Source organism: Peromyscus californicus, unplaced genomic scaffold (assembly GCF_007827085.1).
Source record: "Peromyscus californicus insignis strain IS unplaced genomic scaffold, ASM782708v3 Scaffold_15__1_contigs__length_86483966, whole genome shotgun sequence".
Classification (NCBI taxonomy): Eukaryota; Metazoa; Chordata; class Mammalia; order Rodentia; family Cricetidae; genus Peromyscus; species Peromyscus californicus.
In genome coordinates this window covers 54,317,136-54,445,832 of record NW_026294447.1, presented here as the reverse complement: position 1 = coordinate 54,445,832, position 128,697 = coordinate 54,317,136, and the positions used below count along the sequence as shown (strand labels likewise).

At 47.8% G+C, this 128,697-nt stretch overlaps 2 long non-coding RNA genes across 2 annotated transcripts; one reads left to right on the top strand and one right to left on the bottom strand.

Annotated features, from left to right (window-relative positions):
* Positions 1–58,699: 58,699 nt before the first annotated feature.
* LOC128110896 (uncharacterized) lies at positions 58,700–106,265 on the bottom strand. Its single transcript, XR_008218365.1, has 3 exons — positions 105,923–106,265; positions 105,360–105,679; positions 58,700–61,063 (listed from the first exon to the last, which is right to left on the bottom strand). It is a non-coding gene; the product is annotated as an uncharacterized LOC128110896 (long non-coding RNA).
* LOC128110897 (uncharacterized) lies at positions 104,693–109,716 on the top strand. Its single transcript, XR_008218366.1, has 2 exons — positions 104,693–105,246; positions 107,376–109,716. It is a non-coding gene; the product is annotated as an uncharacterized LOC128110897 (long non-coding RNA).
* Positions 109,717–128,697: the final 18,981 nt, after the last annotated feature.

The following is a 128,697-nucleotide window of genomic DNA, read 5'->3' as shown; positions in this document are numbered from 1 at the left end:
CGTCTAAGCTGTCTCCCTAGCCCGAGGTATGAAGCTCTGGAGAAATGTTAGTCCTAGACACTGACAGCTGAGTAGTTCAGATCCAAAGGTAGTCATGGAATCAGATTGCTCAGGACACGTGCTTTCAAAGGATGCCTGTAGTGCTTTCTAGAACATCCTCAAGGCCCTGCATGTTGGAGGTTTGGTCTCCAGCTTAGCACTGAAGCAAGAGGCCAGGCATTGTGGGAGGTCTTGGGTTGTTGGAGATATGCCCTTAAAGGGGATTCTGGGATTTCCCCCTCTTTATCTCCCTATCTCCCCCTTCCATCTCTTCCCTTTTCCCTCCTATTGTATTGTCTCAGCACAGACCCAAAAGCAACAAGGCCACTTGGACATGAATTAAAACCTCCAGCATTATGAGTCCCAGGAGATCTCTTTCTGAACTGGGCCCCTCAGGTATCTATGATAGTAACAGGAAGCAGACAAACTCAAGGACAGTGTTTGATGACCTAGGGGTGCTGGTCAACAGATGGGGTCAGAGAGATCATCTCAGAGAGCAGAATGAGGGACATGCTGACCAGGGCACTCAGTCACTGCCACAGGGGTCCTGGCTGTGACATATAACCTAGACTCTGTGAAGAGACAGGACCTGCTGTTTACTTCTTCTCATGGAGAGTGTTCCTGTCACCCCCTTCTCTCTCTCTCTCTCTCTCTCTCTCTCTCTCTCTCTCTCTCTCTCTCTCTGCTGTTACATATCCAGGCCTATGTTACTAGACTCTAGAGAGGACTTCTAGAGCCAGTGGAGATTAGTGGAACCCACTCAGTGATCTTGGCTTAAGATCTGGACCAGGGCCTGATTTCCAGTGGTCTGTTTTGTGACAGAGAGGAGGCCACAGTGGTTGGGTGACTTGGGAGCATTGTGTTGCCTAGAGGCACTTTTGAGGGTCTGGGAAGACCATGGTGTATGCAAGTTGGGATATCAGAAGGTGAATCTAGCTGACGTGCTTGTTGAACACCTGCTTGGCTTTGTCTGCTCTAAGAACTCTGTTTTCCCCTGGGGACAGACCCCACAATGGCCACACAATGGTAAGGCCAGACAGACACCTCTACATCCCAACTTCTCAGATGGAGGGATTACTGCATCACTACACACTGGGTTACTAATGATTACACCTTAGGGTTTACCAGGGGCATGTATGCATTCCTGGGAGAGTCAGTTGACACTGGTTTTGCACAGACAAGGAAAAATGAGGGGTTCTCTTTCTCCTGAGGCCACAGAGCTGGTAAGTACAGAGCTGGGATGATTGGGAGGAAGGCCTGTAAGCAGGCAGAACTCAAATCAAAGCCAGTGAGGGGGGGTTGGTTTGAGACATCATCCTGAGCTCCTGGGACTCTGGAGCTCCGGAGCTTCCTGCCAAGTCAGCCAATAGGTCAGTTTGGTTAAGCCACATTGAGTTGCCATTTGTAGCTATGAGAGTGTTGACTTACAAAAAGTCAAGCTGAGGGCGAGGGAGATGGCTTAGTGCTTAAAGCCTCTATCATACAAATGTGAGGCTTGGAGTTGAGATTCCCAGAACTCACGTGTGCTGGCTAGTGCTATGTCAACTTGGCCACAAGCTAAAGAAGTCTGAGAGAAAGGAACCCAATTAAGACAATGCCTTTATAAGGTTGGGCTATAGGCAAGCCTCTACGGCATTTTCTTAATTAGTGATTGATAGGGAGAGGGCCAAGCCCATTGTGGGTGGTTCCACCCCTGGACTGCTGGTCCTGGATTCTATAAGAAAACAGACTGAGCAAGCCATCAAGAGCAGGCCAGTAAGCATCACCCCTCCTGGTCTCTGCATCATCTCCTGCCTCCAGAATCCTGCCCTGCTTGAGTTCCTGTCCTGACTTCTTTTGATGATGAACCGTAGTAGAAGCATAAGCCAAATAAACCCTTTTCTCTCAGAGCTCTGCAAACCCAACTGTTACAGCTATTCTTGGTCCCCAACTTGACTGTATCTGGAATTAACTAAAACCCCAAAATGGAGGGGCATACCTGTAAGGTATTTTTTGCTTAATCTGAAGTGGGAAGACACACCCTTAGTCCAGATTTTTTTGAGGTGGGAAGACCCACCTCTAACCTGGGCCACACCTTCTGCTGGCAGCCTGCTTGCTCTGTATTCTTCTAGCAAGTTCATTCCCTCACAGGCATTAGAGCCTGCTTCTTCAGTATTCCTGTGAATATACTGAAGACCAGCTGAAGCACTGAACCTTGTGGACTGAGCGACTACTGGATTCTTGAACCTTCCACTGTCGACAGCCATCGTTGGACTATCCTATAAACTATTCTAACAAATGAATGTGTTCTGAAAGTTCTGTTCCTCTAGAAAACCCCGACTAATACATCAAACTGAAATGTAGACCTAGTTAGCTACTGAATTATGGAAATCTCCATTTCACCATCGGACTAAATTTACTGTATAAATTTAGAGTAATTATCAAAGTTAGACAATTTCACACTAATGTATCACTGTCATCTGTTCTATAGAAAGTACCCAAATTCCACCACTGCTTCCAAAATGTCTTTAAAACAAATTTTTTTTGCAGTGCTCAGAACTGAACCTAGTGCCTCACGCAGGCTAATAGCTCTGCCTCTGAGTTATATTCCCAATTTCTTGTTTCATTTTTTTAAGGAGTTATCTATCTATCTATCTATCTATCTATCTATCTATCTATCTATCTATCTATCTATCTATCTATCTATCTCTATCTGTGTGTGAATATGTCTGTGTGGTGTACATGTATGTATGCATGTATGTGTGTGTGTGTGTGTGTGTGTGTGTGTGTGTGTGTGTGTGTGTGTGTGTGTATGTATAGATGTCCAAGTCCGTGAGCATGCAGAGGCAGAAGAGGATGTCAGGTGTTCTTCTCCATCACTCTCCACCCATTCCTTTGAGGCAGGGTCTCTCCCTGAACCTGGAGCTCATGATTTCTCCATTAGATTGGAAACCTGATGACTCCACTCCCTTCCAAGGTGGGATTACAGAGATCCATAGGATGCCAGGCTTCGTATGTGGTCCTGGGATCCAAAATTCAGTCTTCATGTTTGTGCAGCAAGTTCTCTTAACTTCTGAGCCATCTCTCCAGGCCTTGAGAGTAATTTGTAGGACCAAATCCAGTTTTGGGATTGACTATCATTTCGCTGGTTTAGGTTTAGGTATCTATCTATCTATCTATCTATCTATCTATCTATCTATCTATCTATCTATCTATCTATCCATTTATACCACTCTGGTTGTTTTTTGCCTCTCAGCATGTTTCTTAGTAGGTTCCTCTGTTGCTCCCAGGCTGTCAGGGGTAGAGAATTCATTCCCCACAGCAGAGTCTCACAGTGCCACTGTGCACTTCCCAGTGCCTCACATAGGGTCTCCTGGGGTTGGTGTATTTCATTATCAGTGATGACTTAACTGCCAGGTTATGGTGGTTGTCTCCTAGGTTTCTTCATGGAAAAGCTACTGTTTCCCCTGTAACAAAACACCATAGTCTGGAGGACTTAAACACTAGAAATATCTCCTAATTCTGAAGACTGGAAGTTCAAGACAGGTATGGTTGAGGTCTGTTGTGGGCTCAGTCTGTGGGTTACAGATAGCCACCTTCTTACTGGGTCCCCACGTGGCTGAGAAAGAGACAGCCACTTTCTGGTGTCTTCTCTTTCAAGGAGTCACTAATTCCATCTTGCAGCTCTGTCCACATGGCCTCACCGAAACATACTCACTTGGGAAGGGTTCCATTTCCAAACACCATCACAGTGGGGCTTAGGCTACCCCACAAGCATCCGAGGGCTGAATGCTTTAGTTAATCATTGCTGTATTATTCTGACTGGGTTTGGCTTTGGAAGTCCCATCTACTGAGTCTCATTGGGTGCCAATACCCCTTTCTATATTCTCATATTAGGCAGGGTTCCCCAGAGGAACAGAACCAATAGAATGTGTATATCATAAAAGCACATTTACTAAACTTCACTTACCAGAGGTGTCCAACCTCTTGACATTATGATCTGACATTGACATCTCCAAAATTCATACTCCAGAACACACAACTGAGATGCAAAAAATACCTTGTCATGTTTTAAGTAAGTTTACGATTTGGTGTTGGCCTGAATCATTGCGCTAGAGAGGCCGAGCACTTTCTGGTTGCTCAGTGCATGAGACTGGATGCCTCAGCTATTTCAGTCTGGCATTGAAGGCCTTGGAAGATCCCTGGAGAGCCTCTGCTCCTCTGCCACGTTGGAAGGCCAAAGAAGCTGAAGTTTGATGTCAGTGAAAGGTGGTGGTGCTAACAACAGCACCAACAGATGTACGTACCAGCAAGAAGCAAAGACGAGCAGGCAAACACCAATGTTCTTCAGGATTCACCAAATCTGAGTCAATTGTGGGAAGACAAGGCTCACACTAGGGGAGAGTCAGAGTCATCTCCCCTTAGTTAATTCTTCCCAGAATGCCCTCATAGACCAACACAGAGGGGCATCTCTTAGTTGATTCCAGAGCCAATCAAGTTGATGATCAAGACTGACCATCATAGTCCCGTCATTGTTTTGGTCACTTTGGATTTCAGAGACTATTAAATGTCGTAAGTCCGTCGCACTTTCCTGGCCTGGGGACTGGTGATTGTTTTTCAAGAAAGCGTGGATCTTTGGGAATTGATGTTTATAAACCAAGCTCTAGCCATTGCTGACATTGAGCCTGGAGTGAGGCAGCATTTGACCTGGTCTGTCTTTTGTGTGGGACTGGGAATGGAACATGGGGACTCATACTGCTAGGTAAGCTCTCTGCTTCTGAGCTACACTGAGCCCAGCTCTGGGCGACATCTGAAACTGACAGGCTTCTCTGGCAGCTCAGGGATGTTGGAGGATCTTTTGGTCTCTAATCTGTGAGATGTAAACTGTGGGTTTTCAGCAAGTCTTTGTGATGTTTTATTTTTAGCTGTGGTGAGATCTGCTCATAGAAGCCTGGTGGATAAAACAGACATGACAGAGGAGGTGTTTGAGGAATTAATTGGTATGTGGCTCTGTTGGCTGCTGAGGGCAGTCTAGCAGGATTGAGCAGGGATATGCCCTACCCTCCAGCCCCGGAATGCACAGCCAGGCCTTCAGTTGCGAGTTGCAGAGTTTGGTCACTTGTGTTTGTGATGAGCTGCTTTGTTTTGTTTTGTTTTGTTGTTTTCTTCCACAGAGGAGTTGTTCAGGGCTAGGGAGAGTGCGGACAGTAAAGTGCTTGCTATGCAAGTGTAAGGATCTGAGTTCAAGTCCCAGCTTTTCTCGTTTGTAAAGCAGGCATGATGATGTCACATCTCAGGGTGATCATGAAGGTTAACAAGGCATCTGGGCACAGTGGTGCACATCTGTGATCCCTGCTTCTTGAGCCACTAAGGAAGAATTTCAATTCCAGGCCTGTCTAGGCAATTAGCAAGATCCTGTCTCAATATAAAGTGAAAAGGGGCTGGGAAGGCAGCTCAGTGGTAGAGTGCTTTGCTAACATGGTTAAGGCCCTGGGTTTAGTCCTCAACACACACACACACACACACACACAAACACACACACACACCACATATCACACAAAGGACGTGCACACACATATATACACCACACACACACACACACACACACACACACACACACACACACTGATTCATGGAACATTCCTCTCTCAGGACCTGACCAGAGAATCTATCCAATAAAGAGACTGTTATTGGTTTCTTGTTAATAGTTGTGCATGTGGCAGTTAAAGTGTAGCTGGGCCATTCCAGCTGAGTTGTCTGGCAGGCAGACTTGGGCTCTAGGTCAGAGGGAATCCTGGCTTGAACAGAGATGCAGGCATTCTCAGACTACAGCTGTTGTCTGATTACAAAACACTCAAATGGACCAGGCTTAGACTGAATGACCGGGGCACTGTGTATTCAATACTCCCAGCACACCTAGTCCATGACAAGAACAACTAGTCGTCAAGTGCTCCACAATGACCACGCCCTCTGGTCTTCATTCCCTCGTGGGTGTAGTGAGTCCTCCCTGGTGTCAAGACTGTGTGATTACCAAGAAACAAAAATAATATATTTTCATTTCTCTTACTGCAGGAAAACATGGCTTTAATCCTTTCCTGATTTCCAAACTCCTCTCTCTTTTTCTCTCTCTCTCACCACATGCACATATGCACACATATATACACCACATACACATACACACACTACATGCACACACACATATGCATACACACAGCACATGCACACATACACATATACACACACAACACATGCACACACACCGTGTGTACACACACCACATGCACACAGATACACACACCACACACACACCACACATACAGATACATGCACACACCACATGCACACACACAGCATGTATACACACATACATACAGACACACAAGCCACACAAACATACACATACCACACCGTAGGAGCAAGGCAATGGTCACACCCAGCTTTATGTGGGTTCTGGTGTAAGATTCGAACTCACGTTCTCATCCTTGCAAGGCAAGCACCTTACCCACTGGGCCATCTCCTTGACTTCTCTTCTTTTTGAATATGAACTCTTTAGAGCTGTCATTTCCTACTCTGTACAGCTTTACACATATTTCATGAATTCTATTATGTTACGTTCTCATGTTTCCTTTTTCTTGTGATTCATTACTGGACTCATTAATTATTTAGGAATATATCATTTACTCCCACAAATTTGTAAAATTCTTCCTGTTGTTGACTTTCAGTTTCATTCCATTATGGTCAGAGGAAATGTTTTGAATAATTTAGGTTCTTGTAGGATGGTAGGGTGCGTTCTCTACTAACTTAGCGGTCTGCTCTGGAGAATTCTCTGCATCTATTGCATTGGGTCGATGGGATGGATGCACTGCAGAGGCTTGGTTTCCTCAGTGACAGGCACAGGCAGTTTGCGGGGAGGGAGGTCCATCCAACACTCTGACATCTTGATTTGACACAACGCATTGGGCCATTTACAGCCGTCCTGGGATGCACACAGGTTGAACCCATTTTCTATTTTCTTACTTATTTGTCTCCAGTGTGTCTGCTATTACAAATGGAGTGGAGCTTACTTACAAACGGGACTTCACTCCATCTGTCCTGATGCTATCACCCACACACAGCTTTTGTGCAAATGTAGTTTGATTCTATTGGCTTAAAAATCATAGAGCAGGATTGTAGCTGTCTTAGTTCTTTCCCTGTTGCTGTGACAAATATCCTGACACATGCAACCTGAAGGGAGACAAGATTTATATCCAATCATAGTTCAAGGTCACAGTCACAGCAGCAGGAACTTGAGGGAACTGGTCACACGGCATCTACAGTCAAACAGAGTCGAATGCTGGTGCTCAGCTCCACTGTTCTGTTTTATGCCTTTCAGATTCCAGTCCAGGAATGGTGCCACCCACAGTGGGAGAGTCTTCACACCTCAGTGCCACCCACAGTGGGAGAGTCTTCACACCTCAGTGCCACCCTCAGTGGGAGAGTCTTCACACCTCAGTGACACCCACAGTGGGAGAGTCTTCACACCTCAGTGACACCCACAGTGGGAGAATCTTCACACCTCAGTGACACCCACAGTGGGAGAATCTCTACACCTTAATGAACATAATCAAGATAACAATCCACAGGCAAGCTTAGGTGATTCTGCGTCTCCTCAAGTTGACAGTTGAGATGACAGTTGAGTTCAGTTGTGTTATACAGAAAGCACAGGATTAATAAATACCAAGCTGTAACGTGGCTGTACTGTTCTGCATTTCCAGCAGCAAGACACCAGAACCTCAGGGCTTTTTATTCTTACTTGAACTCCCTATTGTGGGATTTGTTTTTTTTTTTTTTTTTTAAGTTGTTCAATGACTATGCCATTTCATCTCATACTGGTTCAGATTTTTCCTTTTCCTAATGACTGAAGACCTCAACTGCCTTTTGAAATGCCTATTTGACATGTATGTATCCTTGCTGACATAGTGTCAATTGAAGTCTTTTGTCTATTTTCATGTTTTTTTTTAAAGTTCTTTATATGTTGTAAACTAGTCCTTTATCTAACATGTGAGACACAAATACACTTTCCTCAGTCTGGTTGGTCTTTCTATGTCTTCAGAAGAGCCCGTGTTCCTACTTTAATGAGATCTGATTTATGTTTTCTCCCATGAATTATTTTTTTTCCTATTGTACCTAAGAAGTCTTTGCCGAGGCTGCACAGATAGCTCAGTCAGTAAAGTGCTTGACTTGCAAGCTTGAGGACCCAACATACAAATTCTGGGCACGGTGGGGACAATAGACTCTTGGAGATTTCTGGCCAGCCAGCCTAGCCGACTTGGTGAGTTACAGGCCAATGAGAGAACCTGTCTCAAACAAGAAAGATGGGTGGCACCTGCTGAATGGTGCCAGATTTCAAGGTTGTCCCCTGCCCTCCACATGCATGTGTATACAAGTGCGCGCGCGCACACGCGCACACACACACACACACACACACACATATACCCCTAACCCATAAGGATTTTATCCTGTCTTTTTGCTTGACATTATCATGAATTTTTGATTTATGTTTACACCTGTGATCTATTTTGAATTATTTTTATAGTGTGTGATGTGTAGTTCAATGTTGACTTATTTGTGTAGTGTTATGTAGCCAGTCATTCCGTTGTTGAGAAGACTCTAATTTCTCCATTGAATTGCTTGTAGATCTTTTGCAAAATAAAATCAAGTGGACCATATACAAATTGGTCTATTGTGGATGTTCTAGTCTTTTCCATCAACCCACATGTCAATCCTTCCTTTAGTAGTAAACTCTCTCAGCCACTAGCTTCATGGTGAGCTTGAAATCCTGTTGTATGATATTTTGTTTGTGTTCTGACAAATAAAGCTTTCCTAGAGATCAGTTGGCAGAGCTAGCCACTAGTTAACCATAGAGGCCAGGCAGTGGTGGCACACACCTTTAATCCCAGCACTTGGGAGGAGAAAGCAGGAAGATCAGGAGTTCAAGGCCACCCTGGGCTACATGAGATTGAACCAGTCTAAAAGAGAAACAGAGCTGGGGTGGTGGTGGTGCATGCCTTTAATCCCAGCCCTTGGGAGGTGGAGATAGAAATATAAGGTGGGTGGAGACAAGATCTCCCCTCCATTTGATCTAAGGATTTGTAGAGGTAAGAAGTTTCTAGTGTCTGGCTGCTCTGCTTCTCTGATCTTTCAGCTTTCATCCTCAATATCTTACTCTGGGTTTTTATTGATTAAGACTAATTAGGATCACACTTCAAAACCCAGCAGCATGAATCCTTCATGTTTGCTTTTATTCTTTCCATATTTTTCATTATAGTTATTTTTGGTGCTGGGGTTGAACCCGAGGCCTTACATGCTGACTGCGTACTCCACCCCTCAGCTACAATTCCAACTGCTGGGTGGTTTGTTTTTCACTTTTTACAAATACTTGAACTAACCCTGTCAATTTCTCCAAAATATCCTGCTGTGGTTTTGATTGAAACTGCACAAAGTCTGTAGGCCAGTCTGGTGAGAACTACCATCTTTGTCATGTCAAATCTCCCCATCCAGTGCCTCTGTTTTTACTCAGACTTTTGCTCTGTGCAGTCATTAATTTTTACAGTCCTCTTCATACAGTTTGTGTGCTTGTTTTGAAAGATTTATGCCTTTTAAGGTTTTTTTTTGCATTTTTGGAGCTACCTTAAATGACATTGTTACTTTCATTTGTTTTTTTTTTTTTTTATTAACTTCCAATTGATCATTTGAACAGGTCTGACACTTTTTTATACTCACATTTGATTTTGTGACCTGGTGAAAAATTACTTTTTGCAGTCTTGGTGATATTTTTTTACATAAAAATTCATGTTGCTGGCACAGAGAGACACTTCACTTCCTTCCTTTAGTCTTCTGTGTTTTCTTTTTTTCTCTTACGTTATTAAAATAACTGAGATATTCAGTATGGTGCTGAGTGATGACACAGGGCATCCCAGGTTTGATCTGATCTTCCAGAAAAGTAAAGCAACCTCCCATTGTTAAGCACGAAGAGAAGGGAACTCCCTCGTCTGTCTCAGCTACGAACCCCCTTTTTCTTTTGAGACAGGTGCTTGCTGCGTATCTCAGGATGACCTCAAACTTATGATCCTCCTGCCTCAGTCTCTCTGAGATTATAGGAATATGCCACCACTTCCAGTTTGGATAGTTTCTCTTGGAAAATTCTCTTCTACTTAGCATCTTGAAGATATAATGAATTTCATAGATTTATTTTTCTGTATCATAATCATATAGTTTTTCATGTTTAGTCTGTTTGTGTGATTATTTACATTGATTGCTTTATTAATATTGAAATGACCCAAACTTTCTACAATAAATTCCAGTTAGTATGTGTGTGAGAGAAAGTGTGTGTAGGATATATGGTATGATTTGCTAGTATTTTTCTTAAATAATTTTGTCTCTGCCTGTGAATTACATCCTTTTTATATTCCTTCCAATTATTCTCCTGATTTTAGCATCTAGATAAGGCTGGCCTCAGAAAATAAACCTGGAGGTCCTCTCCATTATTTCTTGGAAGAGTCTGTGTATGATGGACAGTATTGTTTGAATGTTTGATAGAATTTGCCCATAGAGTAATGTTTAATGGAGAGGTCGCTTCTGTAGGGTTTTGAAATAAACCTGTAGCGGCTCCACCTTGAACTCTGGTTCTTCTTCCAGGTCCTTGTTTCTCTAGCTATAACTGCTATGACCTGTATCTGACATGGTTGTTGCTTTTGTCAAGATACACAATACAATTTTCACACCATAAATGGAAATAAAAGGCTCCTCACTCAAAGATTCTTTCAAAAGCCTCAAAGTAGCTGTAGTGGAATGTCAAAGCAAGCTTGGGCTGCTTGCAATCATGAGACCTGAGCAAAGCATAGGTCATTCCCACAGACTCATCCGTGCTCTGGCCAGGGCTGGAGTGCAGCCAAGCTACATTCCTGGTATCAGAGATGGGCCCTTCTCGGCGACACTGCCATCTTTAGTTGTAGGTCTGTGTAGCTGGAGTTTTCCTGCCTGGCCCACAGTCAGGACAAATCTCTCTCACCTGCCAGTCCCACAGCTGCTCAGACCTGACCAAGTAAACACAGAGACTTATATTGGTTACAAACTGTATGGCCGTGGCAGGTTTCTTGCTAACTGTTCTTTTATCTTAAATTAATCCATTTCCATTAATCTATACCTTGCCACATGGCTCGTGGCTTACCGACATCTTCACATGCTGTTTCTCATCATGGCGGCTGGCAGTGTCTCTCTGACTCAGCCTTCCACTTCCCAGCTTTATTCTCCTCCTTGTCCTGTCTACACTTCCTGCCTGGCCACTGGCCAATCAGTGATATATTTATTGACCAATCAGAGCAACACATTTGCCATACGGAACATCCCACAGCAGGTCTGGCCAAGGGACAATGATCTCTTGCACCTTCTGTGTTGAGAGGGGTGTTTTTCTTGCGCCTTCCCCAGCTAGCATGGGTTTTCAGTGTGAGTGAACTGTGACTTCCTGATACAGTGGCTCCAGGCATGCTTTCTACAGGAGGCACAGAGGGAGGGGTTTGGGTGGTGTTTCTTGGTGGCCCCCATGCCTCCCTCCTGGTTCCTTATCAAAGGTGCCCACTGGAGATGATCCTGAAGCAGGTGCATACCTCCCTTGTATCTGCGATCCTCATGGCTCTATCCTCCTGATCTCCCCTTTTGCAGTTTGTTAAAATCTCAGCCAAGCTCATCTTACTGCAGCCTGGTGACGTGTGCTCACTTCCTGGAGGTTCCTGCCTTTCTTCACATCGTAGGTTAGTTGGCAGCCCAGGGCCTGAGCTCTCGGGTGGACTCAAGAGCGTGTACAGAATTTTTGTTATTGTTGTGAAAGCAGAAGTCATGCTCTGTCAATTTTTCCCACTAATGGGAGCTTAGAAATCTATTAAAATCTAAATTTTCATTATGACAATGTAGAGTAGTGAACTCCGTAATCTAGGTACAACAGCAACTCCAACGTCACTTTTATTTCATCTACTTCTATCCACAGGTATAATTTTTTTCAATATATCCTATGCTTCATCCAGTTTCAAATGTCATTTTTCACTTAAAAGATGTATGTTAAATCAACAGATAGATCTCAGTAGGGAAATAATCACTCAATGAGAAGTCAGCATTTAAATAAGTGTCCAAGAGCTTGCTGATGTGGGGATAAGCCTGGGAAGCAACATCAAACAGAGCAGATCACTTTCATAAAAGGGAGATGTAGGGTCAGGGTGACACATGAGTCATTTGTATCATTTAAAAAATATGAAAAGTAAAAAATGCAAAAAATGAAAGAAATACAAATGATCCTCGGCATTTTATATGGGTTTGAATCCCAGCTCTGCTGCTGTCTGTGCGTGGGACCTGAACCTTGGACACATCAGATCCTGGATGCAAGGGGACAGATGAGAATCTCTTCTGGGATCAGCTGCAGCAGAGGACTCCCAGACTCTCCTCATGTCTCCCCAAAAACATCTGAAAGAAACAGCCTAAGGGAAGGAGAGTTGACTTTGGTTCATGTTCTGAGAAGAAACAATTGGGCATCGGCATTATGGAGAAGAGTTGGCAGAAGGAGTAGCTTGTGACTGGAGCATCGGGAAGGTGGGTGATTACATAGCATTGACAGCCAGGAAGCAGAGCACGCAGGCTAGGAGCCACACCAAGCCACAACACATGAGGCCTACCCTCAGGGACACCTTTTCTACCCTCAATGACACCTTTTCTACACACACTGACACACTTTTTCCAGCTAGGTCCCACCTCCTAAAGATTCTACAACTTCCCCAAACAACTCTACCACTTGAGGACCAAGTGTTCAAACACATGACTGTGAGGTGTGTGTGTGTGTGTGTGTGTGTGTGTGTGTGTGTGTGTGTGTGTGTGTGTGTGTGATTATCTCACATTCAAACCATATAAACCACACACTTGCCCTATAAATTGCTTAGCTCACAGTAGGCACTCAAAAAATGTGAGGGTGCTTATTTCCTTTTCTCCACCAGCTGCAGAATGAGGTGCATACTCGTTACAGAATTAGAAATCCTTGCAGGAAAGCGAGCCTCTCCTGCCCCTGTGTGGTATGTTCAGTTATTGCCAGGCTTTCTCAGACACAGAAAATCAAGTAACTATCTCTTATTTCACCTTGAAGTTGTAGCTCACCTTGTACTTCTGGCCCCAACCCTGTTTCTGCAGTCTCTTATATTTAGGTTTCTTTTAAGGTCAGGTGCTTGGATCTGTTTCCCTCGGTAGGTGGTGAGCCCCCCCCCCCCCCCCCATGGAGGCGGGGAGGGACCTACTTTGTGAAGACATGTTGTAGACTACAAAGCGCCTTCCAGATCTGGACCTTTGTTCACTCACAGGCTCTCCTTATGTCATCTTTTAATGATGCATCACACAACGTGAATGACAGTTTATTCCTTGTGATCTGGTGGATGCTGAGAGAGACCATTGTTAAAACCTGTAGAAAGGGCCTAGGGAGATAACTCAGTTGGTAAAATGCTTAACACATAAACATGAGGACCTGAGTTAAGATACCCAACTCCCACATAAAATCTGGACATGGTGGCAGGTATTTGAAATCCCAGTCTTGAGGGTCAGGGGTGAGTGGAGACAGGAGGATCCTCGGTACTCATTGGCTGGGTTCATCTATCCTAATTGCTGAGTGGTAGAGTCAGTGAGAGAGACCTGACTCAAAAAGTCAGGATTAGAGTGAGGAATGCCCCTGGTGTTGACCTCTGGGCCTACACACACACACACACACACACACACACACACACACACACACACACACCCTGCAGGAAGACTGTATTTGGCACTGGAGAAGGAAGGGGGATGTTGTAAGGACCAAAGGCAAGTGAGAAATCTATTAAGGAAGAGGCTGGGGTCTCAGCTGTAGCTCACCATACAGTCAGGCAGGACAGAGGTACCCCCATCAGCTAACATAAGAGGGGAGGCACGTGACCTAACTTAGACTATTCCAGTCTTCTGTGTACTGCATAAGGGCAGGGTGGATGTGGCTGGAGGAGAGTCCAGAATCACAGGCTGAGCAAGAACCTGAAGAAGGCCTTTGAATGTGCCAAGGAAGATGGATGCAAGTCACCCAGCCAGAGAGTGATTTCTTCATAGTCCCTGCAAGTCAGAAGCAGACGACATGAGGGCTGGAGGTTTCACTGCTCCCGTCTTGACTGGCTATTTTCTGTACAGACAGGGAGGTGACATTCAAGGTTCCAGCCTTGCTACAGCTTAACAATAGTTCTCCTCCACCTTGTCACACACTGACAAGGGGATGACTCTTCTTAGGCATTGATCTTAACGAGGTGTGATGCTGTTCATGGGCCGCCATATACAAACTTCCAGGGACACAAAAGATTTCAGGTGAAATAAAGATTGTTGGCATGGAAGGCAAGAATGAATTCGGATGGGAAGCTGTCAAGTTTCTAAGGACACATTTAAAGGTTTATTATTAAGAGTGTGGGAGAAAGCCGGGCGGTGGTGGCGCACGCCTTTAATCCCAGCACTCGGGAGGCAGAGCCAGGCGGATCTTTGTGAGTTCGAGGCCAGCCTGGGCTACCAAGTGAGTTCCAGGAAAGGCACAAAGCTACACAGAGAAACCCTGTCTCGAAAAACCAAAAAAAAAAAAAAAAGGAAAAAAAAAAAAAGAGTGTGGGAGAAGACCAAGCCCTCAGCTCATAATACATCCGAAAGTTACATAACCACATGGCTTCTGCTTTTGTCTAATTTCTGTGGCTTATAACACAACGCCACAGACTGGGTCATAAAAAAATAAGGAAGGTCTTTCCTGGCTTATAATTTTGAGTCAAAGAGCCACAGCTGGTGGTGGCTTTGTTGCTGGCAGGGTCCCAAGGTGGCTCTGGGCAGCACATTGAAAGAGACTAGGCGTGTACTTGTGTCTGGGTGTCTCCCATGGTGTCTTGGTCTTTCTAGAGCACCACTCATTCATTATGGGGTTCTGTCCTGATACCCTCCCTTAATATAATCAGAATCCCTCCCCCCCCCCCCCCGCCACTGTGCAGAAATTGTCTCTGAGTGGAAGCGTTCTATTCTGGAGGGAAACTGGTGAAGACCCAGGAAGTTCTAAGGGAGGTTCATTTAGATTCAGGAAGTAAACAACTCACAAGTTTCAAAAAGTCCCTAAAACGTAACCAGCTGCACACAGGCCTTCTTTCCTCGACAGTAAGGACTGCTGAAGGGAGGGCGATCTCTGACCTGTCAGTTTGCCTGCAAGTCATGCGGAGAGCTCCTGGGTTCCAGCTTTTGAGAGTTGCCACCCGTCCTGGGTGGGCCTTGATGATGCAATTGTCTTCAATGGTCCAACACTTGTAAGTAACTAGGGAGTTAACCCTCTGGTTCACCAGGTCGGACTTCGGTGGTATCTGTGCTTTGGTCTGTCATTGTTTAGTTCTCTCTCTGAGATGAGTACATGTTTGTTCATGTGTCCCCAGGAATAGTGTCCCAAGACAGCACCTTGTCTAAATGCTACAGTTGGATCAGTATCTCCTCCTCTCCTTACCTCACAACGGGAGTTTAATTCCAGCATACATTTGGGAGAATCGCAAAACATTCCAACTGCGGCAAGTTGTTATTCAGATTCCTGCTTCTAAAATGTTTCATCAGCATATGCTAATTATATATAAGGATGGGTGCTGTGGATGATTGATTGATAAATAAAACACTAATTGACCAGTAGCCAGGCAGGAAGTATAGGCGGGACTAGCAGAGAGGAGAATTGTGGGAAGTGGAAGGCTGAGGCAGAGAGACGCTGCCAGCCGCCGCCGTGAGAGAAGATGTTAAGATACCGGTAAGACATGAGCCACATGGCAACTTATAGATTAATAGAAATGGGTTAATTTAAGATATAAGAACTAGATAACAAGAAGCCTGCTGCGGCCATATAGTTTGTAAGCAATATAAGTTTCTGTGTTTACTTGGTTGGATCTTAGTGGATGAGAGAGATTTGTCCTGACCGTGGGCCAGGCAGGACCAGGAAAACTCTAGCTACAGATAGGTTTTGTTATGACATTTTCATACATTTGTATAAAAGTGACTAGAAAAATGAGCAAGGAATTTGAGTGGATATATTGCAAACTGTGGGGGAAACCAGTGAATCTGTGAATAAAAAGATGGCTTCACAAATTCAAATAATCTTGAAAGACCCCCACCAAAGTCCCAGACACAGTTCCCCCAGAAACCCAAAAGAGCTAAGGGAAGAGATATCTTAAAAATAAACAGAACTGAGTCAGTTCCCCCTTCCTGGAGAGGGTGAAGTCAGGTGTTTTCAAAAGAACAAAATCAGGATGTCTGGTGGTGACCAATCAACCATGAGATGCCCCTCTCTGAAGATAACATGACCAGACCCCGGAGATGGGTTGTAAAACTCCTGACAGGGCAAACAGATAAGCTAGACTAAGACAAAGTCCAGGCCCGGGAAAAACTGGACCAACCAAGGATAGACCCATACTAACCCCCTCCCCTCTAAGGAATTTTGTGGTTTTTGCCTATAAAAACTAACTTGCCCAAGAAAGAGTAACTCTCCTCCCTGCCTTGCTGCATCGGGTGTGGTGGACGAGGGTTCCCTGCTAGCTTGAACTAAGCACGCATGTGCACTGGGTCAAATAAACCTTGCTATTGCATTCTGGACATCTTCAGTCTCCAGTGGTCTCTTTGGGGTTTGCCTAATCTGGGCAGAACAATCTTCAGTTTTTCACTCACGGTATTGTTAAAGATTTAATAGCATCAGTTGTGTTGCCAAGGGTAGGATGGCACCGGGACAGGCTGACATTTGTGTGCTGGATGATGTAATGTGCCACCAGATTCCCACCAAAAGGTACAGAAACCCATTAGTTCCCAGGGGTGCTGGCTGATGATGGCTCTTAGTAGAGTCCTTTTCTGAGAACTGTCACTAACTAAGGAAAGTCACCTCTGTATCATTTACTTTTCCTGTCACTGGAACCAAATACTTAGCTTAAGGGAGGAAGGGCTTATTTTGGCACAGGGCTTGAGGGACACCGCATATCATGATGGGGAAGACATGGCAGTGGGTGGCTCCATGGTAGTTCAGTCTGCAACTGAGACTCCTCACCTATCTGGGAGGAAGCAGAAGCAGAGAGACGAAGGTCGAGCAGGAGTGGGGGCAATTGTCCTCTTTTTCCAGCAAGGCTCCGTCTCCCAAAGGTCCCACAACCTTCCAAACAGGGCCATTGGATGGAGACGAGTGTTTAGACATGTGAGGCCATAGTGGGAATCGTGGGGGTATGGAGGTCTTTATGCTCACAGACATGCATTAGGGGAACCTGGCATGTTAAGCACACAGGGTTGTTCCTTCAAGGGAAAGAATGCATAACTTGTTTTCCACTCAGAAGGCTGGAGTGGATGTGCTTTCTAGCCTGGTGACCTCAGGACTATGTGGCTGGAGACTTTCTGGCACTGGACCCTCCTCCAGACCCTTCTCATGAGCTTATTTTTCTCAGTCAATCTATAGAACCTGTGTGTATGGAAGTGTCACATGTACTTTACAAAGAGTTTCAATACAGTCATGTCTGCTCCGTATTTGGCTTGTTTTATTCCTCAAAGAGACTTACGTATGCTTTGTGGTACCCATGGGATTGAGTTAATCATCACAAGAACAGTCATCACCAGATTCTGCTGTGTTTAAAGATGCCTAAAATAACAGCGTCAGACTCCTGAAGTTTGAACCAACACCAGCAACTGAGTCTTGTTGCGCTATACTGCCTTCTCACCTCCCAGGGCTCATCTCTCTGCTACCCATGAAGATCATAGAAGCCTCCTCAGGAATATTTTGCATTCATATAAAAAGATCCCCAAACTGTCACATCCAATGGCTGTCCAAACCATTGCCCTTGACTCTGAGCAGTGGAAGGGGCCATCCTCAGCCCTGCTACCATCCCATGGCATTTTGTTGTGAACTGAAATTCCTGCTGGGGTGTGGCAGGGCTGCATCTGTGTTAGAGAGTCTGCAAAGCCAAATGATGAACTTAATGATTATGGAGAGCTAAAATGTTGCAGACCAGAAGCCAAATTATCTTCTGCTAATTTTAGCCTCAGGGCAAACCATATATTGCCTAGCCTGCATCTGACCTAACATACTGTGACTAATTAAAAAAAAACTCAAACTTTAAAATGTTCTGTTAGCAAGCCATTTGCCTTCACCAATCCACAAACCAAGACTGTCATCAGATGGTAGCTGAGGCTGTAACAGAGATGTCCCTTCTTGGCCAACCTAATGTTTCCACTGACGTGTTTATCAAATGCTTGACTCATGACTTTGTTTGCTCCATTACTGTAAAAACATCATGAAACTTACTGCATTGGAGCATGGGGTGGTGGTGGTGGGATTTGAGTTACCTGAATCTGTGTTCTCAAGACCATAGTCATTCTTATTTGGCTCCAGAATAAGTTGCCCCCTATTCCTGTTGAGGTGAAAGCTATGTTCTTGTGTGGATACTATGTTTGCTGCTGTTGCCCCAAGAGCCCATCCCAATAGCCTCTACATACACAGAGGCCATCCTGTGCCTGCTCCAGTGTAAGTCATGAAGAAGGGACATCTCCCAATGAGTTTATGCATGTTCCATGGTGAAATGTTATCTTGCCTTCATGTCCGGAAGCATTTTGCATTCAAACCATAGCATCTCTGTAACTTTCACACCCAATGGCTGGGCCATATGGAAGTACAAAGAGCCAAGCCCTTGACCTCAACTCCTTGCCAAGGACCAAACTACAATGCACTCATGGCTGATTTTCTCCTGCTTCTTTTAGTGTTCTGTGCCTGTATGTAACTCTTTAGCTCACTTGGGACTTCTGTCTGATACAGCAGGGTTCTAATTAAAAACATCCCTTCAGTCGACTGTTGGCATTTGTGATCAAATAGGTGACCTAGGTCTTCATGCTTTTAGAAGGCATGGGCTTTGATTTCAGAAGTAGAAGTGGCTTACACTTGGAATATCCCATTCACTGAGTGTCCAGCTTTTTCACATTGTGACATGGCACTATTGTCATCTACAAAGTTTACATGCTAGAAATTGTACATTTCTAGCATGTACTCCCCCCCAATATCTCATAGTGTTATAAAGGAACTTTATGACTTTGTATTGGGCTGTGTTGGTAGCTATCCTTGGTTGCACATTGTGGACAGGGTTGGACATAGCCAACAGATCCCTTCTGAAAGATTGGTGAGACTTTATTTAGCCAGCAGGGGGCTCTAGTGCCTAACAAATAAATGGCCCTCTGCTTATTGGTTAAGTGCCCCCCCCACCACCACCACCTCCCTAGCTTGAACAACCTGGGCTTTGTGGTTGGAAGAGCTTCTGGCTATCTGGGGAAGGGTGGTAGTGTGTAAACAGCGGTGAGGAGGGACATCCTTCTGTCGAGGACAGTGTGGAGAGAGACTTGAGTCTACAGGGCCTGCCCTGAAAGGAGATGGAATTCCACTTCAGGGCAAACCCAAGGCAAGTGAATGTTAAGAGATGGCGAATTTCCTGTTACAGGCAAAGCTTTGACAAACCACCCATATATTTCTAGTAGCTTTCCATAGACACTGTCTGGCCAGCATGCCACTCACGGTGTCTCTATATAAGCTACTGTGGTTGAAAAATCCTTCACAAAATATTAAGTACTTAATGCTTTCTCTGTTGTGATGTCCTCAGTGTCATGACTGAGGCTCTCTTCTGTGCTATGATTTGAGGCTTGGGTGGGTGGGTGGGTGGGTGTCTCACCTGTCCCTAGATCTCTCTGATCACAGCAACTACTTTGTTATCCCTACAGATCCATCCCATTGTTTCTCAAGAGTGCTTTAATCACTGTAAGGGCTCTACCAGCTGGCAGATGTTGACCCTGATGGCCCCAAGTGACAGTCCTGTGGGGATGAGGCAGTGTAGACAAGAGGCAGAGTCAGGCTTCTTGGCCCAGCTCCACCACAGGCAGGAAGTGAGCTTCTCCCTGGTGGGGCCTATGAGCGAAGGCGGATGCAGGCTGAGTCCTTGATTTCCCAGGGGGCTTGACACATGATGTTAGAGGCGAGATGGTGGCTTAAACTTCATTGAGCACAACTCAGTTCTGTCTTATGAGCCAGGGTGGGTTGAGTCACATACAGTCTCTGCCTCTTCCAGGACCTACTGTACCAGGAGTTCTGTGCAGACTCTAAACCTGACTTCCAGGTCACAGAACCCCAGGGATTCTAATGCCCAGCTCTACCCTATCACTTCTCATTAGCCTAAGCACAATATGACCCCTCTCTGACACCTCTTTAGGTACCCCTTTATCTGGCAGCACTGACAGCAAATTAAAACAAATCAAACATCATCACTATCACCACCACCATCATCACCACCACCATTATCATCATCACCATAATCATCATCATCACCATCATAATCATCATCACAATCATTATCACCACCATCACCACCACCATCATCATCACCACTACCATCATCATCACCCTCACCATCACCATAATCATGATCACCACCACCACCACCACCACCACCACCATCATCATCATCATCATCATAGCACTCATTGATATTTGATTGGGCAGCTCCAGCATATGGTGATTTGGGCTCCATTGAAGGGGCACCAGGATCAGTGTTATTTTTACAATTTAATCATGGAGCAGAGCTAAGGAGTCGTTTAACTGGTCAAAGTTGTAAACTATCACTTTTTCTGGACCATCTGGTAGACAGGACAAACACTGTAGCCAGTTCTCATCTGGTCATTAGTTTAGTTTCTTTTTAAGTACTGAGTGAGATTTCAATTTTACTAGATGAGAGACCAGGATGCCATAGCTCCATCTGCCTATGGATGCCGGTCTAGTGAAGGCTGGACCATCACCTGCTGCCTTGGAGTGCTCACATGATGCATCCTATTATTGTGACTCTGCCATGTGCCTCGCTTCTCCCAAGTGCTGTTTGCTACACCAGACATGGGCAACCCCCTCTTCTGGAAATCTCCCGCTTTGTGTTGAATTTGAGCTGTCACCTTCTCCTGATGACATCTATCTTCTCTAGACTCATCTGTCTTCAGGATACATTGAACCCTCCACCCCCAAGTCCAGCCTCCAACCATAGCACCCATTGTTCTCAGGGGCCCTCATGTTGCCTTTGTAAGCATATCTCCAGGGAGACTAAGAAGGGACTTTTCAATTGCTTTCTAGATGAAGCTGGTGAGTTGTCTGCTGAGCTCCTGAGGAGAAATGCTGTAGTATACAGGCAATTGAGTCTAGGAGAATAGGCAGCAGTTGGCCAGCTCTGATGAGGATAAATGAGGTCCTTCCTGGATGATGGAGAATCCTGCCGGACACCTTGGGGATGCTGGTGTCAGAGAATAGGTCAGGGAAACCACACAGCAGGAAAAATGAGAAGGAAAAAGAAGGAAAGCCTGGCCACTTGGGTCTTTGTTTTATGTTTGACCAAGGTTAGTTAGTCATAGCCGTTGGAATGAGGCCAAACTTCATGCCTCTCACTATCATCCTAGATCCTCAATAGTTTGATGGCTAGAGCCTAAATAAAAATTCCAGGTATGGTGGGGGTTCATCTGCATTCCCCAGCACTGGGGAGGCAGAGACAGGAGGATCCCTGGAGCTTCCTGGCTACCCAGTCTAGCCTAATAGGTGAGTTCCAGGTCCGTGAGAGACCCTTCTCAACAACAAACAAACATGGTGGATAATACCTGGTGAATGACATCTGAGTTTGTCTTCTGGACTTCAACACACACACACACACACACACACACACACACACACACACACACAGAGAGAGAGAGAGAGAGAGAGAGAGAGAGAGAGAGAGAGAGCAATATTCTTCATCAATTGTTTCCCAAGCCCTGCCATAGACCTGCCAATTCTACAAGCACGTGGTCCACCTCTCAAGTAGCCATGGCAACAGTTCCACCATGTGTTGCTAGTCCATCACAACATGACTTGACATACCCTCATCTGAAGTTATATCTCTCAATGCTTTTCACCTGACCATGAAGAAGAGAGCATAACATACTTTATGTTTATTGCTCCACATCGAGTCTAGTTGTCTGTTTCAGTAAGATAATTAGTACATGCTGTCACAACAAACCCAGCCTGGAAATGTGTGGCTTTTGTGACTCTTATGCAGGCATGTGTGCAGTCAAGATTTGTGTTTGGTTGAGTTCAGTGGAACCACACTGGAAAGGGCAGCTGTGAGTGGAAGACTTGTTGGAGACTCCGCATGGAGGATATACCTGTAAGGAAGATGGGAAGGAAGGTGTGGTTGCTTGGATGAAATGTCCCTCATATTCTTAGGCATTCGAATACTTGGTCTCTAGTTAGTGATACTGTTTGGGGAAGTTTCGGAGGTGTGGCTTGCTGGAGGAAATACGTCACTGGGGGTGGGCTTTTTGCACCTTTCCCAGTATGTGCTCTCTGCTTCCTGTTTGTGGTTTGAGAGGTGAACTCTCAGCTTCTGCTCTAGCCACTGGCTGTCTGCTACCTCTGTTTCACCATCATGGACCATTATCTCTCTGGAGCCACAAGCCAAATAAGCCCTTTCTCTTATAAATTGCCTTGATTGTGATATCTTATCACAGCCATAGAAAAGTAATGAAGACAGGATTAGGCAGGAGAGAAGCCAATTACAGTGTGTTTGCTGTGAGGTCTCAGCTAGGTCTAGGGTGACCTCTAGGATGATCAGAGAATTGAGCCTTTATGTCTATGCACCAACCAGTCACTGGCTTCAGGTTACTACCCTGCATAGAAGGTGACCTTATATGAAGCCATTCCTTGCCTGAAGGACAGGCCTAGTGAGGGATACTGCTATGAGTCATTTGCAGCCAGAAGATGAGGGTCTGTCTTCAGCAGATGGTGTCTAGCCTATGGAGGACCAAAATCCAGGTGCTCCAGTGAAGGCAGGGACTGAGGCTGCCTCAAGCCCTGCTACAGCAAGAAGACTCCAGTGGGTGGTGGGAAGCAAAGAGAATTCCTGCCTGTCTATAAGCTCCTGCCCGTAACAACAGCTTCTCCTCTTTTTCCTTCCATGTCTCAAAGGGAATTACCTCACCTGCAGAATAAAATAGGATCAGTGTTAGCAGGACATTCTGGGAAATGTCTGATGGCCGTTTCTCTTGTGATGTTGCAGAGATTAGCGAAGGGGTGGGATGTTACTGATCTGAAAACAGACTCCCAACAGTGGGAGGTTCTCCGTAAACATGTCAAGACATTCATGATCAAAAAGTTAGGGAAACTCATATGCTAGGGTTTGAATATGCCCCTCCAGAGTTCACATGGTAAAGTCAGCTCACAGCTCTTAAGTTAATGGCATTTGGAGGTGGAGCCTTTGGCATGGAACCAGGATTAGATGGGTTCATGAGTGTGGGGTCCTCAGGTTGCCATTATAAGAAGAGAGCAGACCTCCGCTGTCATGTCTGCCGTCTCCCTGTGTGAGGTCTCATGTCATGTTCTGAAGTGGCCAGAAGGGCCTCACTGGGCTATGCCACCTTCATGATGCAAGCTGAATAAGCCTCTATATTTTATAAATTACCCCACCTATAGCCCTCGCTTCTGGCAACAGAAAACCCACCAGGATTGATGTTAACCTTAGAATCACTCACAAAATGGGTAAGGTGAGTGAACCCTGAACAACTGGTAACTAGCAATCCTTGAGTAAGTGCCACAAAGCCAAGCTATAGCTCAGAAGACAAGATGGACCTGGTACAGGCCCAGCTCTGCCCCTGAGGTGTGTGGTGGATAATGCAATGTGCTACATTTAAACATGATGCGGAGCCTGTGATGACAGGCATAAAAGCAGAGCTCAGAATTCCAGATCACTTTGTAATATCTAGTCTGCATGCAGGTGAGCCACAGCAGGAAAAGAAATGAAAAAACATGCCAAGTGCATTGAGTCAGGGTGGGGGCGACACCTGTACAAGCTGGGGGCCCTGCACTGAGGAGCAGTTGGAGGTGGCCTCTCAGAGTGGGATGGGGCGAGGATGAGGCAGAGAGCAGAGGCTAAACCCAGGTTAGTACACTTTCAACCCAAGGCCCTCCAAGACAGCTTATTTCCTAACGGACCTTGCCTGAGGTGGGTGCACACACCTGTCTTCTGCATGGATTTCAGAGCAAGTGCCCCAGGGAGTCACACAGGTTACTTTGCCATTCTGTTTTCTGTGCCTAAGTTTCTGTTAGTGACCTAGCAGTTGTGGCAGCCAGGTGGGGAGTGAAGGAGCACATTCGTTGGTTCCTGGGTGGTTCGGACTTAGGGAGTTTAAGCTTCCGAATAATGGTTCAGATTTCATGTCATCATGTTCCTATCCTCTGCATGTCTCAGCTCTGCCCCACTTAGACTGGGTTGCTGGGTGGCATCTATAGGCCGCACACATGTCGTGGTATTATCATGTACACGTGGTGATTAGTCACAGCATCCATCCACAAGGCAGAGTCTGTGTGTTAGATGTTGAGGAGTTAGCTGTCAGCACACAGACGAACCTCTGCCTTTGTGGAGTTAGGAGGGAGAGGCAGGCATCACCGCAAGTGGAATGAGGCAGTAGAAACCTGAACAGAGAGGGTTCAGGGAAGGGTAATGAAGAGGAGAGGACTGTGGGGGGACAGTCAGGAAAGCAGCATCAGGAAACGGTACCCACAGGGCATTGGGCCACCAGAGCAGGGGGGACATTCTCAGGAACAGGAATGGGACTGGGTTAGGTCAGATGTTCATGACCACAGTGGCTTCAGGAAAGGATGGGGATGCAAGCCTGATGGGCGGGTTTGACTGACAGGAGAGGAATGAAAGGCTCTGAGCACCGAGCTGTTTTTGAATATGTTTTTCCTGCTAAACAGCCCACTAGCCCACTAGTATTACTTCCTTTAACTCTTTCTAGTCATGGAGATGAATGCCCCTGGAGGTCCCCATTGACAGAAGAGGAAACTGTCAGCTTTAAGTCAGTGCATGGGGGGGGGGTCAGGCTGTCTGTTGGAAAGCATGACTTGGGGACCACATACAGAGGGGGGCTTCATGTCACATGTTCCTTCCCGGGATCTCTCCTGCTTCCCTAGTATTGCCAGTGACTAAGCGTTAATATTCCCCTGACATTGAAAGCCTCCGGAGACCTTTCAGGTCACTAGGGGTGATGGTTAGTCCTAGATGCCAGCTTGGCAGAGCCACAGGTCTCGGTTACTTGGTCGTCTCTGATCTAGGTGCTGACTGTTCTGTGTGCATTTCATACAGAGTTTTATCCATTTTTTTTAAACAAAATAGTCTGCAGCATTCAGTTCTATGAACAGAAAACACACCAAGGCAGATGTTAACCCTAGAATTATTTGCAAAATGGGAAATGTGAATGAACCCCAAACATCTGGTAATCGGGAATCCTTGTGTAAGTACAGGCATGCAGCCACAGGGCCAGGCTCTGGCTACTTGGAAGACAAGACAGACCTGGTGCAGGTCCAGTTCCACCCTCTAGTGTCAATGCATGATGCAACAGGCCACACCCAAACGTTATGTAGAGACTATGATGTCAAGGGTAGACACAAAAGTCAAGCTGGGACGCAGCTCAGGTTGGGGGGTGCTTGCCCTGCATACCTGCAGAACAGGCTTCCATTCCCAGCACTACATAACCTGAGCGTGGCGGACACTCCTCTCTTCTCAGCACTGGGGAAGTCGAGGTAGGAGGCTCAAGAGTGCAAGGTCACCTTCAGACACATGTCAAGTGTGAGCCAGCTTGGGAGACGTAAGACCACGTCCTAAAATAATAGTTCAAAATTTCAGCTCTCGGGCAAAGCCCACAGCCGGTGGCTCTAAATGGAGGTGACTACCCTCCCCTCCAGGCTCAGTCACCTCCAGGCAGCCAAGGGCCTGAGGCCCAGAACTGAAGTTCTGACTCAAGGGCACAGCATCAACCCTGCTTGAGTGTTCAGTCTGCAGCTCCCTGTAGAGCCTTCACAGGAGGCTCGTCAGCCCTCAGGACCGGGACAGCCAGCCCCTTAAAATAACCTCCCTCCTCTCTCTTTCTCTCTCCCCCCATTTCCTATCACCTTCTCTCTCCTCTCTGTCTCTGTCTCCCAGCACACACATAAGATATATATGTAGAGATATAATACACAAGAAGTACATACATCTGTAAAATACAGCCAGTACTCTAAGGCTGAATGTTCAAAGATTTTAACCAGTCACAAGTAGGAAACATTTGAAAAACGTACTGCGTCTGTATTAAACAGGTGCAAACACTTTCTTGTCTTCATTTTCTAAGGCCTGCCTGGCACCTGGAATTTAAATTGCATCGTGTACTCTAGAGATGGGTTAAAGGATGTGTGAGGATGGGTGTAGGTTACATGAGAACAGTGTGTGAGGGATTTAACATCTGAAGATCTGAGTATCTTCCAGGGTCCTAGAACCACAAAACCTGAGGGCTGATTGTACAGAAACATGAACCGAGAGACTCCTGCATCTCAATGTATTTGTGGATGTATAAGGATCTACCAGGTGCGTGTTGTTAGCATAGACATAGGTGTGGACATTTGCGTTTGTGGACAGACAGCAGCTCTTACTGGCTTGGTATCCTGCGGAGAGAGCCCTGGTTGTGACACCAGAACTAATTATTTTCATCTGGTCCGTGCAGAGAGATCAAGAGCTAGTGAGCAGGAGCGAACATGTCCAAGGCCACTCCGAGTCAGGGACTGAATCTGGACTGCAGTCCCTCCCAATGCTGCCCTTTCCGAGTCCTGTCACAGAGAGGGAGAGTGTGTCACAGAGCTGCATCGCTTCCTTGTAAGTGAAGCTTCCTGATCACCGGCAGAGGCTCCTGTGGTCTTTGTGTGGACACGGGTTGGTTTCCACACCTCAGAAGCCCAGTCCTTCTGGGAAGGGACTGGAGGAGCTTGCCCCGGTTCTCCTTAACTTGAAATTTTGCCTCATTTTGGTCATTAGCTTTGGGGTGCTTTCTTAGACCTCTCAGTCCCCTGTGGGCAGTAAGGATGTCTGTGGTGCGTAAAATGCATTCCAGGTAGAAAACTCCAGAAAGAGAGTGCTCGGTTAGGGAGCTGACCCAGTTTCTCAGAGAGTACAAGAGGATTTGCTGTGCTCCCAAACCCTGTGTTTCCATCATCCTTTGCCAGGGACCTCCTACCTCTCCACTCCAACATGGCGGTTTCTGTTGTCCTTGCCCTGAAGGGTATATCCCATCTCAGGATCCCCCACTGTGGCCCGGAGCTCAGGTCAGGCCTCTCAGTCTGCAGATGCAATCACAAGGAGAAACAGACAGCAGGTCCAGGAACACAGGACCTGACTCACCTTCCTCCTGCTTTAGTTGGGGGAATTTGCAGGAGTCACTTACCCTTCCTGGGTCTCTATGGCTCTCCAGCTTTCCTCTTGGGAGTCTATGTTCCTACTTCCTGCGGCACAGTAGCTGACGTGTGTTTTGACACATCACTTCTCCAATAGAGGCGGGGAGACTGGGAAGATGGCTCAGCTGGGGAAGTGTTCGCGTTGAAAGGATGTGGGCCTGAGTTTGGACCCCCACGTGCTGGGCACTTCTATGTCAATACGACACAGGCTGAAGTCCCCTGAGAGGAGGGAACCTCTTATGAGAAACTGAGAAGATGCCTCCATAAGCTCTGACTCTAGACAAGCCTGTAGGGCGTTTTCTTAATTAGTGATTGATGCGGGGAGGGCCTTATCCAGTGTGGGTGGTGCCATCCCTGGGCTGGTGGTCCTGGGTGGGATAAGAAATCAGGCTGAGCAAGCCGTGGAGAGCAAGCCAGTAAGCAGCACCCCTCCATGGCCTCTGCATCAGCTCCTGCCTCCAGGTGCCTGCCCTGTTTGAATTCCTGTCCTGACTGCTTATGATGACGAACAGTGATGGGGAAGTGTAAGCCAAATAATGCTCTTCTCCCCAAGTTGCTTTTGGTCATGGTGTTTCATCACGGCAATCTAACCAAGGCACCCCAGAACCTTCATTTGGTGTCAGAACCTCGGAGTCTCAGCCATGGCAAGAGCAGTGTCAGACCCACATGTATCTCTGGAAGCTCACTGGCCAGCTAGCCTTGTCTACTTAGTCAAGTTCCAGGCAAACAAGAGACCTTGTCTCAAACACAAAAGGTGGAAGGTGCTGGAGAAATGACACCCGAGGTCACCCTCTGACCTCTATATGCCAGTGCACACAGGCGCACACACACACACGCTCACACACACATTCACCCACATGCATGCCCTCGCACCACACCCTCCCACAAAGGAAAGAGGTGCAAAGATGTACGGCAGAAAAAGCACAGGTTCTAGCAAAGAGGTTGGGTTGGATCTGGCACAGCTTGGTACCAAGACGATCTGTCGTCCTCCACGGAATAGCTGTTTTGCCAGAACACCTTCACAGGCTTCGGCGGGAGCCAAGTGGAATAACGTCTTGTGATTCTAAAAGCCTGACCGATTGGAACTGTCAGCACCACGGTCATGATCTGAGTTCCTTCTCTTCCAAACTGTGGTTCGAAAAACCAGGGTTCACGTCCTATTTCCACCTTGGATATCTCGCCAGGCATGTAAGAATCTGAGAAAAGTACCCAGTGAGTAAATAAACAGATCTGTGCACGCACCGTTGAATGGAAATGGGCTTCATAGGACAGAGAAGAGCCGGACAGGCATGTCTTCCGGGTAATTGGGACAGTCTCAAATGTGGGTTTGGTCATGCCATTCCATACAGACAACACCTAAGGGGGCCCCTGAGGGCCGCTGTGCCCGCTCAATCCACATGCAGCCTCTCCTTTGTTCCTGAGGACCTTGTACCATCTCAGGTTTCCCAGGTCCTACAAAGATCAAATTTCTAAAACCCGGCATCTTCCAGCCTCCCCAGGACAGACCTGTCTGTGGGGCCTGGGGAAATGCTGTCCAGACGGGAGCTGTTGCCTGTGGGGTAAGCACTTGCACACAGACAGACAGACAGGCAGGCAGGCAGGCAGACAGACAGGCGTGGCTGCAGCGGGGGCACTCACACGTGAGCTACCTGCCACCCAGCGCCACCAGCTTTGGTTGATCACAGCTGTCACCTGGGAAAGACATTTGCCACCAGGGGACAGATCTGAGCTTGGGGGTGTGACATGTGACATGGCTGCGTGGGGAGAGTTCACATGGGGACAGAGCGGGCAGGATTCGCTTTCTCTTTATGGCCGACATGCCTGTGCCAGGCAGACAACCAGGAATAGAAGATGCCTTGGTGTTTCAAACATGAGGCTGTTTATGGGGGAGTCCGTGGCATTTTCCCTATGCTACAGCTGGTTCATGAGCATCTAGCTTACACGCAAATTGGAGAAGGCATTGAACGGCATCATGTGTGTCTCGTGTGTTGTGTGCATCTCTGTGTGTGTGTGTAGCGTATATGTGGGCTGTACGTACAAGTGCATTTCTGAGTGTTGTTTGTGCTTGAGGGTGTGCTGCACATGTGAGGTATGTTGTGTATCTGTATTTGTACATATGCGTACTTGTATTTGTGTGTTTGTGTGTGTGTGTGTACTCATGCTGGGTATATGGGTGCTGTATGTAAATGTGTGTGAAGTATTTCTGGTATATGTGGTGTGTATGCCTGTTTTATATGTTATGTGTGTTTGTATATGTGATTATAAGGTGTGTGTTTATATGTTTTGTGTGTGGTTGGCACATGTGTGTATGTGTGTGGATATTGTGGTGTGTGTTGAGAGTGTAGTGTGTGTACTGTGTTTTTGTGTATGATGCATACATGGTATGCATTGTGGTATATGTTCATGTGTGTGCCTCTGTGTTGTATGTGTATGCTGAGTGTGTATATATGTATATATATGTATGATATGCATCTGGTATATTTGCATATGTGAACTATGTCTATGTATGTATTTTGTGTATGATGGGCATATGAATATATATTGTACTATATGTATTGTATGTTTATGTGTGATGTGTGCCTGGTGTGTGTAATGTATTCATATGTATGTCTATGTGTTTGTTTATGTATATGTTATGTATATTGTCCTATGTGTGTTGTATGTTTATATGGGATATGTGCCTGGTGTGTGTCATGTATTCATGTGTGTGTCTATGTGTTTGTGTATTTATATGCTATGTATGTATGTGTGTTTGATCTATAGTACATTTGCTGTGTTGTAGATATACCTGTTTTGTGTGGTGTGTGAGGTATGTATACATGCATGTGTTATATGTAGTCGTATATGTGTACCTGTGTGCATGTCTGCATATTGTGGTGTGTATTAAGCATGTGTTTGTGTGTAATGTATGTATATATGGTGTACATGCACAGCATATGTTCATGCGTGTGCCTATATGTTGTATGTATGCATGTGGTATGTCTGTTATATAGTGTGTCTTATGTATGTATATAAATGCTTGTTTTATGCAGTATGTGTGATTTGTAAGGTTTTTTTTGTGCATGCTGGGCATATGCATGAATATTGTAGTGTGTGCTGAGTGTGTGGTGTATGTGTAGTGTGTATTTGTATTCAATATATACACGATATGTGCATAGCATATGATCATGTGTGTGTCTATGAGTCTGTGTGTAGTATGTTTGGTGTGTCGAGTGTGTCTGATGTATAGTATATATGCCTATTTTGTGTGGTGTATGCTTTCATGTGTGTTATATGAAGTGTGTGCACAGGCATGTTTTCTACGTGATGGCAATTTGTGTACATGTGTGCATATTGTGGTATGTGTTGTGTGTGGTTGTGCATCGTGTATGTGTGCATGGTGTGTGTGTGTGGTGTGTGGGTGCATGAGTATGTGAGCACATATGTGAGGTAGGCCCAGCACTCCCCAGCCCTGCCTGCATGGAAGCCAAGCCCTCTCTTTACCGCCTCCCAAGCCACATCCCATTAGCCAGGGTGATGCTCCACTGGCTGGTGCTCCAGCTTGAAGCGTTATTAAACACACAGATCGTCCCCAGCATATCCTTAGTTCTGGCAGCTTCCAGGGGAGGAAAATGGATTCTGCCCCGGCTCAGGAACAGCAAGTTCACTCCAAGCATCACCACGGGGAGATGCGAATGTCATCCAGCCTTTTAAAACAGCCAAGAGCTCCACACAGAGGCCTTTTCTTCCACTCACTGGTCTGTTTTCAAGAAAAAAAAGGAAAAGCACCCAGTGTAGCATGAATGTCATGACCTTGGAACAGAGAGGCCCAGATTTCAGCCTCATCTCGGCTGTTTCTACTTGTTGGTACTGGGGGAGGCTCTTACCCCACCCACACCCCTCAGTCTTGCTTTCTTATCTGTGACCTGGATAAATGTCTCCTCTTGGAGTTAATGGGGGAAGGACGGGATGATACTGAGAAGTGTTCGTGTCTGCCAGGCACACAGAAAGTGCTCCAAAAAAGATTCGTCCCTAGTCCACGAGCATCGTGATTTCTCTCCCAGTTCTGTCTGTCCTCGTGGTGAACAATGAGAAAAAGAGAAAGGGAAGAGAACGTGTGGCTGGCTGTGCCCTTTCCCTGATCACAGTCTGCCTTGACTGCGGGGCTGGCGACTTGAGGCACTAACAGGTTTAAAACATCTTCCCCTGTGGAGTTGAGCAAGGACCCAGACTGAGGTCACCCTCTGGGTGAGATGAGCAATACCAGCTGCTAGGAGAGGAGACTCTCTAACCAGTTCAGCTGCCCGCACGTCCTGCAGGGAGCTCCGTGGATACAGCTTCTGTGCGTCGCCACCCACGCTGTGGTGGGCTTTTGATGGTAAGGCTGCCCTTGAGTTATTTCTGCTCTATACACACCCCTTACCCACGCTCCTGTAAACGACCCTAGTAAATCCACTCGTTCACCAAGATACACACGGGCGCAATCACTGCTTCGGGCAGCTGTTGTTGTACCATCTGGGCTGAAGAGATACTTGCTCACATCTCTCCTACCTCACACAGCAGCTTCCATCCCTGGAAACAGGAGGGACAAAAATGATGTAGCATATTCGTCTTGATAGTTGCCAACTAGATTGAAAAACCAGACAGTGGAGCGGAAAACACACAGCCTGAATCATTGGTACATATTGTAAGTGATGCATCCACAGTCCACAAACAGACTATGTTAGTTACAGGTCTATTTATTCCCCAGATGATATGCTTTCCTGAGACATGAATACACTGATACCTGAACAATACAACGGACACAAGAATGGAAGCATCTGGAAAGAGGAGACCATGGGAAGTAAACAGAATAAAGACCAGGAGTCCCCTAGGAACTCTACTTCCGATGGCTTCTAGAACCTTCCTAGGTAGATACAGGGAACTGCTGTAGATAGCAGACTAGTCTCACTGAACGGGGCAATAAGGAGTCCCTGTAGAACCTGGTGTGGCAGACCCCGCCCTCACCACTGCCCTAAGAATCTTCTAATAGTGTCATCTGGAATCTTCCGGCGCTTGTCACCATGGCACTACTCTGTCCACGTTCGGTTTGCCAATGCTTGTGTATTTCAACCAAATAGCATCTTGCAGAAGCCAGAGGGCTGATCTGTGACTCGTGGTAGCTCTGCAGATTCAATCCAGCATCACTCTCTGTTGAGGTTTTACTCAGGAGTGTGTTCCCCGACTCTGGGCCAGTGACAGCCAGTGATTTATGTGTGGATGCAAAGCTTTGGCCCAGAGTGTGCCCTGGGGGTGGGGTGGGAACTAATGCAACCAACGCACGTCCTGTGCTTTGGGTTTGAAGATGGAGGAGCTGAGTCTAAGTCAACAGCGAATCACAATGTTTTCTTTTCTTTCTTAATCAGACTAAATGAAGCACAGCCTCCACAGTGAGCCCCTGGCGCTCAAAGGGGGCCTCTGGCTTTATGAGGCACTGGGCAATAGTAGTAACTCAGGGGGTGTCATTTTCTTTCCCTTTTCTTCTTAAGGTCTCTGCCCCCCAGTCTTGTCCCTGTGTCTCTCTTTCTCGAGGCAGCGTTTCACATAGATGCCTTACAAATGTCTGTGGTAGGCATTGCTATGGGTTCACAGAACATGAGTTCATCATTCTGTCTCATTGAGGAGAGAAATTACAAAGCTGAGAAAAAGACACAACAGTAAGATCTGCTTGTGTGAGATGGCGATGGACTTTCTAAGCTGCAGGCACCTTCTTCTCCACTGTGAGGCAGTCTCCCCAGGAGAGGGGTTCCTTGGTCTTGACCCATGGGGATGCAGCTGGGAAGACCTGGCTCGGCAGAGAAGCCCAAACAGAGATGAGGGCATACCTTCTCTGCCTGGCCCTGTGTGTGTAAGTAGGAAGAGTCATGACAGTGAGTTGGGTCTAACTCCTGCTTCAAGGATGCCCGAGTCTGGGCAGGATGGTGGCATTCCGAAGTAGCATGCAGAATGAACCACCAGATCTTTCTCATCCTGAAGTGTTGGCTTTAGTTTGATGTTGGACAGTTCCTTCTGATCACCGGACCCCAGGGTCTTTGTCTGCAAGGGAACAGAGTAGAATCTTTGCCTTCTGTTTTCAGGCACCGTAAGTAGAGGTTGTTGCCCATGGTGCTGACTGGTAACGGTGAGGGCATTAGGATGGGGTTCTGGGAATGAAAGCCTCTGGGAATTATCTTGGATGCCTCCTCACCACTCCTTACCCCATAGAAAATTGCCTCCTTTAGCAACCAATGACTGAGATGGGCCATCAGTGGAGACGGTGGGGTCAAGGACAGGCTGTGGCTCATCCTGTTCAGCACACAGCAGAAGCAGCTCTGGACTTGGCTCTATTTGAGCGTAGAAGCCCTGGGTCCGTCAACTGTGAGATACGGGGCATTGTCCTATTTAGGGTTGTATTGCTGTGGCAAAACACCATGACCAAAAGAAATTTGGGGAGGAAATGGTTTATGTCAGCCTACAGTTGTAGTCCATTGTGGGGGGAAAACAGGCGGGAATTCGAGGCAGGAAGCCAGAGGCAGGAACTGAAGCAGAAGCCACAAAGAAACACTGCTTACTGGGATGCTCCTCATGGCTTGCTCAGTTTGCTTCCTTATACCATCCAGGATCACCTGCCAGGGGTGGCATCATCCACAGTGGGCTGGGCCCTCCCATATGAGTCATTAATCAAGAAAATGCCCCACAGAGTTGCATATTGGCCAGTCTGTTGGAGGCCTTTTCTCAATTGATATTCCCTCTTCCCAGATGACCCTAGCTTATGTAAAAGTGACAAAAACTGACCAGCACAGAGATGGATAAGGGCAGCTGGCTCAGGAATCCATGATGCATCTGTCTGACTCTGTTTCTTAACATCCCCCGACCCCCGAATTCGGAGCTTCAATACCAGGTGGAGAACTACGTCTCTTTATGGCATTACTCTGTAGTCTGGCACACTGCCTCATTCTAATGCCACACACCCACATCTTAGCACCCCTTCTAAGACATTATACTACAAACCCCTTAATTCAGACCTCTGTGTGAGCTGCTGTCCAGGCAGAGTTACAGAACAGAGCAATATATCAAACTAAAGCACTGGATGAGTGGGCCGCATATGGCATGTCTTCTAGTACTTCCTGGGGTGCCTTCATCCACCACGTGTTTGTACTTTAGGAATTAAGTTTCACATTATATGAGTCTTGTCTGTGGAGCATAGAGATGTGGCATGTAATTGTGGCAAGTCATTTAGCAAACATTCGGGGGACCCAGAGCAAAAGAGGCCACTGTTTCCTAAATCCCTCTTTAATCACTACGCACATCCATCCACAGAACCCAGAGCAAACATTAAGATAATTAATCACTGCCAATCTGTCAGTCATAAGGACTTCATCTCCAGTGAATTATATGCTGATGGTGCTTGGTCCAGAAGCAGACTGACTTACTCAAGGCCACCTTCCAAGTCCTGAACTCCTCCATGGGCAATGACTCTGGTGCCAGGGTTACCAGTTCTGGTTGGGTCAGGCTGTCTGCTTCCTGTGCAATCTTGCGTCTTCATCGGAATGTCTTCCGTGTGGCTTCTGTGTAGCCTTCCTGCCTGGAGGAGGAACTGGAACCGTGGAGTGAGTCAGTCTAGGGGGCGCTCATGAGCATTGAAGCAGGTGGGGTGATGTCAGACATCAGAGAGCAGATGGCTTCTCTACACCAGGCGTGTGCAGCAAGGCCTTATTGGCTGAGCCATCCCCAGGAACTCATTTCAAAAGAACTGTTGTGAGGGCTTCAAGCCCAATGAGACAGCTGTTGGCTGCCATTAATATATTATCGCCATTGCTGCACCTTTAGGAAGGCCTTGCCATGCTGCTCATTGTTGTGGTTCACAGGCATCACAGCTGGATAGGACTATTGATTGTTTCTTTCCCTTGACAGCGTGCACAGCACCTTCTGGTACCATGAAACCTGGGTCACAGGAAGGAGGCTTTCAAGTGAGACCCGATTTGAACTGCTCATTTCACAGGAAGGAAATCGTGCCTGCTACTAGAAATCTAGCCAACTACCTAGGGCTAGTGAGTTCATGGATCTTAGAAAAGAACTTATTGCAGCCACATTTCTAGACCAGGATAATTCCTAATTGCATTCTAAAACTTATCCTTCTACCCATAGATAGACGTAGCTCTCACCCCTCATCAATGACGCTTTTTTTTTTTTTTTTTTTTTTTTTTTGCAGCAGAGAGAGACCATTACAGAAAACCACAACTGTTCAGACTGCAGAGATGAACTGATCTTGGTGTGGCACCCAGTCTCAGTGGATAAATCTACAACACCACTTTTGTTCGTAAGGTTCAGGGAACATCAAGGAAGAAGAGGCAGAAAGACTGTAAGAGCCAGAGGACAGGCAATCTGATGTGAGACTGTGTCTCCTAGGAATGACAGGGATGCTACACCCATGGTACCTCAGCAGCATGGTTGCCTAACAAGACCTGAACCAATAGAAATGAAAATGTGGAAGGGGAAATCTCATAGGGGCTTAACCCTCGACAAAGAGCTACAGGCAACTAGTAATTGCCCAGAGAGGGAGAATCAGTCTTCCCCAGGGATGAGCCCCTAATTGGTTATCTAACACCAAGTGGTCAGTCCTGAAGTCATATACACACAAGCCGACTCAGCATGTTGTATGTCTGTATTTATGCATTTATACATATATGTAGCAATAACAAAGAAAAAGAAGGCATCAATTGGAGAGGGAGTGGTGGGAGGCATCAGGAGTTGGAAGGAGGAAAGAGAGGTAGGGAAGTGGTGTAATTATATTTTAATTAAAATTTAAAAAATAAACTAAAAAAAAACGACCATTGTAACATCCAAACTAAGAGAGAGAATGAGAGGCAGCCTGTGAACTACAGAGCAAGAGGGACTAGCTGAAATGAGGAAGAGGGGGCAAACGGGAGGGCGAAGAGCGTGGACTTCAGCGCCTCTTCCAAACAGGAGCAGCTGTGTGCTCCAGGAGCTATCCAACAGAAGATGCCCACAGCAGGAGTTTTGCAGGAACAGGCCTGTGCTCAGGCACTGGCTGTGTGTGGCCTTGGAATGAACAGAGAGGCAGACCAGAGGGCCAGCAGCTGAGGCCATCAGGCCGCCCTCCCTGCAGCAGGACATCTGAGTGGGGAGCTTTTGTGGCTGTCACATGGAGGCAAAGAAGCATACGCGGAGCTTCCCATACTGAATATTCTCACAGACATGGTCTCACAAAGCAGCTGCGGCCCTAGTTTATAGGACTCACGGCCAAGATGGAAACACGAGGGTGGGATGTGTGTGTGTGTGTGTGTGTGTGTGTGTGTGTGTGTGTGTGTGTGTGTGCATTTGGTGCAGGGACTGGGACAAGAGGCTTAAGTCCCACAACAAAAAGCCAAAAGGGCAGGCTTCCAGGTCAAGCACTGTGAATATCTTTTCTCTAAACTTGAGGTGACTCAGAACAAGCCCCCAAGAACTGAAAGCAGCAGCCCCCCAAGGAGCAGGAGCCAAGGCTGGAGATGCCCAGATGTACAGAACTGAGAACTTGGTTAGCTGTCAGTGGGGGCTGAGGAGGTGGCTCAGCTGGGAAATGCTTGCTGGGTTAAGTATAAGAAGCCGACTTTGAAACCCAGAACTCATGTGAAAAAGCTGGCCACGATGGCACATGCTTGCATTCCCAGCACCGGGAAGGCAGAGGCAGGAAGATGCCAGACTCACCAGCCAGCAGTCTAGCCTCAGTGAACTCCACGCCAGGAAGAAAGCCTGTATTGGGGGGAATAAGTAACCTGCCTGTAAACTGAAATGTGCGATTGCCTCACACGTAAGAGGATACATATACAACCCCATACATAGTCAAGAAAAAGAATGAATAAATGAATGAATGAATGAATGAATGAAAAGAGAACACTAGAATACAGTTAGTGAGTCTGGGGCAAATGCCTGGCATGGAGTAAGTGTGGGGTCGCTGAGGGTCTGGTGATGGCAGTCAGGGAGTCCATACACAGGTGTTTGCCCACGGCCTAGCGTTCACTCCATCCCTTAATAGTATCAGCAGGTGCTCACTGTTTAGGACCCTTGATTGCACAATCAGAGTCTTTCAGGATCCATCTGCCTTGCACACCCACCTGATGTTCCCCTGCACACCCTTTTCACAGTGTGCTAACCCTTTTCCTCCCTCCCTCTCTTGCCCAAGGGGGCGGAGTCTGGGCTGCAGAGCAAACCTCTTAACGAGCAGGAGAGGACGGTGTGTGCATTTTAATAAGCAGAGAATGCCAGGGGAAGAACAGAGGTTGGGTGTGACGTCAGCTCCGGGATGGAGCTGGCAGGGAAGCTGAGCAGAGCGGCTGCAGCTGTGACTGCTCCAGCTGTGCTGGTGGGCAGGAGCCAGCTGGATGGGGGAGTGGGGAGTTCCCGGAAAACTAGGAAGTCTGCCGCAGTGGAAGGGGCGAGTCAGGAAAACAGGCCAGCTTTACCCACCCCAGAGGCTCTGAAGATACGCTTTTTTTTTTTTTGTAGAGGGAAAGCTAGAGCCTGTGTGTGGCTGGGGGTGGGATGTGTGAGGGGTGGGAGGAGTGGGGGTGTGGAGTGGGTGTGGGGAAACTAAGGCTAATGACAATAGAGACTTAGTTTTCACCTGGACACCAGGACACAGATGCTGAAATGGGCTCTTCCGTCTCTCGTGGAGCCTGGGCAGGGTCCTTCCCACTCTGGCCTCCGTTTGAGGCCTCTTCATCCATTATGGCAGGGCACTGACAAATCCCACACACAGTAGGGCAAATCCCACACACAGTAGGACAAATCCCCCACACAGCAGGACAAATCCCACACACAGTAGGACAAATCCCACACACAGCAGGGCAAATCCCACACACAGTAGGACAAATCCCACACACAGCAGGGCAAATCCCACACACAGTAGGACAAATCCCACACACAGCAGGACAAATCCCACACACAGCAGGACAAATCCCCCACACAGTAGGACAAATCCCACACACAGCAGGACAAATCCCACACACAGTAGGGCAAATCCCACACACAGTAGGGCAAATCCCACACACAGTAGGACAAATCCCCCACACAGTAGGACAAATCCCCCACACAGTAGGGCAAATCCCACACACAGTAGGACAAATCCCCCACACAGTAGGACAAATCCCCCACACAGTAGGGCAAATCCCACACACAGTAGGGCAAATCCCACACACAGTAGGGCAAATCCCACACACAGCAGGACAAATCCCACACACAGCAGGGCAAATCCCACACACAGTAGGACAAATCCCCCACACAGCAGGGCAAATCCCACACACAGTAGGACAAATCCCACACACAGCAGGACAAATCCCACACACAGCAGGACAAATCCCCCACACAGCAGGGCAAATCCCACACACAGTAGGACAAATCCCACACACAGCAGGACAAATCCCACACACAGCAGGACAAATCCCACACACAGCAGGGCAAATCCCACACACAGTAGGACAAATCCCCCACACAGCAGGGCAAATCCCACACACAGCAGGACAAATCCCACACACAGCAGGACAAATCCCACACACAGTAGGGCAAATCCCACACACAGTAGGACAAATCCCCCACACAGTAGGGCAAATCCCACACACAGTAGGGCAAATCCCACACACAGTAGGGCAAATCCCACACACAGTAGGACAAATCCCCCACACAGTAGGGCAAATCCCACACACAGTAGGGCAAATCCCACACACAGTAGGGCAAATCCCACACACAGTAGGACAAATCCCCCACACAGTAGGGCAAATCCCACACACAGTAGGGCAAATCCCACACACAGTAGGACAAATCCCACACACAGCAGGACAAATCCCCCACACAGTAGGGCAAATCCCACACACAGTAGGACAAATCCCCCACACAGTAGGACAAATCCCCCACACAGTAGGGCAAATCCCACACACAGTAGGGCAAATCCCCCATACAGTAGGGCAAATCCCACACACAGTAGGGCAAATCCCCCATACAGTAGGGCAAATCCCCCACACAGTAGGGCAAATCCCACACACAGTAGGGCAAATCCCCCACACAGTAGGACGGTCATAAAGACTCAAAGAGAGCAGCCAATTGGAATGGTCATTCCTGTCCTTTTAGAATAAGAGACAAAAGAAAGCTGGAGGCAGCTGGGAAGTCTAAAAGCAAGCAGAGGAATCCTAAACAGGGCTTTCAGGGAGCAGGGGAGAGACCTACCACACAGGCCTGGGCTAGGGAAGGAGGCACAGCAGAGAGGAAGGTAAATGGTTTGGGGTTACCATGGAAACAAGAGCGGCTAGAAGAGGGACAAAGAAGATGCCAAGGGTGGCATTTTTTTTTCTCCTTCTTTTTTTAGAGTGGTTGTCTTGCTGGGAAGGAGAAAGAGATGGTGGAAAGGAAGGGCTGAGCAGAGAGAGACTCAGGGAGCCAAGCTCACCTTTAAAGCGATCGGGAAACCGTGCCTCTTTAAGCAACCTGGCTGGTCCTGCTGGGGGGCTGCCGGGCTGCCGTGGATGTCAGCACCACAGCAGGTCCCCACTCAGCCCTCTGTGTGCTCGGGTTAAGCTTGCACAGTTGCCGTCTAGAGAGGAGCTCAGGCTCATTTTTCAGATGGCGACACAGACTCACACAAGTCAGCACCTGCATTCAAAGGCGGCCCTGTGACAGCAAGGACAGATGACTCCAGGGCCTGGGCACGAAACCCTCTGCCGGATAGCCACAGGGAAGGGTGGCGTGGATGGGAAGGGAACCCCTAGACCTGGGCCGCGAGGACCTGGTGGCTTCCTGGGCTGGAATGAGGACACCGTCCTCGCCTGCAGACATCACTGTGCTCTCTGTGGTGGGTGGAGATGTTGAGACATGGGGAGGCCAATGCCCCGGGTCTGCTGTTGTTCAGCTGTGGAGTACTCCGGGACTGTGCCTCAGTGCCCCCCGCACTGGAAGTGGCGGTGACTATGAGGCCTTTTCCCTAGGCTGTAGCAACAGACTATTGTGGCATCTGCCCACGAGGCTGACGCTGACCCACAGAACACACACAACGAACATTAGCCTGTCACAGGAAGAAAGGATGGCTGAGAGGGGTGATAGTGATGAGCCTTGTGCAAAGTTAGAATGGCAGTGGCCTGAGCCAGGCTCCAGGTCCCAGGATGGGCAAGGATGCACACTCTACAGAGGAGTGTTGACCCCCACGCCAGAAAGTCCAGACCCTCACCCATCGTAAGTACAGCTTCCGGGTACAGACCCACCAGCAGCTCACAGAACATGGGACTTCCCACAAACTCTGGGAGCTTCTAACTATGGTGTGTGTGTGTGTGTGTGTGTGTGTGTGTGTGTGTGTGTGTGTGTGTGTGTACAAGTGCATGTTTGCATCTGTTTCTGTGTATATGTTTTTGCTCATATGTGTATATGTGTGCATATTTATATGGATATGTGTGCATATGTATGTGTGTGATTAATTGGGATCATGGAGATCAGGATGCCCACTTCCCTTCAGCTAAGATTTTATCACTAAAACTTACCATGTTTCATTATTGACACTATTCATTCCGCTTACCTCGGCCACTGGCTTGATGGTCTGCTTAACTTATTCAAATGGCCTGCTGCTGGGTTTACAGGAAGGCAGAGACCCCCTGGGAGGTCAGTCTAGAGGAGACCAGAAGACTCTAGGAAGCAGGTCTGAAGAGAGGGCCACCCAGGAAGGGTGGGCATTCAGAAACAGAAGGTGCCCAGGTAATAAGGGGGTGCTGAAATAAAGAGGAAAAATGACATTTATTGAGTACCTGCAGACCCCAGCACCCACCTAAGAGCTTCTGGACACTCTTACTCACCAATTCTTTGTGATTGGTATTTCATTCTCCAATTTGTAAGGTGGAGAAACTGAGGCCCAGAAAGGGAGACAGAAGCTTGCCTGTGACCAGTCAGGTCACTTGATAGATGTTCTATGGTTTTTTGAAGATACTGCTGCCCTCCTGAATTTGGATCATAGGAGTTAACCTTTGTGATAAGTTCCTGGCAGGGAAAGGTTTGGGATTTCCTAATCCACAGGCTGTCATGTTTATGGTGAAGCATTTCCCAGGTAAGGGGACCTGAGGAAGCCCCTCACCTCCCAAGGAGCCAGGGTGGAGGACACCCATTATGTGAGAGATGAGTGAGCTGCGTGTAGCTGGTCCTCCATGTTATGCCGTGCTCTTGTGAGGGTGGATGAGTCAGTGGGCAGCTGGCTGCCACAGGTTGGTAGCAGGTCTTTGGGGAGAGTCGGTATTATTAGAAGGTGTTGGCGTGGTGCTGTGCTTGCAAAACGCTCCTCCGTAGCTGTTAAGTTGGGAAACATCAGGTGCACATTTACTGAAGCTGGAGCATCCGATTTCTTGGTGAAGCTACTTTTTTTTTTGGTGACTCCTGCAGAAGGGACCAATAGCAAATGGGGAAAGTTGCTATAGAAACCAGATGTACTCTGAGTTGGCAGGTGGGACAGTACCATTCTAAGGATGAGGCAGAATGGTGCTTAGACACCATCTGGTCCAAGCTACCACTTTAAAAGTTTGGAGACTTAGTCCCAAGGCACTTCCATCACACTTTGAAGGTCATTAAACCAGTTGATGGACAAAAATATTGTGCTCAATCTCCCTGACTCTGAGCCGAGGCAGGCCGGTCTAGGGTGCCAGATGACCAAGAGTGACTGACTCTCAGGTATCAAGGGTAATCACAGTCAGTCACCATAGCTAGGAAGTACTTAGACACAGCTGGTAAGAGATGGGGGCAGGACGTGAACCTTGGTCTTCAGAGGTCTCAAGTGACCCAATCACTTACTAAATGTTGGTTCGCAAGCCCCCTCCCCAAAATGTCACCTTTCCAAAAGGACTTCCCAGCTAAAAGAGGCTGAGTAGATGACATCATAGGTTCATGTCATATCACAATGGACACTTCTGACCCCTTGTCTTTATTAATAGCTAATCCCCAAAGTGGTCTCAGAAGCAAATTCCCAGATCCCCTTGAAGCTAAGAACGTTACTAAGACTTGGTTATCAAAGGGACCCTCACAAATGCTGGGGATAGTAGCTCATGCTTATAATCCCAGTACTTGGGAGACTGAGGAAGCATGAGCAAGAGTTCAAGGCTAGCCTGGGCTACCTGACAACCTGCCTCAAAACAGAAAAACAACAAAAAAGAAAAAAGAAGACACCTATATAAGTTTCGTTTGAGAGAAACACAAAGAATCGCTCCATAGAGAATGTATTGTGGATAGGAAGATGGCATCTGCGAAAGGAAACAGTGTCTGGACCTCAAAACCCAAGTATGTAGGTAGGAGCTGTGTCCTGGACTTATCGTCTGCAGGGCCTGTGCCCCAAGGCCAGGGGACCCAAGAGGGCCATGAGCAGTGCTGAGAGATGAGCTGACTGCCATTCCTAAGCATTGGTCTCGAGGCATAAGTCCCTGTCCCTTAGGGAGATTCTCAGGGCTCCAGAGAAGCTAATACATTCATCCTTTTCCATTTAGGCTGGAAGGCATGGGCCTGCTGGCTTTCTGGGCATCGAGAGGACCGTCATCACTGCTGTCACTGTCACCGTCGTGGCTGTGGCACACACCTTGGATTTCAAGTTTCCTTTATTCTCTATGCCACTGCATACCCTCCAGACCTTGGTCGTGTGTGTATCAGAGGTGTTCGTTGAAAATTTTCTGATTCTAGCCAGCTGAATAGAGGGACAGATGAAATTCTCAGGATTAAGCGTGTTGATAGGCAGGTGTTCCTAGTAAGCCACTGTCAGATACATATAACACACGACTTCACTAAAATATGTCTTACATGCAGAAGGACATCAATCATTTTCATTATTAGAAATTCCAGTAGATCAAGAGAAACAGGGTGGTTAGCTAAAAGGCTCATATTATCACATCAAGCTCCCAGGTACTTCCCATCTTTCGCTCATTAAAACACTGTGAGAGAGCTTTTGTTCTTGGGTTCAGCCTTTCATGGTGACAGGGTGGCTGCCATACTTCCTGATGTCATAGAGAGATACTGTCTTAGGTTTGTTTCCTGCTTCTGTGAAAATACTAGAGTTTGAAGCAGCTGGTCACATCACACCCACAGCCAGGAGCACAGAGAGATGATGATGTGATTTCCAGCTCAGCTTCCTTTTTCCATTTGCTATAGTCCAGGATTCCCTGCCCAGGGAACAGTTCCACCACAATTTACCTAATGAAAATAGTCCCTCCCAGACATGCCCCGAGCCCAACCCACCTACATCATATCAAGGTGATAATTATCATCGACCATCACAGATACCAACATTCAAGAGTATAAAATACCGACTGAATTCTCAAGGTGTCTCTTGGAAATGGTGACACATCTTCCGGAAGCTCCCAGAAGGTTTGCCCTCCTGTCTCATCAACCATTCAGTTGTGCAGAATGTCCTTTCTTAAATCAGCCGTGGACGGGGACTAGTTTTACCATAGTGACACATAGCAATCAAGATTCACGCTCTGTCACTGGGCAGGCTGTACGTCCTGCTCTCCAGGGCTTTCAGAGCCTGAGCAGCACAGGGACTTACAGAGAATGGAGGAGAAGACTTTTGGTCACAGCAGCCATTTGTGATTGCCCTGTGGTCTCACTTCCAGCTCATCCTTCACAAAAAAATGTCCCTGTGCTATGCAGGCAGGCATTGCTCTGCCAGGCTATTGACCTTGAAGTTCAGAGAGCAGAGAAGCATCTCAGAGACAGGAAGTCTCTTGCAGAGCTCCTGGCAGACCGGGATCAGAATCGAGTTGAGTTGCTTCCGTGTTGGGGACTTTCAGGATTCCCAAAGAAAAGCATTCTGCCAAACAGTGCACAGAGCTTTTTCGAAGGCGGAAGAAACTTCAGCATTGCAATAGCTGGTTAATTGCAGGCAGAGGTAGGGAATGTATTCCCTGGCTAGGTTTAACTCTGTATTTTAATAAACAGTTTAGAAGACAGAAAAATGGCTTCCTGTTGGCTGTTGAGAAGCCCCCTCTGCGCTGCTGAAATATTTAGCCTCCTGTAATTGCCGGCCATGCCTCAGGCTCAGGCAAACTGCTGTGAGGGGAGGAGATTTGAGCCGTGAGTCAACCCAGCCTTTGCAGGGAGAACCTCCTGCCTGGGGGTAACCAGGATTGCTAACAGTCTCCTGGGCAAGTTCATTGGGGATTTATTTCTGGGTGGAATTAATTTCTTTTTAGACTGAGCAGTCTCAGCTGCCTCTTCCGGAAGTGTGTGTGTGTGTGTGTGTGTGTGTGTGTGTGTGTGTGTGTGTGTGTGTAGGGGGTTGTTCATTTCTCTCTGTGCAGCTGCTTTCCACAGGCTTGTGGGCTAGGCTAGTAAGTGCCTTTGGACAGGAAGGCAGTTTTGCTTCTAATTCAGATGAATTCAGTTTAACTATTGTGCATTGGAAACATGAACAGTGTGCCCATTTCTTGCAGGAGCTGGGACACCAGAGGCCTGACAGGTCCTACCAACAATCCTCTGAGGGAGAGGAATGGGCAAGTCCAGATGATCAATGGTAGTGATATGTGCATACTGTTCCTAACTTCAAAACTCTCGATGGGCTGACTTGAGCATCTAAACTTTGGAGACCACATCCTTTGGATGGCAGTTTCTCTGGAGGGGAATGGCTCACAGGAGGGCTGGTTGGAGAAAGCCAACCCAGGGAACACATGTATGGTAGCAGCGGCATCTGAGGAGGGCTGGGGGTTGAAAGAAATCTTTGTGCTTTTTGTTAGTTGATGGATCTCAGTAGACCCCGAAATGGGCCTTCTGATGGCTCTTTGTTCCTTGAGGCTGTGAGAGAAATATATGAACTACAAGAGAACTTTACAGTTTATCAAAACATGTCAAATATGTCCTTGGTCTCTCACAACCTTATGCAGAGGCAGGAAGGGTCCAAATCACAGTTACCAAACCAAGGGAGCGGAGATGGGTTCAGAGGTGGTATGATAGTTTGGGTTGTTGTGGTGTCTTAGGATCACCATGGAAACAACCCTCTGTGCATGACTGTGAGGGATCTTCTAGATGACATTAACTGAGGTGGAAGACTTATTCCCAAAATAGGGAGAGCCATGCCATGAGGTAGAGTACTGGGCTGAATGAAAAGAAGAAAGCAAACTGAACAGCAGCTTTATCTTTCTGAGTCCTATCTGTGGAGGGCATGTGACCAGTGCCTCAGGCTCCTGCCGCCATGTTTTCCCTGCCATGATGGACTGTGCCCTTGAACTGTGACGCACATAAACTCTTCTTTCTTCAATTACATTTGCTTACTCTTATGCATGTGCATGAGTGTGTGCATGCGGTATATATGTACATGGATGTGTGTCCATGTGTGAAGGTCAGATGACAATGTTCTTTCCACACATCATGTCAGGTATCACTCTCCATTTTATTCTCTTGAGAAATGGCCTCTCACTAAATTTTGGTGGGCGAGGTTGGTGGTCAGCAAGCCCTCGATATCCTCCTGTTTCCGGTCCCCCCAACAATTCTGGGGTTACAGGTGCATGACCACACCTGGCTTTTGATATAGGTTACGGGGATTTGAACTCAGGTCCCCGTGCTTGAAGAGCAGGCTCTCCTACCCACTAAGCCATCTCCCCAGATCTTAAGCAGCTGACGTTCGCTACAGTTTTCATGGCAGCAAGACAAGCAGCTGACACATTGGGGAACTAACCCAGTGCCATACCACACAGCACAAAACTAGGAGTCAGCCCAATAAGCAGAGATAGAGAGGAGGCTTCGGATGGGGAATGTGAGATGCCAGCGGGGGCTGACGATGCTAGATCAGAGGTATGGGGGCGGTGCTGTCCCTACACTTCCTTTCTGAATACCCGGCAGTTTGTAACTAGAACCATTCTGTGTGGTTCTCTGCTTCCTTTGGGGACAGTGGCATTTCCTGTCAGAAGGCCACTGCAGCTAAAGGCTTTTAAACCGGGAGCACACAGAACTTGGAACAGAAAAGGATGAGGAGCTCCTCGCCTTGTTTTCTTGAATGGTGACAGCCTCCATCCAAACCATTCAGGTAACAGCACTCAGGATCCAGGCAGGTTTACGTCAAAATCAGCTGTGCATTCCGTCTGCACCTGACAGGTGAAGCAAAGGTGAAGGACAACCCGCTCTGTAGTTTAACGAGTCAGAACGGAATGTGTAGGGGGTCGCATGAGAACTGGCACAGGCGCCCTTTGTGCTAGTCACTGCTCGCTCCCCACTGTTTGGGTATTTAGCAATAACAGCATATAAGGAATACATGACTATGTGTTGCTCAAGAGTTGTGCAGGAAGGCCCACACTACTGAGCTAAGAGATGACATTTCCCAGATACTCGCTCTGTGCCTTTCTGACCTAGTGAATAGAATTTGGAGTCGCATGTGGCTACTGTTGTGTCTTTACCATCAAGTCAGTGACAATTAATTTAATAATCCCAACACTACGAGGCAGGTCAATTGTGCCTCTGTTTAAGGATCAGGAAGCCTGGAGAATATGGGTACCCTACCTAAGGTCTACTTAGCTGGGATTGAAGTCAAGCACCCTGCCTCTGGCCACCGGATGCCTCACCAGCATAGCACTCTGCCCCTGGCTGTTTAATATGGTCCTGCTGCTGCGATGCTGCCGATATGCCTTTCATTATTAGTCTCACTGTGAGGCTTCCCGTTTCAGTGACGGGCTTTCCACAGTGTTAGAAATGAGCCTTCCCCATTGTTGCCTTCTTGGCATACTTCCACTGTGTGAGAAACTGGGGTAGGGCACGATGGAGGAGACTCTTACCGGAAGTTTCCTTCAGTTGCTGTTGTGGTACGTAGGTAGTTAACCAGCATTGGTTTAAATGCTTATCTTACAATAGCGAGACTAAAATCTACAGAGGACCTTATTATACGTGACACTTCCTAGATGTGATTTTTATTTAACAAACTTTTAATAAGTAAAATCAAATTTTAATTTAATATTAAATCACACCCAGTGATATGGGCATGAAGAAACCTGGGTTTTGTCACACAGTAAGCAGGGAAGTTAAGACTAAGTACAACCTCTTGGTCACAAATTCCTTGCCTGCTGAGTTAGGTCATAATGCTTCAAGTCGCCCTGGGAAGATAACTCTAGTTTTTACCACAGCCACCCCTGGATGGATATACCTTTATCTGTTGGAGCCGAAGAGGAGGGCAATGTTGGCTTTTCTGGAGCCCTGATCTGGCCTCTGTGGCTGCTCCCCTGAACTTGTCTTCACAGACATGGCCTCCCATGAGAATGGACTATGTGTTTATTCTGTTCTCTGACACAGCCCTGCCAGCATACAGCAGACACCAGACATTCAAGCATTTGTTGAATGAATACATTAAGGAATGGATGAACAAATGAATTGCCATCATTGGCTCTTCCTCAGAAGCTTGGCTTTCAACCGCTTCTCATCTTCTTCATGCTTCCCGAGCCCCAGAGATCTTGCCTGTGTTTCTGTTATTCTGATACAGGCAAGACACGTGGACAGAAGAAGATCACCTGGGGATTCAGGGTTCTGTCTTTCCTTGAGGAACCAAATCTGTGGGGAAGCTTGGAGAACAGTCTGTCTTGTGTGTGCCTGTGGGCAAGCCTGTGGAGCATTTTCTTGATTGATGGTTGACGGGGAGGGTCCAGCCCACTGTGGGCGGGGCCACTCCCTAGGTAGGTGGCTCCAGGGTGGTTTAAGAAAGCAGGCTGAGCAAAGCTTGAGGAGCAAACTAAGTGGCATTTCTCTATGGCCTCTACTTCAGTTCCTTCCCTGACTTTCCTCGGTGATGGACTGCGAGCTATAAAGTGAAATAAACCCTTTCCTCACCAAGTTGCTTTTGGGTAGTGTTTTTCTCACAGCAGTAGAAAGCAGACTAAGAAAATGGGCTTCCCACTGGTGGAAGTTAGAGGCCCCGTGTGTCGGTCACCGCAGATCACGTGATCCAGCCTGTCAGAGCATGAGCAGAGGGGCCGGTCCAGACAGTGACACTGGGCACAGTGAGGCGTGAGACTGGATTCAGAGCCCACCTTGGCACCAGACCCTCTCCTTTTTTGCTTGGCACAAAGAGCCAGGCTTATGGAGTCTCTGGTGCACCGAAATGTCCCCGGGGATTTCCTCTGAGCTCATCGGGCACTCGCAGTAAATTATTCACTCTTTCCATTAATATTTGATTTCCAACAAAAGAGTAGGTTTTAAGAGGCTCTCGACAGAGAAGGGAGCCAGTGTGAGCCCCGATCTGCAGCCTCGTGGTGAGCCTGCTGTACCTTTGACAGCTAAATATTTTAGGGAGTCGGCAAGGGCCCATACCATGCTTCATAAAGCTGTTCAGAGGTTGAGGCTGGCTGTCGAGATTAAGGCACATTTATGAACACTAGCAATGAAGGTCAGCCTACTCTTCCCCAAGCTGGAAGACTCAGGTGAGCCTGGGCTTTAAATGTCCACACAGTGAGAACACTATGAAGTAAAATCCTGAAAACATTAGGTTTTGAGACAACTTAGAGTCACTGGACAGCAGAAAGCTATAAGAGTCTGTGTCTTGGCATGGGCACCTGTCCCCTCCTCTCTCTCCCCGGCCCTGCCACTACCACCTACATCTTCCTCCTAGGATCCCATGACCAAAGCCTACCCGTTATTCAAGGAGATCCTCTTCCAAGAAGGCTTCCGTTAGTTTCCATCTTGTCCTAGGTACATCTTGGGTATTGGGCTACTTCCAAATCTGTTTCCACAGCTCCACCACACCCTAGCTTCTCATGGTGAGCCAACATGTGACAAACATCTCTGACGTCTCCAGCTGCACACGGTGCTCGGGGCAGAGTGGCCGCTTCACACATGGTGGATGGATGAATAAATGAATCAGTGTGTCCTGCGGTCTCCGAGGAGGGCTAATGGCGGGGAGGTCTGTGGAAACTGGATGGGAACTGGTGTATGTTTCTGTGGGTGCAGCAGGGGGCGTCATCAGAATTTTAAGCACCCGAAGATGGCCAAAAGTGACACAAGAGGCAAGTTTGTGTGCACTCTGTCCAGCTCCTAAGACAAAGAAGAGGGCAATAGACACTTAGTCTTCATAGTTCTGGAGGCCAGGAAGCCGGGATGCAGCCCCTGGTGAATTCAGTGTCCGGTGAGGGCCCATTCTGCAGAGATGATGACTTCTTCAAATTGAGTCTTATATGGCAGAGAGGTCAGTTCTACTGTCTTTCACAAGGAAACTGACCCCGGGTCCCTGGCTGTTTACCTGAATCAAGACCCTCAAATGCAGGGGGCTCTGCATCCTCTTTCTGCTCAGATAACGTGCAGAGGGCTCTCTGACAGATTGCAGAGTGTGGTGGTATTGTGTTCCCCAAAATAGTGTGCACCCTAATAAACTTACCTGGGGTCAGAGACAGAACAGCCACTAGATACAAAGGCTAGAAAATGGTGGCACTCACACCTTTAATCCTAGCACTCCAGAGGTAGAAATCCCTCTGGATCTCTGTGAGTTCAAGGCCACATTGGAAACGGCCAGGCATGGTGACTCACACCTTTAATCCCGGAAAGCGAGCCTTTAATCCCAGGGAGTGGTGGTAGAAAGCAGAAAGGTTTATAAGGCGTGAGGACCAGAAACTAGAAGCATTTGCCTGGTTAAGCGTTCAGGAGTTCAGGCTTTCTAGCAGCACAGTTCAGCTGAGAGCCATTCGGATATGAGGACACAGAGACTTCCAGTCTGGGGAAACAAGATCAGCTGAGAAGTTGGCCAGGTGAGGTTAGCTGTGGCTTGTTCTGTCTCTCTGACCAGCATTTCACCCCAATAACTGGCCCCGGGTTTGATTTTATTAATAAGACTCTCTAAGATTCGTGCTACAGCAGAGTGCTGGTCAACATGCCTCCCATGAGGATTTCTACCCTTGCTAGTCTTACTCTGGGGCTTTTTAGCTCTTCCTGAGCCTTGAATGAGTCTGCATCCATGGGCTGGGTTATTTTTATGTCTGTAGGTCTTACACACTTTAGTTGGCATTGTGTTCCAAGACCACAGCTCCTGCCACAGTCACAATTAGATGTCCTCTCTGGGTCTCCCTTTCCAATTGAGCAGAGCAGGGCTTATCGTTAATGTCCAGTGACAGCTTCCTGTGCCTCCTGTTCTCACTCAGGACTGCTTTCTTCACCCATCAGACACTCTGTGGATTCCTCTGTTCTCTTTGTCATTGTGTTTATCCCCTTCTGTGTCAGGGGAGGCTACCCTTCTTCTCTTCTTCACATGGTATCAACAATCAGTTCTATAATCCCTGATGCTAAAGGCACTCTTCCCCCTTGGATTCCTAAAAGAGGTCCTTTGGTTATTGATGTACACATTGAACATTTACACCAAGGGAATTGGAAAATGCTGTAGAGTCCCTCTTGGGTCTTAAAAATAGTTCATATGGTCCTCTCTATGAACCATTGCCATGACCGTCACCACCACAACTGCCATCATCACTGCTGTCACCACCCCCACCATCACTACCATCATCACCATCACTACCACCACCACTACCAATATCAACACAACCACAACCACTACTGTCACCAGCATCACCACCACGATCATCACTGCCACCATCCTTGTGACTCCTGCTATCACCGCCACCACCATCACTACCACCGTCACCATCACCATCATCATAACCACATAGCATTTTCTCTGCCTTCCCTGGGACAGAGAAAAGGCACTGTCGGATGCCAGGGCGATGCAGATAAGCACAATCATTCTTGCTTCCCAGGCTCTCTCAGCTTTAACGGGGTGTAGCATGAGCCCTGACCCAAGTTACTTCCACCGAAGCATTGCAGGTAGTGAGATGTAACATGTGGCACATCTGATTACTATCTATTTTTGAACATGAGCTTTACTAACTGAAATGAAGTTCAACCAGGAAGGAAATAGTGCTGAGCCTCTTTATGAACCCTTAGCAGAGGACTGTGTGTGGCTTTGGACTTGCGCAACTCCATTTCTGCCTCTTCTCCTTCCTCCAAAGGCTAACTACTAGTGAAGAAAGGAAAGTGGCTTATGTCTGGTGGCAGCGGTTCTCTGTGGAGCACAGTTTCAAATCAATCCGATCCAGTATGTGCTTACTGTGGACCTACTGTGCGACAGCTCCAGCCTGAGCGATGAGAGCATCAGAGAGACCCTGGGTGGATGTGTCACGGAGAGGCTGTGTAAGGCCCAAAGGTCTCCTGCTCATAAGTGGCAAAGATGTTATTTGAACACAGCTGAACTCTGGGGTCTAGCTCTTATTCAGAGCCATGTAATCTCTTGTTAAGTTGCGGCCCCTTCCTTCTGCCCCTGGCTTTCACCCAGACACCTTGTCCAAGCGCTCTCCCCAGGTCCCTCCTTGCTGTGTCTGGTAGGTTACACAGTCCCGTGGGGGCAGGCTGTGCTTCATTTGGAATCATGGCTCGTGGGCAGACATTTGGAGGAGTTTATACAAATCTGGGTTTGGGAAGAGAAATGCTTGTTTATAACCAGACAGCCTACATGGCAGCCTTACAAGGCCAATAAAAACTCTCCATTTGGACCAGATTCCCAGGGCAGAAAAACCCAGTGGCCAGCTGTTGACAGAGAAAGTCAACATCCTACCTGGCAGGCTAGAGGGCCATTCTTCCAAGGGAGGTCAGGACAGTGTGTGGAGTCCTTCTTCCGATTAGCTGGCAGCTGTGTCCTCTGCCCAGGTGACTGTACCAGAAGCAGCACCGGGAGTTGAGGCCTACAACTCCCCACATGCAGTGGCATTAGTGAATCGAGTGGTCCTCATGGGGATGGACCTCTAGCCTGATGACTTTTTCTGAGCTTGGCTTCCTGGCTGTAAAACTCCAGGGATGGGCTGGGGGATGCCAAAGAGGTCTGCACAAAATTCACAGATTCATGCATTGTGAGAGACAGGGATGCTGATGTTAAATTATTTGTGTCAGGTGATGCTGAAGTGTCTGAAATCCTTTTTTTTTTGTATCTGCCTAAAGGGATATTGAGTTAGGAACACATTCATTTACCTTGAGTTTTGTGAAACACATTTATGTCATTCACAGTTAACCTTCACATATATTTTAGCTGTTTCTAGCAGGAAAAGCTACCAGGAATATTGAATCTCACTTAACTGAGTTAACCACATTATAGACCAAAACCCCAAAGACAGAGGTGGATTCTCTATGTGTGCGTGTGTGTGCATGTGTGCATGTGTGTGTGTGTGTGTGTGTGTGTGTGTGTGTGTGTGTTATGTATGTCCTTGTCTGATGTGTGCACATGTGCATATGGTGGTCACTGGTTGACATCTGGCATATTTCTTAATTGTGTTCTACCTTATTTTTTGAGACAGGGTCTCTCAGTGAACCAGGAACTCACCAATTCAGCTAGATCAGCTGGCCAATGAGCTCCAAGGATACTCCTGTCTCTGTCTTTATTGGTGATGGGCTCACATATGTGTTGCCATGTATGGTTTTTACACGGGTCCCGGGAATCCAAAATTCAGGCACTTATATTTGAGTCATTTTCCCAACCGCCGAAGACGTGTTCTTAGTGTGAGCTTTGTCTGTGACACCCAGACCCCAAAGAACATGGCTAATGGGGAAAAATAAGTTTGAGATGTGGAAAGCTCCCTTTTCTTTGAAGCATGCAGATTTCATTATTGGACTGTTTTAAACATGCATGACAGGGCACACAGAGAAGATATGCACGAGGTCCTATGGAATTGTTAAGCCTTGAGCTCTCGGTGACACAGCAAAGATTCTGAAGGGATTTGGAAGTCACAAACAAGATGCAACTGTCTTTATTTAGGTGAGTGTGCAGCTGGCGTTTGCCTGACCATGAAAGGTGCTTACACTCGATCGTTCGTCATTTGTAGGACTTTCCTTGTTCAGTATTTGTTCCTGTCTTTTGCTTATGAAAAAACTGGGCCATATTATTCTCATTACTGATTTGTATGTGGTCTTTTTATATTCTGATTACAGGTCCTCTGTTAGATGGATGTGTTGCAATTTTTTCCGTTCATGTCTTGATTATTCAGTTTTCTAATGATGGTTTTGATAAGTATAAGAATTTCTCAGGGCTGGAGAGATGGCTCAGTGGTTAAGAGCACTAGCTGTTCTTCCAGAGGCCCTGAGTTCAATTCCCAGCACCCACATGGTGGCTCACACTCATCTGTAATGAGATCTGATGCCTTCTTCTGGCCTGCAGGCAGACATAACACTGTATGTATAATAAATAAATATATCTTTAAAAAAAGAAGAACTTCTCCTCTCCCCCTTCTTCCCCTCCCAGCCTCCCTCCTCTTCCTCCTCCCCTTCTTCCTCTCTTCCCTCCCTCCTCCCCCTCTCTTGCTCCCCCTCCTCTCCTTCCTTCTCATCTTCTCATCTTTTCTTCTTCCTTCTTAGGTCTGAGAGTCAAATCCAGGGCCTCCAGTGTGCCAGCAACTGCTCTACTTCTGAGCTACACCTCCAGCCTGAGTGAACTGAAGTTGAGTTTAATGAAGTCTAGATTATCAACTGGCGTTTTACAGTGAGCGTTTTCTGTGTCTTATGGAGGAAATCTTTTCCTACCCCCAGGTCGGATGGATGCTTCCTTGCGTTTTCTTATTGATTTACTTACCTTTAACATGGTGTTTGTATCAATTCTGTACCGGTGAGAGGAAGGGGACCAGGTTCACACAGACTCAACCATTTTCCTCAATGGCTTCCACATTGTTTGTTGAAAAGATTCTCAGTTTGCCACCAGATTGCCCTGGGACCTTCATGAAAATCCACTGTTCTATTAGATATGAGTTTATTTTTGGATGCTCCTATTCTGTTTCATTGATCTCTTTTTCTTCCCACCAAGCCCCAAACACCTTGTTCGTTGTTGCTTTAAAGTGAGTCATGAAATTAAGTGAAGTGGGTCCTGAGACTTTGTTCTTTTTAAACACTGCTTGGTTGTGCTGGAATTCCCACATACATTTCCAAATTGTCTTGTCAATGTCAACCCAAAAGGACAGCTGATGTTTGAAAGGGATTTTGCTGAATTCATGGATCAAATGTAGGGAAAACTGAATCTTAACAGTAGCAAGTCTTTTCATCTGAAGATCTGGAGTGTCCTCTCTTGCCTGGATCTTTCAGAATCTTCCTTAGCAAAGGTCTGCCATTTTCATTCACTTATTCATATTTTAATAATTTATTCCTAGTCAACTCATAATTTTATATTGATATTTTGCTTCCAGCTTTGAGAGAGAAAGAATTTAAATTTTTACCATTAAGAGAGTGTTTAAGTACACCTTCTCCTCGTAGATATGACTTGGGGTGTTTAAACTGTCCCATTACGAGGAGATCTGATATGAGTTTTAGAAGCCCTAAGTGAACATCAGACTCCTTCAGCTTCTTTTCTGCACCTCTCGTGTCGACCTCGCTCTCCTTCCGTAGTCTGAATGCGGTGGATGACAGCAGCCCCTTTCTCGCTCTCCTTCCGTAGTCTGAATGCGGTGGACGACAGCAGCCCCTTTCTCGCTCTCCTTCTTTATTCTGAATGCAGTGGACTACAGAAGCCCCCCTTCAATTGATAAATTAGCCTTGCGTTTCTGAGCGAGACCTCATTTTGTCATACTATATTACATTGCAGATTGTGTTTGCTAATTTTAAAGTGACTTTTGTATCTATGCCCAGGATAGCCATTGGTGCCCTTGGGAAAAAAAAATCATTATTTGACTTTTGTATCAGGGTAATATTGTGTAATGAGCTGATAGTTATTCCCAACTACTTTGCTATCTGGAGGCCTTTACACCCTGTTGGTGTTGTTTCTACTGCACCCAGAGACCCAGAGTGTGCTGTGATTCTAGTGACCAGGCAAGGACATTGAGATAGCTCAGCAGGTAATGGTGCTCTCCAAGTCTGATGACCCGACTTTGATCCCCAGAAACCACAAGGTGGAAGGTGAAAACGGACTCCCCACAAGTCATTCCCTGACCTTCACACAGGTGCCATGGCACATGTGTGTGTGGGCGCGTGGGTGTGTGTGCGCGTGCGTGTGTGCGTGTGTGCGTGCGTGTGCGTGCGTGTGTGTGCGTGCGTGTGTGTGCGTGTGTGTGTGTGTTGTGTGTATAGATAGATAGATAGATAGATAGATAGTGTGTGTGTGTGTGCGTGTGTGTGTGTGCGTGCGTGTGTGTGTGTGTGTGTGCGTGTGTGTGCGTGCATGTGTGTGTGTATAGATAGATAGATAGATAGAGTGTGTGTGTGTGTGCGTGTGTGTGCGCGCGTGTGTGTGTTTGTGTGTGTGTGTGTGTGTATAGATAGATAGATAGATAGATAGATAGATAGATAGACAGACAGACAGATAAATGTAGGGGCCCTGAACCCTGCCATGGAGCTCTGGAAGCACGTCTCTGTTTTCTCCTTCCACCTCACAGAATTGCTTCTGATGTTTACCAGGAACAAGAGGGTGAGGCGCACAGCAGGGTCCATCTCTACAGAGGGTTCCCAGCACTTCCCACACAGCCATATGAGTCAGGATACTCATACCTCTGCCTTCCCCACAACCATTTCTCTCTCTGTTTGTTTCCTTAGTCAGTAAAAGATAGAGCACAAACTCCAAGTCTCTACTGGAGAGCTCCCTCTACTTGGGCTTCAACATGTCGCTACCTGCATTATCTTCACACTCTATCATCCGCCTCCATCATCCACCTCCATCATCTTCACACTAGGTGTTTTCAATCGGGTAACCTGGACACCATCCCTGGTTCCGCTTCGACAGGAAAAAGATTTTGCAACAATATTGAATCTGAACTGAACCTAATATTATCCCTTAGTATGAACAGAGCTGATACATCTCTCTATCATCAATTTTTAATCACTTAATTAATGGCAAGTTAAAGCATACATTTCTTTGCTTCCAAATGATTTTATATTGAAATGTAATTCATATAACATTGAGGAAATGAAGGTTCAGAAACATTGAGGATTTGGTCCAAGGTCAATAGTCAATAAACGTTAGAGCCAGAACTTAAATTCAGATTTGTCTTCACATATTGTATTTCTGTTTCTTGGTCATGTTTTTGGTATTCAGAAAAAAGAGGGAATGTCCTGAGTGAGGAGGACTAGACAGGCTCTCTATATCCATTTACTGCTCAGACATCCACCAACTTTTCTGTAGAAAAAGGTGACAGTTGAGAGTTTGGGTGGCTGAACCAATATCACATCATAGGACACTTCAATACTGAGACGACCTCAGAAGTTCAGAGCCCAAAGTCCTGCTGTGGAGTCTTTAGTGCTAAAAACACCGAAGCGAACTCTTCAGAACCAAAGACAAAACTCAAAGACAGAACGGGCCTGGCATGGTCAGATGAGGGCCTCGGTAACCGGGATAATGAATTCCATCGATGGGAAGGGGAGGGGGTGATAATTCCCAGGGAAAGATGGTGGTGGTGTGATGGGAAGCCAAGAACTGTGAGTGTGAATCCCCTTGTAAACCGACTGTGGAGTTAGGCATGTTGATTCTCTGTGGGCTCCAGGAGAAATCAGCAAACCCACGATAGTTTATTCCTGAATACATCCCTATGGGCAGGTACCTGCAGTCAACTGCTGGATTCGAAGTCACAGGGACTAGGTGACAACAGATAGCTCAGTAGATTTCACTCATGACTAGTCCGCGTGAACAGTCCATGAGGAGGCAATCTCCCCTTCTCAAAGAGAGAAATGAAGGACAGATGGAGAACAATTTTTAGATCTTTCCAGAATTAGGACTGACTCCACCTTGTGCTTATTCTAACTTTGATTCCTACACTCCTGATCAGCTAGATGGTGGTTTTTATTAGTATTAGTATTATTAGTATTACTGATTTTCAGCATTTAAATTCTGTCATTGCCCCTCTGTTTCCCAAACTTGCTAGGCAGGACATAGAGTAGTGCTGGCCATCAGGGGACCAGGACCAATGACAGAGATGAATATTCAGACGTGAGGCCAACTCTCAGGGTCCCTGGGAGGTACGCTCATCTTTAGTAAAAGGCCTTCTCATTGAGACATCCCTTCTTGACTCTGTTCTATCCTTTCATGGAAGCAGAGGGAAGAAGCATGCCTTTCCACAGTCTTAAGAGAAAATTTACAGAGGCTGTGTGATTCTATTTCTTAGGACAAAACAGCCCATCTTCTGGGAAAGCACGCGTAGATTTGTGTCAAATGTTTATGAACGCAAAATATGAGCAATCTGTTCCTTCCATCTGCTTTCCACGAGAGGCAAGAACCCTTATATAACAATGGGAGGATCTTCGCAACCACACGGTGGTCTTTCTGAAGGACTTGCCATGGCAGAGGCCCCGGGTATAGCAAGGCCGGGTCATAGGGTATGCAAGGAGGGCTTTCAGAATAGGAATGGGCAATTTGGTCTCTCAGTTTTTCTCTTCTCTGGATGTGGCGGTATCGTCATCAGCCTGGGCTTCCAAAGTAGCTGTTAGGGAAGTGCTTGGATGCTCAATGGATTGTTTCCATGGAGAACAGTGAAAGAGGGAGGTGAGCAGGCTTTCTCATGCTTGAAGGCAGCTAGTAAAAGGGGCCCTACGCTGAGCCTAAGTGTTGGTTATGTCTAACGCCTCTGTCCTGGGTTTTAGAGGCAAGTCTGGGGGTGGGTATATTGGATATATTGGAGAGAGAGCGGGAGAGCACACACATTTTGAGACTGTCTGTGTTCCACAGCGGGTGGAAGGTGCTGGAACCAGAGTGTGGGTGCTGGCTGAGGCTGGGCTAGACTGACCCAACCAATGGGAAGAGAAGGTTGTGCTCCCCCTGGGTCCAATATCCCAGCCCCAAACTTCAGGTCAGGTGATGGCTATGAGCCTGCCCAGTGTGTGTTATTATTTTCTACTAAACAGCACGCGTGGACACAGGAGCTGGAGCTATGAGAAGAATGGTCCCCACTGTGTGTCAGTCACACAAAGGGCAGAAATGGTCCTCACTGTGTGTCAGCCATGCAAAGGGCAGCTTTATTTCCAGGCTGTAGATCAGAGCCAGGTAGAAGAATGGACAGGATATTGTGCTGAGGTTATGAAAGGTGATATCTCCCCCCGCCTCCTCTTCCATACCTTCCTAATTAACACCCTCAAAAGTCACTGAGGCGTGCCCAGTTCAAGCCAGACAGAATTCTGTTTAACAAAATCACATTCCTTCAGGCTATGGTGGCAGACGCCCGTGATCCCAGTACCGGGGAGGCGGAGGCACAAAGATTGGGAACTGAAGGTCATTCTCAGCTACACAGCAGGTTCAAGACCAGCCTGTGCTACGTGAGACTCCGCCTCAAAGTCAAGAAACTAAATAAAATAAATACAGCCATGGTCAAGCTTTATTAAATAAAACGAGGACACGGACACTCCCAAGGAAGTTGACGACACCGATAGTGTTTTTCCCCATGGCACCTTTATTGTGCACTGTCCAGAATTACAGTTTTTCCGAATCACACAGCCTGTAGGTAGCGCTCTCCCCTAGACGGCTCTCACATTTCTAATTAGCCTTTCCCTGCTGTCTTTGTGTCCTATTCTGCCAGTGTCCAAGAAGTTCTCAGGTTGTTTCCTGTTATGGGGGAGGGGTAGGGAGGTATGCAGAGCTGGCCCTCCGCAAAACAATAGCCTTTCCCTCGCTGGGATAAGGAACTGGACAGGCTGGGGCTAGGACCTGACTCCACTGGGTGCCAGGTAATCTCGGGGAAGATTCCTGGTCTGAGCTGTCCTTGTTTCTTCACAGGTGAGAGGCTCTTTCTCTCAGGCAACTAAGAGGGCCCCGGTGGCTTGTGTACAAAGTGTCCTTCCTTCTGGTGGGGAAATGGAGACACCTCTGGCCAGAGCCAGGTGCTCACGGGTATTTGATTTATAAGAGAAACTGGTCCCTTAGTGGAGCCCTAGAAATGACTCCTTCTTGGTGTCATTTAAGGAAGGGGGTTAGGCAGAGACCCCCTCGGTGTGTATCATCAGAATCCACTGGGGCAGGCTGTTGCTGTTTCTGCCAGGGGTGGAATGAACACTGACCCTCTCCTTAAGGCCGTCCATGGCAGCCAGGCTGGGGGCTATGTTAGGGAGCCAGGGAGCAGGGCAAATTTGTATTTATTCAACCGCCCCCTCAGAGAGAAAACAGCTTCATGTGGGTGGAAACCAGCTTTAAAATGTGCAAGGGGTCCTTTACAGAGATCGTTAAGTCCCCTGCGAATGCCCTTGAAGGGTCACTTGTCACAGAGGCATCTTTACAGCAGGAACTGACTGTGAATGCGTGCTTACAGTGGGGAGGTTTCCCATCATTCACATCCCACCGACTTCTGAAGAGACCACCCCCTAGGCATCTCACCAAAGAAGGGATGGCACACATTGAGCTTAACACATTCCCATCTCTCACAGTCACAAAAAAATCAAAATCTGATAAAAGAATGGTTACAGGAGTGAATGAGCACCACTGCCAGTGAGCTACTGACTGCTCCATCCCACGGGTGACCTGCAGGCAGGGCCACGCTCATCTTCCTTAGTGGTAGTCCTTTCAAAATATGTGGAAAGCTGATCTGTCACTCAGCCCTTGTTCATGCATAATTCTCACGAAAGACAGGGTGCATCTAAGGTCTGCATGCCCACAATCATTTTAGATCTCTGACAGAACAACGAAAAGCCGCTCGACAATCTTGAAACATGCACCAGCCAAGACCATGGCTGGTATTACAGAAAAATGTCCTCTAGACAAGAGATGAGGAGAGAATGGGAGAGAAGTGGAGAGGAGTGGAGAGGAGGAGAGGAGAATGGGAGGGAAGACAAGAGAGGGGAGAGAAGGGGAGAAGAGAGGGGAAGAGGAATGAGAGGAGAAAACGGAGGGGCAGAGATGGGGAGAGAGAAGAGCATGAAGGCAAAAGAGTTGAGATGAGCTGAGACAACTGGAAAGCTACAGAAAAAGATGTCCTGTGGTTGATGGAGCAAAGCGATTAAAACCAAGAAAGGCTATGGATCCAGAAGCGCTTCTCCAAATATTTGGTTCATGCTAAAAAATAGAGCACATTTATTAAAAATATATATTTATATACCTTGATATGAACAGATACACACATCAAGCCAATGAAAAATGAAAAATAAGTTATCTCCCGTATCAAACAGCTGGAAACATCTGATGAATGGGATGCCTGTGAGCGGACCACCCCTAGAGCTGGTCCCAGGAGGTGGGCAGCTGAGCTGCATCTGCTCGGCTCATCCTCCTTTCCATTACGGGATGTGGTCAGCACTCCAGGATGAGGCATTTCCTCACTCGTTTGCTCACCACTAGTGCCGAAGGCTGGTCTTTCCAGCATCCCGTCAGGCGCCCAGTCAGAGACGCTGAGTTCCTCGTGGCCTGAATGAGTTTTGTTGGATTCATTGTGCTTCAGAGTGTCTGCTCCTCACAGCAGGATGGGTTCATTTGGTGACCTACTAGAAAGTTCGAAGGTGCATTGATGAAGCAGTGTGTGGTCTTCAAACCCACTGGCCCCCTGCTGTGTCCGGTCACCGATATGTGGACACACAGGACCTGTGTCTCGTGGCCATCTTGAGGCCGCCGAGGCTGCGTGGGGCCATTCACAGGGTGGTATATATGTATACGAAGATGATGACGATCAGGTTCAGGATGGTCCCAATGATGCCCAGCATGGCCAGCACGCTCTCTTCTTTGCTCTCCTTCTCTTGGCCTCCCCGGTCTTCATCATTTCCACTCGTGATTACCATCTTGGTTGCAAATGTCTTTATCTTCCTCGCCAGGCTAACCTGTAACGAAGAGAAACAGAACAACAAAACCACGGTCATCTCCCAGCATCCTCGCTGAGGTCAGGTGGAAGGGTGGGGTGACTACAGGCTTGAGGACTAGATCATGGGTTGGAGTGACATCCAGCGCATCGGACACAATCTTGGGATCATCTCTCTTGGTCCTTGAGAGATGGTAGAACCTGGGGGCTGGGCAGATCGTTCAGCCAGTCAAGTGCTGATCGTTCAGCCATTCAAGCGCTTGCCTTGCAAGTACAAGGACCTGAATTAGATCCCCAGTGCCCACAAACAAAGCATGCGTACTTGGAGTCCCAGTGTTGGGGAGGTAGACCCAGGGGGATCCCTGGAGCTCACTGGCCAGCCAGTCCAGTCTAATTGGTTAGCTTCAGGAAAATAAGAGATACAGTCTCCAAGAAGGTGGACAACTTCCCTAGGGACGAGAGCCTGAGGTTGATCTCTGGCCTCCACATTTGTACACACACATGCATATGCGCACAAACATGTCCACCAACAGACAAACACACACACACACACACACACACACACACACACACACACACACACAAATGTCAGAACGTAAGTTTTGAATTTCAAGGATGAGATATTAATAACATCAAGACATGCACCCTGAAGTCCAGCCCTCGGGCCACCCACTCTGTGTACCTTTCTCTCCCCTTTCCCATGAAGCAGAAACAGACAGCTGTTGCAATCATACTAAAACTAGCGGGGAGGTCATATACGTTTACGTGCTGGGTCAAGGCCAGGAGATGAGTCCTCCTCTGTGTTTGGGAGGGCATGGGGCATCATGGTCACACATGCTCTAAAGCTCTGGCTGAGATAGGGACAGGAGTAGGCAGGTCTGAGAGGAGGTGATTCTGTACCCAGAGAGGCTGTGAGCACTCCCTGCAAGGAGTGAAGGAGGTGGCCCTGCAAGAGCCTCTCATGGTCTCTGGCGCGAATACATGTTGGCACAACTGTTCTGGAACGCCATTTGGCACTAGTTAGGAAAGCAAAGAGACACAATCTGTAGCTGGGCACCTGCTCTCACAGCTGTGCATGGAGGGAGGGGAGTGAGTGAGTGAGAGAGAGAGGGAGGGAGAGGGAGGGAGAGAGAGAGAGGGAGGGAGAGAGAGAACAAGCGAGAGAGAGCGAGCTGCTTTGTGTACTTGGAGACTGAGAGGCCACTCACCCAGCTGCAGCAGCAGCTGTCCCAGCAAAGGGCTGGAGGCCGCCCAGGTGTGCGTCAGTGACCATGTGGTAACAGAACCACACAACTGGAATATTCCATGACAATGAGATGGCTGAGCTGCAGCTGTCCGTGACAGCATGGACCAAGCCCAGACACTGGAGGGAAAGATCATGTCACAGCAGAATGCGTGCAGCCTGACTATCTTTGAAGGCTCCAGACAGTATACTCTGGCCAAAGTGCATTTTGAGTTCTGTAACAAAGAATGACAGACAAGAAATTCAGGAGAGTGTCTTCCTCAAGCCAAAGCATTAAGGAATTCCCTGAGGGCACAGTGACCATCACTGGGCAATGGATTCTGGGGTGTTCCCTGCTGTCATTGTGAAGGACAGGTGTGTGTTTATGCTATTCTTTTGCATGCCTTGTATATTTTTAATAGGCAAGACTAACGTTCATGTATTAGGGTACTTAGCACAGTCATGTAGAGGTCAGCAGTTGAAACCTTCCTTGTCTATTTCTACCCCAATTATATTTAAAATACGCTGACACATGGGGCTTTTGAGGGGATGGGATCCGGGCACAGACCAGACTAGACTTCCTCCATGAGGAAGCTGCATCTTTCCAGCTAAAAGCTTTCTGACATTTAGGGGCTAGCATGGGTGATAATACTTCTGTGTATGCTGGTTGGATTTTGTCGACTTGTCACAAGCACAGATCTATCTGGGAAGAGAAAGCTCAACGGAGAAAAGATTGCAAATGGTCTGTAGGCAAGTCTATAGAACATTTTTCTTGATTAATGATTGATGTGGGAGGGCCCACCTCATCAGGGGTGGTACCACTCCTGGGCAGTTGATACTGAGTTGTATAAGCAAGCCGTGGAGAACAAGGCAGTGAGCAGTGTCCCTCCACGGCCTCTGCTTCAATCCCAGCCTCTGGGTTCCTACCCTGACTTTCTGTGATGGTGGACTGCAGGCTGAAAGATGAAATAGACCTTTTACTCCTCAAGGTGCTTTGAGTTCATGTATTTATCACGCTAGAGATCTAACTAGGACAATATGTGTAAATAGAAACACGTATGTTGATGTGTGTATAGAGATACACATACACCCATAAGACCCCCCCCACACACACGTGTACACCACCCCCACACACACACCACACATGCCCACCCAAACATGCTTCCTCACACATCATTGGTTTTGTTTCTCTGGAGACTCCTAATGCACAAGTCAAATGATGTCTCAGGGAGTCCATCCCAAGAGGATCATCATTGGAAATCCAGGTGTTAGGAGTGAGGATCAGCCATGAATGTCTTCTTACTCCTTCTATGGTGCATGTGCACTCCTGGAAAACCTCAGAGAGCCACTTGTTATACTGAGTAGAGCATCCTGTCCATGTGAAGGACAGAGCCCATCAGTGACCACCGGAGAGACCGACGCTGCAGAGTGCGTAAGTGAATGAACAGATGTATTCTGAAGGAACGCATTCTGTTCCCTTCACAGCTGTAGATCGCTGGATGGGCTTTGTGTGGGTTCTGATGCCCCAGAGCAGTTAGGAAAAGCTGTTTGGTCTTCCTTCCTTCCATTTCCAATGCTGTATAAAGGGACACATTCTTCAGTGTATAGCTTGATGCACTCTTTAGTGCTAAGATAAAAAATAAAAGCCAGCCTTCTGCACCCCTGGGGGCCTGCCTTGGTGACCCACTAAGTCACTGTCCCTTACTCCCTCCTTTTGACAACTCTCAAATGACTCCTAACACCACAGGCAGCTTTGCTTGGTTTTGAATTTTTTACACACAGACTCACACAGCATTCTCTTTGAGGACTCTGGTTTCTTCCCCCCACATTGCTTTGTAAGGCTCACCCACATGGCTCGGTGGTAGCCTAGCTCCTCTAGGCTCTCTTAGGAACAGCGGTCTCTTGGATCTACACACCGGAGACGGGTGGATCTAGTCTACTATTAACGGAACCTGAGGGGAGTTGTTGTTTGGGACTGTCGTGGGTAGCACCACTGTGAACGTTCTTGTCGTAATCATCGCCTGGTGCCATACATGCACATTGCATAGGAGAATGGTCCACATTTAGCAAAGCTGAAGGACTCTTACGGTGAGCATCCACACACCTGCTCCACCATGCCTGTGTGTTGGCATGCGCTTGCTTCAACACACATCCATCCACCTCGTCTACTCACCTTCTGTTTCGGAACATTTCAGGGTGAAGCAGATCTGACGACCCTCCCTTTAAACACTGCAGCAAGCATGTTTTAATTCTAGTCCTGTAGCCACTCACATTGTTTTCTAATGTAAAATTTACATGTATGTCATTTCTTCATAGCTACATATACTCAGCAGAAAAACAGGCATGGGGTGTGCATGTGTGTGGCTTTGGTAATATTGTCAAGCAGATTTTCAATGCAGTGACATCTGTTTGCTTGTTGGCCAGTGAGGACTGACTCCCTTCCCCTTGATTTTGGCCACTCTGTGGTCCAGACATTACATAAGCCTTAAGAAGATACAAGCTCTGTAGAAACCCACTCCTCATTCTGCTCTGGCTGGAAGGGTCTCCACACACTGGTCCCTTCTGTGCTGGGGTCTGTTGATACTTATCTGCTTTCTTCTAGATGCTGAGGATTCTGGGACAGGAGCACCTGAGCCTCTACTTCAGAGCACAGTGCCCAGGTGATCCATGCTGAGTGAACGAGCAGGTCCTGTGAGGGACCTGGCATCTCCTGTCTCTACAGGGCAGGAGCTGGACGGCCACGGCTGCTCTCGGGAGATGAGATTAGTGCTATCCTTCTAACCAGAGACCCATCATCACAGTCACTCAAGCACAACAAAGTGCCTGTCATCGAGGCTGCTTGGTTTCAAGGCTTAATTTAGCCCCTTCCCTGAGTTAACCTCGGATGGTTCTGACTCAGGAGGAAGTGGAGGGCATAATCAGGTCGCCTGTGTTTACATCCCAAGGACTCTGCAGCTAACCAGAAAGGCCTTTCTGACCCACAGGAGAGAGCTGCAATTCTGAAGTTAGTCCCTGGTTGTTGCTAGGACACCAGCCCACCTTTCTCCCTAGAAACCACCCCAGGAGGGTGGCTGGACTCCCAGGGGTGTAACTGAGGACCCCACTGGAGGGAAGCTCTTAGGACATTGTTTTCGTATGTAAACTGGGTAGGGGACGGGGTACCAACAGTGTTGACTGGAGGACACGAGGGGCTGGGAGCTCAGCCTGGAAACCAGGGTAGTGAGAGAAATGGAGTCAAAATAAGTGCTTCCTCCTTCAGGCTGCCTTTTTGCTGGTTGTCTGGTCACCACGATGAGGTAAGCAATGCACCATATCAAGAGTGAAATCGAACCAGTAGATCATCAATTCCAGATGGAGCACACATGAGTGGGGAACATGAAAAGTGTGATCTTTAATAGTCAGGAGAAAGGGGTGTGTTTGTGACCACAGGGTAGAGACAGCTATCTGGACAGAAAAGCCCTAACTATGAGGACAACTGTTAACGGATCCCCAGGAGTTATGCCTGAGATCCTTGGTTATCAAATACTACCATAAAAATGAACCACAGAAGCTGCCAACGAGGAAATAAAGACATACGGCTAGTGAGTGATATGTAGTGGCCTATGAGATATGATTGTACATTAGTATCAAATCAGCAAGAAAGCGATAAACACACAATAGAAAAGTGGGTAAAATCCTATCTGGGAACTTCTCAAAAGAGAAGCCACAGAGACACTGAACACGGTCCTCAGACAAATGAAAATTAAAACACAATCAAGTACCCTTCAAGAACCATGAGGTTGGTAAGAAAGAAAACTCCAAGTGGCAAACACTAACCACGACATAAGGCTGCAGGGACACCAGATACTGGCTTCAGGGCCCATCAGGCCACCACCTTGGAAAACTGTATGGCACCTGGTAAAGCTGAGCCCTCTCCATCCCTGATGAACAGCCATCAACCTCCCAGGACAAGCCCTGAATACACCTGCATATGCACACACCAGGGCATGTGGACAAGATCTTACATTTGTGGGCAGTTAGTGGTTATCTCAGTGGAATGCTTGAACACTGTGCAGACCATTGAGAGCCCTTACACTGTGAGTAGAGGGAAGGCAGGAGATGTTGGGACCTCACAGGCACAATGTTGAGAGGAAAGGCGCACTGCAGGCTACAGAAAGAGGTTACCGTTAATACGGAAAATGCACCACCACACTGTTTGGAAGTCTAAACCTGATGAATTTGCAAAAGAAAGCAGTGGAATGACAAAGCCAGGGTAGTGGTTCCCACCAAGTGGATGGGATGGGCGGATGCTGACGGATGCTCTGAGGCTCTGGTAGTGCTTTCTAAGCCGGTGGCTGGCACATGGGTGCTTGTGCGTTATAACTTCCATTTCCTAAATAGGCTCCTTTTATCTATCCATTAACTAATAAACCAATTACTTATGGTCATAAGTGAATTAGCCAATTAATAAACTATACTAAAAGTGAATATAATAAGCGAGTAGAAACAACTTTGAGGGTGTATTGCAGGTGGATGTTCACGGGTGGGCACGTGCAAGCATGGGGGTGTATAAGTGTGTGCGTATGCCTGTGGGCCAGAGGTCAACCTCAGATGTTCATCTTCAGGAGCCATACCCCTTGTTTCTGGTTAGGGTCTCCATTGAGACCCAGGGCTTGCCTATTAGGCTAGGCTGACTGGCCAGGGAGCTCCAGGGATGCCCAACCTCCATCTCTCCCCACCACTGGGATAATGCACACACCACCATGCCTAGCATTTTACACGGATATTGGGGACTGATTCCAGCTCCTGCGGCTGCATGGCAAGCACTTTACCCACTGAGTCAGCTCCCCAGGCCATAGCAGAAACAACTTTAAAAACAACAATCATGTTTTAAGGCCTGCCATGTTAACCTTCAAAAGGAGCCCTTCCTTGTCACCAGAAAGAGGGTCATGATTCTGCAAAGACAGAATCCTGTTCACAGCCTAGCCTCCCTAAGGTGGAAAATTGATGGGCCCCTTACTTTTGAGCCGACTCAGCAAGCTGGTCCTCCGCTGGGCTGCTCCTGCTAAACACACTGGAGAGTTTTAATCACTTGCCTAACTGGGATGCCCGTCTTGGGAAATAAAGCAGGAGTACACAGCGATACTGTGGTTTGGGTGTGGAGGCTGTGGGAGAGCTGGGAGCACAGACAGGAGCGAGGGCTCTGTGTGCTTGCTGGAGTCAGAGCTGGTCAAGAGAGGGGCCACAAGGATGCTCACCGCTGCTCACAGCACCGCCAGCATCCATGTCCTCCTCCATGTACCAGCATCTCAGGTTTCTTCGGGAAAATCACCCTCCATAGCAGATGCTGTCAGTCATGGTACTGAAGGGATGGCCTGCATCTGGCTAAGCTTACCAAATGGATGGTCTCTTTCTACACTCAACCTTAGAAAGAGATCCAAGGTGGGACCGCAGTAAACTCTGATTCATCCACCTTGATAGTCAAAGATGCATCTTAGCCATGGTGCCCAGAGGAGAACCCACTGGCTGCTGCCTCTTGGAATCGGCCCTCTGCAAAGCCTGGCTCGCCATCTCCTTGTGCCCCCCAAGAGCAACCTCCATATTCCTGCCATGAAAACACTATTTTTGCTTAAGAGAATTGGAACCCATTATGATCAGCAACTATCCCAGGTAACCAGAGAGCATTTACTCTTCCAGAACAGATATTCAAAGTTATTCTGTTTCTAATTCCTCATCTAAAACCTAAAATACCCTGAGAGGAGAGCCTGTCCACTTAACATTGCAAAACAGCATCATCAACTACAGAGTTCATACTCAAGAACCATGCAATGGAGCTATTTAAAAAATTGTGAAAAATCTGTTTTTAAGTAAGTTTACAGCTTTGTGTTGGGTCATCCCTAGCCATATGTAGCTGCACACAGCCCTGCAGGCTGTAGGCCGAACATGCTTGCTAGAACTCTATGGAGTGTTAGCAGTATTCTCCCCATCATTCTGGGATTTACCACCTCTCAACACAGCTGACTCCACCTCCTGACAGCTTTATTCAGGACCGTTCTTCTTTGCCTTCAAATAAAATCTCTTCACTACATCTTGTACCCACTGGGGCCATTTTAAAAGCTAGTTCCGAAGCCAAAGTAAATCCTCATTATCCTCAGCAACAATTCTGTTTTTGAAAAATGAACATCGATAGCTCTGGCTTCAGATACAGCAGGGACCCTATCTTGCCTCCATGGCTGACCAGGATCTGGTCAGGCGATCTGGTCAGGATGCTGCATTCCTCAGAGCCCCAGGGTTCTCTTTAACATGAGGGGTGGTATGTAGCTTGTAGGATGAAAGATAAGGGATGAACCTGCATAGCTGAGTGACCGAGACCTGCTGTGATCAAAGGTGACATTGATGGAGACTCCTTATGGCTCCACAAGACCCCCGTTCTCCAATTAAGCACCTTCCTGCTCCCTACTCATCCAGAGAACCCATCTCACCACAGTTCCTCTCTTGGGAAGGCTCCAACTAAAACATGACATCACTCTAGGATAGGTTTCCCAGGCTACACACAGGAGGATCCTCCCTCCTTTCTTCTGGAACGTTCTGACATGGTCAGCTTTCCCCTACAGCATGAGCCTCCATGTACTCTCCGAACAGAGTAAGAAGTACAACTAGAACCTTAACCGGCTCTGCGAGTGACTCCATGAGAGAGACACGGTAAGGGATGGCCAGTTTCAGGTGTAAGGGACAGCCAGTTTCAGGTGTCGATTGTGGTTTGTTCTAGTTACTTTTCTGTGGCTGTGAGAAGACTCCCTAACCAAAGGCAATGTCGGGAAGGAGGGTTTGCTCATTTCCAGATCGTAGTCCATCACGGAGGGAAATCAGGGCAGGACCTCAGGCAGAAACGGAAGCAGAAACCATGGAAGAATGCTTCTTGCTTTCTTACATAGCCCTGACCCACCTACCTAGGATGCCGCCCACAGTGGAATGCACCCTCCCATGTCATCTTCAGTCAAGGTAGTGTCTCACGGACTTGACCACAGGCCAATCCGATCTGGCAACTCCTCGACTGAGCCTCTTTCCAGGCGACTCCAGGTTTTGCCCAGCTGACAATAAACTTACCAGCACACGGTTTGAATGTAAAATGCCCCCCTCGGGCTCCTGTATTTGAATACTTGGTCGCCGGGTAGTGGTGCTGTTTGGGAAGGTTGTAGAGTATTTAGGAAGCAAAGACTTCCTGGGGGAAGTGGGATCAAATCAGACTGGCCCGGAGGTTTTACAGCCCAGCCCTACTTCTGTTCACTCTCTGCTTCCTGACCGCTGAGGCACTGCAACCAGCCAGTCTGTTCCTGCAGCCACCACTGAGCTGGATCATAAGACCTGGACTGTAAGCCAAAGCAAACCCTCCTGTGGTGATATTTTATTTGTGCTCTAACAAATGAAGCTCGCCTGGGGATCCGAGGACAAAGCCAGACACTATATTAAACACAGAGGTCAGGCAGCGGTAGCACACGCCTTCAATCCTAGCATTGGCCAGACAGAGATTCATCTGTGAACTCTGTGAGTTCAAGGCCACACTGGGAACAGAGCCAGGCATGGTGGCACATGCCTTTAATCCCAGCACTAGTTAACCATAGAGGTCTGGAGGTCTGTACAGACAGACGGGAAGTGATAGAGCTGAGCGGAAAGAGGAAGTGATGTAGCTGATAGGAGAGAGGAAGTAAGATGGCAGGGCACAGAAAGGTATAAAGGCGTGAGTATACAGGAAGTAGCTCTCTCTTGGGCTGAGGATTTCCCAACAGTAAGAACTTGTGGCTGGCTTGTTCTATCCTTCTGGTCTTTCAGTTCTCACCCCAATATCTGGCTCTGTTTTTTTTAAATTAATTAATTAATTAATTTTTTTAAATTAATAAGACCTTTTAAGATTTGTGTTACACCCTCCCTTCGTTGGGTGTTGTATCACAGTACCAAGAAACATCACTGATACAGCTCCTACCCCGGCTCTAACATGCTCTGACCCTGTGCTACGAAGTCCCTTCTCTCTGCACTTGTTTCTCACAGAAGCTTCCTAAGAATTGGAGATCAACCCTGGCAGAGCCAATGAATGACTGACAGTGACCTGGGGACCAGAGAATGCTGGTGTGGCAGTTAAGAACAATGGTGGCAAAGACCATGCGGCACATGAAGTCCTGCACATGAAGGGAAGACAAAGGATATCAAAATCCAGGTCCACTTATGATTACAAATAATAATTTTAAAAGTCTTACTTGCATAGGAAAAAAAAAAACCAGAAAAACATGCCTGGGGGGGAAATTCAGAAATTTTCTACAACATGGTTGATCGTTCTTGTACTTGTGTCTTGTTAAAAGCAATCAATATGTAAGTAAATAAAACAGTGAAGACCCTGAGTATGTCTGTTTTATCACACTCTTAGAAGAACCTCAGCTCTCAAGAGCAAGGCACCCACTGCTGGTGTGTGAGGAGAGACCTGAGCGTCTGTCAGTTGCTGCTGGAGAAGCAAGAGAGGGTCAGAGAGGGGCTGGAGCTGGCTGTGAAAACCACAAGAGATGAAGGTCCTGGGGCTGGGGAGAGCTGAGCGGGCTGGAGCTGGCTGTGAAAACCACAAGAGATGAAGGTTCTGGGGATGGGGAGAGCTGAGCTGCTCAAGTGTTTGTCTTGCAAGTATGAGGACCCAAAGTCAATCTCCAGGATCCATAGGTTTTGTTGTTGTTGTTGTTATTTGTTTATTTTGTTTTTGTTTTTTGTTTTGGTTTTTTCGAGACAGGGTTTCTCTGTGTAGCTTTGGAGCCTTTCCTGGAACTCACTCTGTAGCCCAGGCTGGCCTCGAACTCACAGAGATCCACCTGGCTATGCCTCCCGAGTGCTGGGATTAAAGGCGTGCGCCACCGCCGCCCGGCAGGATCCACAGTTTTTAAAAAGGCCAGGGAAACAAGGAGATGGCTCAGTGGCTAAGTATGTTTGCTGCCTAAGGACGAGGACCTGGGTTCAGATTGCCAGCTGTGTGTACCCAGAACCCCAGCATGGAAAGGAGGGGAAACAGAGTCAGGTGGGGACTACTGGCTGAGTCTAGCAGGAAAATAGTGATCTCCAGGTCTAGCAAGAAACCCTGTTCCAAAGGAATAAGGCAGCAAGCCATGGAGGACACCTGGCATCCTCCTCCTGCCTCTGCATGTACACACGGATGTGTGCACCTTCACACACACATATACACATGTGAAGGCAGGTGTGACGGTAAATGCTTATAATCTCAGCACTGGGTCTCAATGGCTAGCCAGATGGCTTCAGGCCAAAAGGAGAATCTACATACACACACACACATACACACACACACACACACACACACACACACACACACACACACACACACTTGAACGCACACACACACACGCAAATGCCCACAGATGAAAGTCTCAATACTCTTTGGACAAGCAGCGCTATTTACCTTGAGTGGGAGTTGGCACCTGTGTCCTTTCACCCCATCAGGTACATCTCAGAATTCAGTCTTTGCTCCTCAGTGTGTGAAAGGTACCACATGTTCCAGAAGGGCAGGGGAGGAGACCTTGCATCCACACTTCCTGCATCCTTGCTCTGCAGTCAGTCACCTGGCTCAATTGTCATTCCGAGCACTTTCCTCCCAGAACATCTCACACGTTGGGATGAGGACGGTTCATTCTGGCCCTATTTACAAGGACAAGCTGCTCTTTTTAAATCCAGACTATCTAGTTGATAAGTCTAGCGGATGGTGCTAGAGGGCTGGGCTGGGGCAGCATCAGCTTTTCCCTCAAGGAAAGACCTCAGTGTCTCCAAAATCACAGTAGCTCCTGGGGAACTCAGGCCGCTCTTCCTTGAGCATCCTCTGAGTATGACAATGAGCCGAGTCGTACACTAAGTGGTGGTGTGGCACAAATGGCAGACAATGCTTGCGTCTGAAGGTCTAAATACAAGCAGATCATGAAGGCCGTGAGAGTCCAGGGTGCTATGGGAACCCGGAATGGGGCATCTGACTGCCTGGGATGGCAGGCCAGGAGTCACTCCTGGAAGACAGGCAGTCTAAGCCAAAGTGGAAAAGGAACGTGAGATTAGCTTAGTGAGTGCAGGAGAGAACAGCTAGGTGGAGACTGACATAAAGGAAAAGGGAATATAAACACACAGGACCATTGCAAGGCTAGGCCATGAAGATCACGGTGAGCTAGGGGGCGCTGGGCTGGAAGGAGAAGCAGCAATGGTAGCTGGGGCCCTATAAGCCTCAGAAAGCAATTTTGGAATTTATTCAGCAGATACAACATAGATGTTCACTTCATATATTTTCTCAGCCACACACATTCACTATTTACACTCCCTTGTATGCACGAGATATTTCGTAATAAATTTTTAAAGCTCAATTAGCTTCTCAAATCAAACCACAGTAAGCAAACACTGTTAGCTTGCTCACTGGGTAAAACACAGCCCCTCGCCTCCAGCTCTGCCAGTGCCGGACACACAGCTCTCACTTCCTGCTTTCCAGGCTCTCAGGGCATGAGCTGGGAGCCCTGTGCAAGCGGCCGACTTCCTGTGCTCACGTAAGGTCTTCGTCAGGACCAGGGCAAGAGTTTCTCCAAGGGACAAACTCCTCTCTCTGGGTCCCTGCACAGCTCAGGTGGTCACAGATTGGCCTGGTGTTATAACACAGTTTCCTAAAGGAGAGTGGTAACCAGGTTGTCCAGCAATTGGAATCCTCCCCCTCCCCCACCCCAGCAGCTTTTAAGAGCCACTGAAGACAGAAAACATTTGTAAGACATTAAGCTTGCTCAACAGAGCATCACAGTTATGACTATTAATTAGAGCACTGCCTCTCTAATTGCTGCTATGTGGCTGGATCTAGCCTTGTGCTTGGTACTTCTCATGATGTGCCCGGTTACTGCTTTCCAGTTACATAAGACTACAATAGTCACAGCTATTTAGCAAGCAAGAGTGTGGACCAGGCCCTATGGTCTTCCATCCATCCATCTATCCATCCATCATCCATTCATATAGCAGTCATACATTCAAACACACGTACATGATAGGTGGATACCTATCATTCATCCATGTATCCTTATATCCATCCATCCATCCATCATCCATGCATGCATTTACCCATAGTTTACCTACATATTTACCCATCCATCACTCATTCTCCCGTTGGAGAGAGACTGTTGTCCCTCAGAACTCTACCCTGCCTGCCTGCCACCTCCTCTGAGCCACAGGCCCTACTGACGAGTCAGCACATTCCACTCCACCCAGAGAACAAGCAAGACTTAAGGGCAATGGTGGGGATTCGAAACTCATGCTTGGCTCCAAGGAGCTGTGCCACAAAGCTCACACAAGCCTGGGTGGTGATGGCTGCCATAGGTGACAGAATCGCTTGGAATCACTTTCATTTTTACACACATCTCATTGGTGGTTAAAATGCTAAGGCCCCTCTGAGCAAGACTGTAATTCTCAGCTCTGACCAGAGATGCCCAGGAAGAACAAGACCAGCCCAGTAGCCGTGTGCACACCTGGTACCCAGATCTTGGTCGGGGTACGCCACTCTTCAGTGGAAAGAACCAGTGCTTCCCGACTCTCGGGCTGAGGAAGGGCAACTTCAAGGTGGGGTTTGGACACTCTGTGCTGCTACAAAGCAAGGAAGTGCTCCAAGAAAAGATGGGTGGGAGAGCTGGCAGAGGATGCCAGCACAAACCTGAGTGGCTAGAGCTGGGACAATGTGAACGAGAAAACAACCACAGCATTCGATGGTAACTCATAAAATAAAACACATACCCACGAGTCTTTACTGATACAAATGACCACAGAAAGGAATAAATGTGTGGGTGGGTCAGTTGTTTCTTTCAGTAGAGCACCAGATAATACACGCAGAAGAAAACAGAGGTAAACAATTGCCACAGGCAACAGCACTACACAGTAACTGTGGACCAGATCCACTGAAGGATGCTAAAACTATCGAGAAATGTTTGACAGAAAGATTCACCCAGATTCACATGCTCTCAAGTATCGCTTTCAGGGCAGCAATAGAGAAAGGAAAGATGGTCACTCTACTAGTCTGTTGGAAGCCCCTTAACCAAGCCATCAAGGTCAACATCACCATGGAGATACTGACATCGCGTACCCTAACATGAGGGACCAAGAAGTACATAGCATAGCTCCGGGGGAATCTGTCCTGAAAAGTTCAACCTTATCCAGGGCTGAGCTTAGAGACAGACATTGAAAAAATTGCTAAGTGCTCTTCTGAAATGACAAGGTCGTGGAAGACGAGGAACTGTCACAGGTTGGGGGACACCGAGCAATGGTGTTCACCACCTGTGAGGACTAAGGTACTGCAGTCACAAAAGATGTAAATTTTAGGGGACCTCGTTAAGATAGCTGCATGTTTTCTGCAAGTCCAAAGTCTCCCAAAAAGAAGGAGTTCAAGAGATGACAGGGTTCATTTCCTGTGCAGTCTGTTGAGCCTAGACACCAGACACCAGACATCAGATGCGCCGGACACACCAGACACCCAGAAGGAGCCTTCATTGCTCCAGCTTCAATGCCAAGAGCCCAGGAGAGCCATGTGAGAGATCACTAGGTCCTGTCAACACAAGCCACAGAACCAAGAGAGATATTAACAAGTTTTTGGTTTCAAACCAAGAACTTTAGGATGAATGACCAGTTATTCAGCAGTAGACACAGGAAGGCAGGTTCAGAGAGGCTATTTGGCATCCTAAGGGAAGAAGTGTTTTCTTCAAGCAGGAGCAAGGGATTCTGGTGACATCTGAGAAACAGGCAGGTCAGAGCCTGTTTTAGTTAGGGTTTCTATTGCTGTGAAGAGACACCATGACCACGGCAACTCTTATAAAGAAAAACATTTAACTGTGGTGGCTTGCCTACAGTTTCAGAGGTTCAGTCCACTACCATCATCATGGCGAGGAGCATGGTGGCGTGCAGGCAGATATACTGCTGGAGCTGAGAGTCCTACATCTTGACTCAGAGGCAACAGGAAGTCGACTGACTGTCACACTGAGGGAAGCTTGAACATAAGAAACCTCAAAGCCCACTCCCACAGTGACACACTTCCTCCAACAAGGCCACACCTCCTGATAGTGCCACTCCCTTTGGGGGCCATTTTCTTCCAAACTACCACAGAGCCCTCTAGACAGCAGTAAAGAATATGAGCATCCCTGGGCCGAGGTGGCGCAAACCTTTGATCCCAGCACTCGGGAGGCAGAGCTAGGTAGATGTCGGTGAGTTTGAGGCCAGCCTGGTCTATAGAGTGAGATCCAGGACAAGCACCAAAACTACATGGAGAAACCCTGTCTTGAAAAAACCAAACAACAACAACCGTCAATTTTCTTATCTGTAAAGTGGGGAGAATAATTCTCTGGGCATTTGAATAAGTGATGTTAGCCGAACAGCAAACCAAGCTTGCTGAATTTGTAACTGTATCCAAAGCATGCCACTGTATGTGTAGGGGTGCTGAAGTGTGGGCTTGCTTATTCCAGAACCCTTGTGACTTGATGTCTTCATTGTCATAGATCCAGATGGTCACAGAGGGTCCCTGGGTTTGGTTTTCCCTAACAAGGACAGTGCCACTGTACTATTCTGACACTGTCACTACATGTTCCATGCTAGCTAAGCCACCCTAGACTCACTCACTGATCAGTCCTGTTTTTCTAAGCTTTCCTAGGCCATAGTGGACATTGTTTTAATCACTCCATACCTACATGGGGAAATGCCAGTGAGTGCATGTGTGTGGCCAGAGGTCAACCTCAGATGTCATTGCTCAGGAGCTATCTGCCCTGTGTTTTGAGACAGGGTCTCTCCTTGGCCTGGAGCTCATTGATCATGCTATATACTGACTGGCCCGCGAGCCTGGAGGAGCTGTTGGCCTGTCTCCACCTCCCTAGTGCTGGGATTACAGGCGCATACCACCATGTCCAGATGCTGTCACATGGCTTCTGAGGTGCAAACTCAGATCTTAGCAAGCACCTTATCCACTGAGCTATCTCCCCAGCATGCCCCCGCCCCCATCCCGCATTGAGTGTTCACATTTGCAATAATGAAGAAAGGACAAACACCACCGTCATAATTTCATAAAGGAGGGGGGTGAGCTGGGCAGGAGGAAGATAGGTCTCAGCAGATCTGACAGATAGGCCCACGGCTGGCACGGCACAAAATGAGCCAGATACAGACCCACGCAGTCTGGACCAAGCCCATGGTCCAAGTGTGTTACTACAGAGCGTCCATGCCCTAGTCTCCCTGCCGAAAAATGAGATCGCACCCCTTAGCTGATGATAACTGCTGCCCACATCAAATGAGAAACATTCCAGAAGCTGTTACACCTTTCCCCCTCTCTTCCCTGCCATGTTTATGGCTCAAAGTCACAAATAAATGATTATCTACTTAGAAAAATATATGCTCTAACACCCTAAATCCCCTCAAAGGAAAAGGAAAAGCCTTTAAAGAAAATTTACTTGGGGACACTGTTGAGATCAGAAATCAAAGAAGCTGGAGCATGTGGAAGGTTTTGGAGACCCCAACTCTTAGCAATATGGAGGGGTCACAGTCTCCATTCTTTGCCCCTAGGTCCAAGCTGAGATGTCCCAACAGAGACTGGCAGAATGCAATTAGACCGTGCTGTTAGGAAGTGGGCTCCCCACACCACCTCATGACTGACGATCACTTGAGGGCCCCTGTTTCCAAATGCCCTGGAGAGAACCAGGTCTGCACAGAACAACTTCATTACTGAGATTTCCCGGTGTTCACTATGGCTGGGCAAATGGCTGGGCTGTGCTAGCAGCGGATAAAGAGTGCATATTTCATGAATCTCCTCTGGTAGGCTGCTACCCATCTGAATTCCACTTACTTGGGAGCATTTACATTTTAATGTGATTTTTTTCCGACAAGACCAGACAGCTGGGTGGGTTTTACCAGCTCTTGAGATACAAAAATCTCATCTCTGCATAGGAATCCTTGCAATCATTTTTGTGTGTGCGTCCAGGCTGGAAATGGCCCCTTCTAAACTTTCTGGCTGATAACTTCCTGAAGAAACATCTATTGACAGGCAGAGAAAAGTCAGGCTGACAGTTCTGATCCAATGCTTGTCCAGAACTAATAGGGAGAAAAGGGATTTTCCAAGAAGCCACCATCGCTGAGAAATGTACACCGTGCCATCCCTGCCTACCCATCTCAAATTCTCCCACGCTCTCCCTGAGTCAACTCTCTGTCAATGGCACTGGCATCCTTGGTCTTTTGTGAATGCACCATCTCAAGCCCCCTGCACTTGCTGTTTCCCCTAGTGGCACACTTTGTTTAGACCTTCAAACTGGCTTGTTCTACCCTGATACCCTGAGGCCACCTCCTGAGCATAGCTCTCCTACTTTTCTCACTCCCCACCAGAGTAATGGTTAGTGTTGTCAGTTTGGCAGAAGTTAGAATCACCTCTGAGGATCCCTGTGGGGGTTATCTTGACTGTTTGATTTGAGGTGGGAAGACATGCCCACTGTGGGTGGCACCATTCCCTAGCTGGGATCCTGGACTGTGTAAATGGGGGATGGGAGCCAAGCAGCAGCAGGCATTCATCACTCTCTGCTTCTTTGTTCTGGATACAATGTGACCATCTGCTTCAAAGGCCTGCCGCCTTGCGTTCCCCACCACGATGGACTGTACCTTGAAGTGTGAGCCAAAATATATACTTTTTCCCTTGAGTTGCCTGTGTCAAGGTATTTTTTATCACAGTAACTGGAAAAGAAACTGAGATCATTGGCATCCCTCCATCTTCCTCAAAGCACTGATCACTTGGGAGCAAGCAAGAAATGTTTTCATGTCTCATTCCTACCTTGAAGATAAGCTGCATTATGACAAATGACCTTCACGGCAGCCCCTGTGCCAAGCCCTGTCCCAGACATACTGGAGAGGCTCTTGAGTAGACTTTGCATGAATGAGGAACTGCCAATTCTCCAGAAAGCGAAGCACTAGCTCCTGGGGGCAATTGTTCAGGATGACATGGCTGGGTATCAGGATTCTTAATCCTGGGGTTGTCATACATCCAGTACTAGTAGATTAACTCCTATGTTCTACACTTGCATAATTGACATTTTCTGTCCTCTCTCCCTTAACATCTTTTTCTGTTGTGTGTATGTGTATGCAGGTGTGGATGCATGTATGTGCACATGCATGCAAAGTCCAGAGGACACCTCAGTACTGGTCCTCAGGCAATGCCTATCCTTTTTTGAGGCAAAATCTCTTACTTGCCCAGACCTTATCAGGTAGGCGTGGCTAATTGGCCAGCAAGCCCCGGGAATCTGCCTGTCTCCACCTCCCTGGCACTGGGATTCCAAGTACATACCACCACACCCAATATTTTTTGAACATGCCTTCTAGGGGTTATTGTCAGGTCCTCAGGCTTGCAAGGGAAGCACTTCATTGACTGATCCATCTCCTCAACCCTCCCTTGGGGTCTTTATCTCCATCTGGAGCCCAGCAGGTAAGAGACCTCAGGGAATTCCTGCCTATGGAGGACACAAATACAGGCATAAAGTCCCCTGGCCTCTGATTCTCAGAAAAGGAGCAGACATTAGAGCCTTGCAATCTGATCCCCATGGAGCCCTCCCCCTTATCCAACAATTTAGTCCCATGGTTACCCAGAATCCTCTGGGAGCATCCTAGAGCCTGTGACTGCGTGAGTGGGTGGAGACCTCCCAAAGTAGCGTGTAAGCCATTGCTTCAGACAGCTCTAGTGGGCAGAGGTCTCGCAGGGAGCCACACAGCAGAGCTTCCTTCTGTCTCCTTATTCCCCCTACCCCCTAAGAGATGATGTTTCCTACATCATCTCTTACCCATCACAAACATGAGGTTTGACACAAAAAGAGAATCAATAAATAATTACAGGAAATAAAAAGCAGAGAAAAATGTGCTTTCAAAATATAAGGAAAGAAAGAAAGAAAGAAAGAAAGAAAGAAAGAAAGAAAGAAAGAAAGAAAGAAAGAAAGAAAGAGGAAGGAAGGAAGAAAGAAAGGGAGAAAGAAAGAAAAGCCAGCCTTCCTTAGCCACATCTTGCTACAACAATTAGCCACACTCGATTGGCCTGACCTTTGGATGAGAGTTCAGCTTCGTTAGTTTTATCCCATTTGAAGATGTGAACTGCTTGTTAAGGCTGATGATAGGAAACCCAGCACAACTCGCCCTCCACACAAGTCCTTCTCTGGCTACCTACCTTGTGGTCAGTGCCGGGAGTTGCACTGGATTATGGCTTATCTGCACCCAGACAGAAGCCAGCACACTCTGGCACAGCCCTGAGGTAGACAGATACTGTGTCCTCGTCTGCCGAGAAGCCCACATATCCAGCCCAGCCCCAATGGCCTGTGTTCATTCTGCCTGGATTCCCTGGAGCAAATCCACTCTCTTCAGTCAGCTCACTGCCTTCGGAGAGCAGCCCTGCCATGCAGACTTCAGCCAGCCTCTGCTCATCTGTTTACATGTTCGCTTGTCTCTAAGCTACGAGAGTAGCTTCGAGCACGAAGACAATGACTCGATTGCTCTTGCGTCCCCCGAGCTTCTCGTATTGAAAGAGCGATTGTGTGCTTATAGAGAGACTCCACATACAGCTGCCGAATATGTGGGGACATAAAGAAATAAATAAAAGTCCCTGGAAGCGGCTCCCTCTGAGGCACTCGCCCGGGCTTGCAGACTGAAGAGCCTCCTTTAGGTTCTTTCCTTGGTCCTGTCAGACATTCTAGAGAAGAAAGGTCTTACATCTGAAGCAACGGTAACATGAGCTGAAGTGACGGCTTAGTGTTTATGTAACATTTCCCTAATTCTGCGCCGTGTGGTCCAGATTCTGTGTCCTCGCCCAATCTGTGTGCTGGCATCTTAACTCCCAAGATGATCGTACTAGAAATAAAGCTCTTTGGGGGAGGTGATGAAGTTCTGGAAGGTGAAGTCCCCAGGGATGAGACCAGTGTGCGTACAGAAGGGACTCCAGAGAGAGCCCTCCTTACTTCTATACCACAAGAACACTATGAAGACAGAAAATACAAACAACAACAAAACCGTTTAAATTAAAATCCCTCTTTATGAACCTGGCCCTGAATACTTGAGTTATGAAGTCTTACACAGGCATCTGGAACCTGACTCATAACGGTGTCCAGCCCCAATGGCCAGTCTCAAGAAAAAAAAAAATCTGTGCTGTCAAATTTACTACTAAATGAGGTAGCAAAATGTCTACCTGCCGATCCAAATATGGATAACCCACAAATGACTCACAGGACAAGACCAAGGAACTTAAGAACTTAAGTAAGAAGAATCTCCCACTCCTTCTTGGTGGTGTGGTCTCCTCTGTGGGAACTCATATACTACTTACCGTCTTACAGTGTATTTCATTAAGTTCTCTCTGCCTGTTCGTGTCTTAGTAAATTCTTTTACTGCCCACATCACACGTAGCCAAGGCATTATCTATGAACTGGTACCCACAAGGACTAAGACATCTATCAGTCTGGAGTCAGAACTCTCATTGAATATGTCCCAGTGTGGTGGAGATGTCTGTCTAAATGATCCCTGGGTCCCAGGAGTCCTTTCAGTGGGTGGTCCCAAAAACTAGCCAGCAGGCACACTGGGTTCCCCATATGGTACCCAGAATAGTGTCTTCCGATCTGAAAGGGAGAAGCTTGAGTTTTTAGTGGTGCTTGTCAAGCACATGGTATGGAATTGAAGGCCTTGCCTTTGGCAAAGAATGTTGTTGACTCTGCACAAAGAAACTAATATGGTATGATGGGATCACCCAGTTTCTGAAGTCTGGGAGCACCTCAGAACTTGGGACGAGGGGGTTATAAATGCCACACTTACCCAGAAGCCTATTAGTAGGAAAGATCAACGTTCAATCAGTAAAGAGGAAAGATCCTTGACCCTAAAATCTGCTTCAAATCTAACAACTGCTTTGAATGATAAGTGGTGTAGAGATCAGAAAGTCTGATCACCAGATGCCCATTACCACCCCTGTGACCCTAGCCAATGATGCAGACTTTCTGAGCTTGATGACTGGAGTCCTTAGTAGACACAGGTGATTGGTTCCAGGATTCCCAAGGTTACAAAAATGCATAAACGTGCAAGTCTCATATAAAAATGCACAGTATTTTCTTATAACTCCCACACCCTCCCATATACTTTAAATTGTCTCTAAATTACTGATAACTCTTAATATGATGTGAACGCCATGCAAGTCATTGTCATTCTGTGGCGTTCAGCAAATGATAGTGTGAAATGAAACAGTGCATATTTGGTGTAGGTTGTACCACCGTAGGCCTGCCTAACTGCCCAGTCTGCAGTGTGAAACCCATAGAAGCAGACTCTAAATATGAAGCAGACTTTTCTCAACCCTGGATGAGTAAGTCTGTGAGAATCAGAGGAGTATGCAGAAGAAGATTGAAAAAAAATGCAGAAACTGACCTCCGAGGAGACAGAAATCATTCCCAGCCTGCCACAAAGGCACAGGCATTCCAGTACTCTGTGCACCTGTAACCACCAAACAAAAACAGTTTCCAGGAAAAAGGATGATCAGAGAACAAGACAAAGCTCCCAGACAATAAAGAAGAATCAGCCCTGACAATGGATAAAAAAAAAAAGTAGAGTGGAAAACAAGGCCAATAAACTGTACAAAAAAGTAAAGAATGAGAAAACACAGGGAAAGGTACACAGAGAACTACAAATCCTTTCTACAAGTTCTTAGAGGTGGCAAATAGGTTCAAAAAATGAAAAATGGAAACCAGGATTGTTTCACTTTTAAACCAAATGTACTAGAATCCCTAAAGTAAAGGAGAGCCCATGGTGAGTCCAAAACAATGGACTATTCCCCGGTAATATACGTACACTAGGGATGAAGAAGAATTCTTAAAACCTTCTAGGAAAAGAACACAGAGCACAGATTTTCAACAAAGAACTGGGAATCAGAATGATTATCTGCTGTGAAGTTTTCAAAATTCTGGAGGAAATTGCCATGAACCTGGAAACCCACCTTCAGTATGGGTGTAAAATACTGGCATGTTTGGGTAGCCCATAGTCCAAGAACTGAGCTCTAAGAGGCTGGTGACATATTAGTAATGCTGGAGGCAGGAGTCAAAAGTTGAAGGTCATCCTTCATTACACAGTGAGTTTAAGGCCAGTCTAAGATAAGTGAAAAGCTGACTGAAAAAACAAAAAAACAAAACAAAACAAAACCCAAAACAAAAACAAAAAAACGAAAAGAAAAGCAATTAGAAACCCCAGGAGACAATAATCCTGGCCAATAAAGTCACAATCTACGTTAGTTACTTTGTGTTGCTGTGATTAAAACGCCATGACTGAAAGTGATGTGTGAAGAAAAAGTATTTTGACAGTTCCAGAGGGAGAGTCCAAAATGGCAGGGGAGGCGTGGCAGTAGGCAACTGGGGCAGGAAGCTGAGAGATCACATTTTCAACCACACCCAGAAAGCAGAGAGAGAGAGAGAGAGCTAGAAGTGGGGTGATGCTAGACCCCCAGGTCCCGCCCCGCCCCCACCCTGATGATGCATTTCCTCCAGCAAGGCTCCATCTCCTAAGGGTTCCACGACCTCCCTAGACAGCACTACCAGGCAACAGGGACCAAGAGTTCAAACATGAGAGTGTGCGGGGGACATTCTCATTCAAACCACATGATCCCAATGAAACATGGTGGGATGCTAAGACACTGATGGAGAACATAGAAGCACAGAGAATGTTCCAGGCCCTTCTGTTCCTCCTGGTTCAAGACTTCAGGTGTTTGTCTCTGGAGAACATATCCCAGCATGTGGCTTACCCCAGCAGTTAAAAAAAAAAAAAAATGCCAGTGACACCTGCCACTTTCAAGTCCTTTGCCAAGCTACGGCATAGCTATGGAGAGAACACGGGACAAGTCACTTAAGTGAAGGACCCTCATGCAAGGTGAGTGACGCTGAGGCTGAGACAGACCTCAGGAGAAAGAATGGGACACCCTATGGCCTCATCTCACAAAACAAGAAGACACGGGCACTGCAAAAGGACAATGGCAGATTTACAGATGAAAAAGTAACTGACAGAAGGGGCTGGGGAGACGGCTCAGTGGTTAAGAGCACTGACAGCTCTTGCAGAGGACCCGGGTTCAGTTCCCAGCATCTACATGGCAGCTCACTACCATCTGTAGCTTTACTTCCTGGGGATCCGATGTTCTTCTCTGCAAGCGCCAGGTGTGCATGTGGTACACAGACATACATACAGGCAAAGACACACACACAATAATAAAATTAATTAAACTTAAAAGACAAAAGAACACACTTACCACCAAAAAAAGTAGCTAGTAGAAGCGTCTGAGGAAGCATAGATGAGTATGGAGAGCTAGTATGGGGGCCAAGTCTTCCTGTTGTGAATTAGGATGCCTGTGGCAGGGCAGATGGGGCTCCATCAACCATGTGGACAGGACTCTTAGCATCTGCGGAAGGGGACTGGGCTGCAGTGAGTAAACGCGTTCATCTGAGAAACGTTTCAGGACAGTGTAGGCACTCAATATGTAACAGGAGTTTATTGTATGCCTGTCTGCACAATTTTATTTATCATGTGAATGTGTTAATTAAAAAGTAATTTTAATACAAAGTAAAAAAAAATATGCCAGGCAGAGCTATTTGAAGGAGCAAATGGAGTAGAGTGTGTGACTGAAGCCCCAGCGAGGGGGAGGATCTCTTGAGCCCAAGGGTTCAAGGCTCAGCTGGGCAACATAGTGAAACCGGGTCTCAAAACAGCAACAACACAGTGGGGGCCAGCAATATGGCTCAGTGGGTAAAGGCGCTTGCCGCAACACCTGATGACCCGAGTTCAATCTTCAGGGCCCGCAGATGGAAGGAGCGAATTGATTTCTACAAGTTACACTCTCACCCCTGCAGGCTCCCCTCAATAAATAAATAAAATCTAATTAAAAAACAATAGCGAGCTTGCATTGAGTCATGAGCTGCGCGTTACTGTCTCAGAGGCAGCTGAGCAGAAGGAGGCTGCAGTGGGGGCGGATGGATGGCGAGGCAAAGGCAGGAGGAGGGCCGAGGAGAGCAAGCTTCTCAGAGAGGCTTGGCGAGGCGGAGGGCGGGGGAGATGTGGCCCCTTGTCCTGCAGAGTGCGACTGTAGAGTGCCCTGCACGGTGGACCAGCACAGCAAAGTGTTTTGGCTGTTGTGTAAATAGAAAATAAGAGTAACCACTCTGGGGGACCCCTGTGCACTTCTGCAAAGTGCACCAACTGGGATCCGCACTTCTCCTGAAGGCGAACCCTGCAGGACCTTCCACCCTCAGGTGCTGAAGTGAGGTCATGGAGCTCCAGAGAGCCTGCTCCAGCTCCTGCCCTGTGCCCAGCTCCTCCATGGAACCTTCATGAGGATAGGGGTTTTCATGTCCCCTCCCCAGAACAGGGACTGAGAAAAATGTAACTGCCTTAGATGAGGTCTCCTGTGACACAGGGTAATGACTATCCACAGCCTTACTTAGCTGGCTCAGGTCAATCTCTGTTACTGGGCTTTTGTCTCAGTTTCCCCAGAGAGCCTGACCAACAAGGTCCTGACATGGTGCCTGGCTCAATCCAGTCTTCTCTTGCTAGTAAGCAGGTCTGGGTTGTTTTTCCTGTTGCCAGCTGCGGAGTTCTCAAGGCCCAAGAAGAAAGGCTGTGTTGTGTGGGGAGTCACGACCTTCCCTGCTTTCTCAATGACTCTGTTGTTTCTCTAACAAATATTTCAATCAAGCACCAACCTGGGGCCAGGAACCGTGTTTAAAACTGGAGATTCAACAGTGATCAGGCACTGGGGTCTATCACAGCCCAGAGACCTGGCTCACAGGAGAGTGTCATAGGTCAGGGAGAAGGTGCCAACTGAGCTAGGAGCTGAGGAGGGCAAAGGAGGAGGCTGTTCTTGGGAAGTAACTGCACATGCTGTGTCTCTGGGGAAGGAGGTACCCAACCCCAAAGAAGTTCTGAGATCCATGGTGCTGGTGTTGAGGAAGTTTCCAGAAAGCCAAGAGGGTGAGGTAAAAGGTACAGGAGGATCAACACTGGGAAGGGCCTGAGACACTGGAAAATTCCAACTCAATAGGGAAGTTGGGCAGTTTAAGAATCCATGATGGCAGAGGGGCTGCCCTAGGCAGCTTGGTGGTGTCATGGGTTAGGGAGCCATCTTGTAAGGCACAGGTTGACTCATCTGTTCCACTGCCTGGATTTTGGTTAGCTCCATTCTGCAACTCTTCATATTCTCTCTCTATCCTCTCCCCATGCACACCATGTATATCAAGTATGTTTGTACATCCCAGCACCCCCACACACATAGAGACACAAGTGCAAACACATCTACATACACACAGACACACATACACACACACATACACACACATACTCACATAGACACACAGGCAGACAGACACAAATATACATACATACACAGACATACACATACACACACATACACACATAGACACACATACACAGACACATGTACACACACATATACACACATACACACACATACACAGACACACAGAGACATACAAATACAGACACACAGACAGGCACACATAGAGACACACATAGACATACACACAGAAACAGACACAGAAACACATATAGAGATAGATACACACAGAGAGACAGAAACACACAGAGAGACACAGAGACAGACAGATACATACAGACATACATACACACAGAGACACACAGACACATGAACACACACAGAAACACACAGACAGACAGACAGATACACACACACACACGCACACACACACACACACACACACACACACACACACACACACACACACACACACGTACACACGCACACATGCTCACTTTGCCAGGACAAACTCTTGAATGTTAGAATGAGGTCCTGCAATGTCTACTACCAAATCCATTCTGCATCCGAGTCTGTGTGTCTCCCTCCAGCCCTGGGCTCCAGCTCTCCCTCTCAACCTGGGCCAAACCCAAGCAGGCCTGGCCGAGCACTATCCTCCCAGGCTTAGCCACAGACCTGTTCTCACAGCAGAGACCACCCTCATCCCTGAGGCTCACAGCAGCTTCCCCCTCCAGGAACAGCTCAGAATCTCCTTCCCAGGATGCAGACAGGGTATGTACTTCCTGCGATCCCCTCTGTTGCAGCGATGTCCCCATTATCCCCACACTAGCAGTTTGGACTGACTCCTCTGTTTGCACTCTCTCCGTGCCCTGGGCTCCAACCCAGCACCAGCAGAGAGACGTGCTTAGCAGATACAGGCAGCAGGGTGGACATTTGATTGGACAGAGCTGTCCCAATATGCATGAGCTGATAAACAGCAAGCAGAGGTCGGCTGTGATGGAGCCCCCCCTCCCCCCGTCTCTGTTGCTTCCCTTCTGTGACTATTCTACCCAACGCCCCCTCAGCCATCTAGGTTAGGGCAAGGCTGGCAGACTCACGATCCAAGAAGTGCCTCAGCGTGCTCAGAGAAGCAGGTCAACTGGTGGGGTGGCTTGTTCTCTGCAGGTCGGCCCTGGGGACGTTCTGTTTTATGCAAAACCCTAACAATCTATAGACCCACCGCTCAGTACCTGCAGAAGGTCATGGGCCTGGTTCCAAATCTCCTTTCTCGGTTGACTGTGAACTGTTTATACCAAAAAAAAAAAAATACCTTGATGAGTGTAGAGGCTGCCCGTGGTGCTGAGCACCCCAAGGTCTAGAGGTCTGGGCCTGAGGAATGAATCCCTCCTTTCCTGCCATTCCTCCTACAAACCTGGTTCCTGAGGGTTAAGGAAAGGGGGACCCCAAACATGCCAGGCTCTAGTGGGGCATGAATCTGTCTAATTTGTCGAATCCATGTAGGGTCCCCGAGCTGCAGCATGTAGCATGTGCTCAATTCAAGCTCGTTAGCAGCAGGAGTGCCTCCTCCCCAAGGAGAGACATTTCCTGCAAAATGTCATTTTATTTTATTTTATAACCAAAAAGACACCAGGGCCAAGGATCTGAGTTCTTTTCTTTCAGCCCCTCTCAACATCCCACTAGAAGTTAACGGCACACCGGAAGTCAGGGATCCCAGCCACTCTGCCTGCCAGGTGACCTGTCTGGACCCACTGCTCAGCTGCCTCTCACAGAGATGCACTAGCAAGAGGCTTCACTCACTGCTGTGACAAAGGATTTGAAAGCAACCTAAGGAAGGTCGCGCTCACTTTAATTTGCATTTTGAGGGTAGAGCCCATCATGGTGGGGAAGGGCGGCCACATTGCCTCCATATTCAGGGAACAGCGAGAGGTGGATGCCGATGCTCAGCTCACTTTCTCCTTTGCATGCAGCCTGAGATGCCACCCATGGGATGGTGCTGCCCACGTTCAGGGTGGGCATTCCTACTTCAATCAACTCAGTCTAAGAATTCCCTCACAGACATGCCCAGAGGCTTGTTTTATGGCAACTCTGAATCCCACCAAAGAGAGAATCAAAATTAATGATTACACCTACCCAGCTGAGACAATAAGCATCAGGATGCTTTGACCCATGGTAGCCAAGGGTTTCAGTGTGCCTGGACTCCCTGGAGTCTCAATGTTTCTCTTTGCTAGGTTGGGCCTCAAACCAATGAAGGAACAGGCCCATCGAGGCAGGGCTAGTACCCACACAGTGCATTCACGTCCTAGAGCTGCAGGGGATGTTCAACTTTAGATACAGTGCCCTGGGAACTTTGAGATTAACTGATCCCTAGACCCTACTTCAGAACCACCAGGCCTTCTCTAGGCAAAGTAAGAACCTAGATTTCAGCACTTTTCAATGGCTGCCCATTAGAATGTTCCAGAATACCCCTGAGGTAAGAGTTCCAGCACCTGAGCAGGATGCTTACACTACTGGGGTTCCTTCTTCCTTGCTAAATGAGACTTCTGGCTGCTAAAGGAAGCCCGTGGTTCTTCAGAAGCAGCTACACGGGGCCACCACGGAGTCCACTGTGCAGCGATACTCTTCTTAAAGAGCCAAGACGTCTGTGGTTTTAGCAAGGCTGCTCCAGGCTCTTGTCTCCTAAAGTCCTGAAGTATCCCCTGCCACCTCTAGCTGTCACAGACCGCTACCCGGCGTCGCAACAGAATTCTCGCCCAGGTTCCTGTGCTGCCTCCCGCCCCTTCCCCCATCCCATCTACGCCCACTTCCTTGAGTTTCTAGCAGTCCCTGGAAGAAGACAACCTTGCAAAACTCCAGAGGATCCCAGTTCCCCCTCTCAGCTGACAGGCTGGAAAACACAGTGCCCCCCCCCCACAATTGTGACAAGTTCTTTCATGGGTCCACTTCCTCCAAACCCATAAGCCTACAAGTGGTTCAAATGGGGCCACATTGCCACGCATGCCTATAGCAGACACACGGGGACACCGTCTTCCACTGTGATCCTCAGCCAAGTGCGTCCCAGGCTCTAAGGCAAGTGCCGGCGTATTCAAGGACAAGGGCCACAATCCCAGAGTGAGGAATCTGCCCAAGGGAGTCTCACACGGCCCCCAGGAGACAAGAGATGCTGAAGCCACACAGAAGTCCCCCTACACCATAAATGAGGCGAGGAAACAGACACACTTGTCACTTGGTGACGAGAACCAAATCAACTGAACGGTCCAGGTTCCCAGCCTCGTGCCCAAACACAGCTGCCCCTCAGCCACACTGAGGTCGATGACACCCTGACCTGTCAGGGGCTGCCAGAAACCCTGAGGAAAATGACACATGCGGCTGGCTGGGGGCGGGGAGAGGTTAGCCTTGCAAATACACACTGTGCCCAAGCTGCCACCCACTCGCTGTGCCAGGAGTTGGCAATGGCCCCAAACAGATGCCAAAGCAGCACAAACTGTCTCCGTGGCTCCAAGCTGGCAGCAGCAGGAGCTATGCCCATGCTGGCAGAGGGGTGAGGGGGGCACAGGGCCTTAGTGGGACATTCACCAAGCTGACCCAGGCAGGAGGCAGTGAGGCCCCAGGGTGAGACATCACTGAACACTCACAGAACCTTCTAGCTGAGAGTGTGGTCCTTAGGCCCACCCCCAGCTATAATGTGAGCTTCAGGCCTCCACTGGATATGTCCAAATCCTAGCCGACAGTCCTGTTTGAAGATGTAATTAAGTTAAGATGGGATCATGCTGGATTAGGGTGAGCCCTGTACCTGACTCATGTCATTATAAGAGAAAGAAATGCAGAGTTGACCGGGGACACACAGGGAGAATGTAGAGTTGGCTGGGGACACATGGAGCTTGTGATGGAAATGGAGCACTTCTACAAATCAAGGGTCAGCAAGGACTGCTGGCCGCTGCCTCGAACTGGGAAGAAGCAAAGAACGGAGAGGGCTGCCATCCCCTGGAACCAGCAAGGAAAGCAGCCCGCCAGCCTTGCTTTTGGCTTCCGACCTCTACACGATGAGGCGGTGCATTATTGTTCTTTATGGCCTGGCTAGTGGGACTGTGTAAAGGACTTCTAGGGTGGGCTGCGGAGGTAAACCTGGCTCCATGTGTAAAGGTGTGAGGGCCTGTGTTCAGGTCCTACCTAGAGCTGGATACGCTACTGCCCGGCAGTAATCCCGGTGTTCCTGTGGTGAGATGGGAGGTGGCAATAGGAGAACCCCTTGAAGCTGAGAGCCAGCTAGCTTGGTACATACAATGGTGAATCACAAGGGGTCCCTCTTCAAACAAGGTAGAGGGTGAGCATTGAAATCTGAGATTATTTTCTGACCTTTATACACATGCCACGGCATGAGCCTGCCCAAACTCATAGATATGAATACACATGCAAGACTTAAAAAAGAAAAACCCTCCCGCAATTGGGAACAAGGGACCACCAGAATCACAGGCGAGCACTCTCCCCATAGCATAGAAGCAGGTGTCCAAAAGAAGGGGACACGTTTCTTATGATGCTGTCACAGGTAACTTAACAAGAGACAGCTCTGATCCACATTGCTACCCTACTTCTTAGGAGGCAAGTGACCCGGAACCATCACCCCATGCGGTCTCAGCCGGTTTCCTCATTTGTCATCTGGGGCCATCGTGAACGGTTTGTACAAATAAGGTTCACAACAGGAATCTAGCTGAGAGAGGGCAGACTTTCTTCTAAAAACCAGGGGTTTTCTCCAAGAAGGACTCAGCACTCAAAGTCAAGACCGTTTCCATATCTCTGTAGTTCAGGTTTGGTTTCTATTGTGTGTTTGTTTGTGACAATGTTTTGCTATCTAGCCCAGGCTGACCTCGAACACGCAGTGATGCTCATGATTCAGCCTCTTGAGGGCTTGGATTATAGGCATGCACCACCATGCCTGGCTCAGCCTGCATCTTTTGACTCAGAGGTGGGTAATGGACAGAGCGTTCCAAACACAGGTCTCTCACATTGCTAGGGGATAGCTTTCTAAGCCACAAGCTGGATGGTGTTGGTTTTCTCCAATTCAGCCCTGGCCAGCTCTGGACATGGGCCAACTCTTCTTGTTGCTATCAACATCTGGACTTCAAGTTGAGTGACCTCCAGGACTCCTAATGCCTCCAGTCCCCAGTGCAAGTCCACAAACACAGCTCACTCGTGTCTACAACCAAAGCCTTAACTGGGGTGGGAAAAAAAAAAAAAAACTAAGGACCGTGCCTGACAACTAATTAACTTTATTAACTAATTAAAAAGAATTACTCTGGCAAATCCTGATATCAAGGTCTTCCTAGTCCTTAAATTATTTATCGTATGATAATATTAAAATCATAGGCTGGTTTCTCAAGGACGCATACAGCAAGTATCCCAGCAATTGCCAGGAAGCAGTTCTGAGACAGAGAGCATGCCACCCCTGACTCTCCACCCTGTATGCCCTTCCTGAGGAACACATCACACTTACAACCCCAGGAGAGAGCTCTCCCCGCCCTGGGACCCAAAGACTAGCTACAGCTTCGCCGACCAGCCATGCTCATCCAGGCAGGCCACTCAGCTTCTTACATAGGAACCAATGTGCCAAGGGAGACTGAATGAGTCATGAGGTCATGAGGGTACAGGGCTAAGGCTACCATTACAGGGTGACTGTTGTTTGACTGTCAAGAGGAGAGACAGAAAGTCAAAGCTGAGAGACTGAGGGATACAGGAGAAAGCAGGGCCCAGTGCTGGGAGCAGCGGCCACCCTGGTCTTCCTCAGACAAGTGTCTGATTAGCATCCCATCCTCTCTCGGGCAAACAGACTGAACTTATTGCTTTGAATTCTTGAAATGCCAATTACGTATCAAAACTCCTCTGTTGCCGGCAGCCATTTGTCTGCGGAGTTTTCTTGTTTACCTTTCTGACTGAGTCTCCAAGGACAGGGACCAGGCAGCCCTTGTGAAAGGCCCGGCACAGAGCAGCTGTTCGGTACAAAATGGAAGGGGGGGGGACCATGGGGATCAGAACCTGACTGGGGGTATCTGTCTCAGAAGACAGGGAGACCCAGCAGAAGCAGCGCTCTCCATCGCCTTTCAGGGAAACGAGGGAGAACCTGCCCGGGCTCTGCCCCCAGAGACCAGCCAGAAGCCAAGGGAGACAGCTCTCAGCTAAAGGCAGGCCTGTCCCCAGCGAAGCACCTGAAGAGAGGAGACTCCAGGTAGCGGGAATGGATGAGAGCTTGCTCAATGATGCAGAGAAGGACTTAGGAGATACAGGCTGGGAGAGGAGCATGGCCAGCGGTAGGGACCAGGAGGGCAGAAGGAAGTGGGAGGAGGTAGGTGGGAGAGGGGGCAGTCGTGACTCCTCTCTCCATTGGATGTGGTGGGCACAGTGCCTAGTGCCCACACATGTACCATTTCTTATAAAATCAATAGAAAAAAATCTAACACTCCTAGGTAAACACACACACACACACACACACACACACACACACACACACACACACACACACACACACACACACACCACACACACACACCACACACACACACACACACACACACACACCACACACACACACCACACACACACCACACACACACACACACACACACACACCACACACACACACACACACACACACACACCACACACACACACACACACACCACACACACACACACACCACACACACACACACACACACACACACACCACACACACACACACACACACACACACACACACACCACACACACACACACCACACACACACACACACACACACCACACACACACACACACACACACACACACACACACACACCACACACACACACACACACACACACACCACACACACACACACACACACACACGCACACAAGTTTTAGGGTAGAAGAAAACGTGTTAATTCAGCACATTAGACTATTCCTCTGTATATTAACTCATGTGTCACAAGGCACATGCAATACAAAACATAATGTATAACATACACACACGACAGGGGGCGGGGTACCCATGAAGGCAAAAGTCTTCAGGCCCTAAAAGAGTACAGACATGACTATAGGCTGAGGAAAAAGAGATGAAGAGACGGGATGAGGAGGGTGGTCAGTACCTGGGCTGGACCAAGAGCTCTCTAACCTGAAGGGGCAGTATCCTGGCAACAGCGCAGATGTCTACAGAGCCCTGGTGACATGCTCTGCCACATGTATCACCATAGCTCCCCATTTTAGCCAAAATTCTGTTTCGCTTCCTTCTAACTATTCTAGTCAAAAGATGGAGTCTACCTGCTCTTTTTTTCTCCAAATACTAGCGACTTGTTTCTAACCATATGTCAGAGGTGATGTCACACAATTTCCAAGACTGTCATAAAAGGTGCAGATCCTTGGCAGGCTTCTGCCCTCCACCTACACTCCACCCCAACACATCAGCTACCTGTGGGAATATCCTGCCTGCCTCTATGCTAAGGAACACGAAGTGGCCACAGAGGGATGGAGGAGTGGGCTCCCCCATCTACATGCTGACCGCCCTCCAGCCCTCACCTTGGGCTGTGCACCTCTTCCAAGTCCAGGTACCAGGGATGTATGTCTTCCAGATGGTTCCAACCCCAGCCTCAGTCTGAGTGCAAGCTCTCACGAGGCCCTAGCAAGAATTACCTATCCGAACAAAATGGGCGCTTACTAGAGGCAAAAACCACCGTGTGGAGACATTTTTGCAGGCAGAAATAAATACTCCCTAAGCCCTAGTTCCACATCTGTGAAGCAGGAGCACCAGCAAAAGTCACCAAGTCCTTTGTCAGTAGGGTCTCCTCTTAGTTCCATTTCTGTTGCCATGACAACTACCCCAAACAACAAGAAGTTTTGAGGAGAAAGGGTTTGGGCTATGATTTCACATCAGAGCCCCATCATTTCAAAGAAGTCAAGGCAGGAACTCAAGCATAGTCATAGCATGTCTGACACTTAGTAGCAAAGACAGAATAAACCCATTGTTGCTTGCTTGCTCTCAGCTAGCCTCCTCCTCTCTCACACTGTTCTGGACCACATGCCTAGGGAATAGTGCCGCCCACAGTGGGCTGGGTCTTCCTATGTCAATTAACAATCAAGACAGTTCTCCAAAGACATACCCATAGGTCAACCTGATCTTGGCAATTCCTTACAAAGATTCTCTTCTCAGGTGATTCTAGGTTGTATAGGGTTGACAGTTAAATCAGCGCAGGTCTGTGTCCATGGCAAGCAGCTACACAGAAAGCCTATGCCTCTCATCAATGGCTGTTATTGCAAAGCAGCTACACAGAAAGCCTGCGCCTCTCATCAGTGATTGTTATCGCACCATTTGCAGAGGAGAAAACTGTGCTTGTAACAGCTATGGAGAATTGTCCAAGAAACAGAGAGTGAGAGGATGCAACTGGACTTAAACCCAGATCTGCGCAAGGCTCCGGTTTTTCTCCCTGAGAACAGCTTCAGGCAACAGGTGCAGAGCCCTGGAAGTGGTTGTGACAGCGTGAAGACGCTTGCTGGGGAACTGTCATTCCAAATGTGGGACTTCAGGTAGAGGAGCCATCAGCTGAGTGGAAGGGGGATCTAGGAAGTGGCCAGGAGGTCCTCGCCCAGAAAAAGCAAGCTTAAGAAAGACATTCAAAATGTCCTTTTTGTTTTCCTTTTCGTTTGTTTGTTTATTTATTTATTTATTTTCTGAGACAGGGTCTCATGTATCCCAGACTGCCTTTAAACTCACTCTGTAGCCATGGATGACCTTGAACTCCTAACCCTATTCCTGCCTACACCCTCCCGAGTGCTGAGACTGAAGTTATGTTCCATCACATCTTAGCTAAAATAATCTTAACCATAACCATCCTAAAAGCCTGCCTGGCAATCACATTTTTTTTTTACAACTACCTTATTACCCTTAATTCTCTTTGGGTTTCTACCCCACGAGGACAGGGTTTTAGCAACTCTGCTCTCCTTTCTTTAAAACAGGAATCAATAACATCGGCAAACCAGTGCCATTTAGAATCTGATAGATTACTTCTGCATAGAACTGCAGTAACCAATAGGCCCACCACAGAGATGGGCCACGTTTAGGGATAATAACCTGAGAAGGCTCACAAACAGTCTTTTCATGTTCTGAAGCACTGGGATGGATACTCGATGGGCAGAAACTGTAGGTAGAGCTATGCCCGGGAAGGCCCTGAGGCTTTGACTGTAGTTGGCTGGCAGAACAGACACCCCCTGCTCCCCCACTCAGGAGGATGTGTCTGAGAAGGTACAGGGCAGTACAGAAAGTCAGGCCACTGAGAAAGCCCAGCTGGGATGCCCATGAAGCCTAGCACCTCTCACTCAGTCATACTTGGTGAGCAGCAATCACTAAAGGCGTGAATCAAATTTGTCCTCAGGTACTGGGGACCTAGAGAAGAGGGACCTGGAGAAGGAGGGTAGCCTCTGAGGGTGATGCCCAGAAATAATTCAGGTGGATCTCAGGGTTGGTGTAGGAGCTCTGATAGGCAGGTGCAAGGCTGCCCCAGAACCAGGTGGTGCAGCCTGAGACATACCATACCCTCAGAGCTCCAACACAGAGCACAAACCCATCTCTTCCCAGATATGGGGATTCTGGCAATCTGCTTTGATAACTGGTTACTGAATTCTTCTCTTTGCTTGCACTAAAAAATCCACACAAGCTTCAGAAACCAAGAAGGGGTGAGATCCATGAGGAAGGGAAGGAAGGGGAGTTCCAGGACCCGTGGGCAGCATGGTCACGTGAGCATAGCTGCCTATTTCCAGGTGGATGCAAGCCAGCTCTGAGCCCCAGCCACCCTCAATAACCACGGTGGCTGCAGAATGACTAAGCCCCCCCCCCCTTCATAGTTCCTGTGTGACCTTGGGCTGTTTTCTTCCCATCTCTGGTCTTTGGTTTGTGGACCTGTAAGGGGGCCTGTGATTGACTATGGCTGTGTTCCTTTCTCCAGGTCCACAGCAGGGGCGGAAACCCTTCAGAGGGCACCTCTTTACATGCCTGTTACTCTTGGCATGGCAGGGTTGTCAGCCTGTCTTGAAGAAGCCTCTCTGCCAGGGGCATAATCCCCAGAAAATGCCAAGCAATTTGTCCACTGGCTAATAAGGAAGGCTTTTGGGGAGGAAGGGAGGGAAATAATAGAGGTAGCTAAGTGTAACCACCTGTGATCCTGAGACAGGCTTCTTCTTGTCCTATCTTTTCAGTCAACTCTGCGAAAGTCACCCACCTTGCTGAGCATGTTTACTTCAAAGCAACTGCTTACTTAGTGGTTGGGACACTGACCTTCTCTTTCCACCTATCACGGCCACTGCCAGGGCAGAGCTCCGGGATGCTGGTGCCCTGGATTCGCTCAGCTGTGGATGTCGGTCCGGGAGGCTGTTTTCAGGCCAGAAGCATCCTAAATGCATTTGCAAAGACACGGGGAGTCCCATGGCTCAGTGAATCAGGCTGGGACACTGCCCACTCCATTTCCTGTTGGCCAATGTCCACAAGAGCTGGGCAGCCAGGGCTGCAGCCAGCATCTACCTGGCTTTCCCTGCAAATCCCAGCAAGGTCAATGGAGCCAGGGTCTGGACAGCAGGACCTTCCTGGAAGATCAGCCAATGGGAATAAACAATGCAAAGAGAGGAGCAGTGCTGGTGACCCCAAGTTCATTGCTGGGCAATGGGTTTCCTTCAACAGTCCACACACCTTTGCTGTTCTATACTTATGTTACAGAGTATCAAGGATTGGCAACACCATACACTGTTTTAAATCCACACTCTTACTCAAATACCTCTTACAGCTCCCCATCATCTATGAGATAGGGATTATCCCTTAAACTGGTGTTCAAGACCCACTTCCATCAATGCAAGACTGACCCAGCCTTTCTCTCGGCCCAGCACTATTGCCTACAGTACACTTGCCCCTGCCTCAACCCTTGGGCCTTACTACTTTCACTCCTACCTTCCCTCCAACCAGAAATGCCTCTCCCCTTCCTCTCTGCTTGACAAACCTCAGCTCATCTCTTATCCTACCCAGACAATCTAAACTCTCCCTCTGTCCCTCTCCAGACATGCCAGCCATTCTAGCCACAGGTAATTACTTATTAGGCTTCTCTAAATGTTACCTTCATCTGGCCTCTCTGCACAAGCAAAGAAAATGCAACTCCTAAGTTGGTAGCCCAGACAAGACCAGTGCTAAGGAAATCCAGACGATGCGGCTCCACTCATCCTGGGTGTGTCCACAAAGGACTCAAACTTGACGTGCCACAGAGACACATGTTCCACCCCTGCTTTCTGTGGCTCCACACACAACAGCTGGGATATAGAACCAGCTCGGATACCCCTTGCCTGAGGAAAGGGTAAAGAAACCAGAATTTTATTTAACCATAAAGAATGAAATTGCCTCATTTGCAAGAAAATGGATGGAACTTGAGATCATCGTGCTAAGTGAAATAAGCCAGACTCAGAAAGACAAACGTCACATGCTTTCTTTCCTATGTGAAATCTAGAACTAAATGCATCCAAGTTTAAATGTCACATGCTTTCTTTCCTATGTGGAATCTAGATTTAAATGCGTACACACACAACATCAAAGTATAAATGGGGCTAGCTTGAGGAGAGGTAGGGTGAACTGGAAAGACGAAAAGCAAGAGAAGGAACTGAGGATAAAAATAGGAACAGAGTATACGATGTACATGTATAAAAATGTCATAATATAGCCTATCATTATATTCAATAGATAAATACTAATTAAGGGGCTGGGGTAATAACTCAGCAAATTATTTGCTCAGCTAGTATGAGAACCTGATTTGACCCTAGCACTCACATAAAAAGCCGGGCATAGGGACACAAACGTGTCATCCCAGAGTTGGGGAGGCAGAGACAGGTAACTCCCTGGAGCTCCCTGGCCAGCCAGACTAGTCTAATGAGCAAGTCCTGGTTCCCACATGAGAGAAATATGTCCCAAAACACAAAGTAGATAGCTTCTGAAGAATGTCACCTGAGGTTCTCCTCTGGCCTCCACTCTCACATGAACACACACACACACACACACACACACACACACACACACCCCACACACACAAGATAATGACGTTTCTTTTTCTTTTTAAGTCAAGGAAAAGCATGTGCATTAGGTGAGAGTGGAAGGGTAGAAGGGTCTGTGGCCTTTGGGGGGTGTCCTGCTGCTGAGTGGGTAGGCTAGCTTCCAGGCTCCAAACCCTAGTTTCATGTGATAGCCCCATGTTCCACCCCAAAGGCTGTTCTTCCCGATCACAAGCTCAGAGCACCTTTGAGTTCAGTCTCTGAGATGGCCACCAAGTGATAAGTCTGAGTGTAACTTGCTCAACCAAGGCACCGACAGGGCCCCGAAGACAAAGGAAGCCAGAGAGGGACTCCGCTGACGTGCATGAAAGCCAGAGAGACCGCTGACTTAAATCTTCAGATATATCCAAGGCCTGCGACGGTGCCTGGATGTAGCAGGTGACCTGTGAGTGTGGAAAGCCCGCAAAGATGGGGCCACTGGGGTCTAAGGCAGCCGAAGAGATAGTCTAGTAAAAGAGAGACACAGTCTATTTCTAGAAACTCCTTCCGAAAGACACTTCTAGAGCCACTTTGGCAATCCAGCCCTTGGAGCGATGAGTCATCCTCTAACACCATGCCGGAAATTAGAGGGCCACTTTGAAGTCAGCTTCAGCTGGGATGGTGACCCCAGAAGCCGAGGCTCATCCCAAGGGTGCAAGAGAAAAGGTTCTGCGGATTTTCACACAGTGGAGTAGAAGATGGAAGTTCCTGTCAGATGACCCTACTCGCCCAAGGTTCTCAGAGGGCACACCTGGGCAAATGGGTGGATTGAAGGCTGGCCAAAAAGCTAGTCTGGCTAGAGTGGAGTGGGGGAGCAGGTGAGATCCAGGTCCAGACAGTACAGGGACCTATAGGGACAGAGCAGGCACTGGCACTCCCCGAGCCAGCTGAGTGGGGGAGGGGACACAAGTCCACTGGGTGTCCCACGGGTGTCTGTAGTGGGCAGAAAGGGAGCAGGGGGTGTGGCTGGGAGGGAACCAGTGCTAGGGTGGCAGAGGTGTGGTGGGAAGTGGAGTGGGGGACAATCCCAAGCACAGGAGGTTGTTCCAGGAGGAACATTTAGAGCAGAAACGGCCATTGGTGACCACACCCGAGACAAGTGGCAGCCTGGAATTTCATAGTGCCTGAGATGACACTGACCCGGAAATTGTGTTCGAAACAACACAATTGGTCCCTCAGAGGTTCTGATTCAACAGATGTGCGACAAAGCCAAATAATCTGCATTTTAATAAGCTCTCCAGAGCCTGCACAGACCGAATGCCTGATCCTGTTTGGAAAATGACACTGGGCAGTGACAGCCTCCCAGCCTAGACGGCTACAGAAGCCAATGGAGAACAAGAGTGGCGTGTTGGCTTTTCCTGCGGCACCTAGTGGAGACAAGAGAGAAGCAGGGCTCACAGGCACACCACTAACTCTTACCCCAGTCTCACTCACCCTCATCCAGCCTGCCTCCAGGTCCCATGTGACAGCTAAGCCCTCCAGGTTTTAGATGGCTTCTCTAACAAAGAGCAAGGGTGATGTCCCAGGGCTACAGGGGCAGTAGCAATACACAACACATTGAAGCTGTATGTGTCTGCCATGGTAGCCTCGGCGTCGAGCAGAGCCTGTGCGTGCTAAGTTATTGCAAAAACACTGACAACTGACATGGGTCTGAGAGGAGGAAGATGCTGTGGTCCAGCCATCAGGCAGTAAGTACTGAGTGGGGCATTCCACTGGTGGAGGAGATAGTGCCAGGCCTGCACAGATGGACACTGTAGCTCTAAGGAGGTGACGGGAGTGTCCTCGAGCGGGCCTGAGTGTAGAAGCTGCAGCTGCACCCACAGGGACTTTCTGGATAGAGGCAATGTTGATCTTGTCAGGAAGAGTGACAGAGGAGCAGCCTCCAGCTCTCCTTTTCAGAAAGTAGGTGGATTTTTCCACTTTCGCTTTTCAGACAGAAGGCCCAGGATGTCGGCTTTTCACTTCTACATTCAGATTTTAGCACTGCAGAGCAAGGCGTACTGCTTTAGAAGTAGTCAATAAAGCAAGCGAAAGGGAAGACCCTACAGTCACAAATCATTTTAAGCTCGCACGTGCTGCTTTACTTAAAAATCTGAGAGCTGTCATTTTCCATCATTAGAAGACAATGATCATCATTATCGTCCACTTTCTGAATTAAGGAAGTCAGAGAACCCCAAGTGGGTGGAGACATGTCAAAGCCAATCTGAACTCCACTGGCTTCTCCGCAGCTGGACGGAGCGTGTGCCATCGGTGAGATCCCCAGATTATATTAGCAGATCCAGGCTGAGAATCAGGGACTGCTGGGAAAATGCTCTGGGCATTCCCTGCTTGCTTCTTAGCTTCCTGATGCTAAATGAGGCGCACACAGCAGGCTCGCAGCAGATCAAATTATTAAGAAACAAACCCCACTAGGAATCCATCGACCCTCTCAAACACCACCTCCTGACCTTGAGATTCGGGTTTCCATCATGTCACCGCATCAAGCCCTAATACACGCCTCTCTATCAGGAGGGCCTTGAGTAGGTGCAGGCTTAAACCCCAGAGAGCCACTGACATCTGTCATAAGCCATACAGCACAAACATCTAGAATGGCTTAGCTGATTGAATCCTGTGATGATGTTGAATCAAATCAACTTACCAGGGCCTGGGTAACCCCCAGCATTCACACACTCTGATGCCTCTGTATCCTGCTTTTTAATAGCCACACATACTAGAAATCTCACTGAGGCTACCAGGCACCCATCCGTTCTCTCAAAGTTTGGACTCTCTAGGTCTCACTGGGAACAAGCACTGGGAATCCTCACAAATAAAAACTCCATGCTGTGCGCCAGGAGGCTGCTGGTATTTTTCGGGTCACAGATGAATCACCATCAAGTTTTCTAGCCCATTGTTGGCTCCCCCACCTACCCTCATGAATCACCTATGATGAAACTTAAGGCTTTTGGCACCAGAGCAGCTTGGCAGTCCAAAGGAGGTGGAAGGGGGCTGGGGTTCTATTTGTTAAGACATCACTGGGAAGACATAGGCAAAGCTGACATCAGAACTGGACATTCAGCTGCTAGAGAAAATAACCAGGATGAGTTTTCATTCCGAGAATGTAAGGCCACGTAGCCGGCTGCTGTGTACTCTAGTGATCTCTCTTTACTCTCCACAAATTGTGGGCTGCAGATGGGACCTGGAAGCCTTGGCTCCTGGGGAGGGCTGATCTGAAAAAGTTTTGTAAAGCCAACAGCAAAGAGCATTAGGACCATAGCCTGGCTGAGCCTCCAAGGCCATCCTAGACATCTGCCCCACCGGTCTCCTGAAATTCTTTGGAACCCACACTCCCCAAGTCCCAAGCTTCCTCAACACTGGGAGTGAACTTTGAAAGCCTCACATCTATCTCCCGCTTGTGTTTGGGAGGATTAGCTCGCTGGCACCCTGGCGGGGAGGAAAAAGCGACCTTTGAAAGTTTCTGTTATGTAATTTTTATTCCGTGTCCCTTGTCAGCAGGTATAGGCTCACAGTGCCTTCTAAAGGGACTGGGGTGTCATCCTGCCTATCACTTCCCCCGGAACCCCAGGGGCATGTGGAACCTGGTGGAGTTATTTTAGCTGTCCCCAAAGAACAGCTAGCAGCAACCTTTTTCAGGTCACACCTGGCTTAGTTCTGACTCTCTTTGGGGACACATGTATTCAATATTATGCAGTTAAAAGAAATCTGATGTCCCCCCCTTTTTTTTTTTTTATAAAAAAAGGACAATTCAGGAGTCTATCAATAGCTGAATCACTCCATATGGTCTCCACGTCAACTCTTCCACATGCTTTTTTTAGTACAGTGGCATTATTTAAAAATTTGGGAGGAAGGACACACTTTGGTTAGCAGACACTCTGCAGCACCAGAGGACATAAGCTACAGCGTGGGGTGGTTAAAAACCTCTCAGTGTACTCTGAGCATCGCGCCAGGTCCTGCCATTTTGATACCTCTGTAAGTTTTGAAGGCTCATCAGCACTCTGGGCGCAGCTTCCTCCTCCAGCACACAAGGTGGACAAGGACCGCTCTGTAAGGGACAAGATGTTTACGGTCTGGTGGCTGCTCTCCCTCGCTCTATGTGAAAATGACTTCCACAGGAAGCCTTGACCCCCTGACAACATGCTACCTACCTACATGACACAGGAAGACTGCATGAAGAAGCTGGCAGAGACAGCCAGCCACTGTGCCTCGCCACTCTGAACCTTTCACTGAGTTCAGGGCTCTAATTAAGTACTTTCCATTTTCAAAACAAAGACAAGCAGTAATTACAATCTTCCCTCCTTACCTTCCAGGAATAGCCTGAGAACGAGGCAAAATCCCCAAGTCCCTTGACTTTGAAGCTCTGCAGCTAGGACGTCATGTTCTTCCTACCCCACTGACCCAAATTATATAACCCTTCTTGAGTGTCCTGCCACATGGATCCCAGAGAGGGTCACGGCTCATTCTAATGTTCTCAGATGTGTTCAAGGGAAGCCCCTGAGGGAAACTGGCATGTGTCTTTCAGGATGGGAGTTCCATCATCATGTACTCAGGGCACTGAGACTTGACCTAAGGTAACAAACGCATCTTTCAAAGTGACCGGGTCTTCATTGTTTATATGGATGTCTAATTGAACTCGTTACATAACTTGAGTGCACACAGCATTCTGGATCTATGAATAACCAGCTGTAGCCAAACTCTAAGGATTCTTCGAGTTTAGAGTTGAAGGACATCATTTGTTACTAACTATACACATTTATATACAAACATAAAGCCCCATCACAGAGTTGAGCCCAGACCCAGGGAGCGGGAATAAACCATCCCAAGCTACAGAGCCATGTTAACACGAGGATGAATGCTGGTTTCCTGGCCTCTTCCTTTTCTTGTACACCTTGATGTGCTCTGTCCATACAACCATCTTCAGTGACAATCACTGTGGAATGGAATACTCCAGAGACCTCCCAATGCTGAGCGCTTCCCCACCACCAAAGAAGCCAATGGCCTCGCTCCCACTTAGCTGGGGTGAGCCCACAGAGGAACCGCCTTCACCTTGTCATTTATGGATGCACCAAACATATCCTTCTGCTCTCGCTCAGAAATCTAGGCACCTCAGATGGACTTTAACCAGAGGCCAGCCTAAGAACTGTGTGGAAGAGCTCAGCTTCTGAGATCTTCTAGAAAGGAAGTGGGTTTAACTGAGAAAAACTGAGAAGGAAGAATCTATTCTGCACTGTCCATTTTCACGGTGCTGTGCATGTGTTTGTAGGGAAAAGCCCCAAAGATGTGAGAAAACTGATGAGTTAAAAGTAAGTATCAGAATGGGGATCAATGGTGTATTGTGTAATCCAGTTTCGGGCACTAGCAGTATGATATATGATCTGAAAATCGTTATTTCATAATTACGTTGTCATTTTCAGGAGTAACATAATGAAGATCATTCCTCTGCATTCATTTTTATTCAAAACTGTACCCGTTAATCATGAGGACCTAAAACACACAATTCTGGGAGATTAATAACGCCACCAAGATGCATTATTTTCCCTTCACAGACCCCACAAGCACGCGAAAAAGAAAGGAAGCTTTTTTTCCTCTGGTTTTGTGAATTTCAAATAGCCATCAAACCCTGCTGGGAGCCGAGTTTCTGGGAAAAGGTGGCATGTGTCCATTTGATTTGGGATTCAGTACTGCTTTAAAAGGCTCATTAATCTACATCTTTAAAAGGCTGATGACAACCCATTAAGAGCCCATGGGTCAACTTGACGCATTCAGCTCTAATCACAGCCCCAAATGAAATAAAGTTAAGTGAGGGTCTGAACACCCTTGCTGACCACCTTTCTCGTCACAGTCTCCCTGAGTGTCCTCGGTGGACTCCACCTGTCACCAACATCACCAGCAGAGAGTAGGGGCGTGAGACCAAAGCACTACTGACCGTGGTTACTCACATTGATGGTTCAGGCTGAGATTCGCTCATAACATGTAGCTGATTCCTTTCAGAGGGCCGCAAGGCTTGTTAGCCATGCTGCTTCCCAGCCTTCTGTGTGTCACGGTGATACATTGAATTTTATCAGTTCTTAGGGGCCAAAGTCATCTCTCCAACTGAAATGCCTAACCTATCCCACAACCCCAGTCTGGCACCTTGGGACATTTTATAGCCACTATGTTTTTGTCCAATAAATAATCCACTAAAGCAGGGGCGTCACCTCCTTTGGCTGAACATGCCTCTGACGGCTCTTTCAACACCGAGTCCTCTTCCTGGAAATCAACAACCTATTCAGTCCATCAGTCTGTGACTGATGGGCCTCCCACACCCTGGTTCAGTCTTGTGACCCACTAGTTCTCATACTCAGAGTCCTGGAACTGAGAGGGAACTGAGACATCACCCAACCCAGCCCTGATCCTTCTGTTGACAGACACTGAGGCCCCTGTGGCACAAGGGCTTCCCCTGCACAGCACCATCACTTTCCACATGGTGTGTAGACTTAAATACTCAACCTCTTAAACAAGTGCTCAGACCAGGACCAAACGATTCCCCATGGCCTCCTTGGTGAGGATTACCTACATGCACGTATGGGAAGAGTCACTGGCTGCCTATCAGGGAAGCTGGGCAAGCCTCATGTCTGTATCACAGTCAATGCCCTCTCCCTCTGGGCTAAGAAGTGTGAAGTTCTGCTGACACACAGAGCGGTGGCAACTATGAGTCAGGACCCAGGTGGCCTCTGCCTTACAGCCATGTGGAATCAGCCCCCAGCTTCTGTGGGGTAGCTCTCTCTAATACTTGCACAAGCAGCCCGGGTGCTGCTGATGGGTCTTGCCCAGGGGTAAGGCTGAGGATGCCATGTGAGGCTGAACTTGGTTGAGGCACACAGTGCAGAATGGGAAACATGGGAGTAACGGACACCCTTCTCCATCCTTCAAGAGCTCTGGAAAACAGAGCCCGGAAAGAAAGCACAAGGAAAACGTATTGACGCCACCCCCCCCCAACACACACACACACACACACACACACACACACACACACACACACACACACACACACACACACTGCACCCCCAACTGAACTAAGAGGAGGCTTCACAGTTACCACACACATTAGGATTGGCAGCATTAGATGGAGGAGTGAATGGAAAATCCATTCTACTAAGCAATTTATTCCCTCTCAGCCGTCATTGGAAGGAGTATTTTCACACACATGCAGTGGCTCTCAAGACGGAAGCAGCTAGTGGAGGAAATGAGGCAGGCGTGTCTGTGATAAAAGGGTCAGTTTGATGAGGTAGTGAGCACCTTGATTTCCGCCTTGTGACCTTGATTAGCACATCCAATCACTCCGGGCCTCAGTTTCCTTATCTGAAATACTGAGAAGGGGAACCCTACTTCCTTGGAGTGGTTTGAAGATACACCACTCAGCAATGCCTGGGCACCCACTAAACATCATGGTCCCCCAAGTGACTAAGTCCGAATCCAGGTTTCACACATAGATGGTTATCTAGACCAAACAGGTCTCTTGCTTGCTAGCCTGCATGCCAAGCCCGCTGCTGTCTCCCAGATAGCCCAGAAAAACACCGGGTCTTGAAGGCACCTTAGCAGTTCAGACTCAGGTAAGGTTTGGGGACAGATTCCAGGCACTGGGTGGTGGATGGAGAGGGGGCTTAGAGGCTGCCTCCAAGCCCTGCGAAGGGGCTTTGTTCCCGAGGCGAAGGGCCTGGCTTACCGAGAAGAGCATCCGGAGGCAGGTGGGGGGCGCGCAGGGCACGCAGCAGAGCCACAGCCTGGCCCGGGCCTGGGGCGCGGGAGCCAGAGGAAGGCGAGAAGAAGGAAGAGAGAGAGGTGGCCGCGGGTTCCTGCCTCATTCTCCCAGGCAGCAAGGACCCACTGGCCGCTGCCGGCTGAGGCTGGTCGCCCAGCACCGGAGCCCGATCGTGCTGCTCATGTCCCCGTCAGCCGCTGGCGAGGTGTGCGCGTGGCTGGGTTGTCCGCAGGCGATACCCGGGGGCTCTTCATGCCCCGCGCCTGGGCTGGGAGGGAAGATCTCTGAGGGCAGCAGCGCCGGGGAAAGGAGAGAAAGAAAGCGTGAGAGCGCACTGAGCTGCGCCCCGCGGGGCCAGGGGCGGGCAGCACCGCGCGCCCCACCCACCGCGCTCTGCGCCCCGCGCCGTGCACCCGCCGGCCAGCCGAGCCCCAGAAACTTTAGCACATGGCCGGTCGGCCGGCCGCGGTGGCCCGAACCGCCCCGCTGGTGGCGTAGTCCCGCCCCCGCCCCAGATCGCAGCTTACCGGCCGCCACCGCAACCGCAGCGGAGGGTCGCCCACCTGGCCGCGGGGAGAGTGGTGCGCACCAGCGGGGGAGAAGGAGGGGGCGGCGACGTCGGGGTCCCCGCGGGGGAGGGGCAGCTCAACAGCACCCTTAAGGCATCCAGGGAGGGGACCGCGAGCCAGTTCAGGGGGTCTGCAGGTCCGGATTGGGGAGGGTCCGTGAGTCCCCCGCCCCGCGGCGCAGATGCTGACGACGCGCGCGGGCTTCCCTGGCCCGGGTCTGCGGAGCCAGCCCTGTTACCTAGCGACTCGCTCCGGGAAGCCCACGCTGACGCGCTAGGAGCTGGGCTGCGGCAGAGGGGAGGGGAAGAGCAGGGAGGGGAACGAAGGGGGAGAGGAGGGGAGCTCCAGTGGGGGAGGGGGCAGGGGAAGGCTGGTGTGGCCGGCCAGAGCTCCTCCCTCTACCTCTACGTCGCTGCTGGGGAGTGGGCCAGGAAGACTCTGGCCTCAGCCTGGACCCCGAGTATCAGGGACCTGCTCCTGGGAGAGGGTAGATGGAGGGAAAAATGGTGATGCAGGTTTCCCAGCGCTGGGGTTACAGCAGCAGGTGGCGGCGACGTGGCCTGTGGAGGCCTGACGCCCACGGGGATGCAGAGATGAGCCAGTGAATGTGGCTGTGGGCCCGTGGGTGGGTGTGTGTCAGACGCCCCCACCCACGTGGAGTACTTGGGGACCTAGGGACTTGGATGAGAGAGGTGCCTCCCCTTTCCTGGCCTCCTTCCCTCCTTCCCGGACATTTTGCTCTTGCGCTGTCCTCATCATGGAAGCTCTGGTCGCTCTCTTAAGGTTCTGAGCTCCTCCTACCTCTTGGAGAACCAGAGGATGGCTGCTAGGTTAGTGATGGCTCTGTCCCCCGCTCCATGACTCCTGGCCAATGCACCTGGTGTCTAGTTGCAGGAAGTCAAAAGCCTGCCTCCAGGTGCTTCTCTCTACAGATTCACTGCCTCTCAGGCCAGAATGGGCTTCAAGCCCTGGTGCATCCAATTATTTGCAGCTTATAGGACGCTTCAGAGTAACTTAACATCCTCACTAAAATGGAGTCTTCGTCCCAAAAGGTCATAGCGAAGGACTGGTCCCTGGGGTACATGAATGTGAGCACACATTTTCTGTAATGTGTACAGGACATCTCCTGGTTCTCCAGAACCTCTCCAAAATACACCCTCAAGGCTCAAAAAGAGTCCTTGTCAAAGCAGGCAGGGACCACAGTCTCTGTGGATCATGAGGCAAAATGCCAAACTCAGTGGGTACCTCTGAAATAGAACCCAGACCCTTTGGTCAGCAGATTCTCAGATCCGATCACCACCACCACCACCACCACCACCACCACCACCACCAGGGCAGCAGCTGGGTGCAAGGACTTCTCTGTAAGTAAAAGGCTCGCACAGGTACAGTGATACTTTCCCTTCCCTACCAGACCCAGGACAGGAGCACCTGCCACCTCCTGGGAGGACCAGTCCCAGCCTCACCCTGCACTCTTTCCAAGGCTGCTGTTCTCTTCCTGGCTGGTGTGAATGAAGAAGTCACAGCAGAAGGCAGACCTTACAGAGAATCAGACCTGTGTGGGACCTGCAGGGGACCTCTACAGTATCTCCTGCAGAGCCGAGCGACTCCCTCCATGAAGACTTTGAGCTTGTGAGAGGAAGGAGAGGCCGCTGAGGCTTTTCCTGGGGGGGGGGGGGTCTGCAAATGGGGCTTTTTCTCCATTCATTTATTCATCTATATTGTTGAACCCCCTACGGACCATTCCAATCAGAAACCAGGCAGGGCCCCCAGACAGCACTTTTCTAGAGAAAACGGCCGTCATTCCTAAGCCCCAGGCAGCAGTTATGTTCTGACATTTCCCAGCAAATTTGAAATCAACATCTCCGAGTGTGCCCCCAGTTTTTATGGGTGATGGCAGCTCAACAACCCACTTTCTTCAGCGCTAACTCCTCACTTTGGGGGATAATTTGACATTTCATTTGGTCAGGGAGTTCAGTGCTTAAAATATACAAAACCTCAGAGTGTCTGTCTATTCCAGGCCCAGCCGTTTGCAGGTCTCACTATTCCAGAAACCTGAGAGCCAGTGGGAAAGCATGATTTGAGAGTGTGTCTCAGTCATGGTTTATAGTATAGTAACACAGCAAAAACAAACCAATACAAAACCTAGTGCTTTCATCGTGTGTGTGTGTGTGTGTGTGTGTGTGTGTGTGTGTGTGTGTGTGTGTGTTCATGGGGTGTATGTATATGTGTACGGGAGTGTATGTGCACACTTGTGCAGAGGTCAAAGGTTGATAGGTCTATGTCTGGTATGTCTTCTGACACACTCTGCCTCTATCTTTTGAGCCAGGGTCTCACACTGGAACCTAAGTTCATCAATTTGGCTAGAATGCTTGGCCAATGAACCTCAGAAATGTGCCTGTTTTTGTCCCACCCACCCCACCTCTCCTGCTGGCAAGCACCACTATATCTGTTTTTTTTTTAAAAAAAAAATATGGGTTATATGTTTGTATGAGAAGCACCCTACAAACTGAGCTCTCTTCCCAGCCCCTGGACTCAGTACACTGATGAGATCTAAATGTCCACATTCATGCAGCAGTACTCAAAATAGCTAGAATATGGTTCGATCTAAATGTTCCACAACAGATGGATAAACTGTAGTATATATACACACAGTAGAATACTGTATTAAATCATAAGAAGAATGAAACGCTGTCATTTGTGGCACCCTCGATGAGTCTGGAGGACGTTACATTAATGGAAATGAGGCAGACACAGGATATTAATCAGGGATCTCTAGAAGAGCAGAGCTGATAGAGTAAGTATATTTTAAAAGGGTTATTCAGATTGGCTATGTAATATGGTCTGGGCAGTCAAACAAGGACTACCTTGCATCAGAAAGACTGAGTGAGACCCCAGCCGTTGCTCAGTCCATGAGGCTGAATGTCTCAGCCATCCCAAGCTGGTGCTGAAGGCCCATTGGATTTCTGCAGGGCTGCCCCCTACTCCACATTGGAAGTCAAAGCTGGGTCCTAGTATCAGTGAAGGATGCGGTAGAGCCAACAAAGTAGATGAACTTGCCAACAAGAGTGAAGGCAAGCAGGTAAAAAGTAAAAAGCAAACAACAACAAATCAGGAGGACCACTAACATTCAGAATAGGTCTCCCCACTTCAAATAATCTGATCAAGAAAATTCCTCACAGCAGTTCCTAGAGGCCTCCCCTTAGTTGATTCCAGGTTGAACCAACCGCCACACATAATTAGTTAAACACTGTGTGGAATCTAGAGATGCTGGAGTAGAAAATACAATTGTACACAGCAACAGGACAGGAGAGGACAGGGTGAGGAAAGCCCCAAGGTTCAAAGTTACAGTCAGGAGGAATCATTGCTAGGCTTCTGTGGCACAGTTGAACGGCTACACGCAACAATATCACAATGCATATTTCAAAATACGTGGAAGGCAATGGGGACCAACATTGCCTCCCCTTCCTCTCTCCCTCCTCCCCTCTCTCTTTCTGTCTTCCTTTCTTTCAACAGGTTCTTTCTATGTATCCCAGGCTAGCCTAAAATTTCCAACCCTCCTGTATCAGCCTGCTGAGTGTGGATGCCAGGAGAGAGAATTTCAAATGTGTTTTACCACCAAAAAAAAAAAATGTTTGAAGTAGTGGGTATGTCTGATCAGATGGTAGTGTCATGCATGTGAGCATCAAACGTCACCCTGGGTACTATACACATGTGCAATGATCATGAGTGATTAAAACAAATTTGCAAGATCAGGATCTCTACCTGTTGTTAATGACTTTCATTCTCCAGTGCTCACAGCTCCTGAAGCTTCCAGGCCCCTGTTGCACTGGCCTCTGTCACCCACGTAGGTGGGTGGAGCAATACCTCAGTCTCACAGCCAATCTCAGGGTAGAGCTTGGTTCTATGCTTCTTCCTGGGTGGTGTGGGAAGGCCCTTTCCCAGTCATCTTCCAGAGTGTTCCTTGTGTTCCCACAACGTCAGCTTCTATGGGATAAATGCCACAGGGAGATGAGCAGAGCATATGTTAGCCAGCAATGAAGGGTGACTAGCAGGCCTCATCCACACAGCTGCAGCCCCTTGAATCATAGATCATGGAACAGTGTGGGAAATAATGAGATCTGACCAGATACAGGAGAGAAAGCAGAAGGACACCAGCGTTCTGTAGGAAAGGAAGTACTGGGATCCACAGCTTTCCTTTGCAATGCTCACATCAAACCAATTAACCTCTTGACTTCATTGCAGAGGTAACAAATACCTAGAGTGGACACTGGGAACAGCCAAGGCAGTGGGCGAAAGGAAAGATACTAAGAAAGAGGTGTCACCAGCTTCTAAAGACTGTCTTGCTGGACCCTACAGGTCAATCCAGGCCACCAAAGACACGGTTGCATTTCTTCAGAACAAGGAAGAGCATTTTCATACTTGGTGAATGGTGAGGAAATTATATTCATAAAGCTCAGCAATGACTTTCATTAACCATTATATGGATTCACAGCTGCCTGTTCGCTTATGTGATAAAGCGGGATATGGAGACTTATTAATATCCAGCCCCAGCTAAGAGAAGCCCAACACTAGATGGCCTGTCTTGGTAGGTAGTGAGTTCCCTGTCACCTGTGATTTTCAATCAAAAACAGAAGCTCTAATAAACTGTGACTTATTGAGAAGGCCCCAAGATACTGTGAGGGTCCAGCCTCATGTCAGGATTCCTTGCTTTCTGGTCATCATGAGAATTAAAACTATAGATAAGCAACCCCTCCACAGAGCACACTCAGGAGGACCTGTTGCTTCCCAAACCAATGTCTGATGCCTAATGATGAATGCCCTGGCTCTCGCTTCCTGCTTTCTGGGTCACCATTATATTCAGGTGACTCATGTGATGTTTTCATGTGTTTACAAGGGGTTAGATTTGGTGTCAGGAAAGTCAGTTCATCATTGGGCTTCTGTTAGGATTTCCAGGGACATCATTGAACCAACTGCCAGACTCTGCCATGGACAGAGCACTTACCCTTGGAGGCCTGGCCCCCTGGGCCCCTAGACAGCTTGAGGAGATTTCAATGATGATTTGGACAATGTCAAAAGCAAATGAGATCTACAGCCAGGCACATGGATCCAAGGAGGCTGACTCCCAATGCTATTAACTGGGAACTTGTTTCCTTTCCAAGTGGGATCCAATGATCTCCAGGAGGAGAACCCAAACCCCATGGTCATTTTGCTCCCCCACTTTAAGCTAGATTGAATGTAAAACAGGTTAAGTCTCTCCATCCCAGACAGTCTGGAAAACACTGTGGTGTGACAGTGACAAAAGCAGAATGTCTCCTGCCATAATCTACGGCGAGTGCAGAGACTTCTCGACCTGCAAAGGAGAAGGTCCCTTAATGAGTAACGTTGGCAAAGGCTGAATTGATTAGACTAGCTTGTACTGTCTCTGTGCACAGACTGGCTTTCCAGTCCCTAAGTGGCTCTATCCCACCCACGCTGCAGTGAATTCTAGGTACCAATTTTCCTACAGCCCTCACTACTTTGAGAATTGATTCCTCCCCTGCATCGAAGTAAAATGGCAGGAAGAAGGAGCTCAGTCTGCTTTGCAGTTGGCGTTATTCTTGCCATGGCTATTTCCAGGTGCTGGTAAGGTGTTTTGGTCCTTTGCATGCCCCCAGGGTGGAGCTTTCCTCCTGAGAGGCACTGAAGCCTATTCAGACTATTCAGTAGGCATTCATCCTCTGGTAGTTAATTATACTCAATACTTACTTAAACCAAAGATGCGGCTTGCTTTCTAGCAAGGAGAAATCTTAACGTTATCTAGGGCATCATTAGAATTGCGTACATCACAAAGAATACCAGGGGCTTCCACCCGGTGAGACTCAAATCAAGCATCATGAATAGCATCTCTGAATGCCTTTGCAGAGATCCCCTAAGCCAGACATTCCAGCGTTCCCTGTTCCCATTCGTCAGTGACAGCGATTATCTCATCTCAAAGCAGGGATGCTACCTCTAGCTTCTCCTTCCCCTCTGGCTTCTTTACAGGACACATTCCCTTTCTGCCTGCTTCATGCTCACATCTCCCACAGCCAGAGCTTGCACAATGTTAAATTCTTAAGCAAGAGGTGCTTCTCATTCTTCGGCTTTTTATATTTGTCTCTCATGATAATGTGTGGTGTGAGGGACAGAAGAACAATAGCCTTGTTGCCACTTAATTACAAACAAAACCCATTCCTGGGTATTTTATTTATGATTATCCAGGGTTGACCTGCTGGGTTTGGGCTCTTGAGGTTAGATGGGGAAATACTGTGAAATTAATTGCTGTGTACACACCACACTCATTATTCCGTTTTAGAGATTAATATTACCATAGTAAATTCAAGTCTGCTAGGAGATTGTTCCATAAAATGGGCATTTCCATAAACTTGCTAGAAATGTGAAGGCTGTCACACTCCCCGTCTTTCCTATCAGACTCAGCCGTCCATAATGTTAATTGCTCCCAAACCTGACAACTGTTCTCCGATGATGGGGGAGCCATGGTGATGATGAGACAAGCTGACATATGATCTGAAGCCACTTAGCAGACCTGCCCCCTCCACCACACATGCCCCAGCTGACCATGCCATCTGGGGCCACTGACAGGAGCTTCCAGCTGTCACCTCAGTCACACTACAGAAGAAATGTCTTGAATACCGGGAAAGCAAGGTTTCTTCACCTTGCCTCTCCATTGATGATTGTTATAACAGCTTTATTTATTCTAACCAGTCACAGACCAGTTTGCCCCATTAGAGGCTCTGCATAAACAGACCACTTTGATCCTTTAGCAATAACAGAAGGAGGGGATCTGGATTGCCTATGGAAAGCCCATGTTTCCTGAGACATGGGAAGAAGAACATTGGGCAGGGAGGGTGATTATATTGATAACCTGTTCTGGAAAACTTCCAAACATGTGTCACTGAGGAAAGAAAGCCGAGGCCTGAGATCAAGCATTCTTGCTAGGGTCCCTCATCAGCTACCGTCATCACCACCACCACTGTCGTCTCCTGCATTAATCGAGTCACAGTTCTGTGGCAGTCCCTTTCACCTCAACCCACAGTTCACAAGCAAGTACATTTCGTGACCTGTTTGAGGGACAGAAACACAGCGATCTCTAGAGCTCAAGACAGTCTTTCCTCTTCCACACCCTAACATATCAGAGGACCATGTCAGACACCGAGCAGCTGTCAATTGCACGCTAACAACAAAATACACCCACATCTTATAAGTCAGGGGGCATCGTGACTAAAATCTAGCACCTTCTACCACTCAACAAATGCAAATGAAAAAACTTTCGAGAAAAAGCTCTCCCTTTTTTTGAGAAAAAAGAAAAAAAAAACCAATAACAATGAAAACAAAAACCAAACAACCTTATGGCTGAAAGGCCACCTTCTGTCCTGTCTGACTTCTGTCCCCTTCAGAGCTCCCCCACTCAGAGCCCTGTGCCATCTCACCTACTTCTGGACAAAGAAAAAGTCTTTTTTTCCAGTTCTTCTCCATCTTTATTTCCTCAACCATCAGTTTTAATCGTAAGGAACCTCATTAACCACATCATTGGAACGTACTGTGTTTCCAGAGATCATCAAAAGTACATGTCAGGGGCTGACAAGATGGCTCAGTGGGTAAAGGCGCTTGCTTCCAAGTCTGACAACCTGGGTTTGATTCCCAGGAGAGAACTGACTCCTACAAATTGTGCTATGACCTCAACATGTGTACTGTGACACATGCATGTGTGTGTGTGTGTGTGTAAGTGCACACATGCAAATAGAATAAATACATAGTTGTAAAAATTTTTCAACGAAAATGCGTGTCCAAAGCGACCGGGGAAATGGTTCAGCGGGTGAAGTGCCTGCCCCACATGCAGACCCGAGTCCAGATTTCCAGCACACATGAAAAGCCAGCATGACAGGGCATGCCTGCAGTACCAGCCACGTGGGAGGGGAGGGCAGAGGCAGGAGGATCCCAGGGGCTCACGGGCCAGCCAGTCTAGCTGAATCAGTGAGCTGCGGGTCAGCGAGAGACCCTGCCTGGTAAGTAAGATGGAGAGTAAGCGAGGAAGACACTGTTGTCAATTTCTGCACCCCCTAACATGAACTCTCACACACAAATACATACACACCAAACACACACACAGGAAGGAGGGAAGGAGGAGGGAGGGAGGGAGGGAGGGAGGGAGGAGCATATCAGAATGGTATGTCTCCATCAGTTTCTTCTTCATGCCAGTCATTCAAAGTCCTTGCGGGGACCCCTTGCTGAGCATGTGTCACAGAAACTTGTATGAAAGTGCACAGTCCTTGAGAACAGAAGAGGTAGATTGAAGTGAAACTCGTGAAAACGGAATGTGTCACCGGCTCTCCACTTTCCCGTCATGGTGTCACTAATTCAGAGAAGGGGTGTGGGGGGGTGTGTTTGTGCAGGTGTGTGCATGCACACTCATCCATGCTAGGTCACTAATTCAGAAAGGGGACAATCGTGCAGGGGTGTGCATTCACGCTCATCCATGCTAGGTCACTAATTCAGAAAGGGGACAATCGTGCAGGGGTGTGCATGCATGCTCCTCTGTGCTCAGTCACCCGGCTGGAGAAAACAGAGAAGGCAAGGCGTATGAGTGAGAGTGCAGAAGCAACAGGCAGTGATGGGTGACGGCTGAGTTAATATAAACAGAGCAAAAAGAGAAAGAAAACGGAGCACAAATACAGTGAAATCTGCCCTAGGAACGCCGACTCTGTTGAATCAGCCAAACTTCTCTGGAAATGCAGTAGAGAATATGTTCACCCTCTCTGTTCTGTCTCGCAGCTGCGAAGTGACTAGTATCCACCGGCTGTTGTGTGGAAAACTGAGTGGGATAGAGGCGTGAAAAAGAAAGCGCAGTGCTCTAAACAACGATGACGTTGACTTGCGAATGCTGACTTGAGAACTAGCTTGGAGCTGCCCTTCTCTTCCCTGACAAAAGCTGACTTACTCTGTCTTACAAGGACCCTGTGGATTCTTTGGTGAGCGAGGTCAGACTATGATGCATCAGAGTCAGAGCCTGTGAGGGGTTATAGCATTTAGAGCTGTTTCCCCCTGTCCTGGAGTATAATATCTAGGAGAAGTCCACAGAGCCATGAACATTGCCCAATCGGTGGGAAAACACACACAACTTATAAAAAAAAAATCTATTGCAGTTGTTTTTCCTTTATTTGGAGTGGGTGGTGACAACAGCTGTAGTGACCGTAGATTGAACACACCTGTCATACACTTTGCAAAATGCTGACATTCTACAACTTATTTAATTCCTTAACCAAGCCCGAGAGGTGGGCCACCTGTACACAACTTACAGAGAAGGACACACAGTCAGAGGTAGTCAGGACACAGCCAAAGCCAATGTATTGGTTAGCTTTTGTTGGTAGCCACAACACATAGTGACTTATAAAAACACACATTTTGTGTGCGGGTGTGGGGGTGCGTGTGTGTGTGTGTGTGTGTGTGTGTGTGTGTGTGTGTGTGTGCACAGGAGGCCAAACATTGATGTTGGGTGTCTTCAATCTCTCTCTACCTAATTTGTCTCTCACTGAACCTGGATGTCATTGATTAGGCTGCCTGACCTGTGAATCCCAGGGGTCCACTCTACTTCCCCAGGCTGGGATAATAGGGGCTTTCATACGGATACTGAGGCTTGAACTTAGGTCCTCATGCGTGCCCAGCCATTTCTCCGGCTTGTCTCTCAACAACACACTTGATTATCTCACAGTTATTGTGTTAGAGACAGAGGTCCGTCTTTGTTGGGTTTTCTCTCAAGCACGCCAGCCAGGGCTGGGATCCCATCAGAGGGCTTGCTCGGTGGGCTCCTATCCACCTCAGTTATTGCTCATGGCATTGTTGGCACAGTGGAGTTCCTTGAGGGAAGCTGGACGTGCTTCAGCATTTCCCGGCTGACTTTTGGCTAGAGGCCACTCTCAGTTCCTTGCCACGTGGGCCTCTCCATCAGTTTGCAAACTGTGCAAGTTGAGGAGGCAATTAAAGAGTCTGCTGGAAAGACGAAACCATGATCTTACATAATCTAATCACCAGCGTGGCATCCTCTCACCTTTGCTATGTTTTATTGATTAAGAGCAAACCACAGATCGTGCCTGCAACCAAGAAAAGGAGATTCTACAAAAATGTGAAGACTGAGAATCTGGGACCTTGGGGACATCTCAGAGTCTCCCCAGCATCCCATTTGGTTCTAGTAAATGACCCTACCGCCATCCTGCCTTCCGGCTGTCTCTTCTAGTTGTCACCTTAGCAGCTCCTTCTGTTCTCAAAGGCCCTCAGCTCCAGCCATGCCTTCCTCCAGAAAGCACACCCAGCCATTCCAGCCTTCTTTCTCTGCTCTTTCCTGTGGACCCTCTAACCTTTACAGGAGCAGACATGGAAATCACGAAGCATCACTGTGATTAACCTGCTTTGTGGACTCTCGAGACATATTTGTGGGATACATCTCAAGCTGTAAACCATGCAGCTCCAGGACTCTGTGTGGATTCTTTAGGGCTCCTCTAACTGGGTGGAGAAGGAGGGTACAGTTATGAGCTCAAGGTCACCATACTCACTGAAACATCACCCTTATCAGTTTTATGATGGAGTTTAAGCATCCACACTCGGCAGAAGATTAAAAGCTATGTCAGAGAAACAGTGCTACACACCTTCATTAGGTCCCTCCATCTTGTCCACTATTATACTATTTCTTTGGGGAAATGCACTGAAAAATTTAAAGTTGACCCTATGGACCAAAGAGGAGCCCCAGATAGTGCTGACATGAGGAATAGGGAAGGCAGGGAAGTATATTAAATATGCTACCTTCTTCAGTGAAAGTACTTGTTCTTGTGCCTTCTAGACCTCACCCAGATGCATCCCCCATTCCATTCTCATTGCCTCAACTTTATTTCAGGTACTCAGGCTTCCTCATCTGAAAACATCAACAGGCTCACATCTGGCTCCTCAGTATCTGGCCTCTAGGGCACCAATCCATTATCCACTGTGTAGGACTAGTGATCTTCTGCTACGCAAGAGAGTTTTCATAGGGAGACACAGCACACACACACACACACACACACACACACACACACACACACACACACGCACACACATACACACACACAGAGACACTTATAGTCACAGGCACATGAATCATCTTATAGGTAGGATGCAGATGTGCACTATGGATCTTTCTAATAATATTCCTCCAGTAAAAGCAGATGTTGAAGTGGGATGAGAAAAAAAAAAAAAACATGCCCCAGCATACCCCAAAAGATCCTCTCCTGTCAGGTCCACCAACAGAGTACCTGCTTCTCCTGGGGTAGCCTCTGATGTCCAAATCAGGATTATTGGACACTAGCCACCATGCCGGTATAATGAGATGTGTGTTGGTCATGACTGCATAGTTTCTGACTACGTGTGTCTAACTCACAGTGGAGCCTACAATTTGTCATCAGGAACCCTGACTAAATACAAGGTCTTTCACGTCCCTGTTCTAACAAATGTCTTCAGCTTCCTTCTCGACACTTCTCTCTGTGTTCTATAGTGTGAGCTCACCGTGTTACAAATATTGCAAATCCACCAAATGTCTCAGTTTTCCTCTAGCTCTCGAGGTTTTCCACAGCATGTCCCCTGTGTCTAGACACTCAAAGCTTTTCCTTGTCCATCTACATCACTCCTGTTCAGTTTTCAGTCTTAAAAGTCCTTTTAAAGCTCCCTCTTTGAATCACACTTCCTGCAGCGCATGGCTGATTGCATTTTAATTGGCAATTAACTCATCTATAGGCAAGAAATTTTTTGCTTTTGTTGACCATTTGCTATGGGTAGCTCATGTTTGGCTTGTATATAAGCTTGCTTGCTTTTATGCTAGGAAACCTCCTAACTAATTCAATTAGGTACCGTGAGAGTTGCTATACTTCTGGCTATTCTCACTCCCCGCACCCATTCTCATTGGTTGATGGGCGAGAGTGCTGAGCCCATCAGTCTCTCATTAGATTCTTAAGTCTAATATGTGGGTCCAAAAACTTTGGGAGCCATGTTCATCATGCCACTTACCTGCTTTTTGACAAGTTAGCACAGAATTAAAATTATTTAAAACAAATGCCCTCCCTGTTTCTTTGAGTCAGGAATATGATGCAGCCTTCCTGGGACCTCTGCCTCCAGGTATCATCAGAAAACTATAATCAAGAAGTCAACTGGTGTCCCCACCTCATCTCAAGGATCAAGTGGGGAGGTTTATCCTGCCAAGTCCATATGAACAGGCCCTATGGTCTTTGTGTGTTGGCTGCTGTTGGCAGCGAGATGCCTCCAGTTCTTTACCTGATTGTTGGCCAGAGGCTGCCCTCAGTTCCTCACCGCATGGACACCTTTAATGTGTCCACTGGTTTCATTCAAGCCAACAAAGGAAAACATGTCATAGTCTTTTAAAAAAGAATTGCTATGGCTATATACTGTATACTGAGCACAGTCCTCCAGTCCTATTAGTCCTGTCCTGTTTGTTCCTCAGACAATTACACTTCTACTTTGGGCACACACACACACACACACACACACACACACACACACACACAACATATATTTATATAAAATCTAGGAACCACAAATATGAGAAAGCATCTAATATTTGTCTTTCTGAGATGTCTTAATTCACTTACTCTGATTGTATACAGTTGAATTCATTCCCTTGTAAATGGTTAATCTTCATAGCTTCCAAAAACTTGCACTGTGTATATATGCCACACTTTATCCATTTCCTCTGTTGCTGGACATCATAGTATATGGAATATGAGAGTTGGCCTTTCATGATATTCTGTTGGATCAAATCAAGAGTGTTCAAATCCTTGGCATATGTTCAAAGAGTTGGAAGTTCAAAGAGTCATCAAATTATTAGATGTTGGAGCTTTTAAATGTTCTCATTTTATGTTCTGAAGAAGTTAAGAATGAAAAGGAAGTGAGTATTTTGTCCTTGGTCTCACAACTAGTGATATAAGGACAGCACTACTACGCGGTTTTAAATTCTAACTGTGCTTGGCCAGCCCAGATGACTCCAGGCCCTGAGGTTGGAAGGGTGTATCAGAACCACAGACAACAGCACAGCGGTTTTGGAGGGGTGGTTTTTCCACCATGAACAGAGGCCCCACAATTCCCTCATCCCTGAGGGGTTGGGGGAGGTGGTTCAGCACCGCGGACAGCAGCCCGCCAAACACTCCAGGAATGTTGTTCAGCACCATGGACAGGAGCTCTTCGGCACCTCCAACTCTATGGGCCTGGGAGGATGGGTCAGCTTCACTGACAGAGACCCACCTCACCTCCATCTCTGACTCACTAGGTGGATAGCTCAGAACCATGGACAGCAGCTCAATCGTCACCTCTGTGAGGCTAGATTAGACTGGGATGATCGGCATCATCTCCACCCGTGAGGTTATTAGAAGGTGGGTCAGAGTGACAGACAGTGGCATTTTTGTTTTGCACTGCATTTCAGTCGTAGCTAGCCAATGGCTTCTGAGTCCATGATTTAAGGATTGAAATAAAGACATCTGGTCTACCAAATAAAGACTTAGAAGGGTGAGATTACTTTTGAGGTGATTTATACTCTTGATAAATATATGAGAGTATTCCTCTTGTGACTGCGAGGGACAGCATCTCTCAATGTTTATCAGAAAAGGAATTTAGTTTAGTTGCTATTTTTTAACAGGCATTCAATAATTCTTGAGAATCAGTTTGTTTCAGAAAGAAATCAGCATTCTTGCAGCTCAATGATCTAAAAATATGCTGTGGGAAAAATTATTTTATAGCCTAATGCAGAATGCCTCTCTCTCTTCCTTTTTGCTGAATAATGGTCTTTGATCCTGCAGAGTCATGTGCTTCTTCCCCCACTGGTTTGGTTCACACAGTCCAAATAGTTGAGGCATTTTGCTTGCTCTTTTTAATACTTGAAGGCTGTCAGCATGCATTTTGGCATAGCAGGAAGTGGCCCTCAAGGGGCCTCTCTTACTGGATCTGAAAAGGAAATCTTTCAAATTTGCTATTTGCAGAAATTTGAACATAAATACTTCCAGGGAAAAAAAAGTACCCATTTAAATATCCCTGATACTGGATTTGAAGGCTCAGAGCGAGACAGTCATCTGTCCACATTAAAGGCTAACTGTCCTTGTTAGAAGTGACAATGTTATTGCTTTAACACAGTTTTGGGGTGTTAGGAAGCAGATATGCACTCTCCATAAGACACACAGTGAAAGGCAGGTGTAAAGAGGATTAAATTTGAGTTTTGAGGACAAAGGCTGGGGAAAGATTGCTCCACACTAGTTGGGGGTCACACTTGAATTAATGGTTGATCTGTCTTCCCCACTGTTCTGGTCTGGTTTTCTGTTGCTGTGATAAAAACACTCTGACCAAAAACAATTTTAGGAGGGAAGGGTTTCTTTGGCTTACACTTCTGGGCTGCAGTCCATTATGGAAGGAAGCCAGGGCAGGAACCTGAAGCAGAAACCAAAGAGCAGAAAGGTTTCCTGCCTTTCTTTCTCTGCTCCGTGCTCAGCTAGCTTTCTTTTCAACCCAGGATCACATTTCCAGAGCCGGCACTCCCCCACAGTATTCTGGACCTTCCTCCATCAATCAACAATCAAAACAATTCCCCATAAATATGGCCACAGGCCAGTCTGATCTGGGAAATTCTTCAGTTGAGGTTTCCTCTTCCCAGATGACTCTAGGTTGTGTCAAGTTGACAGAAAATACTAACCAGTATGGCCACCGTAAGCTGCAAACGCTATGAAGTCAGGAACATTGCCATTCATCTTAATGTCAGTCCTGTCCCTGTGCCAAGCTCTAGATTCCCAATAAAGATTCTGTGTTTTGAAAGGAATAACTCAAATGAAGCAGCTCTGTATCAGACAAGGACTGAATCTGCCTCCTTCCACCAATTTACACTGTTGCTTTCTCTTTCTTTTCGTTCAGTTTTTGTGAAATATCAGCCATTGGACAATGCCAAAACAAAACTGCTGTAACTCATAGGGAAAGTCTTGGAGACAGCAGCAGTGGAGAGAAAGCACAATGAGGGAAATTATTTTATTGTGCCACGTAGCATTTAATTAAAATTATAATCGAGGGAATTCGGATGTAAGACTCTATCTCAGATGCTTCTAAATGGAGCCCCACTTGTCAAAAGCTTCTAGCGAGTTGACGCTACTCACCCACAGTGCTGCTGCATGAACAGCATCACCTCACTTTATTCTGGAAATGTCCACATGATGCCATACTGGCTTTATTTCTTCTCTCCCCAACCATATCAGTTCTGCAGACAGAATCCCAAGAAAAGAGAAGATGTCTTCACTCTGCCTTGGGCACAAGATCTACCCGAGTCTCAGCTCCATAGGCTCATCCCAGGGGCCTCTTTCAAGAACCAACAGATCAATGTGAAGCCCCTTTGTAATCCCTCCCTCCCTTCCCTTTCTCCCTCCCTCTTTCTTCCCCTCACTCCTTCTTTTCTTCTTGTTTCTCTCCCCTCCCTTCCTTGCTTACAATGATTGGTGTGCTTCAGTAGACCAGCTCCTGCTCTAAGTAGTGAAAAGAATAAAGAGAAGCAGGACCCGAGTGGATCCATGGGCCCTTGGGGCCTCCTGGTTTGCTTCTGTTGCATCAGCACTGCTCCTCTGCTTTCTTTCTTACAGCACCTGCTGTGACCTGCCCAGGGGTGACACTGTCCACAATGCCACATTAACCTTTAGTGAAGAAAATGCCCCACAGATACTCCCACTGACCGATATGATAGAGACAATTTTTTTTTTAATTGAGGTTCCATCTTCCCTAGTGATTCAAGTTTGTGTCAATTGGGTGAAAACATACCAGCACATAAGGAAAACCCTTTCACGTCAATGTCATATTCCCAGGGCAGTGTCTAAGAGTGTGTTTTATATGCAAGTAGCTGGAAGCAGCCGTAACTGAATCCCATCACTGACAGAGAGATGGTTAGGAATGGGAGCGCCCCTTCTGTTCCTGCACTCAGTGCTTATTCCACATCTGTTATTGCCTGGCACCAAGGCTGGGCCATTGAAGCAGAATGAGGCAGGATCTGAGTCTTGTCCCTAACAACAATAAATTGAAAAGTGCTTCAGTTGAAAAGATGGGTGTGCATTGGTGATGGGTTGGATTGTGGATTGGATATTTCTTGCACGTGAATTATCTCTATGTTGAATCTAGTGTTTGTAGGAGTCTCCAACTTTTATCTTTCTTATTTTTTTTGTGACATTTGCTGTTAATTGCTGGCCACAGGAAACAACACACCTGTGACTCTGCAGATTGCTAGAAAAGTTCTGACCTCATTGTCCACCTCAGAGCCACTGGTGTCTTTCCAAAGGAGTCAACAGAAACACTTGGGGTTTAAGAACTGGAAAGTGGCTTAAAGCAAATGTATTACAACTTCCTCATCTTTCAGAAATGTCAACCAAAACCCAGAGAGGCTGCTGTATGACAAAACTTTTCCTGGGAAGACACAACACATGTCTCTACTCACTCCAGAGAGGGACAGACCGAAGTACAGATGCCACAAATGCCCAACTTGGTGGATCAGTGAGTTTTATTGGGGTACCTCCGAGGAGCAGAAATGACTCAAAGACAGCTGCATGACCAAATCCACCCCAGCGTGGGTGACAGACAGCTCACAAAACACAGACAGCTAAACAGGTTGGAGAGTGTCCTTTGCAAGTGACTGATCTAAACCTCTTCTAGTCATTAAGTTTGTGACCGAGTTGGGCAGATAATCCAGGGTCCTGCCTAAAGCTCTTGTACTCATCTAGACTACCCCGGCTCTGAAGTCAGACGGCCTCCCACGCTGTGCACAGCTTTGCCCTAGGGCATGCTCCCCAGTCACCCCTAGGTGGTGATGTGAGGTTAACTTCCAGAAGATAAATGAAATGAAAGACTGAGTCTAGCATCATGGGAAGACGTGGTTATGGTTTGGGGGTGTGATTTCTATTTGTTTGGGGCATTCCAGAAACTTTGAAGATGCAAAGTGCAAGGAATCATGCTTAGGAAACAGATGGATTCCAATGGTAGAAAGTGGTACTCACACAAGTACTCACTCATCCATCCGTGTGTCCCTCTATTCATCCACACAACCATTACATCTCCACCCACCCACTCATCTGTCTGTCTACCCATCCATTCATCCACCCATCCATCTAACCATACATCGTGTACTCACTCATCCACCTATCCATCTATCCCTTTATCCATCAATCCACAGAACCATCATTTATCCACCCTGCCACCCATCCATCCATGTACCCACTCATCCATCATCATCTATCTATCCATATATACATATATACACCCATCCTCTACCTCATTCATCATCCATTCATCCATCCACCCACCTGTTCATCCATCCATCTGTCTAGCTACCTGTCCACCTACCCATCCACCCACCAATCCATCCTATATAAATACGTATACTCACTTATCTATCCACTCACCCATCCATCCTTCCACCCATCCATCTTGCTAATAGGTATTTATGGTGACCGAAGAACACAGAGGTAAAATGACAGGACTTCAATAAGATCACAAGCAAGAAGAAAGGCTTAGGAACAGCAAGAGTCTCTTTGTGCTTGGTGCCAAAGTCTCTGTATGAAGAAGCAGTAGTAGGAAAGTCTGGAGAAGTGGGTAGGGACTCATCTCCAATGGAAGCACTTCGGATTGGCCACAGCAGGTTGGTAGCTTAGAGGGAAGGAAGAGGGGAGCTCTTAGGAAGGGCAGGGAGACATTGTTTACAGTGAGTGTTTGGAAACTAGTTCTGGGTGAAGTGTGAAGGGCTAGTTGGGTATGAGGTAGTAAAGGCAAAAGAACCAATGAGGAGGCTGTCACTTCGGCCAGAGGGTCAGAGCAACTGGGCAAAGGCCACAGATGAGCAGAGAGGAAGCCACAAATCTTATTTTACATGCTGTGGCAGTTTGAATGAGAATGATCCCACAGGCTCATATGTTTGAGTGCTTGGTACCTGCTAGGGGAACTGTTTGGGAAAGATTAGGAGGTGTGATCTTGTTGGAGTAGGTGTGTCCTTGCTGGAGGAGCTGTGTCACTGCGGGTAGTCTTTGAGGTCTCTGCCTGCTGCCTGTGGATCAGGATGTAAAGCTCTCCGGCACCATGTCTGTCTACTTCCCACCATGATGTTTATGGACTCACCCTTAAAACTGCAAGCAAGCCACTGATTAAATGCTTTCTTTTATGAGTGTTGTCTTGGTCATGGAGTCTGTTCATAGTAATATAATAGTAACTAAGAAACATGGTATTTTCACAAGAGAAAGTTGAGAGATAACAACCTTTGCCCATGGCCACAACCCCGCCCAGAATTATCCAATAGGTTGTAAATGTTTGTTGTGGAGAAACTAGCCTCTGTGCCAAATTTCCAGAGAAGCATGCCTCATTGTCTTCATCAACCATGGCTGGGACTTGGGCTGTCAGTCCTCCGGCTTCACTTGTGACTTCTGTGCCTGCCCTTTGACCTCTGTGCCTGCCCTTTGGGTGTCAAAAGCAGGTGTTTGCCACATCTGCTTGTTCTGAGGATGTTTGGGGTCTTGCAATGCGGACAATTTTCATAGCCTAGCCCTCTAGAAAAGACAAAGGCTGAAATGTCAGGGAAGCTGAGAGAGGAGGAGATAGGGCTGACTTGAGCAAAGTTGAAAAAGTATCCCTCTAGCAAGAGGAAAGACATGTGGAGGGGGTGGGACACTGTTGCCAGGTGCTGCAGCTGTCCAGACAGTGACTGCCCACTGTGGATGGTGACTATGGGGGACACCAGCCATGGCTGTAAGTTGTTAAGGTGAAGACCTCTCTTACTAGGAGGCCTGAGCTGGTTGGGAGGAGAGGCTGGAGAGGGAGTTATCCCAGCAGCCTCTGCTCTCGAAAGCCTTGACAGTGACCATTTTACTATATGCTTGGAACATTGGCTTGTCTGTAATCCAAGTCTTCCTCAGACCTTTGCAGTCAAGGGTGAGCCTGTGGAGATGTTGTAAAGAAAAGAGGCATAGAAGTCCTTGGCATGCAGTAGGTGCCCAGTAAAGGCTGACTATGGGGGTGTGTCAGGAGGTCTTGGGTTTTCTGGCTCTTGGAATCCAGAACCCCCTACCATCGTAGATGCTGTGTTTCCTGGTCACAGCCTCTTCTTGTTCAGCCTTATGCATTTTGTATGACCCCCCCCCCCCCCGTCACAAAGAGGATTTTCAAAATCAACGCAATTTAGAATGACATACTTTCCCCCTCACAGGCTGCCTCTCCTGTGTGGTTGGAGGAAAATGAGCCAGGGTTTCTCACTGCGTGTACTGGGCTGTGGAAATCCTTGGGCTATAAATAGCACGTGTGTGTTTTTTTAATATGATGGACTCATTTTCTCTGATCATAAAATCTATGGCTTCTATTTATAGCCATAGTGCTGCTCCCAGTACTGAGGAACTGTAAAAATAGGTTTCAGGAAATAGATGTGCTTGGCCAGTCTTCCCAGCATGGAGACAGCAGAAGGGGCTGGCAGATGGGGGCCCCAGGATTCAGGCTCTTGGCATTAACCCCATGCTGTCTGGGAGTTGTTCTCAGTTCCAGGCCCCTCAGGTCTCCAGCCTTCAGCTTGAATTGCATTTGCTTGGATGAAGAGCTGTGTTCATTCACTCACTGAGAGCCTGCTTCAGCGGCTGGAAGGCTCCTGGGAAATACACGCATTTGTATACCACAGCAGCTAGCTGACTGAAGCCGGAGATCCTGGTGCCCAGCATGACACAGGTGCGGTGTGAATGAAAGCCTGGGGAGCCTCCAGAGGCTGCCTCGGTGCTGCCCAGGGAAGCCCTGGAGCCACCTGTGAGAGACAGAACAATGGCCCTAAAAGACAGTCAGTCAGGTCCTAATTCCTGGAACTGTGGCACTATATGGCATGTCACTACGGGTGTGACTGGATCCAGGTCTTCAAATGACCTGATGGAGCTTTAAGATGGAGCAAAGAACCACGAGACAAGGAGCATAATTCTAGAGACCACGTTCCCCCAGAACCCTCCAAGGGAAAGTCTACCCTCTGGACACTTCAGTTGTACTTTTGCCTCTAGAGCAATATGTGATTTTTTATTTTTTATTTTTTATTTATTTATTTATTTATTTATTTTTTTTGGTTTTTTCGAGACAGGGTTTCTCTGTGTAGCTTTGCGCCTTTCCTGGAACTCACTTGGTAGTCCAGGCTGGCCTCGAACTCACAGAGATCCGCCTGGCTCTGCCTCCCGAGTGCTGGGATTAAAGGCGTGCGCCACCACCGCCCAGCTGTGATTTTTTATTTTTGTCTTCACACATGCTAAGTAAGTACTGTATCACTGAGCTATGTCCCCAGCTCACATGGCTCCCATTTCCCTCCAAATTGTATTTGGAGGCAGAATCTACCTCACCTAGGCCAGCCTTAAAGTAGGTTTGACCAGTCCAAGCAAGTCTTGAACATGTGATCCTTCTGCCTCAGCCTCCTAAGTCCCTGATGATGGGTGTGCCACTGCACACAGCGAATCTGCGTTTCCAGCTGCCCAGGTGGCAGTTGCTTGTTTTAGCAGCAGTGGAGACAAAGCCACCTGTCAAGGTGACACTGGAACTGTCTAACTGTCAGGATCACCTAACCTTCGGAGGTCACCCAGGGTCCAGTGGCTCCTGTCGGGACACGCACCCCAGTTGTGTATCCAGCACCCCTGCCCTGCTCAGCTCATGCTTCCGCAAGGCTGCTTGTCCTGGGGTGCAGGTATTTGCTTTATTGAACTAGAATCTGCAAGGATCAAGAAGATGCCCAGGGGAAGGCTGCTGGCACAGGAGGACCAGAAATATTGCCCCCAAACCGTGACACGCAGTGGAAGTGTACTTGTGCAAAAAATTATCCCAGAAGGCAGAAAGAAGCCCTGAGCGGGGAATCTGTGACCTAACAACTTGGAAAACCTGCATCTCAGCACCAGGGTCATCTGGGGTCAACCTCACAGGATACCAGAGATCAAAGGGTTCAGCCTGAATCCTAGAGGGAGAAGTTGCTTTAATCCTATGCATAGCCTGGGTTTGATAAAGTCTGCAGATGTCATTGTTATTGAACTCAGGGGTCACAGCCTGTGCTCCAAGCCAGGTTCAGCTACATACCCTTAATAAGACAATTAAAGAGTTAGTGGTGGAAAGCAGAGAGCTAAGACTTAGTCAATGTGGTTACATTGATGGAAAAAGGCTGTGGCCTCAAATTCAATAGCATCATTGTGTGTGGCAGGGGGTGGAGTAATGCAGCCCGGAAAGGATTTTTCAGTCACTGACTTTGACATGCTGCCCTTTGTGTCACACTCAGGAACATGTGAATGCTCCTTCTGACATGACAGGAGTCAGGCAGGAAGGCAGGTGCTGAGGAGGCCGGCTTCCCTAAGTGCATCTGTGTGGTATCAGACTGGGAAAGCGGTCTATTCTGAGCCACAGCTCCAGAGAATAAGGGCTCTGCATCTAGTGGGTGTGACCTTCGGTCAAGTGCAGGTGACAGGAGGGGACTCACGCTGGGGCCACTCACACAGGAAGGCTCTGTGGCCTCACTGTGTGTCTGCTGATGTCTGTCTTGGAATTTCCTACTTAAAAACAGCCTGATTTAGAGAAGATGGAGAGGAATCCAGATTTAAAACAACCCTGCACTTCCCAGCCCTCCTTCCTAATAGTTTCAGCCAATGAGACGGCAGCAGATTCTGGAAAGTTCCTCAAAGAGGGCAAATTCTCTTATGTGCCTTTTCTCTTCATTGATGTTCCTGCCTGGAACCCAGATGGAACACTCTTGGTCTTCTCCGGTGCTCAAGACAGCGTAATGTAATTCAGGGTGAGTCTCCCACATGGTTAGGGTCGATGTTTTGGTCTTTTCTTCCCCATGTTGGCGTTGCCCCCTCTGAAAGTCACAGAGTCTGACCGTAGCTCCTAAGCCACTGTCACACAGCCGAACCAGAGTGTCCTTCATTAACACAGTCAAGCACACAACTCCTTAAGCCAGTGGTTCTCAACCTTCCTAATGCTGTGACCCCTTAATACAGTTCCTCATGCTGTGGTGACCTCCAAACATAAAATTATTTTCGTTGCTACTTCATAACTGTAAATTTGCTACTGCTATGAAATGTAATGTAAATATCTGTGTTTTCCAATGGTCTTGGGTGACCCCTGTGAAAGGGTTGTTCACCTCCTAAAGGGGTCACAACCTACAGGTTGAGAACCACTGTATTGAGCCCTGGTGTTCTAGCATGTTCTAATAGTCTGACCCACTTCTTTTACCTGCAATTTGCATCTACTGCACGTCTGACCTGTGCATCCTCAGATCTGTGTTCCAGGACTAACAGCACTCTACCTGCAGGTTAGCTCCCTGCCGCACACACGGCTGCTGTCTGGGACCCTCCACACCACAGATGTTCGCTTTGGTCTTAGTCCATGCGCCCCCTACAGCTCTGTCACCCTCCAGCCTTTAGCGGCTTTTGTTTTAACATCGCCCCAGAATGGAATCTCTTTGAAGACATTGCAAGTGACAATTAGGGATTCAATTTAAGATAAAATTCAACCCTAGGTGGTACTGCCAAGTCAAATAACTCACAGGGGGTGACAGCACCTGACAGGCAGAGGCCACACTGGCACAGGAGACGCGTTCCTTTTAAAAATCAATGTTTGGCTGCTGCAACGCAGGACTGTTGACATTGGAAAAGACAGGATCTTATAACTGGAGA